Source organism: Leucoraja erinacea, chromosome 3 (assembly GCF_028641065.1).
Source record: "Leucoraja erinacea ecotype New England chromosome 3, Leri_hhj_1, whole genome shotgun sequence".
Taxonomy (NCBI): Eukaryota; Metazoa; Chordata; class Chondrichthyes; order Rajiformes; family Rajidae; genus Leucoraja; species Leucoraja erinaceus.
The window spans coordinates 83418806-83562984 of NC_073379.1; the positions used below are offsets into that span (position 1 = coordinate 83418806).

The window sequence follows — 144179 nt, forward strand, 5'->3', positions numbered from 1 at the left end:
ATAAACCTCTCCACACTGTCTAGTCTGCATGTGCAATTTAGAAATAAGCTGCAAAATTTGGGTGACCACTGACTCAGTGGTGGCTTTACAGCACCAGAGACTCGTGTTCGATCCTGACCACAGGTGCTGTCTGTACGGAGTTTGTAGGTTCTCCCTGTGACGGCATGGGTTTTCTCCGGGTGCACCGGTTTCCACCCACACTCCAAAGACATGCAGGTTTGTAGGTTAATTAGCTTTGGTAAACATTGTAAATTGTCCCTAGTGTGTAGGATAGTGCTAGTGTACAGGGCGGACTCTGTAGGCCGAAGGCCCTGTTTCCATGCTGTATCTCTAAAGTTGGTACCAGCATTCAATACATCCAAATTAACTTTGTATATCATTGTGAGCTTTAATTCAGATACTAAAATGTACAAAATGCAGAAGAATTCTGAGTGCAGCGGTAGCGTTTCTGCCCTACAACGCTAGGGACCTGAGTTCAATCCTGACTACGGGTGCTGTCTCTACGTTCTCCCTGTGAGCAGGTGGGTTTTCTCCGGGTGCTCCAGTTTCCTCCCACACTCCAAAGACGTACAGGTTTGTAGGTTAATTGGCTTTGGTAAAGATTGTAAATTGTGCCTAGCGTGTAGGATAGTGCTAGTGTACGGTAATAATAGTAGACCTATTATTTGACTGAAACTGATGTCGAATGTGGCACTGTGTTGCAGTAGCTTTTTTGCACAAAGGTGAAAATGTCAAGGTCTGTGCAGAGTGAAAGAGCAGCATTGAGGGAACAAACACTTTGACCTCCTTCATTGCTTTAACTTAGAATGTCCCGCTGTGCTGAATGGAATCAAGTTCTATTTTATTTTTCTTGTTGAATGACTCAGTTCCTGCTGGTTTATACCAGAAGAACAAGTGCTGTCTTTGGATGAGACAACCAGATGACCCTGTCTCAATGGACATAATAGAACCTATGGCAATATTTCAAAGGACAGAGTTCTCTCTAATGTTCTGGGGAATATTTATCTTTCAACTAATATAGTGATGAAATGAGAAAAAATCAGATTATTACTATAGGCCATCCCAGGTTACGAAAGCCCAACTTCTTGACACCTCTACATTGAACAAGCTCCCACATAATGTTAAATTCAATTGTCTGATGATGATCATTTATAGAAACAGCTGAACTAGTTTCTTCAGAAGGTACACAAAAATGCTGGAGAAACTCAGCGGATGCAGCAGCATCTATGGAGCGAAGGAAATACGCAACGTTTCGGGCCGAAACCTTTCTTCAGACTTCGCTCTTCGGTCCATAGACGCTGCTGCATCCGCTGAGTTTCTCCAGCATTTTTGTGTACGCTCGATTTTCCAGCATCTGCAGTTCCTTCTTAAACTCTTGAACTAGTCTCTTCTCTCTCTCCACTTCTAGTAACTACTCTTTCTTTTTAGTCTTATGTGCTTATTATTAGCACAGTGCTGGAGCTAATAGAGCTGCTGCCTCACAGCACCAGAGGCCCAGGTTCAATACTGACCTCAGATGCTTTATGTGTGGAGTTTGCTCGTTCTCCCTGTGACCAGGAAGGTTTTCTTCGAATGCCCCGGTTTAGCCCCACATCTCAGATGTGCGAGTTTGTGGGTTAATGAGCATCTGTAAATGGCCCCTGTTGTGTGGGGAGTGGATGCAAAAGCGGGATAACGTAGAACAAATATGAAACAGATCAAGGTTTGGGATAGACTCAGTGAGCTGAAGGGCCTGTTTCCATCAGTTATAATTATATTTCAATCAATTCAATTCCAATACTGCAGATGTATAAGTGATTTCTGTGTACTTTGCAACTTACAGACATCTGTATACTCTGACCATGTTCAATACCTTGGAATAGCCTCGTGCTTTCCTCTTTTGGAGACACAGAAGACTTCACATTTGCTGCTCTATTTCCCACACTTTGAGCCTATCGTTCAACTTGTTGTACCAGGATGTCCTGCTGTGGGAATGGCATTAAGTTCTGTTTCTCCTTTCTGAATGACGCAGATCTTGCCTTTAACCCAGAATAGTTTAGTTTAATTTAGAGATAGTGTGGAAACAAGCACTTCGGCCCACCAAGTCCGTGCAGGCCAACAATCACCCTAACACCTGTTCAATCGTACACACTGGTGGCAATTCACAAGGGCCACTTAACCTACAAACCTGCACGTCTTTGGAATGTGGGGAGGAAACCGGAGATAATGGACAATAGGTGCAGGAGTAGGCCATTCGGCCCTTTGAGCTAGCACCGCCAGTCACTTTGATCATGGTTGATCATCCACAATCAGTGTCCCGTTCCTGCCTTCTCCCCGTATCCTTTGACTTCGCTATCTTTAAGAGCTCTATCCAACTCTCTCTTGAAAGCATCCAGAGAATTGGCCTCCACTGCTTTCTGAGGCAGAGAATTCCACAGATTCATAACCCTCTGTGTGAAAAAGCGTTTCCCCATCTCCTTTCAAAATGGCTTACCCCTTATTCTTAAACCCATGCGATCACAGGGAGAACCATATAACCATATAACAATTACAGCACGGAAACTGGCCATCTCGGCCCTACAAGTCCATGCCGAACAAATTTTTTTTCCCCTTAGTCCCACCTGCCTGCACTCGTACCATAACCCTGCATTCCCTTCTCATCCATATGCCTATCCAATTTATTTTTAAATGATACCAATGAACCTGCCTCCACCACTTCCACTGGGAGCTCATTCCACACCGCTACCACTCTCTGCGTAAAGAAGTTCCCCCTCATATTACCCCTAAACTTCTGTCCCTTCTGTCCCCCTCATATTGCCCCTAAACTTCTGTCCCTTAATTCTGAAGTCATGTCCTCTTGTTTGAAAAGGACATGAAACGTACAAACTCTGCACAGACAGCACCCGTAGTCAGGATTGAACCCAGGTCTCAGGCGCTGTGCCAATGTGTTGCCCATAGATAGAATCAATGTGTCAATAATTGTTGATTAACATATACCAGTCCCTCACAAATTCCTGGGACTTGTAATACTAGGAAGATCAGAACAAAGCCTAACACTTACAACAAGCCAAATAAACTTTCTCGACTATAGTATAATAACTGGGAAAAAATTAATATTAAAATTTTGGAAAGGTCCTATAACCCCCACAATTAAAATGTGGATTATGGAAATGTCGGAGACCCTACACTTGGAAAGAATTAGACTTGTCTTAATGGACAAACAAGAACTTTTTGTCAGAATATGGTCTCCATTCATTGACTATTTGAAGGGGTAGATTGGTTCAGCATGGGAACCTAACTGAAGCTTGAACTCAGGATTAGATGAAAAGTTATACTTTATAATTTACGAACCTATCTCCAATGAAGTATTATTAGTAAATTATTCCATTCTTCTTTATCATGCCTTTTGTGTTTTTTTTCTTTCTCTCTTACTCTCTATTATTAAAAAAAACTAGAAGCAGAATCAATCCACAACTGATATTATTAATGTACGACTGATATACATGAAATGTTTTTATTATGATATGTGCTTGCTTCTAATAAAAATATATATTAAAAAAAAAAAAAAAAATTCCTGGGACTGGCAACTAGTCACTGGTGTAGGAAGGAACTGCAGATGCTGGTTTAAATCGACGATAGACACAAAATGCTGGAGTAACTCAGCGGGTCAGGCAGCATCTCTGGAGAGAAGGAATGGGTGACGTTTTGCGTCGAGACGCTTCCTCAGACTGAGAGTCAGAGTGCGTCAATAATTGTTAATATATCCAGTGAACATCGTACAGTATTCAGGTCTGGTGTAACCGTGAGCAATTGGCTGTTTTTTTAATATTCTGAAATACCAGACTATAAAAGAAAAGTTAATGGTTTTTATGGTACGTGGATATCAATGAGGCAGCACCCATTGTTCAGTTAATTTAACATGTCAGTACGCCTTACATGAAGAATTAGGTGTCGACTTGATGGAATGCTGAAAGCTTCACCAAAGTCTTAATTTAAAATGAACAGTACTGTTATTGTCAGCAGTTTCAGGCAAGGATAACTGATGATGTATTTAACTCTGGCTTCAATTCTGCATATATAAATAACACAGCAGCTCAAGGTTTAACCCAGCAAAGATAATTAACAAAAATCAATACTGAGAGCTCTTGTCACTGTTTCTTCCAATCAACCTGATACATCAGAGAAAATGGCACAGCACATTTGACCAAACACAAGCTTTAGAAAATAATATTGCATTGATTGCTGCAAATGCAATTAGTTTAAACATCTCTCAGCACATATTAAATCAAAGAGTACAACCTATTTTATGCTGAAGACAAAAAAAAAAACTATACGAGACTGGGCTTGTCCGTTTCCTTTTCCACAGTATTGATCTAACAAGCCTTTCCAGCTTCTGCAACGCCGGTACAGTTCTCATTGCCTTCACCCTTGGGTCTGACATTAACATTAATGCTGCTCAAACAAGGTTTAGAATGTCAAGAGGAGAAATGCACTGTTTATCTTGTGGTAACAAGGAGACACCATGCAACAGGGCAACATCAGGGTTGAGTCTGAAGAAGGGTCTCGACCGGAAAAACGCCACCTATTCCGTTTCTCCAGAGATGCTGCCTGGCCTGCTGAATAAATCCAGCATTTTGTGACTATCTTCAGTATAAACCAGCATCTGCAGTTCCTTCCTACACATCAGGGTTCTGCTGACCATTCTGGGCGACACATTAGCAGCAGTGGAAGTTATTGGACCATATTTGCAATATTCAGCTCTTCGAGTCTGATCCGCCATTTGATAATGGCTGATCTACTTTTCCCTCTCATCTCCCTTCTCCCCGTAGCCTTTGATTCCCTTACTAATCATGAACTCATCATTCATGAGTCATGACAATTAATTCCACGGATTCACCACCTTCTGGCTAAAGAAATTCCTTTTCATCGCCATTTTAAAGGTACTTCTTTATAATCTGAGGCCGTGCCCTCTGGTCCTAGACGTTCCCACTACTGGAAATATCCTCTTCACATTCACTTTATCTAGGCCTTTCATTATTTGTTATTCCCTGAGGAAGTCGGGTTATGGGCATTTTAAAGAAAGGCCACAAAGTGTGAACTTGAACTGAACGACTATTGATTTACTCCTGCTACAGATGCAGCCACATAACAAATTGCATGCTGCTGCTTTATACACACCCAAATCCAACGAGCTCATTCCCTATCAATGCCGAAAAAAGCAAGTGTTGTTGTTACGTTGAAATGTTCGTAAGAAAAGACTCAACCACACAAATACCAAAAACATTTTTTTTTATTCTGATTGCCGAATTATTTAAGGCAAGTATAAAAAATGAAAGCATTCAATATACACTTTACATAAAATAAACTAGATTACAGCATAAAATAAGTAACCAGGTAACTGCGCAAGTTCTTCCTAAATCTGGATAATTGTAAACATTTAAAACTGCCAAACTAGTTCAAGTAATAAACAATCACAGATGTCTTCTTGTATGGGTGGGTGGAAGGGGTTATGTAGGCTATGGGATAATCAGCCATTCAATATCATAAAGACATTTTATATTCACAGATGCTCATTATTTTCCATTTCAAACCTGTACATTATATACACAATCTAATGACCCTCAGAGCCCTCTGCTTGTATAATCTTCACAATAAACAACAATGCAGTGGACATGTGAATACAGTTAGCACACAGATGCATTTAAATAGTGTTTTCAAGGAGCCACCAAGTACACGTATACACTGTACCAAAGTGTCACTGTCACAGTTAGCTTCTCCGAGGGTCTACAGAATCTGTCAAAATGCCATACACGGTCAAGGAAACACCTACCCAGAACAGTATGCTCTATAAAATCAAGCAATTGTTGTCTTTCATTGATAACACTTTCAGGAAACAGAAACGTACTGTGACAATTGCCAACAATAACTGACCCTGCCGTTATGAGCCTGGTTACCAATACAAAAGAAAAACAAAAGGTAAAGAATATATTTAAACAAAAGTTTAATTACAGCAACATTTGTAACTCAGTTATAAAATTTGCAATTTACAAATATGAAATGACTGGTTTTGCCTGACATCAAGGCATTTGAATTCAACACCATGGAACTGATGTCTGTATAAACCTCTTCTTCATGTGATCCAGTCACATGAGTATAATTCAATGTACACTCACAATGCCATCACTCCCTGGAAAAGACCAAGACAAATGGTTAGAAGGCAATACAAACAGTGCAGTAGTCCCTTTAGGGAGCAGTGACTAACCAGCGGTAGAATTAGTTATGCACATTTTAGGTACTAAAGCCGGTGTCTGTTATCCTATCTGAATATGTAATAGCACAAAATTATTTTGAGAATATGTTATGGAAGCACAGATCCACCACCAGTTTTCGGCAACTGGTGGTCTGGCACCTCCTTTAATCGGAACAAAGGCTCAGTCTATGCCTCACCTTCTCTGTGCTGGGAAAATGGCAGATGCAGAAGCTTGCGCAGCCACCTGCTGACCAGCAACAATGGCAGCAGATGTCAGCCCTGCAAAACAATGAAAGAGATTTTAAAACTAGTGGAGTGTAGAGTCAAACACATGGAAATAGGCCCTTCAGCCCAATTCGTCCAAGCCACCAAAGTTAGTCCTCTATGCTTGATATCCTACGCCTATCCTATCCATCTACCTATCCAAGTACCTCCTCTGTCAGCTCGTTCCATTTACCCACCACCCACAAAGCGAAGAAGTTGCCCCTCAGGTTCCTATCCTTCCACTCTCTGTCCTCTGGTGTTTTGATCTCCCTACCCAGGGGTAAAATACTCTGTCCATTCACCCTATTTATTCCCCTCATGATCTTATACACCATTATACGATCACCTCCTGCGCTTCAAGGAATAATGTCCTAGCCTGCCCAGCCTCTGTCAAGGACATTAGGTCCTTGAATCCTGGCAATATCCTCGTAAATGTAGCCAACGTATCTCAGGAGTGATGACAATTGCGACTTAAAAAGCATGAAAAATGCAACCCGGCTGTGGATTTTCTCAATCAAGTATATTTAATTTCACCTTCTGAACAAAATGAATGGAGGTAGCATAATGATTGTATTATCGGGAATTCCAAAAGGTACTTTTTTCATGTATACATCCAGAACAGATCCACCCTGAATCTCCATGGACTGAAAGCCACTGACTCTGTCTGGATTTTTATGGTGTGTGCTCTTGCCAAACTTAGCTTCAAATGGAGGCTTTGAATCAAGCACATTCTACAAGATTTAAAATCACTTTTTTCTAAGTCAAATTAGTCCAAAGTTAAATGGTCACTTATGTTTTATATTGTACAAAATCATGAGAGGAATAGATCGGGTGAACACACAGTCTTTTGCCCAGAGTAGGGGAATCGAGAACCAGATGGCATAGGTTTAAGGTGAGGGGGGGGGGGGGGGGGGGTTAGATTAGATTTAATGGGAACCTGAGAATATTTTTATACAAAGGGTGGTTGGTGTATTGAACAAGCTGCTGGAGGAGGTAGTTTAGGCAGGTACGATCTCAATGTTTAAGAAATATTTAGACAGGTACATGGATAGAATAGGTTTAGAGGGACGTGGTCCAAAAGTAGGCAGGTGGAACTAGTGTAGATGGGGCATGGTGGTTGGTGTGAGCAATTTGGGCTGAAGGGCCTGTTTCCATGCTGTATGACTCCGTGACACATTATGACTCTATTATCTTGCCAATTTCTCCCCTCTCCCTTTTCCTTTGGCACTGGTTTCTTTCTGGAGCAGTTTACCATGTATACTCATCATTCTTAATAACTAGCTCAGATGCACACTATTAACACTTTTGACGCGCCAGCCAGCAGCCTATTTTACAATCCAGGGCTTAGCAGGGGACATTTTTCATTACATGGATATAGTTCCAGCTGAGATTGTTGGAGGGGGTTCAAGATTGGTTTCCCCATTCATAAACCAGGGGATTTGAGACAATTCTAGCATGCAAGTGGGACCATATCTAGATGGCTCAACCACACACTAAGGTAATGAACCAATCCATCAGGGTTATTTTAACCCACTAGTTTGGCTTACAATAATTTAAAAACAATCAAAAACCCAAAAGGTTATATACCATGAACAAAACTAACATCTGCCACAAGCCCCAAGTCAAAATCATACTTGCTGCACTAATAGATCATGTCATAGGAGCAGAATTAGGCCATTCGGTCCATCGAGTCTACTCTGCCATTCTATCATGGCTGATCTATTTTTCCCTCTCAATCCCATTCTCCTGCCTTCTCCCCGTAACCTCGTAATAAGGATGTACAGGTTACTAATCAAGAACCTATTAATCCCGCTTTAAAAATATCCAATGACTTGGCCTCCACTGCTGTTTGTGATATTGAATTCCACAGATTCACCACCGTCGAGCTGAAGAAATTCCTGCTCATCTCCATTCTCAAGGTACATCATTTTATTCTGATGCTGTGCCCTCTGGTTCTAGACTCTCTTACTCTGGCTCTGTGCCATACAAGAGGAGAACTGGGATTGAAAACCAAGTGCATTAAAGAGCTAAACCTCATACTGCAATAACTCATGCACGGACTCCCTTAGGTTGCACTAAGGACTTTGGGCTGTTGCAAGTAAGAATGTCATTGCTCCTTTGTGGTACATATGACAATTAAACACTCTAGGTTCATCTTATACAGAAGGTCTGAACAAACATCTTAAGAAACACATAGAAATAAGGTAAAATAATTCATAACTGGACACCAGAAGAAAGTGAAGAAAACAAACTGGAAATCGAAAATAAATACAGAAAGTGTTGGCAACAGCTTATGAAGAGTCATCAATGAAATGCTAATCCTGTTTCTCTCTCCATAGATGCTGCCTGACTTACTAAGTCTATTCAGTATTTTCTGCTTTTATTATAATAGAAAGCAAACATCACCCATTCCTTCTCTGCAGAGATGCTGAGTTACTCATTTGCAGCATTTGGTGTCTATTTTAGGTTACAAAAGCTGAGTTTGTATATCTATTGACAGCATAGGGTAGAAACAAGGAACTGCAGATGCTGGTTTACACAAAGGACAAAAAGCGCTGGAGTAACTCAGTGGGTCAGGCAGAATCTCGGGAGAACATGGATAGGTGACGTTTCGGGTTAGGACACATTTTCAGGCTGATAGTGGGGAGGGAAAGCAAGTTGGAGGCCCCTCTCTCCCAGCTTTCTTCCTCCCTGCACTACAATCATGTTCTCCAGAGATGCTACCTGAACCACTCAGTTACCCTAGCACGCTGTGTCCTTTTCTACCAATAGCATGTTCAACGTATAATAGTTTTTCTCCATCAAAGTTAAAAATTAGGGACTCATTCAGCTGAATACCTTGATATGGGTCATATTGGCCTGGTATTAGTGGGTAGCCCATTCCAACATGGGTGTGATGATGGGTGTGAACATGTCGTTGTGCAAAAGGTGAATGACGTTCCCTTTCCCGGTCTCGGTCAGCTTCCCGCTCACGTTCAGGTGGAGCCTTTTCAGCAGGCTGGAGATGGAAAACATTGCACCAATTACACTCGTCAGAATATCAATGACCATCTCCTAAATATTCAAGAGTGTTTTATTGTCATATGTCCCAGATAGAACAATGAAATTCTTACTTGCAGCGGCACAACAGAATATGTAAACATAGTACACTGTAAACATAATACTAAACGAGAGAGAAAATAAAGTTGTGCGTATATATATATATATACACTGAACTTTTTTTTCCTCTCTCGTTTAGTATATTGTTAACAGTTTACACACACACACACAAACAATAATAGTGCAGTAATAACACCTATAGCCTATGTAGTTCAGAGCTTTTTTGAGGTTGTAGTGTTTAATAGCGGAATGGCTGTTGCCATTGGAAGAAGCTGTTCCTGAACCTGGACGTTAGTTTTCAGGCTCCTGTACCTTCTTCCCGATGACAAGGGTGAAATGAGTGTGTGGCCAGGGTGCTGTGGGTTTCTGATTATGCTAGCTGATTATGCATATTCATGTCATATGCATTAATCAAGGTGCAGAATTTACCTAAACTCTAAACTCGTGCTGTTGCAATCAACTGAGCAAAAGAATCAGACACACTTTATTTTTGAACAGAGCCCACTGAACAAAATTCAAATTTATTTAAATGAAATGATAAAAGAAGGCATACATTTACGAAGCATTTGTTAGTGATTTACTACACATATCCTGGTGGCTCTGTACGCTGTGCTACTGATTCAGGTTTTCTCACTGCTAAAACCTCAAGCAGAAACAATACTTAAAAAACAGCATTTTATGATTCAATTATATGAAAATAAGGCTGGTAAAATCGGCTTTGGTAAAATTGTAAATTGTCCCTTGCTTGTAGTATAGTGCTAGTGTATGTGGTGATCCTGGTTGGCATGGACTCAGAGGGCCGAAGGGCCTGTTTCCGTGCTGTATCTCTAAAGTCACACAAGATGTGTGAACAATATTTGCAGGGTAAAGTACAAAAGCATCATGGTTCTTTGAAAGGGGAAATTATGTTCTTATTGCAGGAGGATTGCTGTGCCTTGATCAATTGGCACGGATTTAACACGTACCCCAATGTTAGGAGTAGGTAATCATGGCCAGACCAATGCCTGCAGTAAAGAGGTGAACCCATGGTTTCACTACTGAGCACCTGTGGAAGAAGTATTTCAGCAGCTCAATGCTAGAAGAACACTCACTGTTAATTGCAGCACACTCTGTAGACTTTGGAAGGTGTTTGAGCAACCAGTCGTCACTTCTGATGGTGCCCAGTCAGTTCTCCTCATGTCAGCAGAGTGTTCCTTGAATAGCAAAAACAAAAGCAACATGCTATTGCAGTGTATTCTGGCCAGGCCTTGCACCAACCCCACCTCTCTTTCCCAGCTTCCTCCCCTCTACTACAATCAGTCTGAAAAAGGGTCCTGACATGGTGTCACCTGTCTATTCCCTGAGCCACTAAGTTCCTCCAGCACTTTGTGTTTTGCTCAAGATTTCAGCACCTTGCGTCTGCAGTGTATTCCTTGTTCTACTGGCCTGCTCAGTGAGATTTTCTGCTCCAATTTACGTCAGCATGGCCCGAAGCATGAATAATACTGATATTTGGTGTGCGTATAATGACAGGGACACATCAGGACCACAAAAGTGAAAAGCACACCGTAGCATCCTCTCAAATTTTATGTCTGCTGTGATTTCACCAAAAAATTATGATGATTCATTCTGAATTCAGTCTGAAGATGGGTCTCGACACAAAACATCACCTGTTTCTTGTCTCCAGAGATGCTGCCTGAGCCGCTGAGTTACTCCAGCATTTTGTGTCTATCTTTGGTGTAAACCAGCACCTGCAGTTTCTTCCTACACAATTCATTCTTTTCTGGGTAAACTTCAAATTGGACCATGTAGCGTGCAAAACATGGGCACTGCTCAATCCGGTTTCTTAGCTTGCGTTCACTACTAATTAGCTTTGGAAAGTGTAGTTTTGGAAAGCACTACAAGACTGAATTAAGAACATGCAACAAAGCCATGTGTTAATAATTTATCATGGCCGGTCCGGATATTATTTAATGTGTTCGCTATGGACGCCCGTATCTGCAAGTTATACGAACGTAGTACAGCATACAAGGCGCATGAAAGTCAGTCGTAAATTACGAGATTTATATCCCATCTTGGTTTATTGCACGTCTGAATTTTTATGATGCAGCAAGCCTTTGGCCTGTGCTATTCCCCATGCTTGAACATTCTTGGCAGGCCTATAGTTATCCTACTCACCCCTGGAGACTTGCTGCGGTACTGATTGGCATGCTGCTGAAGTAAATCCAGTGCCTTGGATTCAGCCGCTGGTTTAGTGCTTACATTGGGACTTGTGCTTGATTTCTCTGTTTCCTCTCGGCTTGACATCTTTCCGTAGACGGGGTAGTGAAACCCTGGAGACAGGTAGGCCCCTGTGGATCGACAAGAGACATAGTTGAGTTTTCTCCAGCTTGGGGAAAATCTAGCTCTCTAACGAGAGCTCTTTTCTCTCCTTCCCAGTTCTGATGAAGGATCTTTGACCCAAAACATGAACTCCGTTGCTTTTCCTACAGATTATGGGCGGCGCAATTCGTACAGCTTCGCAGCACCAGAGGCCCAGGTTCTATCCTGACCTCGGGTGCTGTCTGTGTGGAATTTGCACATTTTTTCAGTAACTGTGTGGATTTTCTCTGGGTGCTGCGTGTTCCTCCCACGTCCCAAAGTCGTGCAAATTTGTAAGTTAATTGTTCTCCATAAATTGCCCCAAATATGCAGGGAGTGAATGGGAAATTGTGATAACGTAGAACTAATGTGAACGGGTGATTGATTGATGGGCCACGTGGACTCCCAAAGTGCGGGTTTGTCAGTTAATTAGCTGCTGTAAATTGCTCCTGGGGTGTAGGGAGAGCACGTGAAAGTGGGATAACATCATACTGGTGATAAATGGTTAGTGTGGGCTCAGTGGATGAAGGGCCTGGTTACATGCTGTACATTAAAAATTAAAAACATTGATATGGCTCGACCTGTCAGTTATTAGTAGCTTTTATTGTTTTTATTATTTTTTTATACTTTTAGAAGTTTTAAAACAAAACTTCTAGCAATGGATAGTCCTGTTTAAGAGTTTGGACTTTAATTAACGACACAGCTTCAACCAACAACCCCGGCAGCGCATTCCAAGCACTCAACACACTTTGTAAAAAAAAAACTTGCCCTGCACATCTCCTTTAAATTTTGTCCTTCTCACCTTAAAGCTATGCCCTGTAGCATTTGATTTTTCCATCCTGGGAAAAAAGATTCTGACTGTCTACCCCATTAATGCCTCTCATCATTTTATGTACTTCAATCAGGTCTCCCCATGTTCCAGATAAAACAATCCAAGTCTGTCCAACCTCTCCCTGTATCTAATATCTCCAGATCTAGCCATTGTTCTAGTAAACCGCCTCTGCACCTTTTACAAAGTCTCCACATCTTTCTTGTAATGGGAGACCACAATTGCATGCAATACTCCATATGTAGCCTAACAAAAGTCCTATAAAACTGCAAAGTGACTTGACCTACTCTATATTCTATCCATCTTATATTCTATACCCCACCAAAAATTGATGTGTATCCCATATGGTTTATTCAATATCTTACTGTGCTGCCACTTTCAGGAATAGTTCGACTGATGTCCCCCTGTTCCTCAATACACCTTTGGGCCTCACCAATCATCGTAAGAGATGATGAGTCTGTCCGACCATTCCCTATAGCTGATATCCCCTAATCCAGACAGCGTAAATGTGGTAAATTATCAATTTTGTCCTTCGTCGCCTGACTCTAGATGTTCAAAAAGCATGCGCTTTAATAACATCAACCAACAATCATCAGAACTTATTTCCTTTATTAAATTGTGATTCCACAAACAACATAATGACCTACCTGGGTAACTGTGCATTAGGACCGGGGACACTGCTCGATATGCTGGGTCATATATCTGTGAATATGGATTGTAAGCGTGCAGATACTGAATGTAAGACTGATGCTGATTCATTGGTGATGAGACAGCAACACGAGCTCCTCGAGAATCCTTTGCAATGACAGGAGTCTTGCGGTCATCACTTTTATTTTTATGTTCCTCCAGTGAAAGAGACTGAGATTCAGCCCTTTTAGCCTCTTTTGGTTCTTCTTTTATATTGGTTATTGTAACAGGAGCATTGATAATGTTTCCCCCTTTGCTGGAGGCCTTAATTGGACTGTCTTCTTTCTGTTTTTTCTCTCGTTCAAAGTCATCTGCTTTTTGTTGTTCCATATATTTAGGTTGGTAAACATAATGATGCCATGCCCTCGTGTCTGGCTCCTGTGTAGAAAGAACATGTCACTTAGATTTCACTTTCCACACCTGATGAAAGCTGTGCAGTCAATCTCTGTACTGCACATTGCACTTGCAAAGATCAGACAACCACGTTTGATGGAGCTGTGCAAAGAATAGATTGATATTTAATCAAAAAGCATTCATGGTTATCGACTATAGGAAAGGAACTTTACACCTCAAAGTGGGACAAATGATCAAGGGGTACTCCACAAATAAATTTGGCAACCTGCTCTGTGCAATCAATGCTCTAGATTGTGTGCTGATAACATTATAAACATTCTGCCGATGTTCTGGAATTGACATAGGGTCCAATTGAAAAAGTTGGGTAGTGGTCTTTTATGCTTAATCAGCTATCAAAACATTTCTGTGCTGCATTTGCTAGAAATTGTTACAGCGGAGTTACACATGGTTTAAAATGATAATTTCAATGATATTTTGATATACTGTCACTACCATATCATATCATCTATCTATATACTTTTAAAACACTGTGTGTGTGCGTGTGTGTGTGTGTGTGTGTGTGTGTGTGTGTGTGTGTGTATGCGCGTGTGTGTCATTTTGCCTGTGAAACGTATCTCCTTGAAAACCAGACGTCGTAACGGGGACATTTTTACATATTTCAGTAGAGATTTTCCTTGTGATTTTAGAAATCCACTCCTCTGTACATTTGGTACATTATTTTCCTGACTTTATTCATTAAAATTGTTGACAAATCTGACCAATTTTTAAAAATCTGACCACTGCCCAGCTGCTAACGTTACAATAATAGTGACATTTTTACATCTTCTGGTAGAAACTTTCCTTATGATTTCCAAAATCCACTCGATAAATTTGGTCAATTATTTCCTCAGATATTTACTAAAATTTATCACCAAACTGACATTTAAAAAAAAATATAACGGTTGCCCAGCTGCTGACCTCACAGTGTCTTTCTTCATGGCCCCGCACAACCCACCCCCCCCACCGCTGCTCCTTCTTCAAAACGCGCAGATTGGCGTTCTGCAGATCCGGAGGTCCAGGCCGCCTGCTCCCTCACGGACGCCCACTGCCTCACAGCCGCCCGCTCTCTCACAGCCGCTCGATCGAGGTGTCGTTCGCTCACAGCCGCTCGCTCGAGGCGTCGCTCACAGCCGCTCGCTCACAGCCGGAGGCCACGGGCTTGCTTCTGAATCCTCTCCATCTTCCCTGCCCGATCGTAGAACATGGCGGCGGCCGTTATCGTCGCGCGAGGCACGCGATGAGAAGGTCATTAAATGGCAGCCATTACTCCCTCAGGGAAACCTGCAATTCCTCCATTGATCGCGGGGACACGGGGAATCGTGACGCGAGAGCTGCTGAGGCTCTCAGTGGATAGGGCAGTTATGGGGTATAAGGATCAAATGAATAAAATTAATATAATATCAAGGGGGGTAGTTTGCGTGTGTGCGGGGGGTAGTTAGTGTGTGCGTGGGGGTGGTTAGGCGCTTCAGAGTTCAGAGTGCTTCCGAGGTCAAGGGTGCTCACGAGCACTCACGAGCTTCCCAAAGGACAAAGGACAGAGGATTTTTATTGTCACATGTACTTATTGGTGTAGTGAAATTTGAGTTGCCATTGCAGCACACCAATAAAATAAAATAAACACAACATTATAACATTTAACATTAAACATAAAAACATCCCCCCACAGCGGGATTAACGTTTCCCGCTGTGAAGGAAGGCAGCAAATTTCAATCCACGTCCTCTTAAGTTCACGCCTATTTGAGGCCTCCGCAGTCGCCGTTACGGCAGCCCGATGTTTCAGGCCCTCTCGTCGGGATGATGGAATTCCGGCGTCGGAAGAACGCTCTCAACAGCTTGGAGTTCAGAAACTTGCTACCGGAGACCGCGGCTCCCGAAGTTCACAGGCCGCGCTGGTCGGCGCTCCAACACTAGCGATCTTGGCGAAAGATCCCAGGCTCCGTGGTGTTTCAAGTTAGCTCCGTTGCGGCTGGAACCTTCGCAGACCACAGCTCCACGATGTAAAAGTCGGCAGTCCCAGCACTCCGGAGCTCCACACGGCAACCCGGGTGAGGCATCGCCCCGCTCTGCGATGGTACCTCATTGCTGCGCCGCTACTGAAGCTGCAGCTCGAAGCTCCGGCAGGTAATTCCGCGCCAATCCAGGTGGTTGGCCGCGAGGAGGGGGCGAAGATGCGGCTCGGAGGAAGGACGCATCCTCGCCCAGGTAGGGACTGGAAAAAAGTTCCCCCCTTCCCCCAACCCCCCACATAAAAAGACTAAAAGGCCTAGAACAAAATTTATAACACACTAAAAATAAAAAAGGGTGAAATATGAACAGCTGCAGGCGAGGCTGCCACGTTCTATGGCGCCACCACTTGAAAGCTTTTCCCGGCTTGCTTTTCAAGACCTTTCTCCTCGCGGCCTGCTGCGCGCTGTTCCACGTGCAGCGAGTGAAGTCACCCCCGTCCCCCATCCCCTCCCTCCCGCTGCTAACCGCTCTTATCCTGCTCCTCGCCCCCGCTCCTATCCTGCTCCTCGCCCCCGCTCCTATCCTGCTCCTCCTCCCCCGCTGCTATCCGCTTTGACTCTGTTTTCCAGAGAGATGCAGAGAATCGGACCCTGTACTAGAGCTCTCTCTCTCTCTCTCTCTCTCTCTCTCTCCAGGCTCTCTCCACTTTTTGCAGCCCTCTCACTCGCCCCGGCCCCCCCCTCCTCTCCCCCCCCCCCCCCCCCCCACCTCTCCACCCCTCCCTTCTCCTCCCCCCCTCTCTACCCTCTCCCCACCTCCCTCCCCCTGAACCCCCTCTTCTATCTCTCCCTCTGCCTCCTACCCCACTCCCCTCCACCCCCTCCCTTCCCCCCTCTCCACTCTCTGCCATCCCTCCATTTCCCCCTCCCTTTCTCCACTCCTCTCTCTCTCTCTCTCTCTCTCTGCCCTCTCCCACTCTCTCTCTCCCCCACTCTCTCCCCTCCCTCCCACCCCTCTCTCTCTCCCCTCCTCTCTCAGATCCTCTCATCTTAAACTTCTGCACTCCAGTTTGAGACTCCCCTGCCCTGGGAAAAACACTCTATATCTTATCTATGCTCCACATTATTTTATAAACCCCTCAACCTTCAGTTGGATGTGAATAAGCCCAGCCTCTCCAATCTCCAGTAATTGCAACCATCCATTCCAGCCAACATAATCGCCTCCAGATATTTATTTAGTTTAGACTTTGGCGATAGTGCGGGAACAGGCCCTTCGGCCCACTGATTCTGTGCCGACCAGTGATCACCCTGTACACTAGCACTACACACTTGGGACAATTTACAATTTTACCAAATCCTATTAACCTACAAACCTCTACATCTTTGGAGTGTGGGAGGAAAGCCCGAAAACCCATGCGGTCACAGGGAGAGTGTACAAACTCTGTACAGACAGCACCCGTAGTCAGACTCTACCACTGTGCTGCCCATTTTCATATGTTCCCTTATCCCACTGTATAGATTTGTTGGGCATATTCTATGATACCGGCTTTCACAAACACCAAGTTATCTCATGAAAATGTTGCTCAGTTTGTATATATTAGACCACAAGTTTCAGCTATGTATACACACTAAATGCTTGGGCAGTGATTAATTTTTTTGACATAAAGAATCAGAAATGATTGCGTTAGCACTTAGCATTGCTGACATTGTCAGCACCCACCTGTTTAAAGCGCAGGGTGGGATCAACTCCTGTCTGTTTCATGGAGTCCATGACAGACTTCATTTCCACTGCTTCTTTGATGAGCTGGTGATTCTCCATTTGTTTGGCTTTAAGCCCATCAGCTGCCAGTTGCTGCTGCATCTGTGATTTCACTGCCTCGTCTGGTTTGTTTGTGATCCCCAGCTTCGAGGAATCTGACAGCAAGAAGGAGTCCTTGCACTTGGTGTTGTTTTTGTTTGGCTCTGGGGTGGAAGGAGCTTTCGAGACCGTGGCGGTGGGGATGTTTTTCTGCTTCAACTCTTCTTTTCCCAGTTCCTTCTGCTGACCTTCCCCTTTTCTTTCATTGTCCCTCCCTATCTGCTGCAGTTTCTGCTCTGCGAACCGCTGCTCTTCGTAGAACTTCTCGTACTGCTGTCTGTAGGAAGGATTTGTCATTATTGACTTCTGGTCAACATAACACAGCCCATATGCATACTGTCCATAATAGAGTGACTGGGCAAGTGCTGGGTGTCTTTGTGTAATGACGGATTGGTGCTGAGCCGGAATATTTACCGCACTCGGCTCATTTTTCTTAACCTCCAAAACGTCCGCCTTATCCTTCTTCTCAGCCTCTTCCTCCGTCTCTTTTTTCACTTTGGTGCGCTGGGACGAAGGAGGGTTTCCTGTTGTCGTGCTACTGACCTGACTGGGGTGCATGTAATTGGGGGAATAGTAAGGCTCGTAACCATGATAAAAAGGTGAATGAGTCTCTTTGCTCTGTGCTGGCTGAGAGGAGGCTGAGGAGTGGGTTTTTACAACAGTCTCCTTGGCAGAAATCGTTTCTGTGGAAGAATTGACCTTTGACCTGACGCCCTCTGACCTGCTGTCAGAGCCCCCGTCGTCAGCAGCATCAGAAATGTCCGAGTAAGCGGGGCTGTTGGTTTTGGTAGCCGGTCCTTCGCCACCATTTTGCGTTAAAACATGCAGCGGCGTCATGGGAGATTGTCCATTCACCAGACCAGTGCATTCCAGCCTGCAGGCACTCCCGATCGAAGGGCTGGGAGCATTGTCGGTGAATGTGTAAACCTTGTCTGCCTCTGCCTTAATGCTGGCCATTCTGCTCTCCTGCGAGTCACACAGACCATTCACCATCACTTCATTCTTATTGAGATGTTCTTTTAAAAAATGTGCCGCCAGCTCTTTTGCGGAAGCCTTTAAATCCTCGGGCTTCCCGAGCTTTGAGTCCATTTTAGGACTTACTGTCTCTTTGCCCTCTTTGTCCTTCAGTTTTCGCTTCTCTTTCTTCTTTTTATCCTTGAGCGAGGACAGGGCTGGGTTTACCGTGCTGGGCTCTCCCATAATGGTAGGCTTTGGTTGAATAGGTTTCAGTGGTGGGCTCTTTGGTGTTGCCTGGACAACAGTTGTAGTGAGAGAGGGCAGCCCTGGTATTGTCCCTGCAGTGGTGGTGAACGTAGCAGTGGGAATAGCAATCAGCTGTGGCGGGGGAGGTGCAGGGGCAATAGGTCTCGTCGTCTTCAACTTCGACAGCGTTTTGTCCACTTTTCCACCGCTGTTCTTTTTGCCTTTCTCCTTCTCGACCACGTTTTTCTTGTCGATCACCCCCTCGACCTCAAGCTTTGGCATTTCCGAAGCTAAGCCGCCGCCGCCATCAGGGACTGAGCAACTTTCCAATGCAGCCGGCATGTTGGAGATCATGGGCAGGTTGCTCAGGTCACTGCTAAGCCCTTTCTTTTTGCTCGTGTTTTTCCCGGATTTAGAGTTCACGACTGGGCTATGTGTGTTGTTGGTGACATCCCGGCGCCCCTTCGGTGTGCCCGGGGTGCTGTTGGAAATGGGTGACGGTGTTGCCTTTACCTGCTCGTAGCCAAGCCCAACGCCGGGAAGCAAAGCGCCGCTTCCAGCTTCTAACGGCTCCACGCCAATCGCCACGCCGTTCAGAGCCTCGTCGCAATCCGACATCTTGTCTTCGATGTCCGGCTCAAATTCCAGTTTATTTTCCGGATCTAGGTGGGCGTGAGCCTGGTGATACCGTAAGCCGTTGATATGCTTGTACTTCTTGCTGCAGTTTGGGTGGGGGCAGTCAATGAGTACTGGGGAAGAGCAGCCCTGGTCCACAAACATAGGCTCGGGCTTCCCCTGCGGTGTGGTGGGAGTGCTCCTGGAGTTGGTGCGCACCCTCTTCCCACACTTGGTGTCCTCGGAACTCGAGTTGAGGTCCAGTTCCGTGGGGGGCTTGTTCTTCCTCTTATTGACGGGCGAGGGGCTGGTTTTCACATCCTCCACGGCGCAGTTCGGGGGAGTCCTGCGGCCGTTGGAGTTCAGGTTGCCGCGCCGGCCTTTCCCATTGGCACCGCCACGGTTCTTGCCTTGCACGCCCCTGAACTCTGCAAGGCCGGCGTCGATCATCGGAGCATTGGCAATGGAGCGCGCCCTCTTCCCCCGGCCCCGGCTAGCTCGCATTTCAAGGTCACTTGTGGGCGATTCACAAAATCTGTGGAATGTAAACATTTTCAAATCAGTATCAGCACGGACTGAGATATATACACACACACACACACACACACACACACGTTAGAATTCAGTCACAAGGAAAGGAAATGGGGAAAGCTGCTTTTGATTGAATTTTAAACAAAACTCAGGCATGCCTGAGGATCCCATAGGACACAAAGTGCTAGAGAAAGTCAGCGGGTCAGGCAGCATCTCTGGAGAACATGGATAAGTGATGTTTCTCCAGACTCTAGTTCCTGAAGATCCTATATCTTTATCATAAGATCATACGATGTAAGAGCAAAATTAGGCCATTCAGCCCATCAGGTCTGCTCCGCCATACGATCATGGCTGATATATTTTCCCGTCCCAAACCCATTCTCCTGCCTTCTCCCCATAATGTTTGACACCCTTACTAATCAAGAACGCATCAATCCCCGATTTAAAATTACCCAACATCTTGGCCTCCATGGCCATCTGTGGCAACACATACCAGATTCACCACCTCTGGCTTTAGGATCCACTTACACTATTTACTTAGTCACGGAAACAAGCCCTTCACTCATCAGGTAGCTGGTTACACTAATCTTACACTAATCTTAGTTTATTCCCCCTAAATTACCATCAGCACCCACTCACCTCACCTCAACCCTACCCTGAATTTTACTCATCATCATCACTCCAGGAGCAGTTTACAGCAGCCAATTAACCGTTGAAATGTGTGAGGAAACCCCTGTGATTACAGTTCGGTTCGGTTCAGTTTAGAAACATAGAAAATAGGTGCAGGAGGAGGCCATTTGGCCCTTCGAGCCAGCACCGCCATTCATTGTGATCATGGCTGATCGTCCCCAATCAATAACCCGTGCCTGCCTTCTCCCCATATCCCTTGACACCACTAGCCCCTTGAGCTCTATCTAACTCTCTCTTAAATTGACCCAGTGACTTGGCTTCCACTGCCCTCTGTGGCAGGGAATTCCATAAATTCACAACTATCAGAGTGAAAATGTTTTTTCTCACCTCAGTCTTAAATGACCTCCCCTTTATTCTAAGACTGTGGCCCCTGGTTCTGGACTCGCCCAACATTGGGAACATTTTTTCTGCATCTAGCTTGTCCAGTCCTTTTTTAGGCTAACTGAGCCTCAAGCTCATCTACTTTACTTCTTATACTTCGCGCATTAATATACAATACTTACGCATCTCACCTTTCACATCGATCCCTATTACACTTGGCCATACGCTCCTATCCCTTTGTGAGCTTTTTTTCCCGTTAATTCTGGGGTCATTAACCATCCCTTTACTCTCTTTCCCTTTAACTCCGTCCTCGACTATTCCATTTGACACCCCACCCCCCTTATTCAGTTTAAAACCACCCGTGTAGCAGTGGCAAACCTGCCTGCCAGAATGCTGGTCCCCCACCTGTTAAGATTCATTCCGTCCCTTTTGTACAGTTCCCCCTTACCCCAAAACAGATCCCAGTGATCTAAGAATCTAAATCCCTGCCCCGTGCACCAGTTCCTCAGCTACACATTCAGGTCCCGTATCTCCCCGTTCCTGCTCTCGCCAGCACTAGGAACTGGAAGCAAACCAGAGATAACAACCCTGGAGGTCTTGCTTTTCAGCATTTTTCCGAGCTCTCTAAAGTCATGCTGCAGAATATTCATCCCCTTCTTTCCCACATCGTTTGTGCCGTCACGTGTATTGAGGTACAGTGAAAATCTTTTGTTGCGTAATAACCAGTCAGCGGAAGGAAAATACATGATTACAATCGGGCAATTTACAGTGTATAGATACATAAGGGTGATGAATTTGTGGAATTCTGTGTCTCAGAAGGCAGTGGAGGCTGATTCACTGGATGCATTCAAAAGAGAGTTAGATAGAGCTCTTAGGGCTCACGGAATCAAGCGATATAGGGAGAAGGCAGGGACGGGGTACTGATTGTGGATGATCAGCCATGATCACATTGAATGGTGGTGCTGGCTCGAAGGGCCGATTGGCCAACTCCTGCACCAACTGTCTATGTATCTATGACAAGGAATGTGTGCAAACTCCACATGGACAGCAGCGGGGCTTAGAATTGAACCTGGGACCATCAGTGCGGTAAGGCAACAGGTCTACTAACTGGACCATCGCACCATCCACTCCTTCTCAGAGTCAGACTATACAAAAACAGGCCCTTCAGCCCAACTTGCCCATGCTGACCAAGATGCCCCATCTACGCTAGTCCCCCCCGCCTGCTTTTGACCCAGATCCCTCTATCTATGTGTCTTTCCAAATGTCTTTTTAATGTTGATATAGTACCTGCCTCGATTACCTCCTCTCGCAGCTCATTCCATACCCACCACCCTGTGTGTGAAAATTGTCTTACGGACAATAATTCCATAATCTTTAAAGATTTTGTCCCGCTGAGTTATTCCAGCATTTTGTGTCTATCTTCAGTTTAAACCAGCATCTGAGGCTGCTTGCTACACTTCTTTCAAGATCTGATGGACTAAAAGACTGGCTATTCCTGATAGCAAGGCCGGGAGATAATAGGTCAGCTCTGGCTCTGTATCTCTGAACTGAACCCAAAACCAGTCCAGATGGAACAGATGAATATCTCTCTGCTGGTGTTAAATTCCTGCATTAAATGAGTTTGGCTAATTTCAACTTTGGGATTGCCTTACAATGTAACAGCACTCTACACTTTGGCTGCTGCTGTTAAACTGGCAGCCATACAGCACTAGGAGAGATTGAGCACAGGCAATCAGTGCGATCCAATTGTCAAAATGACCAGCATAGCACCTGGGTGTAGTGCTATATTCTTCAAATGGGGGTGGTTGGAGAAAGCCTGCTCGATTTTCACTTACTGTAACTGCAGGAAAAATGTTCCCGATGTTGGGAGAGTCCAGAACCAGGGGTCACAGTTTAAGAATAAGGGGTAGGTCATTTAGGACTGAGATCAGGACAAACTTTCTTCACCCAGAGAGTAGTGAATCTGTGGAATTCTCTGCCACAGAAGGCAGTGGAGGCCAATTCACTGGATGTTTTCAAGAGAGAGTTACATTTAACTCTTGAGGCTAGTGAAATCAAGGGATACGGGGAAAAAACAGGAAAGGGGAACTGATTTTAGATGAACAGCCATACACCCTTCCCCCACTCGATCACTCCACTCCCTCGCCAGATACCCCCAAGGCCAGTGATCAGTGATTGCTCAGCCCCCCCCCCCCACTTTCAAAAATGCTCCGCGGCCCCCTGTAATCTTGTGTGTGGACTCGGTAAGAAGACTGAGAGATGAATGAAGTATCGAATGGAATAAAGAAGGCAAATCCTGTGCACAACCATCATTCAGAATAGGGAAACAAAAGTACAAACTGAGTAAAGAAACCTACAAGAAGGGGGGCCCGGTGGGGGTGCTGTCGAGAATGAAGGGGGGAACTCGTAGATGGGCCATCAAAGTGGGGTCTAGCGCGGGGGGGTGGGGGGTAAGGGTAGCCTCTACGTGGGACAGCAGGCAGTAGATTAGATGGGAAGAATAGGACTGGTGAACGTTCATATGTTTGTCAACGGCAGACACGTGGTGACACTTGTGTTCTGTCTAGGTGAAGTCTGCTGTGCGATTTAACCAGGTTATATGCAAAACAAAGCATTTCACTGACAATAACGTATCATTGAATTTAATCATTGCAAGGACACCTTTTATTATACAAAGATCTTCCAGGAGAGTGGAATTAAAGACAGTTAGATTATATGATAAGGTGATCAGAGATTCCAATGGAAAAGGAGCACAACGGATTGAATTGCCTCCCCGTCTTGCTTAGATGTGCCAAACGTCCTTACTTTACTTATTAGGGAGCAGAGCTATAAAGTGAAAATGACAACGTTTAAAGGACATGTGTGTGGCAGTTTTTTTTACAGAGAGGGTAGTTGGAGCCTGGAACGTGCTGCCAGGGGTGGTGGTGGGGGAAGATATGTCAGTGGTATTTAAGTATTTTAGATAGGCAAATGTATATGCAGGGAATGGAGGGATATGGATCACAGGCAGACAGGGGTGATTAGGTTACTTTAGCATCATGTTTGGCACAGACATTGTGGGCAGAAGGGCCTGTTCCTACTCTGTACTATTCAATATTCTATATTGTTGATTCTAGGAACATATGTATAGGTATGGTCAGCATCTCTGGCTGGAAGGAATGGGTGACGTTTCATAAGGTCATAAGGAATAGGAATAGAATTAGGCCATTTGGCCCATCAAGTCTACGCTATTCAATCATCTCCCTCCTAACCCCATTCTCCTGCCTTCTCCCCGTAACACCCGACACCTGTACTAATCAAGAAGTTTTGGGTCGAGACCCTTCTTCGGACTTCAGACGTCACCCATTCCTTCTCTCCAGAGGTGCTGCCTGCCTGAGTTACTCCAGCATTTTGGGTCTATCTTCGGTGTAAACCAGCATCTGCATTTTCTACGTACACACATGTTTGGTATCATGTGCTAATCAGAGAAACTAGACAAACCAGGTGAGACCACACCTGGAATATTGCGTACAGTTTTGGTCTCCTAATCTGAGGAAAGGCATTCTTGCCATAGAGGGAGTACAGAGAAGGTTCACCAGACTGATTCCTGGGATGGCAGGACTTTCATATGAAGAAAGACTGGATAGACTCGGCTTGTAGTCGCTAGAATTTAGAAGATTGAGGGGGGATCTTATAGAAACTTACAAAATTCTTAAGGGGTTGGACAGGGTAGATGCAGGAAGATTGTTCCCGATGTTGAGGAAGTCCAGAACAAGGGGTCACAGTTTAAGTATAGGAGGGAAGTCTTTTAGGACCGAGATGAGAAAATCATTTTTTACACAGAGAGTGGTGAATCTGTGGAATTCTCTGCCAGAGAAGGTAGTTGAGGCCAGTTCATTGGCTATATTTAAGAGGGAAGGCAGGTACAGGATACTGAGCCATGATCATATTGAATAGGCTCAAAGGGCCGAATGGCCTACTCCTGCACCTATTTTCCATGTTTCTAAACCAGAGAAACTGTTTTTAATGGCACAGAGCATATTTTCCCCCATTTGGTGTAAATCCGATTTAAGGTTCTTCTACACAAAAATCAATAGTCATACCGTGTGGAAACAGGCTCTTTGGCCCAACTTGCCCTATCGCATATTATCCTGGATTAAAGCCAGGCTTTAACCACATGCAGTGCGGGCTTACCTCGGGGGTGCCCAATCATGCTTTGTGCAGTCCAGCAGTGTGCCAACATAGGTTTTATTTCGCCAGGTCACATTAACCACCAAGACACCTGCAAGAAACGCAAGAAAAATAAATCGTTAAAAAAATGGAGATCCATTTTATCTCTTCTCTCAGAGCACACTTAACGCGCGTTTGTTTTCTAAGGCTGCGGCTTTGCATTCTTCCTGTTTCTGGCTTCACTGACCTCAAGTCAAGACCACAGGAAATTGCTTTTTTTTTAAAGTGTGTAATCGAGATACGGCTGACAGAAGGAAATGGTTCTGGCCACGTCCTGCTGTAAAACGGCAACACTCACCTCTTAATTTTTGCTATTATTACACGTAATTGCTTTTGCTTGGAAAGCTGCCAGCGCACACTGAACCCAGCCTACAGAACGAAGGGGCTGAGCTGGCCCTGGGTAATCTGTGAACTCTGTTCAGTTTTTGTTGAACCGGGTGGTGAGGTAGTGGGGGGGGGGGGGGGGGGGGGGAGAGGTAAGGGGAAATGTTAATAGCAACTGACGAGCTAAAGCCAACTACTTTATCCTTTTCGGAGATTCACATCAGTCAATTGAACTACTTCTCATACCTCTAATTCGCAGCTCCATGGCTGGGCCACTGATATCCTGCCAGACAAAGGTTTTTTTCCCCACAACCCAAATCAATGAAATCACCTCTGCCTTAAAAATGATTTGAAAGCATCTTATGCACAAATTGCTCGTAAACACGGGATGAAACAAAATTATACTCCTCAAACTAAGATTTTAAACTCGAATGTGGTGAGCACCATTATAAATAATTCAGGGAAAGTGATTAAATAGCACTCAACGTAACTAAAATCATTATTCAAACTATCCTCCAAAATCAGCTGTCTTCTGTTGGCTACGCTACATGTAATCATGGTGTAATGTTGAGTAATTTTTTATACCAACCCTTGTCCTCTCCTGCTGTTTTTACTGCGATGTGCAAAATATTCAATGGCCGTTCTGCAGTAAAACTGACTGCGAGCTTTTTTGTCTAATCATTTAGAATTACATATCATCGCTATTATTTCTCACATCTCCTTCACTACACAGTGATAATTTCTTCCCCTGGGAGTTACTGGAGCGAGATAATTCTTCATTCAAGGATCAATTCAATTCAGATGAGCATTGCGTACTTTCAGAAATAGGAGGGGAAATTTGTTTTTAAATATGAAGGCCCAAGAGGCTGCAGACGGTGGAATCTGGAACACAAAACAAATTGCCGGAGGAATTCAGCGGGTCAAGCAGCATCTGTGGGGGATATGAAATTTCACTGATGTAGGGTCAATTACCAATCCCTTCCCCATCACAGGCACTGCCTTTGTTTTTGTTTTGTTTTATTAAATGCTGACAATGCAATATATGGCTTGTCTTTACAGTGAGAAATGTGAACTAACTTGCCTGTTTCAGAACAGATATTTTGAACTTCCAGATATTTGCTGTGGGTATTATATCAGGACATACGTAAAAGCTCCACACTCTTCCATTATCAACAACTCCGTTCACGCTGAATAAGATCACAAAACGCATTGCCAGACTCATGGAAGGAAGAAACCTCCCCCCCCCCCCTCCCCCCCCTCCCGAACTCATGTCCCCGAGGACCTATAAACAGAACCTTGTGTAACTTAATTCCCTGAAGGTCTGACAAAATGCTACTGTGGGGAGGAATATGAACACACGAGTGTTTTATTCTTAAGTGACACTTGTGCATTTTACTGATGAGAAAGCGATGCCGACCTCCTACGAAACGAGACACTGATAATGTGTCGATAATCGGCATTTTCTGTAACTGCCCCTGCCCCGGTTAAATAATAAATACCCCGTTTGGAGGGGTCTATGAAATGCCAGCATTCTCATGCCCGTTGGTATCCCCCTCCTTCAACGCTGCAACCTATGGCAAAACAGAGCTTACAGCGTGTTAAATTCTTGAACACATCAAAAATATTTACATCGCTGATGCATTTGTATCACCAGAGGGTCTTTTCTTCTTCCCTCGACCCATCCCGAGAGTGGTCGCTAGATCCAGTCACCACTAGCTGCAGCAAGCAGAGTACAGCTGTGGCAAAAGAGACGGAAGCCAAACTAAATGCACAATCACATTTTCCTCATTGGAAAAAGACCTTTAGAATTCTTGTTTAAAAAGGAGAAAGGGGCAAGCAAGCCCATTCAAGAGCCAGGGCAATAAAATTGTGAAGACGAAAGACAAGTGAAGACACTTAACATTTGTCTGCAGTGAAAGCCTTTGTTTAAGCATCTCCCTTCAGGGTTACGCATTGCCAAACCAAAGATGCCACTTCATTGGCTTGCTCCTGCTGGGAGCACGGTAAGCCGATTGGTCCTTTCTCAGCTCTGCAGTGCTGAGCACAAAGAGAAGAGGCTGCTTGAAAGAGACGGGTTCATAAAGGAAAATACTGCAGCACCACAAGCAAAAGGAAAATGTTTCCAATGGCTTGAAATAATTCAAATGGGAGCTCAGCAAAGGAATCCTTGCCTTTCTTTTCAAGGAAAATGGCAGTCAGTGTTCACTCCCGACATAAAAGGCCAGCCTGTCCCTTCTGGAATCGCATCAAACACGAGTCTAATGGTTGATCGTTCAATCGACCAGGGAAGGAGAAAAAAAAAGGCTTGATCAATTGGAACGGCTGCCAAGAACTGTGAATCAAATTAACCTTTTCTCTCATAGTCGCAGCTAACGATAAATCAAGGGCCAGGTCGTAAGCCAAAACCTTATCCAAGTCGAAGATTTTCTATAGAAACCAGCAGAGCAGCAACTTATTGTTAGAGCAGCGTTGCTCGCTCAGGAATTCCAGGCATCCTCACGTAAACAGCCTCTGACCTTTTTCCTTAAACTGCGAGAGGTTTAGTGAAGCATGCTGCAAAGCGCCATGCCTTCTTAACCACAGGACTCGTAAAGAATTACACTGTTAAATTACACCCATGAACACGGCACACTGAGGCCCTGTCAAGGCTCGACTCAACACTTCCAATATGTTAGCTCTGACAAATTTAGCAGCCCAAGTGTGGTAAAGAATCCTTTAGCAGCCTGCAGACCAAACAGCCCTAAATGCTTCTCAGTATTTAGATAATGTCAAGACAAATAAAGCTTTATGGAAAAGTGCAGACTGCCAAGTCTGTCCGATTTTCTCGAAGGCAAACATGAACTGACCACAAAAACATGTTTTTCTCCAGTGGCGGACTGTACAAGGTAATATCTGAACAAGGTGAGAACTTGCAGTTCGACATTTGTGGAAAAGCCCCCAATAGGTTCACTTAGCGTGACGTACTGCAGGGGGAATGCAAGTCTATTTTTGGATTAAGGCTTTTTTGTCTGTCTGTGTGTGTGTGTGTCTATGTGTGTGTTTGAGTGTGTATGTCCGAGTGTGTATGTCCGAGTGTGTATGTCCGAGTGTGTATGTCCGAGTGTGTATGTCCGAATGTGTGTGTGTGTGTCTATGTGTGTGTCTGAATGTGTATGTCCGAGTGTGTTTATTCGAGTGTGTTTGTTCGAGTGTGTGTGTGTGTCTATGTGTGCGTCTGTGTGCGCTCATAAGTTTCTAAGTTATGGGAGCGGAATTAGGCCATTCGGCCCATCAAGTCTACCATTCAATCATGGCTGATCTATCTTTCGCCACTCAACCCTATTCTCCTGCCTTCTCCCCATAACCCCTGACATGCGTACTAATCAAGAACCTTAAAGATATCCATGGCCTCCACAGCCTTCTGTGGCAATGAATTCCACAATGACTAAAGAAATTCCTCCTCATCTCTTTTCTAAAGGGATATCCCTACTCTGAGGCTATGGCCTTTGGTCCTAGACTCTCCCACTCGTGGAAACATCCTCTCCACATCCACTCTATCCAAGCCATGCGCGTGCGTGCGTGCGTGCTGGATAAACCGTGAAGCTTCTGCTCAAATTTAACAGTCCAGAATTCCTACATTAACTGGCAGTGGGTGAATTTGTTCAACACTCCCAGTTAAAAGTTTTTATAAGGTTACAGAATTAAGAGCATGCACAGTGCAACATGTTTTCCTTTATATTTTCCCCTTTAATCATCATACCGTTGAAGTGTACACTGTTACAGCAGCTCCCTAATGTAGCTGGTGAAAGAAGGAATGTGACCCTCTGAAACCACACAACAGGAATGGAAGCAAATCATCCTCAACCCCCAAGTACTGCTGTCTAGGAAGGAGTACAGCCAGAGGCAACCTCAAGGAGCCACCTCTCACAGATTTGACCTGGTCGCTGTTGGGATGCTGGAAAGGTTTAAAAACATTGTTCGGCAGTACAAAAGACCAACATATTTCCTGCTGCTTAATGCAGCCTACATTTGCGGCAGTGACTACACTTCAAAAGCACTTTCATTGGCTGTAAAGCACAAAGTCACTTTATAATTGCAAGTCTTTCTTTCCTTTATTAAAGCAAAGATGCTTCAAAAGGGCAACGAGGCATTTAGTTTTGGAGGATATTCCAAGCCCCAGGGAACTGCACAACCTCGAAGAGGTGGGTGTGGAAGTTTTCACAAGTAATAACATGAGTGGATTTGGGGATAGCTGCACAATGGTGAGAAGCAGCTGAAGCAACTACAGCTCACAGGGCAATAAAGTGGTTGTTTTGCTCCAATCTAGGGCTGGATGGAGGGCCAAGAAATTACTCCTTGGAGCTGTCATACAGTTATACAGCAATATAAACAGCCGAAAAAGGACACAGAGTGCTGGAGTAACACAGCAGGTCAGGCAGCATCTCTGGAGAGCATGGGTAGGTGACATCTTAGGTCGATATTTTGGGTCGAGACCCTTCTTCAGACTGATTGTGAGGGGGAAAGGGGTGAGGCAGGGCAAAGCGTGGCAATAAAGTCAAGGGTTTTTTTTTGACAAGCAAATGGTTGGAACAAAGGCCAGAGATAAGAACAGTCGGTGTGTGACAGATTTTTTTTGAAGTTACGTAAATTATGAAGCCAGGGGTTGAGGGGAGAAATACGTGGGAATCCAGGTCAGGCAGATGGGAGGAAAGGGTAGGGTTGGTTAATTAGAATTCACCTAAAATTGGAGAATTCAATGTTCGTACCCGTGTTGTAAGCTACCCAAGAAATGTGAGGAAACAGGCACCCAGGGGTTGAGGGGAGAAATACGTGGGAATCCAGGTCAGGCAGATGGGAGGAAAGGGTAGGGTTGGTTAATTAGAATTCACCTAAAATTGGAGAATTCAATGTTCGTACCATTGGGTTGTAAGCTACCCAAGCAGAATGTGAGGAAACAGGCACATCGGTATACTTGGCCTTGCCGAACATCATGCCTTATCTATGCTATTCCTAATTTCCTGCATGAATTCCATGATATGCTAATTCAAGTAGGTCAAGGCACCTCTTCAGTGTTGTTACCATACCTGCCTCCAACACCTCCTCTGGCAACTCACTCCAAACACCAACTTTTCATTGTACAAATAAGTTTAACTCTTACATCCCTTTGAAACCTCCTCCTCTCACTTATGCGAAGATCAAGAAATAAGATGTAGCTCCATTCTTGATCAGTCTAAAGGAAGGTCTCGACCAGAAACGTCACCCAATCCTTCTCTCCAGAGATGCCACCTGTCCCGCTGAGTTACTCCAGCATTTTGTGTCTATCTTCCATTCCGGATCACCTCTCCTGTCCAGCACCTTTAGTGCAAATAGGAAACCCCACACTTTATCCTTTCTTCCACAATCTAGCCAAACATATCCCTGTCCACCAAGCATCAGATCACTGGCCGGGAAACGTTTGATTTGGCAACCACCCTATTCTGGGTCATTTGTCCGCAACAAGGCGTTAAGGAAACTTTGTTGCAAGGCTAGAACCCTTCGTATCCAGGTCCAGCACATTTTGTAGCTATTTGGTTGCAGCAATTCTGAAATAATGGGTGTGGATTTTTGGAGGTAGCATTTTGCGCTCTACAATACCTAAAAGCAACCGCACTGTAACATTCAATCCTCAGTGATCGTTGGAAAAGCAGCCACATTAAAGATATCATACACAAAGCGCATTTATGTGAAATTAAGAGACGCTGCATTATGTAATTTCGTACCATTCTGCAATACTATTATGTACCAACAGTGCTAACTGACAATCATTTATGCATTGCTACAAACAGAAAGAAATGCAGATGTTGGTTTACGAAAAAAAAAGACACAAAGTGCTGGTGTAATTCAGTGGGTCAGGCAGCATCGCTGCAGAACATTTATAGGTGACGTTTGGGTCGGAATCTTTCATCAGTCTGGAGCAGTCTGAAGAAGGGTCCCGACCTGAAACATCACCTATACTTGTTCTCCAGAGATGCTGCCTGACCCGCTAAGTTACTTCAACACGTTTATGTATTGCACTGCTCTTTTGCACAAGGGTGTTAAGTAACAGCCTGGGATTAATGTATCACGGAAAATTGATCAGGGAAATGACACATCTGGAATCAAGCACAAACAAGTCTGTGATCCTCTCCGTCTGATCTTCTTTATAGTTACTACAATTACTTATAAACAATGCACAAGCGGGAAGTCTGCATCCTGTAACTCTGGTTAAAGATGGTGAAAGCTTAACTGCGGTACAGATGGCTGCCTTATGTCTCGTATGATTGGAGTTTCTCCGAGTACTGCAGGAGCTCCCTGTAAAAGCACAACATTACGATAAGTAAATGTGCCAAATCGTTTGGTCAGAGAAACGGCAGTTATTACTCAACGACAAACTACCTTGAGTACAAATGGTGATTAGTAAGCCCTTGTAATGCGAAGGACAAAGCTGTACACATAGCAGTACAGTGGAGGGCAACCACACAAGGAGAAAGAGGATAAAACACTTTATGCTTTGGAGCACGTTGTGCCATTAATTTTGGGGCTGTCTCTACCATTCGTCATTTGTGAAGGGGTAGATAAATGCTGCTGGGTTATTACTGACAGTCTCATGACTGCGTTTGTTGGTGCAGCTACATGAAACAGGAAGATTTAAGAATAATCTAACACCCTAAACATATAGTTGCGATGGAAGTGGATTGCTTGGTTTCTGCGAATGGGGAAAAAAAAAAATCAGCAATTTGCCACAAGCTTTCTTCATATGCAATAAAAAGCGTTGAAAAATGGCACTGTGTGATCCAAATGGAATTTCGCAACGGTCAAACGTTTAAAAAAAATGTTTAACTTCAGACTTGTGCAGCAGCATTTTGACATTCAGGCAATTTGTGCATTCTTCCACAACAACAAAGGGGTTCCCACTCCATTTCTCTGGAGGCTGCTATGCAACCACCAACAAGACACCTGACATGTCCACATGTACAAGACCAAGGGAAGGTCTGCACCGTGATAACTAGACAACATCCTTGAGAGCCCACACAATGTGTCAGCTGTGGCGTGGCTGGTTGCACTCCTGCTGTGTAGGAGGGAATTGCAGATGCAGAAGCTAGAAACAAAATGCCAGAGTAACTCAGCGGGACAGGCAGCATCCCCCATCCCTTCTATCCAAAGATGCTGCCTATCCCACCGAGTTACTCCAGCATTTTCAGTCTAGCACTCCTGCTGTGTCAGAAGGTTCGGAGTTTAACTCCTACGCTTGTAAACTAAACGCAGAAATGCAGGCTACTCATGGAGTACTGGACTGTAATGGGGACTATCTTTGGGATGAGATGATAAATGAAGATATTTTCTGTTCTCTCTGATGGACTTTCAAAAATATAAATGTAAAAAATGCTCTAAACGTCAGGCAGCATCTGTGAATGTTTCCGAAGTTTATAAGTTATAGGAGCAGAATTAGGCCATTCTGTCCATCTCATGTCGTCATTCTCTGTCGTCATTCTGATAAGTGGGGGGGGGGGGGGGGGGGGGGGGGGGGGGGGGGGGGGGGGGGGGGGGGGGGGGTTGGGGTGGGTACGGGGGGGGGGGGGGGGGGGGGGTTGGGGGGGGGGGGTGGGGGGGGGGGGGGGGGGGGGGGGGGGGGGGGGGGGGGGTGGGGGTGGGGGGGGGGGGGGGGGGGGGGGGCGGGGGGACAGAAGGTTGTTTGGGAAAGACCCCCATTTGTGACCCATTCCTCACTCAAATGTTTCTAAAACAGGTCCTTTGCTGGAATCGCAAGACAATGCATCAGGTCTCGACCCGAAATAGCAATAATTCCTCTCCACCCCTCCCCCGCCAATGCTGCTTAACCCACTGTTCCTCCAGGAATTATATCCCTGCTTGTTGATTGTGGGAGCTGGTGGAGTGCAAACTAACTGCTGCTCTTCTTCTAACAGTGATTAAAAAATGTTTAATTATTTGTAAAGTGCTTTGGGACATACTAAAAGAGTTGTAGGGGACAAGTTATGGTTCATATAGGAAAGGACTGCAGATGCTGATTTACACCGAAGATAGACACAAAATGGTGAACTCAGCGCTGTCAGGCAGCATCCCTGGAGAAACGGAATAGGTGACATTTCCAGTCTGAAGAAGGGTCTCGACCCGAAACACCACCCATTCCTTCTCTCCAGAGATGCTGCCTGGCCCTCTTACTCCAGCATTTTGTGTCTATCTTCAGTTAATCTTTGTATTTTGTTTACAACCAGAACAAATGTCTCACAATATTAACTCGACAGCTTCAGTCCACAAGTCCCAGAGCTCAATGTTTTGTTTGGTGCATCAGGCAAAATATTAACTGGAGAGTCTCCTGATCCCGTTTGACATTCAATGCTTTCTTCTAAAAGTGTTTACGTGGAGTGTTATCAAATAGTCTGTCAGTATGTTTGAATACTATTTATTTGAGCTGAGCAACAAAGGGAGATAATATCGGAGCAAAGTCAATACCTACATCAGAAAAGCACCGAGGAAAAGCAAGCTCAAATCTCAACAATTGGCAAAACCCCCAATCAGTGACCTCTCATTTCTGGTCAAAACACAGAGTGCTGGAGGGGCTCAGCGGGTTAAGCAACATCTGTGGAGGGAATGGACAGTTTTGGGTTGAAATCCTTCTTCAGACCTCTCAGTTGCGGTCACCAGCTACCTATTTCACCGAACCTTCCTACTATCCATAGTTTCTACAGATTTGCATTGTTTACTCCCATCCAGGACAATCACCAAATCTATCAACGGCCTCATTCAGCAGTCTACACCCCTCCCTCACACACTTACATGGTGTTCACCAACTCAAACTAACCACCAAAGCTACACTTGTTAACTGTCAAACCTCCCCATTTTTTTTTTATCAGTTACTATCAAATGATACTTGTTCTCGGCTACAAAGAACACTATCCACTGAAACAAACACCAGCTCAAAAAGGGAAAATGTATGCCACCGGGGACTGTGTGTTCCAATACACTAGGATTTCCATCACTGTCATATCTCTGCAGCCTTTGTTCTGCTACATGATGTGTAGTATTGATCCAAAAAAAAAAATCATTGCTGTCCTAAAAAAAAGTACATTCAAGCATATTTGGCGCTTAAAGCAAAATGGCAAGATAGCCAACACAATTCAGAAGGCTTCGGAAACCCCTTCTGCACTCCAATTGCAATATAGAACTTGCAGCCAATTATTTTGTGGGGTTGGGCCAAAGCCTGGAAAACAATGTGCAGAAATTTACTGCATGCTCAGATAAGATCCAAGCTAAATCATTCATTTCAGCTAGAGATCTGCAATTCCCTAATCACTCAGTCTCCTTATCTAGGCAAACCAACAGCCAAGGCTCCAGTTTACCCACAGCTTTTAAAATACAGTGTGCGTGCATGTCAGCACTAGAAATTAACTTTGGGTCCATGATAAGGACCATGCAAACACTAATATTAGTAATATTTAATTACTAGGTAACAATTGCACCAGATCACACAATTATGTTTTCTTTAATAAATATCCAAGCGTCAATTTACATAGCTCTTTTAATTTATTTAATGTCCTTGTGTTTCTCAGCTTTGGACTCAGTTCTTTTCCGAGTGCTTTCAGCTATTTTGTTGGCTAACATGGTTTGCCATTGCAAGGTTTCACTGACACAAAATGAGTCAAGTGAACAGGTAACCTGGATGTCTTGGGCAGTCATGTAAAGCTTCAGATACATGCCTGTTTTAGTCAGGCAGGCCAACCTCAAAATTATTGAGCTGGCAAAAATTAAAAAAACGATACAATGGCCTGGATTTCAGTTCCTAATGACCTCTCACTGCAGATACTTGCACACAAATGCCAGCCAGTGATGGAGTCGGATTTGGCTGTGAAATCCTCCCAGCTGGATTGCACACCAGATCTGAAACAAGTTCCTGCACAAGTGAGTTGGCAGTGTTGAGCCTATATATTAAGGTAAATAAGGGGAGAGAAGTGAAGAGGGAGGGAAGGGTGGGAGAGGTCTAAGGATAGATGGTAAAATTCACGTGAAATTCACGTATCTTTAGGAGTCCAACCTACAGCCTGCAGTCATACATGATCCCTGAACTGTGCTAGTCCTGCATTCAATAGTTCAAGCAATCCGGTTATACTTGCTGTTTTTGAATGTTTCTGGTCAGGAAGTTCGGCAAGAGCTGTTGCGTCATTCAGACCTTGTAAATAATGCATAAATAAAAATTCTTTTGTATCAGCAATGTGACATATGTGCAAGTTAATGAAAACATGGACTTGAGTTTCGAAAATGGAATTGGCTTGTTATGGCATGCATTTTCTCCATGGATTACCAATTCTTAGCTGGCAAAAGTGGTCACTCAAATGCAAAAATAAATTGTTCATTCTTTCTCTTGCTCTCGAGTGACAGCCATTGAGGGTTCTTTACATATTGACTACCCCTTTTAAACACGTCAATCCCTAAAAATGTAGTTCAAATCACACCGCCTTCTCCAGGTATGTTCAGGGGAAGGACTAACACTTCAGCCATGCTAGCGCATGATAAAGCATGTGGGGGAAAGGCAGGTGGATGGGGTTAGGAGGGAGCAATAGATCAGCCATGATTCCTTCTCTCGATAAATCACACACAATTTAATATCAATATCCTATCCATAAGTCTCATTGTGTTCCTTGGAGGTGGAAACTGATAGCATGGCAAAAACATCCCCTACCTCCACTCTGTAGCTGTGGAAATTATGACCGCCCTTTCCCCCAGCCATTCCTTATTGCTACCCTTCTATGGTGTTGCACATCAATTACCATAAACGTTCAGATATTGGGTTTACGTCTCTTCCATCATGGTTATTTCATGCCGTGTCATTAATGACAAGATCATCAAAATGGTATGCAAAAGATGCTGTTATCCACCAAAGCAAGACTTCCACGAGTTGAATCATTTATCCCTCAGACACTCACCCAACACACAGAAATAAGCTGGTACCTACCTCAGTGGCTTCCAAGTACATTCAAACACCATTCTGCAAATATACACAAACACACCTACATATTTACAACATTGGGGAAGAGGGATAGTAAGTTCATTTGAATCATATTTGTTCCTTTTTCATTCAATCCATGGTTGAAGTTTTAATCGTTCTAAATAATGATCCAAAAAACATATTTTTCTGTTTAGAATTTCTCCTAAATATTTCCCAACATGTCAATCCAACCTTAATATTTGTACTTGGAGAATATGTTTTTCGAGACATTAACAGTCAATTCAAGTGGATTAGCTCTCCAACCACACGCAAAGCTGTCGTCCCATATGCAACTTCACAAAAACCTCTCATAACCAACAAGTCAAACAAGTTGCTTCAGCAAGTTTAATATTATAACATTTTGTTACATTTTTTTTTAATGAAAATTCTTTTGCAAGCCTTATTTAACAAAAATAAATTCTGGAACACTAAACTGTTTATAGTTCCAATGCCACAAGGGTTCATAGCTTTCAACATGCCTGAAAGCCCATTAATATCTTTTTTTTTTTTTTTTTTAAAAGCCTGTACAATTTGTGCCAGCCCCAAGCTCTTTTTCAATCAGTTCCAATTAAAACAAAAAGCATTCATTACCCTTCTTGGCACCCAGCTGCTGTCTTCCTAAATCAGCACTCTCTTAACCAGCTCTTTATTAGCATGGCCAAAGAAATAACTTGTTTTTAAAATGCAACGCCTTGCTAACCATAGGCTTGAAATCATATTTAAGTCTAACACTCCAACAAATTAGAAAAAACGATTGGCATGCCAGGAATACGAAAACATCCTGTGTTTTAGGTATAGGAAAAGAGTTCACTGGATAGGGATGTTTCAACTAAGGCTCTACCTGCTTGATCAGGTGCATGTCGAAGACCCCAATACCAACAGGGGAATTTTGCAGGTGTCTTGGCCAACAGTTGTTCCCGACCAAGCAACCACAGGTTAAAAAAAGCAAATTAACTCGTCATTTATCACACTGCCAATTGTGAGACATTTGTGTATACATTGGTTGCCATGTTTACCTATGTACCAACGATGACGGGCACTTCAAAAGTGATTAATTGGTAGTGAAATGCTTTGGGACAACCTGAAAATATGAAAGGCAGGACACAAATGTATCCCTTTTCTTAACATTCCCATCGTGGTTTAGCTTTTGGTAGGGAGCGCAACCCACAGTTACAGCTTTGCTCAGGTATCAAAACGGCTGGCAAAGCAACAGAGATTTTGCTGGGCTAATTCTGATATGCAGCATTGCAACTTTTTTGTGTGTTTTTTTCACCTCCCCCATTAAAGGACTGTTTAAAATTAACTGTACGATTAGATGAAACCCTCTGACAGCCATGACTTGTGATTTCAAATAAAGGCTGAAAGGTAAATCAGTTGTCGTACATTATTTTCTTTGATTTTCACCAAAGCTCAGATTTGCAAATATACTTTGTGCAGAGTTTACTTCAAACACTACACAATGCCTTTTCCTGTATGTTTTTTTCTTTGAACAAGGTGATTATATATGTATGCTTTGTACTGGCTCCTCCCCCCCCTCACTCTTTCTGTGCCCGTCTTACATTCCAATGTTCTTTATCCTCAGCATATAATTCAAACACAAATACTTCAATCATGTGCTTAGAGACCAGTGCTTTTCTGTAAACAAGACTAATGGAGTGCAACTAATAGACTTCTCCAGGAGTATGGTTAGTTAACAGGGTCTTTGTCAGCAGTCACTGAAGCAAAGTCGCCTTTTGCATGGATAGCAGAAAAATCACCATGCCCAGAAAAGCCTTCAATTTGCTGGTTACAGATTGACTTGCTTGAATATGTGTCAGCATTATACAATCAACACCTTTATCTTTCTTAAAGAGCACTTATTCCATTCGAAAGCTCATTTCAATTTACCACTGGCCCCTTCCAGTTCACAAGCAGTACCGTATAATTCTTTGGTGTTAGTTGAACCTCCATACTTTTACAATGCAATTAGATAAGATTGTTTTTTCAAAATAACAGTCAGTCATTTAACCCTCTTTTAGCAATAAGAGATCATACAGAACTTGGAAGATAGATACAAAAAGCTGGAGTAACTCAGTGGGTCAGGCAACATCTCTGGAGAAAAGGAATAGGCGACGTTTCGGGTCGAGACACTTCTTCAGACTGAGGGTCAAGGGAGGGGGAATGAAAAAGTACAAAGAGCAAATGAATGAAAGGTATGAAAAGAACAAATTAAAGCCAGCACCACCGATGAGCAAGGAAAGGTGAAGTCCACAATCGTCCATTGTTGGCTGAGGAAAAGGTGATAACAAGGGGATACGAACATGTAGATACATGTAGAATACAAAACAAAGAGAACTTGAACCAAGTATGATTGATCAGTACCACACTTATCAATGGATTAGGATGCTACTTTCCCATTTCGTCCTGTGTGCCAACTAGATATATAATGTCTTGATCAGGGAGGTCTATCCATTATAAAGCCACCCTCGGGTTTCTGCATTGACTGCAGATTTCTGCACTGCAACAATTTCTTAGAGATTTTTCTCATCTGTCCACTGTGCACATCCAACCCACCTTAGTCTAATCTTCTAGATAATGCTGAATTCTGGCTGACCAATGTACACCAGTCATTGAAAGTGGGCATGCAGGTGCAGCAGGCGGTGAAGAAAGTGAATGGTATGTTGGCTTTCATAGCAAAGGGATTTGAGTATAGGAGCAGGGAGGTTCTGCTGCAGTTGTACAGTTGTACATGGTCTTGGTGAGACCACACCTGGAGTATTGCGTACAGTTTTGGTCTCCAAATCTGAGGAAGGACATTATTGCCATAGAGGGAGTGCAGAGAAGGTTCACCACACTGATTCCTGGGATGTCAGGACTGTCTTATGAAGAAAGACTGGATAGACTTGGTTTATACTCTCTAGAATTCAGGAGATTGAGAGGGGATCTTATAGAAACTTACAAAATTCTTAAGGGGTTGGACAGGCTAGATGCAGGAAGATTGTTCCCGATGTTGGGGAAGTCCAGGACAAGGGGTCACAGCTTAAGGATAAGGGGGAAATCCTTTAAAACCGAGATGAGAAAAACTTTTTCTGGTGAATCTCTGGAACTCTCTGCCACAGAGGGTAGTTGAGGCCAGTTCATTGGCTATATTTAAGAAGGAGTTAGATGTGGCCCTTGTGGCTAATGGGATCAGAGGGTATGGAGAGAAGGCAGGTACGGGATACTGAGTTGGATGATCAGCCATGATCATATTGAATGGCGGTGCAGGCTCGAAGGGCCGAATGGCCTACTCCTGCACCTAGTTTCTATGTTTCTATTCCTCCAGAGGCAGTATATTTCTCGGTTTGAGATCTGAATTTACCAACACACCCCTGAAACAACAGACAGACAATGTGGTTGAAATTAGTCTGCCCTTGTTTTTACAGACCAAAGAATCTCAACCATATTCTCAGCCTTGGTGAAACAACTTGGATTTCTGTGAGATGTATGGTTAAAGCAATTATCCAGGTTGCAATGAAAGTCTGAGAAACTTTGCAGTTACTGGGGAGCTACATTTACTCCTGTCGCTTGCTCACTCCAGGTCCATCAATATAATTAAAAGTCTCATCTTGACCACTTTCTGTCTGCACTGTATATTGATTTTAGAAAAAACACTACCATATATCGCTATGAATTTTGGGCATCTTACTTACAGTCCTCCTCAGCTGAGCAGGCCCCGAGGATTTTTCCCATCGATTAAAAATAAAAAAGTTATGAGTCCTTAAAAAACCTTGAGATCCTCTCGCCTCTCAATTAGCGCAATGAAGGTAACGCCCCTTCCGGGGCTGGGAGGGGGGGGGCAGGACTATAAAACCCCGGATGCCTGGACGTGACTCAGTCACTTTGCAAGATCGCGAGGGAGAGGCCACGACTCTCATTCTAAGCTGCGAATCAACTGAACTGTGAGTCTGTAATGTACTTGCAATAAATGATTTGTTAGCCCTTAATGACAATGCCATGAGTTGTTTGGCCTGCTGCACTGCGTGTGCTTGAAACTGCAATGCTTTATTAGGTCCGACTGTGTTTGGTTGAAAAGTCCCGCTCATTTCGTCACTTCCGCTTAGTGGACAGGTCGCGCTGATTGCCTAGTTTCCGGTGCGTGCAGAGGTCACGCTGAGTGCGTAATTTCCTGTAAGTGCAGAGGTCACGCTGATTGCGGAAGTGCCGCTGACTGCGGAAGCCCCAAAGTGGAGAGGCCGCGCTCAGCCGTGTGACTATTCAAAAACGTTTACTGCCATATATATGGTGTGTGTCAGTGTGTGTGTGTATGTGTTTGTGAATGTGTGTGTGTGTGTGTGTGTGTGTGTGTGTGTGTGTGTGTGTGTGTGTGTGTGTGTGTGTGTGTGTATGTGTTTGTGTGTGTGTGTGTGTGTGTGTGTGTGTGTGTGTGTGTGTGTGTGTGTGTGTGTGTGTGTGTGTGTGTGTGTGTGGATGTGTGTGTGTGTGTGTGTGTGTGTGTTTGTGTGTGTGTTTGTGTGTGTGTGTGTGTGTGTGTGTGTGTGTGTGTGTGTGTGTGTGTGTGTGTGTGTGTGTGTGTGTGTGTGTGTGTGTGTGTGTGTGTGTGTGTGTGTGTGTATGTGTTTGTGTGTGTGTGTGTGTGTGTGTGTTTATGTGTGTGTGTGTGTGTGTGTGTATGTGTTTGTGTGTGTGTGTGTGTGTGTGTGTGTGTGTGTGTGTGTGTGTGTGTGTGTGTGTGTGTGTGTGTGTGTGTGTGAATATTGGAATTGGTGGAGGGGTGAAATATTGCGTTGGGGGACTAACCCTCCCGTGTGAACCTGGGACCCAACGGTAGTTAACATCCAAAGCAAATGGGATTTTCTACCTCTTTCTGAGTAACGCCACCAAACATCCATACATTGGACCTTGTGATTCCAGAACCAGCATATCCGTCCTCAGATACTGGGCCCCACTTATTGCCCTCTGATCGACATTGGGATTATCAATTCATGTTACAAATTTAGGATTAAAAAAATCCAAATTATGTAGATCTGATTTATTGTTATAGATTAAATAATATATAGATAAATATTTAAAATTTAAAAAAAATGAGGCAGTCAATTAAAATCGTAAAAGAGATGTGCCTCACTAGAATGGTAGGTCATTCAGTACTTAATGCAAATTAGCCAAACGTTTCCACACTATTCAGAATCAGTAATCTGGAGAGTGAGCAAATTTCTAAATATTATTTTTTTATATAATCTAATACCGACAGTGAACCGGGTAGAAATGATTTAAAACATAGTATTTTAATCACTTTCCATCCTAATGCCCATTTTAAATAATTAAATTGAGTGAACTATGGATTTCAATATATTGAAAGCCCAGACGTCCAGATTTGTAGATTAGCTTATTTCCCGCTGCTAACAGACCCCTGAACGATCCATCTCTTGAATTGAATTGAATTGAATACTTTTATTGTCACATGTGACAAGTCAGTGAAATTCTTTGCTTGCAAATAATCGCCGATAAAGGGCACTAACAAAGTACCCCCTTCATGGAGGTGCTGCCCCATAGTCTTAACTCTACCTCATTTGGTTATTCTGTTATTGCACCTTTTTTTTGCGCTATTTCAGATTGCATTACAAACTGTGCACCATTCTGCTATATTTCAGTCGTCGTTTTTCTTCTTGTATCTATCATTACCATTTTTGCTGTATACGAGCTTCATGCGGACATGGAATTTCTTTGCATCTTATAACTAATCTGAACCTGAATCCTATTTAGTATTTTCACTGGTCTATAATTTTGTAGGTACCAATGAAAACACCAGATTTAATAGATAACTATTTAACGGCCTTTCACCTACAAAAAAAAATCAAGAGTCGTTGATGGCCTGTGTATTTTCACAGTTGGGGAATCATGCCACGGTGAGTCTGACATTTTTTACCCCAGTGATCACAGCAACTTAACTTGCATGGATATGGTCCTCACCTGAAATTTTTCTTCACTTTGTGCTCATTTTCACTGATTTTGGACAAATTAGCCTTAAGATATCAGTGCAAACCAGCAGAAGCACTTTGCTATCAACCAATATTTTGGATGTAAACACCATTAAGAAATAAACGTATAAAAAATGGATGAGTTTGGATACCATCCAATTTCCAAAGTTAATATTTTCTGGACTTGATTGTGTAATATGTTCAATGTGTAATCATGTTTTGCAACTATTATTAATCCAGTTTTCTATTCCCCTTGTGTGTGGGGGTGAAGCAGAATTTCTCTGTTACTGGATTCCTCCAGTGGCCATTCGTCAGCTGAGTCGAGACAATATATAGACAAAAATGCTGGAGTAACACAGCGGGTCAGGCAGCATGGAGAAAAAGGGTGGGTGACGTTTCAGATTGGGTCCATTCTTCACATCTTCAGTCTGAAGAAGGGTCCCTACCCGAAACGTCACCCATCCTTTTTCTCCAGAGATGCTGCCTAACTCGCTGTGTTACTCCAGCACTTTGTGTCTATCTTTGATATAAACCCACATCTGCAGCTCTTTGTTTCAATACTTTACCAAAGCACTCTGTAACAGCGAACATTACACTTGATTTAACTCTAATGTACATTAATTACCAAGGCCAAGTTAAGTTTAATCTTCTAGGTAACGTTAAAAGATTAGCATCTACATTTTAAAGAACTTTGAAACATGAAGGAAGAAAGATGGTGCTGGAAACGTGGTGATTCTTGTGACTGGCTCCATTATACTTATGTATAGAAAGATTTTTAAAATAAACTGTATGCCAAAAAGGAATTTCACTGTACCTATGTACATGTGACAATAAAGTACCATTGAAGCATTGTACCAAAGGTCACAATACATCAAAATGATTTATTCTCTATTCAGTTGTTTCACAACAGAAGCTACTTCTGTTCTCCCAAAGCATCATCCATTCCTTTTCTCCAGAGATGATACCTGACCAGCTGAGTTACCCCAACATTTTGTGTCTATCGTCTGTTCTCCTGATGTTGATGGTTGAATAGGTGGCATAAACATGCTGATATCGTCTCTGTTCATGCTTTTCCCAATGCATTTAGCATAAGGTCATAAGGAATAGGATTAGAATTAGGCCATTCGGCCCATCAAGGCTACTCTGCCATCCAATCATGGCTGATCTAACTCTCCCTCCTAACCCCATTCTCCTGCCTTCTCCACATAACCTCTGACACCTGTACTGATCAGGAATCTATCTCTGCTTTAAAAATATCCACGAACTTGGTCTCCACAGCCTTCTATGGCAAAGAATTCCATAGATTCACCACCCTCTGACTAAAGAAATTTCTCCTCATCTCCTTCCTAAAAGAACATCCTTTAATTCTGAGGCTATGACCTCTAGTCCTAGACTCTCCCACTCGTGGAAACATCCTCTCCACATCCACTCTATCCAAGCCTTTCACTATTCTGTATGTTTCAATGAGGTCCCCCCTCATTCTTCTAAAACTGAGTGCTTGGACGTTGCTCTGGGGTTTCACAAAATTGATGGTGCTGTTTAAGATCTAGCGACCATTACAAATCTAATAAATGCTCTTCTGAGCTAGATCTGCATAATCACATTTAACTGCCAGGCAGATTGCATTCCTTCTGACAACAGTCATTTGTCGATAAAAAGCAACCATGTGAACGTCGTCCAAGAGCAGAGCAAGTCTCTGTGTAAATTATTGATCACACTTAGCCTTTATCTCAAACATTGGGCCCTGCTGCTGATATGCTCGGCCCTGATGGCACATCAAGCCTTTACAGAAGAGGCAAGAACATTATTGCCTTGGACGAGAGACTGCAGCACGAGAGCCTATCAATCAGCCTTGTGACAGCTTTTACAACCTCTTTACACAGCCCAATTTGGCCTGCAGGCTTCTTTGTTCATTTTTCTCCTTTCACTCTGCTAAGGTCAATCAGTGTGGTGATTTGCAGACACACAGCACCATTGTACTCAGCAGAAATCTTTTAAAGTCTTTTTTTTATGAAATCCGACTGGGTTAAAAAATAACGCAACAGTATTCGACAAGCTGTAATATTATTTCATCGTCCGAAACATTAACAATCACAGACATGTTTTAATTACGAATCTCTCTCTCTACTTTTGGAAACATTAGCAATTCAAAAAACAAACACTTGTTTTGTGACATGTTAAACAAGCCTGTTTGGGAACGTGAAGATTTAGAAACATAGAAAACTAGGTGCAGGAGTAGGCCATTCGGCCCTTCGAGCCAGCACCGCCATTCAATATGATCATGGCTGATCATCTAAAATCAGTACCCCGCTCCTGCTTTTCCCCCCATATCCCTTGGGACCAAAGCTGGAAGAGAGGTGGGGGGAGGGGATCTTGGTGGTTTGAGGTGGCACAACAGGTTGCAGCACCTCTGGATTCCGGGGGAAAATTGCTCCTGATAGGAATACAGTCTGGTGACTGACTAAAAATAGGATCATGGTTGGTCGGTGTTCACCCGTAATGTTTCTTAATAAATAACGGTGGCTTGGCCAGAGGGTAATGGCCACCTGCAGAAACCAGTGATGGGCGAATGACTTTGGGAAGAGGAAGAGCTGGGAGAAATCTGAGGGAGAAATAAAGTACTTTACTGAACATTTCTCAAACCCTTCCAAATGCAAAACCCTGCTGAAATGCAAAAAAAAAAAATTTAAATCGTTAACCGTCCAGTCCTAAGCCGACGATCAGAAGTATTTGAAAAGGCCGCAGATGCTGTACGCAATAAAAGCTGAAGGCAGCTGACGGCTCTCATCCAGCCGATTCAATGCTTGTCACACCTGCTCCATTTGTTGTGACCGAGTCGTCCAATAAGACATGACAGCTCATTTCAGCAAACCTGTCAAGCCACTGAATCCCTGCAATCACTGGCAGCAAAATAAAAAGTGGGAATCTGTGTGCCAATTCCATCCTGGCTTTCAGACTGCCTGTTCAACATTAGCCGACTGCAATGCAGCCGTTTGTAGGCGACGGCTCACCACCAGTGCCTGCTCAACTGAAGCAAACGTTTGTTTATCTTGGCGTGCGAGAGAGGAAAGCAGAGTCCTGTGGTGAATGCTGAAGTGTGTGTACAACGTCTGGCGTTACAGGGCAAAAAAAAAAATAATTAAACCGCCAATGATTTCTGTCCAGCCCGATTGCTGGTGTCATTTACAACATCATTTCTGAGGCTTCGCTGACACCTGAGTGGACATAATTTACAAGATGACATCTCGTACTTAAGCTGAAATTAATCCAAATCCTTTCCGCTTCAGTTAAACAGTAAGATTTCTCCATTCCTGTTTGCCATCAGAAAGGCCGAGAGGTTTCAGCAACTCACCATTTTTCCCCCACCAGTTAATTTTCATGCACTTTCTGCTAAGTGAGGTTTGGTATTTAAATGCAATTTGATTTGTGGTTTTTGCGTGTCCTCTGTGTTATCTATCCTCCTTGAAGAGCGGACAGGGCTGATGATTTAAATAGATTAGTGGAATTCAGCTGGCCTGCCGAACAAGAGCCTCCCATCTGTTAAATTCTCAGATAGAAAGGCCTGTCTATGTAACCGTCACTCACACTCAAGCCACAGCTTACAAAGGGAGAGTAGAAATGGGGGTTGTGTGATGGAGGGAAAGCTACCTCTGAGCGGGCTCCGCCGAGACCAAGCTCCACTGAGAACGCGGGGAATGATGAGGCACTGTGCTGCAATCAGTAGTCACAAAAAACAAAATCGATCCACATGGAGTGAAGCTTATGATTTAATGTCACATCAGCAAGTTTCAAGCACTTGATCTTGCCTGTGGATACCTTGGAAATAATGAACAGCTAGATTCAATGTTGTTCATAAGAGCTGGCTGACATCGACAGTGCATGAGTTCCACTCTGATGCTGAGCTTTGGTAGAGGAATTATCTTTTTTTTTCTTAAATACATTTGCAGATGTTCTACAGGAATAGCTATAAAAAGGATCTTCTTAAAACAAAACCAACAGAGCAAAAAGCTATTACACCATAATGGAAATAAAACTGTAGTAGCCCTCAGGCAATTGCACAAGAGAATGATTGCAAATTTTCATACTGTGTCTTCAATGCTAACATTATAGAATCGAATACATTTTATTTCAATACCGCACAAGGTGATTCCAATTATGAAAAATAATGAACTCTGTTAACCCTTTCAATCCCAGGCTCCATCATCGAGTATGGACTAATCTCCTTTGAAATCACTGAACCCTATGCTACATAGCATGTGTCTGGTAACACATATAACAGATACTACCGGAAAGAACCTCCTTTTTGAAAGCATCTCATAAGCTGAAAGGGTGTACACTAGTTTGCTGTAGGGAATAATGTTTTCTAAACCAAGCACATCACAGTTCAAATTTCTGCGTTTACCAAAACAAGTGAGGAGAAATAAAGACATACAAAAGAGCTGAGTCGACAGAGGGGTCCCGACCTGAAATGTCACCTCTTCATGTGCTTCAGAGACGCTGCCTGACCCGCTGAGTCACTCCAGCACTTTGTCTTTTTTTGTAAACCGGCATCTGCAGTTCCTTGTGTCCACATAAAAGATATGTCCAACTCTTGATCTGAATTTAACATCAATGTCAGACAGATGGACTGAAGATCTAGTCCTCTCTGTAGTACACTGGGTAAATAGCCATAGGTATCCTGCACTCAGTCCAATTATGACATTTTCCTGGACACCACAGACATTTTAAAATGATTAAGATGTCCCCGGCTTTTTCACTAATTCGGGACTTCAGGGGAGTTTTATGGTTGAAGCCTTTGCACTCCTCAATCCATAGCCCAGTCACTGTCTGGACCTGATTCCATTGGACTTTTGGGTATGTGTGCATGTGTGTGTACATGTGTGTGTGTGTACACAGGTGTGGATGTGTATTTGGGGTATAGAAGTGTGTGTGGTGTGTCTATGTGTGTGCGTGCAGGTGTGTGTGAGGGGTGTGAGTGAGGGGGTGTGGGTGTGTATATGGAGTGTATGTTTATGTGCATGTATATGTGTGCATAAAGCTGCATGTGTACGCGGGTGTGTGTTTGTGTGTGTCCCTCTGTGTGTGTGTGTGTGTGTGTGTGTGTGTGTGGTGCTGTGTGTGTGTGTGTGTGTGTGTCTGCGGGTGGTGCTGTGTGTGTGTGTCTGCGGGTGGTGCTCTGTGTGTCTGTTGGGGGGGAGGGGTGGGTGGTCAGAATTGGTTTGCAAGAGTTCAAACTCAAGGGACTGATAATGATGATTCAAGGAAACAGACAGCATGATCTGGTTCTCTGCTGTCTAAATTGTCAGTCCCTTCTGGACTTGAAGTGTGACTGAATTTCAAATTTGCTTAGAGATTGGAAGTGTCAATGGAAAGAAGGCACAAATAAAAAAAAGTTAGAAAAAAAACCCAGGAATGTTGCAAGGTTTCAATATGGACACTAATATGTAAACAATAATGTCATCAGTCATCAATGGGAGTTGCAACAAGATTGCGACCCAGCATTGGTGTATTTTAATATAAATTCTATCTTGTCATTGCCACCGTAGTACCCAATCTACATTTTGTACAGTTCCATAAATAATACTGGGAACGGGCGGCATGGCAGTAGAGTTGCTGCTTTACAGCACTTGCAGTGCGGAGACCCGGGTTCGATCCCGAATATGGGTGTTGTCTGTACGTTCTCCCCTTTTCTCCGAGATTTTCGGTTTCCTCCAACACTCCAAAGACTTACAGGTTTGTAGGTTAATTGGCTTGGTGCGTGTGTAAATTGTCCCTAGTGTGTGTAAGATAGTGTTAAAGTGTGGGAATTGCTGGCCAGCGCAGACTCGATGGGCTGTATCTCTAAAACGAAAAATAATTCAGGGCCCAGGTAATCACAAGATCAATTATTCCCAAGATAGACACAAATAGCTGGAGTAACTCAGTGGGTCAGGCATCCTCCATGGAGTGAATAGAAAGATGACCCTCCAGTAATCTGTGTTTTGCTCAAGATTCCAGCATCTGTAGTTCCTTGTGTCTCCATACAAACATGCACATACATTATTGTGAAAACAAGATGAGGCAACATCATTTGTTACAACGAAAGATCACAAATAACAGTACGTACTGAACAATACGAACTGTTCTCGAGTACCTAAAATTAACAGATACAAACTTGCTTTGCCATCTGCAACGCACTGTGAGGTTTCACCAAAGGTCTCCAGCACAAACTTTAGTGATAAAAACACTACATTGGGAAATATAAGGATTGTCTTTTCACAAGTACTTGAGAGGCAATTGTACATATACTCCTTATTATATAAATGTATGATATAGTGAGTGTCTTTGTCCGCATGTTCTGGTCCCTGCAGATTAATGAAGTGCTAAGTGTTTACTTGACACCATCAGCAAGTGTAGTGTCAGTGCACGAGCAGATCGCGCAGACTTTATACTGTACTAATTAAAATCACTTCAGCTGAACCTGAAAAGTTAATTTGCATTTTTCTATTTATTAGTGAGCAATTCAGGCTGCAGGATGCTGTAAAAAAACAATTAGTTACTAACCTGATTAGTTGCCAGGCTGCCTACATCTAATGAGGAAAGGAAGGGGGGGGGGGGGGGGGAATGCAGCACACTGACTGACTGACGCAGGGCACCCGTCTGAAGAAGGGTCTCGACCTGAAACATCACCCATTCCTTCTTTCCAGAGATTCTACCTGTCCCGTGAAGTTACTCCTGCTTTTTGTGTCTATCTTTGGTTTAATCCCGAATCTGCAGTTCCTTCTTACCATAGCAGCCTGTCTTGATGTCCCCCCTGAAAATGGCACCCTGCCAGTAACCTTGTTCAAGCACAGAACAAACTAAAACTGTGGAAGATCAGGTTTACAGGAAGCAACATACACCCTGTCCCTGTAGGTAATTTTGTTGTCAATGCATTTTGTTGTCTCTGTACTGTACACTGACAATGACAATTAAAATTGAATCTGAATCTGAATCTAATGGGGTGGTTTTCTGCTGGCCTTTGTATTAGGTTTGTGCAGTGCGAATTGCAGCTTTAGTGCTACAACTGTTCACCAGCATTGCCCCACTGTTGGTACATCGGACGTGGCCAATTACTGCCACTTCTGTAAAGTCCGCAAAAAAATTACTTCAGGATATTTACACGATGTAAGCCTATCGCCGCTTTTATGTGGCGGAGCAGCTTTGAATGCTGTCCCATGAAAGAGAAAAATGTACTTTCCTGTTATTGAACGCAAGATTTACAGTGTGCTGAACAGGCTGCATTAATCACCCTGTCCGCTCCAACATTCCAGTCACGATTCTCCCGAGTTTCCTCCCCTTTTTCTCCTAATGTGCCAGTCCACCTCTCACTTTTCAGCTCCACAGCCTGCCTGTTCTCCCTCAGCTGCCGACTGACACATGCGGTATGTTTCCAAGATTTTCCATTCATGTCACAATTCCTAGCATCGGCGGTACTTCTTTCCCCCCCGCACTATATCCATCTCTCTCCTTTTTTTTTAACGTTTATTATAGGATGGTCCCAAGGGCGCAATACTCAACACTCTACATGCGCACTCCTTTTACTTCTCTTCCTGTGTTGTTCTTAATGATGCCCAGCGGGCCGAGATTCACAGAGTGAAAAGGGAGCCAATTTCATCCCCTGCATTAACTGGTGATCTGACAGCACCTCCAGTCAGCGAGCTTTCCCACCAATCTAACAGGAAAGCAATGATTATGATGTTGCACAGTTTTTTTTCAGAGTAAGAACAGCAAATGTAAAGGCAAGTATAATGTTTTGATGTCCCCAGCTGCATGCTCAGTTAGCCAACGTTACTGAGCTCTGTCAATCGACAAGCTGTTTTTGAATATGCAAGTAAATACTGTACCACAATTTGACAAATGATTGATCATGATGTTGCTATGGCAACACTCTGAAATAGCAACACTGGAACCAGCAACTAAAATGGTCCCATAGATCTTCAATGGAACAAAACATTATTGTTGCACAAGGTGCAAGGAGCTGCCACTTTATTTTTCAATTTGTACTGTACTGTGCAGCCTTGTATTTGGCCGCATATTATTGCAGTTGATCTCTGTGCCAAAGCATAAATGTACATTTGCATCTAATCTTTCCCGTACCATGTTAACACTAGAATAAAAGCACTGATAGATAATTCGACCGACCACCCCGATCTCCTTGCCTGCTCCGCCATTCAGTAAGCTCATGGCTGATCTTTAACCTTGGTGCCACTCTCCTACACTGACCCTTAACCCTTGGTTCCCCATGTATCCACCACCCTATCAATCTCTGTCCTGAACATACTACATGGCTGAACCTCCCCATAACCTTCGTAGGGAAGAGAATGCCAAAGATTCACTGTCCTCTTCTCATCTCACTGCTGAATGCTTCATCCCTTAATTTGAGGCTGCAACCCCTGATTCCAGACTTCCCGATTCACCTGCTGAGTTTCACTGTTTGTATCACTTGTTATCATCTTCTCCACAGCCAACAATGGACCATTGTGGGCTCCGCCTTTCCTTGATCATCGTTGCTGGCTTTGATTTGTCCTTTGCATACCTTTCATGCATTTATGATCAGCCATGATCATATTGAATGGCGGTGCAGGCTCGAAGGGCCGAATGGCCTACTCCTGCACCTATTTTCTATGTTTCTATGTTATTTTTTGTATCTCTCGTTTCCCTCTCCCCTAGTCTCAGTCTGAGGAAGGGCCTCAATCTGAAACGTCACCTATACTTTTTCTCCAGAGATGCTGCCTGAGCCACTGAGGTACTCCAGCTTTTTGTGTGTCTTCTGGATGTATTATACTTGATCACCTCTTCCAAGCTGTTGAATAAACAGCATACAGCGGTTGCCCCTCCACTGACCTCTGTGACACTCGGCCTGAAAACAACCCATTTTTCTGCTGCTCACAAGTTCACAAGTTATAGGAGTAGAATTAGGTCATTCAGCCCATCGAGTCCACTCTGCCATTCAATCGGCTGATCTCTGCCTCCTAACCCCATTTTCGTGCCTTCTCCCCATAACTTTGACACCTGTTCTAATCAAGAATGTGTCTATTTCTACCTTCAAAATATCCATTGCTTTGGCGTCCACAGCTCTCTGTGGCAATGTTCCACATATTAAATACCCTCTGACTAAAGAGGTTCCTCCTCACCTCCTTTCTAAAACAGCACCCCTTAATTTGCTTAGAATCTCAAAAACGAGTGCATTTCTCAAACATCATTTCCCTTTAATAAACCCTTGCCAACTCTGCGCACTCATCATTATTTGACAAATGCCCTGTTACTAATACGAAAAGCTTAATGAGAAAACCTGCCATTTCCCTTATTACTGATGTCGGGCCAACTGGGCTGCCGTGCCCCGTTTTCGCTGTCCTCTCTTTGATAGTGCAAGAGATAAGATCAAGAAACAGGAAAGAGGTGTCAGAAATGGTCCAAGTTAATTTGAATGCAGGCTGGAAGGTAGTGGGTGAGGTTGATGAAAGTGACGAGTTCCACATGGGAGGTAGACAAAAAGCTGGAGAAATTCAGCGGGTGAGGCAGCATCTAAGGAGCGAAGGAATGGGAGACGTATCGGTTTGAGACCCTACTTCAATCAGTCTGAAGAAGGGTCTCGACCTGAAACGTCACCCATTCCTTCGTTCCATAGATGCTGCCTCACCCGCTGAGTTTCTCCAGCTTTTTGTCTTGCAGACTTCTGTTGGTTATGAATTGTAAATACTAAAAAGCATCACAAACTGCAAAGATGGGCTATGCCTTTCTCCACCCTAACCTTTCTTCCTTTTGAAAACATTATCACCCTACTGAGAGCCTATAATTAGCACTTGATAATTACATGTTTAGTTTTTTTGTCAACACATGTAAACATCCTAATCACTACTATGATAGAGAACCAACAGAAATAAGTGACACTGAGAAGTGGAAAAGAAAAATAGGACAAAAAGTTATTTGGGCAACTTCAAAACAAGTGTCGTACTGCTGGACATTATTTGGGGACTCAACTTGCGTCTGTATAGAGATCTCCCCGTTCGCTGACTTCCTGCAGGGAGTACCTGACCACAGCTTCTGCATCTTCCTCATGGACACCTGCCTCTCCACGTCCCGCTGACTTCCTCCCATCATTGCAGCATTCATCTACTAATCGGTAACAACTATCCCCTGCAGCTGGAAGAAGGGTCTTCAATATTCCTTCAAGCAATCCCTGCAAAGGTTGTATCTGCCCTGTAACATTGAGACAACCACAAGAACTTGCCACACGACGTTGGGAAAACTTGGCCCTGCTGTAGGCTTATCTTTCCTCATATTTCTTTGATTTTTTTTGTAAATGCCACAGAGGTATTGAAGAACATAAAGAAATCCATATATCACAAAGTGCTAGAGTAACTCAGTGAATCAGTCAGCATCTACAGTGTGAATGGATCCATCTCTTCCAGAGATGTTGGCTGACCAACCGAGTTACTCCAGCACTTTGTGTTTTACATAAGATTCCAGCATCTGCAGTTCCTTGGATATTAATCCATATCATGGGTCAAAGTCCTGGCACTTTTTACTAGCACCGTGTGAACATTTCATTTTCCAGTTTGCAACAGTTCAAGAAGAACCGATTTCTCAAGGAGAACAGTTGGCAATAAATGCCAGCCTTACTTGTGACACCATGGGACCAAACATAAATATTAGTATTGGTTTATTATTGTCAAGTGTACTGAGATACAGTGAAAAACGTTGTTCTGCATAATTTTCAGGCAAATCATAGCACACATGAGCGAACAATGTAGTGCAAAAATAAAAATAAAAGCAGAATATAAAGTACTCAAAGTAAAATGCTGGGGGCAAAAGAGCAAAGGCTGGAATGAGGAAGAATGGGAGATCAGGACTAGTCCATTCAAATACTCTGATAAACGCAGGCAAGAAGCAGCTCTTGAATCGGATGGTATGTGCTTCCAAACGTCTGATGGGAGAAGGGTGAAGTGAAAATAACAGAGTTTGGGTGGTCCTTGATTATGTTGGCTGCTTTCCAGGGGCAGGGTGTAGTGTAGATAGCCAATGGAGGGGAGGCTGGCTTGCGTGATGAACTGGGCTGAGTTCACAACTCTCTGTAATGTTTTATGGTCTTGGGCAGACCAATTGCCAAACCAAGCTGTGATGCATCCAAATAGGATGTTTTATATGGTACTTCTATAGAAATTGGTAAGCCTCATTGGAGACATGCCAAATGTCCTTAGTTTTCTGAGGAAGTGGATACATTGCTGTGCTTTCCTGGCCATAGTATCAATGTGGTTAGACCAGGAGAAATCGTTTACACCCACGAACTTCAAACTCTCAACCATCTCCACTTCAGTCCCATTGATAGAGACTGGGGCCTGTACTCCACCCTGCTTCCTGAACTCGATGACCAACTCGTTCATTTTGCTGACATTGAGGGTGAGGCATTGGTTTGACACCATGAATAATAAATAAAACCTTGAATTGTAACCACATTCATTTGCTTTTTACTGGTGTTCAGAAGATTTTAGATATGTGAAAATGAAAATAGACTTTAAAAGTGGCGGCACGGACGACCAGCAGTAGAGTTGCTGCCTTACAGCGCCATGACCCGGGTTCGATTCTGACTACGGGTGCTGTCTGTACGGAGTTTGTACCTTCTCCCCGTAACCTGCATGGGTTTTCTCCGGGAGCTCCTCTGTTTCCTCCCACACCCCAAGAAATTGTTCCCAGTGTGTGTAGGACAGTGTTAGTGTGCGGGGATCGCTGGTCAGCCTGGAGTCGGTGGGCAGAAGGGCCTGTTTCCACGCTGTATCTCTAAAGTAAGAGATAAACTCCAAGAATTGCCAAATGTCAAATCTGCTGTTTGCAGAATCCTTAGACATTTATAGAGCTTGCAACATTCTCAGCTCCTCGCAGTGCACTAACCTCATACTCTATTTCTCTTCCCACAGCTACCACTCTCCTGTAGGTAGAACCATTGAGATCCTGCCACACTGGGAAAATCTCTGGATCTTCTAGAATATTACATCTCAGTTTACAAGTCAGCCCACCATTGGCATCCACTATTGCCTAACCAGGTTCTTCCAGCACTGAATTCTCTCCACCCCTTCCTCATAGTTCCATCCTCACTCCAGTAAACCAAACTGGAGTTAGTCCAGCATATCAAGTCCCAGCATCAGGCCCAATGTTACCCAATCCCACTCCTGCTACTCGGTTTAGTGATTACCCTCGACCTGAAACATCGCCCATCCTTCTCTCCAGAGATGCTGCCTGTCCCACTGAGTTACTCCAGCTTTTTGTGCCTATCTTCGTGAATACCGCCTTCTTAACTTTACCTGGATCATTTACTGTTAAATCGTAATTTGAAAACGAGAAATAAATTTGTTTGATTGAAAGATACAGCATGCAAACAGGCCTTTAACACATCGAGCCCACACCGACCATCGATCACCCATTCACACTAAGGTAAACAAAAATGCTGGAGAAACTCAGCAGGTGAGGCAGCATCTATGGAGCGAAGGAAATAGGCAACGTTTCGGGCCGAGACCCTTTTTCAGACTGATGTGGGGGTGGGGGGGGGGGGGGGGAGGGAAGAAGAAAGGAAAAGGCGGAGACAGTTGGCTGTGGGAGAGCTGGGAAGGGGAGGGGAAAGGAGAAAGCAGGGACTACCTGAAATTGGAAAGTCAATGTTCATACCGCTGGGGTGTAAACTACCCAAGCGAAATATGAAGTGCTGCTCCATCAATTTATGGTGGGCCTCACTCTGGCAAGGGAGGAGGCCCAGGACAGAAAGGTCGGATTCGGAATGGGAGGGGGAGTTGAAGTGCTGAGCCACCGGGAGATCAGGTTGGTTATTGCGAATCGAGCAGAGGTGTTGTGCGAAGCGATCGCCAAGCCCACGCTTGGTCTCACCGATGTAGAGCAGCTGACACCTAGAGCAGCGGATGCAATAGATGAGGTTGGAGGAGGTGCAGGTGAACTTCTGCCGTACCTGGAAACATTGCTTGGGTCCATGGATGGAGTCAAGGGGGGAGGTAAAGCGACAAGTATAACATTTCCTGTGGTTGCAAGGGAAAGCTGCGATGGAGACAGTGAGGTTTAGAAACGGTAGGGAGGTGTCGGAAATGGTCCAGACCCGTTCATACTAGTTCTGTGTTATTCCACTTTGCATCCTCTCTCTACACACTAGAGGCAACTTACAGTCCAATTAACCGTCAAACTTGTACGTCTTTTGGATGTGTGAAGAAACCGGTGCACCTGGAGGTGACAAGTAGAATGTGCAAACTCCACACAGACAGCGCCCGAGGTCAGGATCGAACCAGGCTCTGTAGCGCTGTGAGGCAAGAGCTCGACCTGCTGCACTGCTGTGCTGCCCCTAAATGGCAATGAAGATACATGGGAAATAGAGGTCATTTGCAGACTTGATCCACAATGCACCAACAAAGGAGAATTGGCTGTATTTGGTTACCATATAACGATAATGTTATCCCACTGGTGTAAAACAGAGAGTCCTCTGGCACACATGTGCAACACAGAGGTAAATCTGCAAGCAGTCAATAAAAACTCGGACACATTCTTATCTTATTATCAATGCAACGGCGGAAGTTACTGAATGTCCAAAACATTGTTTTGTTCAGAATAATTTTTTTTATGACCAAGTTAATGAACGTTTACTTTATCCGTGTTGAAACAGGACGTTGGACATAAAACCATTTAAAGTAGTCGTGCTACAGTAAATTTCTTTTTAATGACATTTGTGCCAATCGCAGATGCCTCTTTGAAAGTTGGCAGTAACTGTCATTTACAAAAAGAGTTTAACTAACAATTTAATTGGCAAGTGAGGTGATGCATTCCTTTTCATAGCTGTTAAAAGTTATAGCGTAAACTGATCCCAGGAGTAATGTTGCAGCCCGGCACTCCGAGGGGGATTTCTCTCCGCCTGTCACCTTGTTCACATGAGAAGATGCCTTGACTTACTGACCAGTCAGACCCTCTCCATCTGGGCTGATTGCAAGCAGGCCCACACAGTAGTTTAAAGTAAGTGGCAGGATTACAAAAACATTTACATCAGGGCTCCTGTGCCAGCGTGTTAAGTCTCAGTGCAACGTTGAGTTTTCTGCTTGGGGAAGCTGAGAATCGTAAAGAACCACTGTGGACGGCACTAGAAATGCTGAGTAAGGAATTCTCCCAACTCCACGGAACTCCCCCCGACAAATGTCTGCCACAGGACCCTTGCTCCTCTTCATAAGATCACTAGACATAGGAGCAGAATTAGGCCATTCGGCCCACTGAGAATGCTCCACTACTCGATCATAGCTAATCTATTTTTCCCTCTTAACCGCATTCTCCTGCCTTCTCCCCACAACCTTTGACACCCTGACTAATTAAGAAACTTTCAATCTCTGTTTTAAAAATACCCAAATGACATGGCCTCCACCGATGAATTCCACAGGTTCAGCCGCCCTCTGGCTAAAGAAATTCCTCCTCATCTCAATTCTAAAGGCACATCCTTTTATTCTGAGGCTGGATATTTCAAGCTTGTCATTGAGTGGAGCTTCTTGATCTGCCAGCACTCCCTTCATTCCAACTCTCGCCAGCAAGCTGTTGCTTGGCACCATTCAATAAGCAACAGAAGTTTTGCATTTAACGGTGAGTCTGCGTGTAGGAGGGGATTGAAAATCTGGCCAAATGGTGTCAGAACGACAATTTTGCTCTCAAAGATAGACACAAAAAGCTGGAGTAACTCAATGGGACAGGCAGCATCACTGGAGAGAAGAAATGGGTGACGTTTCGGATCGGGGACCTTCTTCAGATGGTTTAAGCTAATATCTGCAATTACTTCATACACAATCTTGCTCTCAAAGTTAGCAAGACCAAGGAGCTAGTTGTTGACTAGGTCATCATAGGTCATAAGGGCATACATGGTAGGAGTAGAATTAGGCCATTCCGCCCATCAAGTCTACTCCGCCACTCAATCGTGGCTAATCTATCCCTCCCTCCTAACCCCATTCTCCTGGCGCCCCCCATAACCTCTGCCACCCGTACTAATCAAATCAAGAATCTATCTATCTCTGCCTTAAAAATATCCACTGACTTGGCCTCCACAGCCTTCGGCAAAGAATTCCACAGATTCAGGTATTGCCCTGCACACCATCAATGGAACTACAGGAAGCACTGGCAATAAGGCAAGAGGCAGGCAATATTATCAAAGACCCACGTCATCATGGCTATTTTACAACTATCATCAAAGAGAAGGTACAGAAGCCTAAAAACCCATGACCACCAGATTAAAGAACAGTTTCTTCCCAGTAATCATCAGGCTCTTAAACACTAAACAACATTAATCTCAGCAACTATGATCTTCTATAGACTTCTATTTTACACTACAAACATTGATCGTGCACTATTATGGTTACCTAGCAATACATTTATTAATTTGTTGTACTATTGACTATTAAACATAGAAACATAGAAAATAGATGCAGGAGTAAGTCATTCCACTCTTCGAGACAGCACCGCCATTCAATATGATCATGGCTGATCATTCAAAACCAGTACCCCGTTCCTGCTTTTTCCCCATGTCCCTTGATTCCGTTAGCCCTAAGAGCTATATCTAACTCTCTCTTGAATACATCTATTATATATTTGTCTGTCTGAAATTGTGTTTACGAGCCTGTTAAGCTGCAGCAAGTAATAATTTCATTGTTCTATTGTCAGTACATATGACAATTAAACACTCTTGACCTTTGACTCTCAAGCTTCACATGAGGAATGAAATAATAACAAACAGGAAACTAATCTTCAGAGTCTTCATCAAGAGGGTGGAATATATATATATATGTATGTATGCAAGCTGCTGTCATTTAATTTGTCCCTGAACTTCTTTGTGGCACCGTATGAGTTATGATGCTCCTCAAAGGCATGGTTTAAAAATGTGTTACTAGTTAACTTGCAATAAATTCACCACCCATCTTATAATCTGCCACGTGAGCTAACGCACTCAAGTGATTTGCCTGTTTCTGTGAACAAAACTCAACCAACATAACAGCTGCTAAAAGCAAACCAGGAGCAGAGCACCCCCGAATACTAAAAACCAGGATGATTATCAAGAGCTTGGGCATATCCACACTGGAGCAGATCGTTCACACACGTCTGTAGGTCCAGGAAGCAGTAAAACCAACAAAACACAGCAGGAAGGCACAATCCAGCAAAGGGGCCAGCGTCACTCAGGGAAACCAGCCACAACAGCAGGCACTCACGTTGTTCAACAGCGCTGCCCTTCCTTGTACGAGCTCATTTTATTAATAGTGAAATAATTGCCTATTTTATCCATGATGGAAGAAACCCATCCCAGTCTTCACGTTCACAATGCCCCTGCTGTGAACAGCTTTTTGGTTTTTGTATGAAGTGATTCTTCTCACTTTTCATCATATTTATCCATCAGCCCCTCATCTTCGCATGTCCGCTTTGGCACCGGCACAAATTCAAAGGGTGCGCAAACTTCAAAGATCGCAGTGAACGGGAGGCACGCCCTGACTATCAGGTGTCCCTCTTCCCGACCAAACCGTAATCCCCAGAAAAGGAGTCCTGTTAACACTCCTGTCAGATGACAATGAACTTGACTAAAAGGGGCACAGACACTTCCACGGCACAGCTTTTACAGGCAGCTGGATGTATTCTGCTTATGATTCAAGATCAAGGGGTTCCAAAGTGGTCACTGCAAGAACCAAGATCAATCATGCGAGGCCTTTTAAAGCCCTCTGTAAAACTGAAAACAAATTATCAGCTTTGCTGGATTCAAGCTGTCCGTGCAGATGGAGCTTGCTTTCACAAAAGACTTCACTCGAACTGCAAGAAGACAGCAGTTCTCAAAGAATCTGCCTCAGGGATACCAAAACATTTTCTGTAGCTCATTTCCTGTCACTTTCTTGTCTAGACTAGTGCAGCAGCCCCGAAACCTTACTGTTATTCTCCCTCACAGCAACAATGCATTCATGAGATCTCCTACTCCACGCCACCATTTAATACAGGATAGGGCCCACCAAATTCAGCCATGCATGCCACATTCTCCTTTAATGACACACATTCAAACCTGAGATGACCCAAACGGAAAAGGATCACACACTATCTCTTATCTCCCTGGATACATCCACTCGTGTGCATTTGCAAGCCTGTTGAGTCCTCATCACCTAGCAAGCTGCTCCTGGCTATCAGAATGTTTACTGACTATAACATCATGTGCAAATGTTCCACATATTTATTAACAGCTGTTTACAGTCTACACTTTTTCCTTTGTCCAGAAACATGGCCATTGGGAGGGAAAATACACCAGTTAAAAATGCACCTCTTAGGTCCTGCAAACGTTTCAATTGACAGTGTAGTAGACAGTGTGAAATTTAATCAAACAAATTAGGAATATTCCAGTCTGAAAAAGGGTCTCGACCCAAAACGTCACCTACTCCTTCGCTCCATAGATGCTGCCTCAACCGCTCCTCAACCGCTGAGTTTCTCCAGCATTTTTATCTACCTTAGGAATATTCCAGGTTCAGTTTCCCGTTTAATCTGGACTTGCCGATTTTAGCTGGCTTTGGTTACTGCCGGGTTGAGGGGTAAGGGAAAACAATGAGCCTACAGTCCATTTCCTCACTTAGTGTTTACCGCTAGGGTCTAATACAGATCAGGTCTAGTTATGTTAGCTCCACTGAAGAGTGGTCTGATGTCATTCAGGTTCCAGTTCAAATGATGCACTTTGTGTACATGTACATTTGTCTTTGTGTGTGTGTATACCCACATATGTGTGCCTCAGAGAATATGTATGTGTGCATGCATATTTGTATGTCTATGTATCTGTAGACAGATAATGTACCTCACCAGTTGAATGAGCAATGACAAGCAATTTCCAGGACAGTGAAAACAGTCATTCACAGGGTCTCCTTGACAAAATCTTACATCCTCACGGCTTCATGGTACCACTTAAAATAGAGAAGGATCATATGGGAAGGCACTGTGTGTCAGGAATCTACATCAGGAACATGTAGAGATCATTTGCAAACTGCAGAAGGAACCCATAACATCCTGACTATGGGCGCTGTCAGTACGGAGTATGTACGTTCTACCCGTGACCGTGTGGGTTTTCTCCGAGATCTTCGGTTTCCTCCCACACTCCAAACACGTACAGGTATGAAGGTTAATTGGCTTGTTGTACATGTAAATTGTCCCCTTGTGTGTGTGTGTGGGATAGCGTTAACGTGCAGGGATCGCTGGTCTTTTCAGGCTCGGTGAGCCGAAGAGCCTGTATATCTAAACTAAACTAAAACTAAAAATCTCAAACAACTCACTACCTGCCTTAACTGTGCTAAGGTGCATTGATCCCTGATGGGACTTTTCAGCTAATTAAGAAATCCAACCCCAAAGGACTGTGTGTGTGTCTGGGTATGTGTGCATATGCATGTGTGCCTATTTAACTACCATGTCAGTTATCACACTGTTAGCTTTTGGGAATAAGAAAAGTTATTTTCCAGATTGTGAACCTTACACAATTAAAACAAATAATTATTACAAAGGTTGGCAAGGACAATGTGGAAAACGTATTTAACTCGGCAAAGTCCATCTGTACGGGACTTAGGCAAACGCAACTGAAATGGTGGAAATCCCACAGGAAGGCAGGAACAGCATAACGTTAAGTAATGACTTAAATTTAAAATTCAGTTGTTCAAAATAAATATTTTAATTGCATTTTGGAAAACTACAGGCTGCATTTGAAAACTAACTTTTAAGTGATTTGAGAAGTGAAAGTTCATGGTGTACAAAGCAAAGCCATAGACAAATTGTTCTGCATCTCTCAAGCCTTAGTGCACTATATGTCAAAGTAATGTGGGAGTTGGCAGGAAATGAAGCCTTAAAATAAGACAGACAATAACAAAGCATTTTGGAAAAAAAGACAATACCATCCTCTGCCTTCTAAGAACTCCACCTGCAGATTCCCAAATCAATGAATAAAAGACATTAGCTTGATAATAAGTGCCAGCACGAAGGAAAGGGGGCCATCGGCAACATTAAACAAATGCCTTGCTTCAAGACTTGTTCAATGAAATGCAATTCAATAGATTACATCAAAATATCCTGGTAAATTCAACAGCCTGAATGTCAACTTTAAATCAATTACCAGTTCAATGCTACGAAAGATGCATCTCCTAATTTACTTATATTTTGTAGAATTGTGTTTCACTATATCAGAATGAATAAGTTACTAAATCTTATTTTTTTTTCAATCTGCATACCTATGTGGAAATTATCTTTCAGTGTGTTTATAGACGTTGCAGTTATGCCATGGCCTTCTTTGCAGCTAAACTGGCTTGTGAAATGCTAGACCTGAACTAATGGGTCCCCAAGATTTTAAGAATCATTTTTGCTTCCACATTTGACATCACCTTCAGCTCAGGCAGTCCCTTGGGATCGGGGTGGGACACACACACACACACACACACTTGGTTCCGCTCCTGTTCCGTGTGTTCTGTCGTGGCTAATGAGGCCAATGTGGGATCCAGACTTCCACCTCTGGGGTGGGTGGGCTGGCTTTTTACGAGGCAGGATTCTGCATTCTCCTAATGCGTTGTTTTGCAGTCCTCGGTGCCTTCCCTAAAGCTTTACACATAAGCCCTTCAAATGCAGAGCTGCAATCTATAATGGGCAAAGTCTAGCTGCAACATTTTCAGGAGAGCAACTTTTGGGTATATATGTTTCCAAACTTCAATTGTTTTTATAGCAAAATTAAACCCAGCATTTAACATTTATGTACCATGGACAACTGGAAGACAGGCTTCTTTTTTCAAACCTTTCCGACTGGTTGTTACATATTCAGCATACTTACAGCTGCTCCATCATCCACATGCTGAGAGCCAAAGACCAAATGTCCCACTAAACCTCACATAAATGTAAAGATATTTAAACCCAAGATTGCAAGCATTTATTGTTAGGCATTCGCTTCGATTGAGAATCACTTGTTTCTTCTGCACCACTTCTGTGGTGACTAATTAACGATAATGTGAACCTTACAGATTCTGCCACTGGCCAGGCAGAAGGGTCTTGGTGAAAGGGGTGGGAGAATATTTGATTAGGTTCTTGCACGTTCCTTCCACTATATGTCCTTGGCCTCTATCTCAAGGTCCACCATCTCCTCAAGGTACCTTTCTGGATGCTCCTTGGCCAATTGCAATGGACATGAAGGATTATCATGGGACGGTGCGTCTGATTTTAAGCTCATGACATAGAAGACCATTCAGCCCATCAAGTCCATGCTGGTTCTCCACAATTCCATCAGTCAAGTGCCTCCATTTATATCCCTGTAACTTATTCTCCCTTATATACCCACTGTGATCAAAAGGGTTGTATTTTATTTTACGAGGGTGGTTTTGAGGAATTTCTTGAAGAGTTTTCGGAGTTGAGTACTGTAGCAACAGCGATTGAGATGAGGACAAGTACAATGATCCCTGATTTGCCCCAGTCTGCGTTGGTAAAATGTTTGGGTTTGTGATGGGGCAATTGAGGAGGATCATTGAAGATAGACACAAAATGCTGAAGTAACTCAGCAGGTCAGGCAGCATCTCTGGAGAGAAGGAATAGTTAACGTTTTGGATCAAGACCCTTCACCAGACATTGCTTACTTGTCAACCCTGAACAGGAGGATGGTGACAACATTTTTGGGGACAGGCTAATCTGAGAAGGGCCGACCAAAATCCCTCGATTTGATGGAGTCAAAGGTTTCTGAGAGGTTGAAGAAGACCATATGTATTCAGCATGATGTTCAACAGACACTGTGGGCCAAATGGCCTGTTTTTATTCTGTACTGTTCTATATTCAATGTATAGTGGTTGACGTTACTTCCTGCTTTATCTTGGACTTACGGTGCGGTGAGGATCATGTCCGTGTGTTTTTTAATGGATATATCCACATTATGGTTCTGGGAGGAACTCCAAGGTAGAAGTTTGTTGAGGACGATCCTCATGAAGACTTTTCCCGCGACACTCATAACCCTTTTGTACTTCCTGCAAACCAACAACGCTTCCTTTCTTGAAGAAGGACACGATTATGGCGTCTCCAAGGTCCCCCGGCACGCTCCAGTCTTTCCTGATGAGGGGGATGAGGTCTTGAATTCAAATCAGGTGGCCGGTTTAGTTACTGTTTAAGTACTATGTGTAAGTAGTTCAGCAGGGATTTCATCTGCTCCAGGGACTGTGCTGTTTCTCAACTGACAGACGGCCGACTCAACCTCTTGTGGAGCTGAATATACTGTATCAATGATGTTGAGGTGTGCTGTAGACAGGATAAAATGGTACTTCTACACAATACCAGGGCATGGTTTTGGCGCTACTCAAAAGTTAATTTAAACCAACAAGCCCACTCATGGTCTCATTTTGCTGATATTAATACCTAAAAGTTGTTCTGCTCAGAATAGAGGTAGGAGGGAAACATGGACGAGGGAGGGAAGTGTTTTGTAGGGTGGGGGATCGGAATCAAAAGATTTAAAATAACGTTATTATTTAAGTACAGCAAAGAAAAAAGCTGCATGCGACTTAGATATCAGACTGCCGTTCACTTCACAACCAATTATATGGCCATTTAGCAAAAGTATTGAACCAAGGATATAGACACATACATTGTCCCTGAATCCTCAACAATCAGCCACTGGCTGTGACTGTGCTACAATTTAGTAAAGTAGGCCGGCCAATAATCAATAGCACAAAATGGCATCCTTCACACTTACGTTCGAACACCACATCTCAAATTCTTACATTCAAACAAAAAGTCAAGAATGAATAAGAGAAATTGAAGAGTTTTGTACTTGTTAAATGAATACCTACCTGCCTTGCAACTAATCACCCAATCAACACTTTCCTTCAGAAAGCAAGCTGGCAAATGGCACTGGAGTTTTTCAATGACCTTGTGTTACCGTTTTCTAACTGGCCTTCCCCGGGCAGATTCCATTAACTGCCTGTTATTTTATCTACATTTCAAAGCAAATTTGGCTGGGGTACCCAGGAGGGTTTCTTGAGTCTGTAAAGGAGCAGACTGCAGAGTGATCTTTTTTTCCCCTCTCTGTTGTTGTCATAAAGTTGCCAGGTTTTCTGTTTTTGACCTCTGCCTTTTGACATCTTGGCTTCCTGTGGCATCAGCATAACCAGATACGTTCCACAGTGTGAAGCTATAATAATATCACAGCATTTGTAAACCAATTCAGACATCAGCCATAAATTATTCAAGGCAGGGCTCTGTTAGTTCAACGACCAGTGAGAAACTCCGAGCTATAATTTCAATAGCAAATTCCCCCTCCATCTTTCCGTGGCCATTTACTATTCTTCACAACAGGCCTGCAGTTTCATCTTTCACCACCAATCTGCCTATTTAATTTTCAGCTTTTGCGATTCTGAATCAATTTTCAGACGAACCTTCGAGAGCCTCCACCAATTTCCCTCTTCCTCCCCCTTCATCCCCTCCTGCCAACTGAGCTTAATTATTCTATTCAAGCCACAGAAAACCCACGGATTTGCAACAAGGGACAGTCACATTATCTCTATTTCTGCTTTTGCCTTCCCTTCAATCAATTAAATGTTTTATTTTAATGCAACTATTATGTTCTGTTTTTAACAAGAGATAGGGTATTCCTTGCTGTGCCATTTAATTTCAAGTAAGAGGCTGCGGAGGTGGAGGTACTTGCGTGCTTCACACAGAATTCACGGAGCAACTGTTTGCAATCCATCTAAATGGCTGTGTGTGTGTACGCTGCCAGCACTGAGCTGCTGGGACTCCTTGTTTGCCCGTTACAATTACACTTTGTAGATTATTCCAAGCACTTGATGAGCACAAACACATTGTTGGTCAGCTGGCTCGGGCAAGAAACATGAGATTGTTTATTGAATCTAGATTCAAGAAAACCGAATACATTAACTCAATGTGTGAAATACAATGACACCATCAACACCTCAAAGGAAAGAAAATTCAACCGTCCTCCACTTCCCCTAACCGCACCAGACTGCTCCCGCTGACCCCTGTATTAACCATTTACATCTCTTTCTTATGTTTTAGACTTGGCTCTGGCAAGCAGCGCAAATGTTAGAAGCAAAAGGGTACGACAAACGCAATTATTTTATCACAGTTTAAAGCTGTTCTATAAATGGTGTAGCATACATTAAGTTCCAGTTCTGTGAACATGTTGAGACTTCTTGCGTCAACCCAATTAAATCCATTAATGTGGATTTTAAACCTCAGAACGGAATAAAAGATCCTTTGCTGTAGTCAGCCTATGCTGCAAGTAAATTCGCATTCACATTGACCCTACAGTAAGCCCCTGATCTTTCTTCCTTTATATTTTTTGTTAAATGCCTTTGAAAATCCAGTCTTTCCTTTCTATTCATACTAGATAATCACAGCCAAAAAAGCTCTGACAGCTTACGTAATGGTCTCCTGAGGCAATTTGTCACGCCAGATATTAGCCATCTTCTGGAGCTTAGTAGCCCATTTGTTTCCTTTCTGCTGGGTGCAAATAGTTTACCAGGCTGTGCTGGGGAAAGAATTGCCTTTCATTCAGCTGCTTCTGCATGTCCATTGTTCCGGCTCCCTCAGCAATTCAACTCGTGGCAATAGTTCCAACCAACCTTCAAATTATCACTGCTGGTGATTGGAACTCTCACATAATAACAAGCTCTGCATTGCTGGCCTTAGGAAAGAAGTGGTCATCTTTTTGTTTCGAATGCAGGACTCCATTCTTTCCCACTGTTAACAGGATAAAACTTGGCACCTTTTACTTCTGCCTTTTTTTTAACGAGCAAATATTCAAGACCCATTAGCTCTTGCACTTGCAATTTTTAATTAGCCCACTCTGTGATTGAATCATTTGATAAAAACAGGGAACGTTGTTCTTGATTATTGCTGCTTGTCCGCTATGCTGTTAACTTAAATGATTGAATTGAATCTTGTGGATAGACACAAAAAGACTGAAGAAGGGTCTCGACCCGAAACGTCACCCATTCCTTCTCTCCAGAGGTGCTGCCTGTCCCGCTGAGTTACTCCAGCTTTTTGTGTCTATCTTCGGTTTAAACCAGCATCTGCAGTTCCTTCTTACACAATTGAATCTTGTGTTTGTTACCATGTATGAAGGGAACTCAACCTCTATTTTATGAGAAAATATTCTCGAATGCTGCCTACCGGGAGAAAAATCTGACAAAATTAGATCGAAATGCAACAATAAACAAGAATTATTTTTTCCTGGAACTATTTGTTCCGTTCAGGCATAAAATATTCATTGGGTCAGAAGGGTATTTGATTCACCATGAATAACTCTATTAAGGTCACCACAGGCTCCCTTACCGCATCACAAACAGCCACACATTCTGGATCTGGAAGGCAGTCATTTCCAGGAGCCGACTTATTCCAAACACACTTCACCACATTTTGTATTGAATTTGTAAAAGCCCCCAGCTATTTTTAGCATTAGTCATTGCCTATTTAAAAGGAGAAGTTCTCTTCTATTAGTTAACATGAAGAATAAACGTTGAAAACAAAATGAGCGTTAAACCAGAGAGAATGACCAGGAGCATGTCCTGACTATTCTTATTAACTTTTCAGACTCTGAATTCCTTCATTATGAAAATAGGAGAGATATGTAATTAGAAACCTTATAATACTGATAGCAATCTCTTTCCCCAGGCATCGTGTTGCCATTACAATCTACTGGAGAGAACTGGCCCATTCATTTCCCAATCAAGCATATAATATAAAAAAACAAAGGGGAACCTCAACGGCTAACAGTGACTTTCATCACAAATGACAGTACAATGTAAACACATAAAACTGCTCCATCACAACTTGAAACCGTAACTGCAGATGGGAGGAACAATATTCTTTAGACAAACTGAATTTTTACCTTGTAGACACAAGGAACTGCAGATGCTTGTTTACAACAAAAAAGCATCAAAGTGCTGGAGTAACTCAATGAGTCAGGCAGCATCTCTGGAGAGCATGGAGGGGCTTAGTTTAGTTTGATTTGTTCTTGTCATGTGTACCGAGATACAATAAAATGTGTTTGTTTGTGTGCTCTTAAAAAAAAGCACACGTTAAAAAAAAGACTGAAGAGGTGTCCCGACCCAAAACGTCACTCTTATTAGAAGGTTCTGGGAACGTCAACTCTAACTATGCCCCCATACATCTATCAGGTCTCCCCTCAACCTTGGGTGTTCGAGTGAAAATAATCCAAATTTGCCCAACCTCTCCTTGTTGCTAGTACCCTCTAATCCAGGTGGCCACGAAAATGAACTTGTCGGCGTTACCTAAGGTGACCCTGTCAGGAATACACTGATGGATCGGCTGATTTTCCTCACACAACATAAATACAGCTGGAGAAATGCACAGAAACCGGTTTGGGACTGTAAGTGTGGATGTGGGTTTCAGCTGCAGTCAAGTTGAGAGGGAGAGAAGTCTGGCAGGCATGGTAGTGGAAAGACGTCTGTCGTTCAACTTGGTTTCAGATGTGACATCAAATCCACAAAGAAAGGTCCAAACAAGTAGAAGCAAGAAACTGCAGATGCTGGTTAATACACATAAGGTCACAAAGTAGAGTAATGCCCCTGTCCCACTTAGGAAATCTGAACGGAAACCTTTGGAGACTTTGCGCCCCACCCAAGGTTTCCGTGCGGTTCCCGGAGGTTGCAGGTAATTGCCGGAGGTTGCAGGTAGTGGAAGCAGGTAGGAAGACTGACAAAAACCTCCGGGAACCGCACAGAAACCTTGGGTGGGGCGCAAAGTCTCCAGAGGTTTCCGTTCAGGTTTCCTAAGTGGGACAGGGGCATAACTCAGCAGGTCTGGCAGCATCTCTGGAGAACATGGATAGGTGACATTTTTGGATGAGATGGTTGAGAAGGGTCTTGACTCAAAATGTCACTAATCCATGTTTGCTGGAGATGCTGCCTGACCTGCTGAGTTACTCCAGCACTTTGTGTCCTTTTCATCCAAGCAAGGGCAGTTGCTGGGAAAGCAGAAAGCAGCCAAGGAACAGTTTCCTAATCTGAGTGGGCAAGTTGCAGACTGGTCTTCAGACTGGTTAGGGATAAGGGAAACGAGAAATATAGATGGAGATGTGGCGAGATAAAGAACAATGAATGAAAGATATGCAAAAAAGTAATGATGATAAAGGAAACAGGCCAATGTATGCTGTTTGTAGGGTGAAAATGAGAAGCTATATGAGATTCATATGTGAATGTGTATGTACACAGGAAGGAACTGCAGAACTATAAAAGCTAAATTAAACCGAAGATAGACAGAAAAAGCTGGAGTAACTCAGCGGGCCAGACTGCATCTCTGGAGAGAAAGAATGGATGACGTTTGGGGTCGAGACGGACTTTCAGTCTGAAGAAGGGTCTCAACCCGAAACTTCACCCATTCCTTCTCTCCAGAGATGCTGCCTGCACTGCTGTGTTACTCCAGCTTGTGTCTATCTTCTTTATACATCCTATGTATATGTGTGCGCGTGTGAGTGCGTGTGTGCGTATACATACACACATATAATAAATATAATACATATTTAAATGCCTTACCTTCCTCCGTTTCATGCCACACAATCCCTTCCAGGTTTACGCTAGTCCCAGGTTCACATGGTCCAAGGCATTCTGGCTCAGTCACTACTCCAACCTCACAAGTATTTATTCCCATTGAACGAGTTCTTACTAACAGTTGCTCAACTGGTGCAGTGATGCTGGAGGAAGGAGGAAAGTAGGAAGGCAGAATCTGAGGTGGCACACTCACCGAGATCGGTGGCGGAGGTGCAGGCACAGTGAACAAAGGATCAACCTGCAAAGCAAAAAATTCAACATTACAACCTATACTCATAAAATAAGTCAACACTGCTACATCATTTTATTGTTCCTGGAACTAAACTAAATCCCAAGATCTGTCCCCCAATCAAATCATTTTTGATGTTCAAACAAAAATCTTAAATCTCATTCAACCTTCAGTTCCATTTCATTATCAGTGAGTACCAGTGTGTTGTTTAAACCCTTAATAATAGACAGCACAAACTAATACAACAAATGCCATTTGAGAATGCCTTTGGGAAGCATGTAGAATTGTGCAGTATTGATGGAAGCTATCAGAAATAATCAATCTTACTCCATTATCCTTCAACAAAGAAAAGGGTATTGTACAAAATGTCACACATTAATGAGCACGTGCACAGCATTAATCACTCCAGAGAAAGTTAGAACGGTTGAAAATTAATATTGCTGGAGATGGACTCCCATGTGGTTTCTGCATGTGGGCAGTGGAAGTTACAAAGACATCCTGTAATCTGGTGAGGATAATCATCATAAACTAGTGCTTTTAACAAATATGCTGTAGTATTCTCCCTTTTGTGTTTTTTTGTTAGCCCATCTTGAATCCTGTGATAGTGAGCCATGTAGATAATAGACTATCATTTTGTACTCATCTTGTACATTTTAACAAGCCTCGGGAAATATACACAGACAAGACCAATTTACTTGTTACGCGTTTGAATCAGTTGCCACAAATACGCCAAATTGTGGAGAGTGCAAAAAATACTCTGCACAGCTTAATAATTTCAACGCTTGAGAATGATTTACAATAATCGTCTGAAAGGACAGGCACACAATGCATCTACAATCATAATGCAAGATGGCTTTAACCCCTGCCGTTAACTGTATGGCAAAATCTGCACCTGGTTGAAGAAAAAAATCACAGCGCGTACCTCTCTATTCCCGATTCCACTACTCTATCACATTCGTCATTTTTTGCATGAGAGAAGTCAAACCAGTACATTATCATGGTTTTTGACACCTCGTGAAATACGATGTAATGAAGAGCATTGTGACATCCTATTTAATGAATCAGCTAGTGTCTGCAACATGCCCACTAAGATTAGGAATCTTTTCACAGGCTGGACTGCAGTGGGGTAACAGCTCGGTAGAAGTGTGGGCACATCATTGAATTCCAATTAAAGTGGCTCACAGTAATAAAACTGCTGATAGGCAAAGGTATTACATTCTCACTATACCAATCCTGCACTTTGTAATGTAATACCTTTAAAAAGCTCTGATAACGGGATAGCATCTCTCATGTCCCCAGCAAAGCAAGATCTGCTGAAACATAAAGCTCCAGGGAAAGACAGTGACTGCTTTAAAACTGAAAGACACATTCTTTGATGAAACCTTCCTTTGTTGTTTATTGAAAACCCATTTCAAATCTTACCACAAGCAAAAGACTGTAATCAAATGTAGCCCTGCGGAGCACATTACAGGATATGTTTTTCCGCTGCACATAGCAAAAATTCGAACTGAATGAGAATGAAAAGAAGAGACACAAAATCTTATTCAGTGTTAAAAGACTAACAATGTGACGGCCAATGAGCCATTTTCCATTAGGCGACACTCTGACACCATCTGTTTCCCTATGCGACCAGCCCTCAGTAAATCTCAAACAGAATCACATATCACACTAAAAGCAAGAAGATACTGATTTTATTTTAGAAAGGATTTACTTTGGTGAGGATCAAATAACTGTTTTCCCCCCCCCCTGAATGAGAATGAAAAGAAGAGACCCTCCCCCCCCATCCCCCCCCAAAAATAACTGTTTCCCCTTCCTCCCACCCCCCACACACACACACACACACACACACACGTCCCCATAACCTGCTCTCATGCCTATCCTATTGTGATGGGAATTAAAGGCACTCAGTCTTTTCAGGCAGAGGAGGAGCACACATTGTGAAAGGGATATCAGCCATATCGAAAGCACTGGGTGAACAAGACTGAACAGCCGGACGTGGCAGTCTGTCATAGTGGGGAAAATATATGTCAGAAACAGACGTTCTGCTTTCTTCAGTGTTACTCTAGCGTGATTATTCCCAGGTGTCTGTGTGTACTGATCAGAATCCTGGCAATTCATCACAGAAACCAGAGCGAAAGGAGAAAGAGTGTATTATCCACTCTGCAGAAGACATTTACACACATAACTAACACTATGCCCAACTGTTACAGGGAAGCCAGATCATTTCAAAGGCAGTTGGCCATCATTTATTAATGTTCACAATGTAAATATAACGTGTTTGGTTCTATTGCAATACATAATAGCTGCTGATCTGTGTTCACAATGATCAAGTGCAAAACGACTTAGACGATGCACGATTTTTGAAACTAATTGCCAGAAACATAACCAAAGTAATGATTTATAAAAAGATCCTTCTCTATTGATCTCCAAGCTAGAATCGGTCATGATCCTCCAGTAACTTGCTCGATTTGAGGGTCTGAGAGAAAGTCACATTCGTTCTTTTGTTCCGAGCATTTGGGCATTTTGCAATTATCCCACTGTACCAGGAAACCTTCTGCAGAACGATTGCTTAAAAAATTGACACTGATTTACTGAAAGATATTACAGTGCCGCCACCAACCCGATCATTAGTACTCCAGCAGCAGTCATGTGAACACATCAATTATGGGCAAGTGCCAAAAGCTCCAGAGATCCAGCAGATTAACAGGCAATCCTCTGTTTTACAAGTATACGTCAAAAAGAATATTAATAAGAGGAGGGGGCGGAGTGAGAGCTTGTCAGGCTGATTCAGCCATGGATGTAAGCATTTCTTCCAGTCTTTCTAATGAAACTATTCCATGAAAGAAACTGGCAACAACTACAAAGTCTCCGGCCTCCACCTATTCAAAAGCACTCTTGTGGATCACTGTAACATTTAGGAAAGTAAGAAATCTGGAGTTAATTTCACGCTGCTGTTCTGACAAGTATTTAGGCCCCTGCTACTTTTAAAAGCATCACTTCGATATCTTCCCATTTCCATTCCTCTGTTACCAAAGCACCCACATTTATCAAAATTAGCCTTAACTATTGCAGGACAACTGGAATTACATCAAAGTAAAATTCCTCAATGCACAAATATAGCAGAGTCTGCACAGGGTGTTCTGAGATCCAGATGCATTATAGTGCTGAAGTTTTATTATTTAATACACAAGCAATAGACACATTTATCACAAATATTAGTCCATTAAACATGAGACTAAATCATACAAACATAATTACTTGTCTCAAGCACACAATAGGGTACGTTAAAGATGGGGGCCCTTATTTTAGTTTAGTTTAGTTTAGAGAGATACAACGTGGAAACAGTCTCTTCAGTCTTCGCTGTACACTAGCACTATCCTACACAGCTGGGATAATGAAAACGGTTTATCGAAGCCAATTAATCTACAAACCTGTATGTCTTTAGAGTGTGGGAGCAAAATGGAGTATCCGGAGAAAACCCATGTGGTCACATGGAGTAAGCACAAACTCCGTACAGACAGCACCGCAGTCACGATCTAACCCGGGTATCTGGCGCTGTAAGGCGGCAACTCGAGAGTCAAGTCAAGTCAAAAGTGTTTTATTGTCATATGTCCCGGACGGGACAATGAGATTCTTACTTGCTGCTGCACAACAGAATATGTGAATATATAAACATTGTATATAACGGGGGAAAAAAGAAAAAACGGGGAAGCAGCTGTTCCTGAACCTGGACGTTACAATCTTCAGGCTCCTGTACCTTTTTCTTGATGGCGGTGGTGAGATAAGTGTGTGGCCAGGATGGCGTGGGTCCTTGATGATTTTGACTGCCTTTTTGAGGCAGCGACTACGATAGATCCCTTCGACGGTGGGGAGGTCACAGCCGGTGATGGGCTGGGCAGTGGTCACAACTTTTTGTATTCTTTTTCACTCCTGGACGTTCAAGTTGCTGAACCAGGCCACGATGCAACCAGTCAGAATGCTCTCTACCGTGCGCCTGTAGAAGTTTAGGAAAATCCTCTTCGACATGCCGAATCTCCGTAATCTTCTCAGGAAGTAGTCACTGATGTGCCTTCTTTACAATTGCATCGGTGTGCTGGGTCCAGGAGAGATCTTCTGATATATGCACGACCAGGAATTTGACGTTTTTGACCCTCTCCACCATCGTCTCGTTGATATAACGAGAGGAAAGCGCTCCAGAGGGCCATTGACAACGCCCAGAGGATTGTCGGCTGCCCTCTCCTTACCTTGGAGGACTTACACAGTTCCTGCTGCACCAAAAAATCCCAGAATATCATAAAGGACATTTCCCACCCCGGACACTCCCTGTTTGAACTGTTGCCGTCAGGCAGACGGTACAAATCTACAAGGACAAGGACAAATAGACTAAAAAACAGTTTTTACCCCACTGCTATAAAAGCACTAAATGTAGCCGCCAAGGAACGCAGGGGCGATACAGACTAAGGGACTGTGGTAACTGTGGAATCGACAGAAGGATGGAGGGTTGGGTGTGTATGCGTGCTTTGTCCGTGATATTTATTTAGTTGTTTATCTTTAATATTTTACCTTGTATGTATCATTAGCTTTTAGAAATGTTTGAATGCTGCACTGACTGGCTGACATTTTAAATTTCGTTGTACATGGTTCATGTTACAATGACAATAAAAAAACTATTCTATTCTATTCTAAACAGGATTGTGGGTCCTCATCCTTCCCCTACTAAAGTCCACAATCAGTTCCTTGGTCTTACTGATGTTGAGAGCCAGGTTGTTGTGGTGGCACCATTTGGTCAGTCGGACGATCTCACTTCTATACTCTGACTCGTCCCCACCTGTGATTCGTCGAACAGTGGTGTCATTGGCGAACTTTATAAGTGAGTAAAGCAGGAGACTGAGCACACAGCCTTGAAGTGCTCTGGTACTAATTGTTACTGAGGATTAAGTGGTTCCTCCAATTGTGGTCTGTGGATGAGGAAGTCGAGGATCCAATAAGAGCAGAGGGATGTGCAGAGGCCCAGTTCCGTGAGCATGGTAACCAGCTTTTTTTTTTAATCAAAAAATGTATTTAATTATTAAAAAATAATATTTACACTACAATAAAACAAACCAGAACCCACCACCATAATACAATACAAACATATATCCTAAATAAACTACTATACAACTATGATACAATCCACATTGAGGATACATTCAACCCCCTGCAGTGCCCAGCGGTCCCGTAAATCCCCCATTGCGCCCGTGGGCAGGGCATAGTCCCTTTTCTAACCCCACACGGGCACGGACGTACCCCGGAAAAGGGGCAGGCAGCTGGCTCGGGCAGAGCCCTCTTCCGCCTGGCACCATGACTCGCGGATGGCCAGCTTGGCCAGGCCCAGGAGCAACCCAACCAGGACATCTTCAGCCCTACCCTCTCCCCTACACACAGGGTGTCCAAAGATGAGGATGGTGGGTGAAAAATGCAGCCAGAAGGCAAGGAGCAGCCCCTTTAGATATTCAAACAGTGGCTGCAGCCTCACACACTCCATGTACACGTGGTACACAGACTCTTCCAGCCCGCAAAAGTGGCAGGCGGCTGGCGAGTCTGTGAACCGCGAGAGAAACAGGTTGCAGGGAACTCCTCAGTGCAATGCCCTCCAGCCCAGGTCCCCAATGTAGAGAGGGAGAATCCCTGCATAAAGGGACCTTAGTAAACGGCTTGGAAGGGATGATGGTATCAAAGGCCGAGCTGTAGTCTATAAACAACAGCCTGACGTCGGTGCTTCTATTGTCCAAGTGGTCCAGTGCAGAGTGGAGAGCCAGTGAAATTGCCTCTACCATTGACCTGTGGTGGCGGTATGCGAACTGTAGTTGGTCAAGGTTCTTGTCGAGGTAGGAGTTGATGTGCACCATAACCAACCTCTCAAAGCACTTCATCACCACAGACATTAGTGCCACTAGTCGATAGTCATTGAGGCACGACACCTTACTCTTCTTGGGCACTGGTATTATTGATGCCCTTTTAAAGCAGGTGAGAACCTCAGACCTCAAAAGTGAGGTTGAAAATGTCTGTAAAAACTGCCGCCAGTTGGTCTGCACAGGTTTTTAAGAACTCGACAGGGTATGCCTTCAGGTCCAGGCGCTTTCCGAGGGCTCACCCCCCTGAAGGATCTTCTGACTGTAACACCGTCAGGGCGAATAGGGGCTCGGGAAGGCACATCAATGTTCTCCCTATCGAACCGTGTGTAGAACACATCGAGCTTGTCAGGGAGTGATGCTTCGCTGTCGTTTGAGCCGTCTCCTGATTTCGCCTTGTAGGAGGTGATGGCATTCAAGCCCTGCCACAGTTGCCGAACATCCGTCTCATCCTCCAGCTTAGAGCAGAAGTCCCTTTTGGCATTTTTGATGGCCTTACCAACTGTAGAGGTAGGTCACCGTGCAACCATTTTTTGTTTTGCTGTGAACAATCATTTCAAATGCAGGTAATTTCTTTACTCATCACATATATGTATATATATGTATATATATATATATGTATATACATATATGTATATATATATATATATATATATATATATATATACACACATATATATACACATATATATATCCATTAATACTCTTCCAGGCCACTCCAAGCAACTAAATACAGTATTACTAAAAATCTGTGCAAATATACTGCTGTCAACTAGTATACCAGCAGTAATTCCCAGCAGGACACATACTACTGTGTGGGTTTTTTTTTTTACGCTCCCTGCCCCAAATCCAAGTGCTAATACAGCTCTAAGGGCCTGGACTGAAAAATCTGCTCTGCACAGTTGCCTCCTGTTTTGAATTCATTGCAGCAGATTTACAAGGTCAATGTAAGTAGTCAGCGTTAAATATGCAGAGATTTTAATAGGCCTGGAATGCTGCAGATAGAAAAGCATACAGTAAACTTGAACCCAAGTGGGAGGATTAAAGGAAAGAACAATATAAAATGGAGTGCATTATTTCCCATGGCATGTAGTTACAGAATCATTTCACAAACAAATCCTCATGTTTTATGTATAAGGGAGTGATTCCTTTCCTTTTAACAGAGAACAGAACCATGTCATTTTTTTTCTCAGCAATTAACAACGCGCAAAGAAAAACTACATTCTCAAACATGACGTGTTTCAATAGGGCTGTGCCAGAGTTCATTAGCAAACCATCAATTTGCGGGAAAAGGTAGGCAATTTCCCATTTTTTAATTTAAAAAATAGGAATTTTACCTCTCCCAACTCCATCCATAAGTCACAGGCAAATGATGATCTATGGGTCGAGTCTGCTCAATATGAACTAGCTTTAATTAGGTTATACCAGCAGACAGGGCCGGCCTTAGGCCGATTGGACCGATTTTTCCAAATTGGGACCTGCGCTAATTTTCCGTATTTCATATGGAAAAACAAATTTGCTTTGTTAAATAAAGATTTAAAAAAAAACATTCGCCATACGGATTTTTTTACAAAACGAACATGGATAACAATCGCTGTGGATAACAATCGCTGTGGATAACAAACGATTAAGTACTACTGTAGCAGTTGTTAACAGCCTGTAGTTAACAAGTGTACAATGGGTCATCAATGCATTGATCCACATTCCTCAGTAAATATGTTAAATTGTGTTTTGACTCGCTGCCGCCGGAGCGGCCGAGACTCTGGTCTGGACCTGGGTGGGGTAGGGGGTAGTACCGGGCTCTGGGGGAAGGGGGGGGGGTGGGGAGAGTCTGGCCAGGCACAAACAGGGCAGCAAGCCCCAGCACCACAGCGAACTCAGCCGTGAGCATTCAACGCTAAACGCCGGGCGGTGTGAGGGGGCGGGGGGGGGGGGGGGGGGGGGGTGGCGAGAAAAGGGTCAGATTTTTATGATATCGGTGGCGTACCGGCCCACTCTTGGTCGGGGGGGGATAGAGTTAAAAGACCTGAAGCAGAAACGAAAGACAACAGGCCGGATAAGAGCGGGAGGGAGACAATCTGTGAATAAACAGATCTGGGGGTTGTGTTAACTCGTTCGGTGCCGGTACAACAGCAGACCAGGTTGGAGATTTGAGTCTGTGTTAACATTGGTGACGGGGTTAATGTCCGGGCCGGGGTACGGGTGGGATTTAACCGTGTGTGTGTGTGTGTGTGTGTGTGTGTGTGTGTGTGTGTGTGTGTGTGTGTGTGTGTGTGTGTGTGTGTGTGTGTGTGTGTGTGTGTGTGTGTGTGTCTGTCTGTGTATGTGTGCGTGTGCGTGTGTGTGTGTGTGTATGTGTGTGTGTGTGTGTGTGTGTGTGTCTGTGTCTGTGTATGTGTGCGTGTGCGTGTGCGTGTGTCTGTGTGTGACTGTGTATGTCTCTGTGTTTCTGTGTGTGTCTGTGGCTGTGTGGTGCCGCAATTAGTCGATTCCCATGCATTTTCAATTATCGTTCGATTCAGTGTAATTTTCACACCTGGTTGATATAGTTTTTTTTTAAAGATACAGTACATTACAATAAATAGTTTCAAGCATACCCGGTACTAAACGCACGGACATTAGGGTGGTTACTGATGTTACAAACGGTTATAAATGAATATAATTTCAAAGTGAAATAGGAGATTTCCGTGGAAAGAATATTTAACCAGAATATGGTGAGGTCGCTGCAAAATGCTCACTTAAAACAATACGCTGTCAACTCAGGATTGTTTCTTAGCCCTCTTGACAGGTGTTTCAATCTCACCTCGTAACTCGCTGTTAATCGATTCATAGCAATTAATTTTCATTCCTGGTCCGTATCGAACTTCTCCAAATGCAAACACTTCAAGTTACGCTTCTTGTGTGGTGGTAAGGGAAGGGGGAGGGGGAATGCTAGGATAAATACCATATATTTACATTTATTTCCTGCTGCGAAATGTTTAAGTCGAACGTTGTATTTTATTTCAAAGTGGGAATTAGAAGATAGGGGCAGAGATGCTACACAGAGATTTTGATAGGAAAGAAACTTTACAGCAGCTGAGTAAAAGATTGGTCAAATGGTAGGTTCAATGAAGATCGGGCGAGGGGGATTGGGGGGTGGGAGAAAAGTATCTATAGCTTGAGACTTGCCTAAATGGGTACTGAGATGGATTATCATTCCACACCAAATTTCTTAGACAATAATACCTTTTATGCAATTATCACAACAGTTTGTTGGATATGGATCAACGGACTATATATGGTACATGCTTGTAAATTAGTAAAACAAATGTTCTTCTTTAAGTACTGTTGTTTCTGGGATGGAGTGACTGATAATAAATACATTCTATATTTTCTCATAGTGGCTGAAACAATGGCATATTTACAACTGAGTTTGGGCAAGATATCACCTTGCAACATTCTGTATGTCTGATAGATATTGTGAAATGGAACTCAGAAATCATGGGAGGATTACATAAAACTACAATTCAAAGATAATGAATATACAGAGTATTCTTATATCCATCATGAACATACAATAATGATAGAGGACACCAGGTCCTACTACGGTAAACTCACGAGCTACTAAGGTATGACTACGTGTTAAAAAGTATCAAATTTTTACATCCTGAGTATATTTTACTCGTGAAGATTTTTCAACATGTTGAAAAATCTTCACGAGTTACCACGTTTCCCGAGTACCTGCCGTTAGCGCTAAGAAATGGCATGTTGGCCTTTATAACAAGAGGAATCGAATATAGGAGCAAAGAGGTCCTTCTGCAGTTGTACAGAGTTCCAGTGAGACCGCCACCTGGAATATTGTGTGCAGTTTTGGTCCCCTAATTTGAGGAAGGACTATCGAGGGAGTGCAGCGTAGGTTAATTCCCGGGATGGCGGGAATGTCATATGCTGAGAGAATGGAGCAGCTGGGCTTGTACACTCTGGAGCTTAGAAAGATGAGACGGAATCTCATTGAAACATATAAGATTGTTAGGGGCTTGGACACGCTAGAGGCAGGAAACATGTTCCCGATGTTAGGGGAGTCCAGAACCAGGGGCCACAGTTTAAGAATAAGGAGTAAGCCATTTGGAACGGAGACGAGGAAACACTTTTTCTCACAGAGAGTGGAGAGTCTGTGGAATTCTCTGCCTCAGTGGTGGAGGCAGGTTCTCTGGATACTTTCAAGAGAGAGCTAGATAGGGCTCTTAAAAATAACAGAGTCAGGGGATATGGGGGGGGGGGGGGGGGGGAAGGCAGGAACGGGGTACTGATTGTGGATGATCAGCCATGATATGAAAGTGAATTAGGTGTCAAATTAAACTTATTTTTATGCTTTATCTGATGGGATAAATTGCAGACTTTATTTTTTAAATCTCAAAATTTTGTAACATTAGCTAGAAAATGTACCTGCATCTTGGAGGCCGAAGATTAGATTCAGATTCAATTTTAATTGTCATTGTCAGTGTACAGTACAGAGACAACGAAATGCATTAGGTTGTTTGCCAAGAAAGATAAACCCCATTATTCCTCAGTACAACAACATCAAGAACGATGTTGCTATACTGAGGAATAGCCAAGTCTATCCCTCATTGCTAGCAGCTGATGGGAAGCGGCTGTAAAGTGGGAAGCGGCTGTTAAAGGGCAGCGCTGCTGGGGGGGGGGGTGAGGTGTTCCTTTTACAGCGTGTGTGTAGTCTGCCCAGGGGTAAAGTTGCGGGGAGGGCAGGAGCGTTGAGAAGGAGTGGGTCGGCCGGGGATCATCCAGCTCAAGAGCGGGTCAGCGGGCGATGGACAACAGGGCAGAACAAGAGATCAATTGATGTTACTCGCACTGACACGTGGAGTAAGCTCCACCCGCCCGCTGTGATATTATCCATCACCCACTGACCCGCTCCGCTCTATGATCTTTGCTCTTTGCTCCCCTCACCGTTCAGACAGAGAGCACTGCCAGAGGTGAGCGGGCCGGCAGAAGGCGCTGAGATAGCAGTCGGTTCCGCTGTCCGGTGATGGAGGCCGCTCGTAGGCGAGCTGCTTCCCTCCCTGGCCACAATGTGGTGGCGCCCGGAGCGCCACGGCAGCGGTGGGTGAGCGAGTTACTGGCATGAACCCGACCCTCTCCTTCTCAACGCTCCGCAACTTTACTCCTGGCTAGACTCCCCACACGCTGTGAAAGGAACTCTCCCCCGAATTGTCATATTACTCACGACACGGGACTCATTTATAATTATTTATTTATATTTCTATGAGCATTTTTCCCAATTGGGCCCCGCACCTCCTAAGGCCAACCCTGCCAGCAGATATTCAAAGCAGGTAAAAACGTGAGCGGCAGTGTTGTTCAGTCAGTGCCTAGTAGATGGCTCCTGTATCTGTAATTAACATATGGATGCAATCTTCACATTCACTCAATTAGTCAGATACGTTGTGGGTAAGCTGAGAAAGCAAATGCTGCTCATCCAAAGGATTTACAGCCACAAGCACCACATCATAAGCGCAATTCCCCCCATTATGCTTGCACAGCCAGTCAGCGCAAACCCTTTTTCTTCTTCTCCCTCTTCTAAATGTGAATGGGTTCAGCGCAAAACCTTCAAGTAATCCCACTGTCAGGGAGCGGAATGAATCAAGAACAATAATGCCTTTCACTGCACCTGTACTTGGCATAATTAGCCCAACCAGTCTCAAGTTTCCTGTAAACTGTGGAGATGCAGCTTCAAAGCAAATGATTCACTCATGCCTCAAAAGAAATTGATATGAATGTCACCCAAGTAAAGTAGTGGATGAAAGTACATGTTTAAATACATCACCTGAAAAATGTAGATCGACACAAAAAGCTGGAGTAACTCAGCGGGACAGGCAGCATCTCTGAACAGAAGGAATGGATGAAGTTTCGGGTCGAGACCCTTCTTCAGATTCCCTGAAAAGTGTAGCATATGAAAACAAAGTCTTGTTCTCAGCTAGCTCACAGAAATAAAAAAGCTATGAACACTCCTCACTAATTCCCCCACCTCTGTAAAGCCCACAGAATCGTACAGCATTATAGACCATACTCTTCAAATGCTCACTCATTATTTGCGACTGCAGAGCAGCTATTGGAACAGGCAGGCATTACAACTTAACCTAATCTTTAAGTCGTCTGATCTGGGGGGTAAGGTAATGTGAACGAGTTGTGTCATTTATCACAGACGCCTCAAATGAATTTGCCCTCTCTTTAGCTCAGAAACTGTGGTAATACCAGTCCACATTGAACAAGGTTAGTTCATCAGCGTTGGCCTGGAACGGAAAGTGTAACTTTCCTGATCTTATCTGGATGGCTCTGTAGAAGTGCAGCGCGGTGGCGCAGCGGTAGAGTTGCTGCCTTACAGCGCCAGATCCTGACTATGGGTGCTGTCTGTACGGAATTTGTATGTTCTCCCTGCGACCACATGAGTTTTTTTCCAGGCACACCGATTTTCTCCCAGACTCCAAAGGCGTACAGGTTTGTAGGTTAATTGGCTTCTGTAAATTGTAAATTGTCCCTGGTGTGTAGGATGGTGCTAACTGCACGGCGTGATCGCAGGGCAGCTGGGCCAAAGGGGCCGTTTCCATACCGTGTGTCTAACGTCTAATGTGTCCCACTGTGCACTTTATGAGCATGAAGGGTTTCTTTCATTCATATCTGCAATTTCCCTGAGCTTCTCGTGTGCTGGAAGCTAACTCTCTTTACTGTCCTTGTTTCAGCCTAGCTCAGGGCCCAATCCCACTTCTTGTCCCGTCATTCTTTGATCTCCCCTCCCCTCCCCTTTCTCTCCGCAACATGTTTGATTTCTAACCTTTCCCAGTCCTGAGGACTGGTCATTAACTTTAGATGTCAATTCTGTTTCTCTCTCACGTGTGCTGTCTAACTCACTGACCGTTTCCACTGTTTTCCTTTAAAAAAAAAATGTGTTCTAAAAGATAACACGTCTTGAAAACACTCCCAACATCGTTCGGAGAAAGTGCACCATGAGGTCCAGAGTTCATGAATGTAAAATAAAACCTAAGCTCTTGTCCTTGGTAATACCTTCTAATCACTGATTACCAGACCTCTGATGAGACTGCTGTCTTTTGAATCGATGAATATTTATAGATTTGTGATAGCACAGCAGTTTATTTTTGCCAATTTTTTTAGTATATTCCAAAAGACCAATTACGTGCGTTATTGGGGGTAATCTTAAATGCAGTGTAATGTCTAATTATTTTATTTGTTTTGGCAATCAGCCAGATAAAGTCTTCCAACAAACCATACAGTGTTGAATCAATACAGTTTCCTGGAAGATTGTTTTGAACCGAGTCATACTTCTTCAATGGAATTTTATTAACGCAAACTCTACCACCTTGTATCAGCTTCAAAGGTCAACAAATCCACCAAACCTTCTCTTCCTGATTATTTTATGGTCTTTTAGTTCCTTCGGGGCAGGCAGCAGTGGAGATCTGCTTGCACTAAAACAGCGGCACATCAAGTGACTTGGCCTCTATTCTGCATTATTCCACTAACTAGGGTTTAGGGTGGGGTGGGGGGGGGAGGGTGGATAGACTGGATAAATGTTAATGAGAAGAAACTGGAGTCGTTTACAATTGATTTGATGTGCAGCCATTTCATTGGATGCAATTTATTCAACAGATCTATGGCATTCAATGCATGTTAGCATTGCACTTGTTTCACTGCCTCTGCTGCATGTAACTGTTCAATTACAGATGCTGGATATCAAGGCTTGCAGTTACAATTGGCAGCCTTTGTCAACAACAGATCTTTTTTATTCCAGAAATCCAGTCTGGGCATTTCTGGCTTTGTGCAGACGCAACTAACAAAACTGAAAATGGTGATGATACTGGAGAATGACAAATATGTTTGCATCTTAATAGCACTGTTAAGAGTGGTTTTCGGTATCAGTTGAGGGTGGGCACGTTTGATTCAGGGGGGTGGAGAACCACACGGACAGACCTCACTCTCGCAGACCATCTCCGGTGGAAGTAGAAGCCCACTTCCCCAAGAACCCAGACGACAGGCTCCACTTCCCAAACTGGTGCATGCATAGAACGTAACCTAATGGCACCATGTCCTGTTAATCCTGTCAACCTCAGCCATGACCAGCCTGCACTGAGCATTGCCTGGCACCCATCCAAGCGAGAACATCTCTTTGGCCTCAGGAATCACTGGACACAAATGTTTAGTTTGCAAAGATTAAGCTTTGGTCTCAAAAGGCGCAGCTGGTGGAGCTGTTGCCTCACAGGGTACGAGTTTGATACTGACCTCGAATGCTGTCTGTGTGGAGTTTGCACGTTCTCCATGTGACCGCATGGGTTTCGTTTCAAAGTAGTGCTGGTTTCTGTTAAGTTGTCTCTGTAAAATGCCCCTAATGTATAGGGATTGGATGAGAAAGTGGGACAACACGGGCTAGTGTAAATGGGTGAACGATGGTCGGTGTGGACTCTATGGGTGGAAGGGCTTATTTCCACACTATATCTATAAAACAAAAAAACTGTATAAAGTCTGAAGTGCATTGTCCATCTACTCCCTCCTTCCTCTCCTGGGTAGAAACTGGTTTCACAGCTGTGTCAGTAGCACAGTTTAATTTGTTGTCACTTCTCTTGAACTCGCAACAATCTTGTTCAAAATGTACAACAGCACCTGGAAAACCCCACACACAAAGTAAAACATTCTGCGCAACGTTGAAGGGCGTGTTGAAAGAAGTATTGTTTACAGACACAGCATTCAAATTGTCCAGAACAGCTAAGGTTAAAATATCAGTCATTCGAGCGTCAACAATGGTGGACTGTAACAATGAAACTTCGCCTTTGGGATTTTTCTTTTAGTTCAATTGAGTAAAAATACATTAAAGTGAGAGCATTGTAGCAGTAGTGTCACAATTGCAAACTGCTCAGCAGTAATTCAGAATACAAATTAATATTTACATAGTAAGTAAGCCACTGATTTATGGCAGTGTAAGCTAAGTGCAACCAATTAGAAAAAGCAAAATTGCACAGGTGACACAATGCATAAGAAAATTTACAGCATGAAATTGTGTATGCAACGTCTAGAGGGAAAGATATCACTGCGGTTCAGCTTCTACAATACCACTGAAATCCCACTCCACCTCAATCAGTAAATAAAAGGGGCGATAAAAAGCAAGTGATATAATATCAAAGCGTTAACATGTCCGTAAAGTCTGGCTTTTAATGCACATCCTTTCAGAATTTACATTTACATTTCAAGGGCTCTTGCATATCATTTGCAATCTTAGTAACTATCCACCTGGCAAAGCAAAATGATCCTTCAGAACCCAAACCCAAGAGCAATTCACAAAATGCCAAGCAACGGCAAATTAATCGCTTCAGCTTCGAGCTACCCATTAACACGGGTCACTAATTAATTAGGATGCAGAAACAATGGCAGACTTACAGCATACTGCATGATTTTTTTCCCCCACTCACACAAAGTTCAAATCACAACTCTGAAGGATTTAGCTTTGATTTACTGAATTGCCTTTCACTCTCACCCCTCTCCCCCCCCCCCCCCCCCCCCCCCCCATTCTGCCCACAGTGGTTGTAAACCTCCGCTACCAACAACTGGTGCCCAATAGCTGGAAGCAGTTTGCCTTGTCAAATTTCTGACAGTCTGCCACGGCCCCATCCCCCATCCTTTGTCTGCTTAAGGCATTTATTGCGCTCAGCAGTGAGTTGCCTTTCCCCCATTAAGAATGTATTTTACCTCCTATTTTGACGGAGAGGGTGGGGAATGAGGCAGTTTAACAGAAATAAGAAACTGCTACTTCACTTCCGGCCTAAAGCTTCTAATTATTTTTACACTGATACACAGACAACATTTGGCTAACAAATTGTCCCTTCTCTCTCCAAACAAATGATTTGTTCTACATTTCAACCATTCATTCATTCTTCTCTTGGCTGCAAGCCAACAGCAGCGCACTGCCTCTATCAATATTAAGTGTGGTTAAAAATGTAATAACTGGATTTCTGCTACGTACGATAACAAGCGATAAGAACAGCATCAACAGACTAAGGCCGCCAAGCTAATGACCATAATTGCATTGATTATTTAATGCTTCATCCTCCAAACATTTTTTTGACCAAGACTTTCAATCCCTAGAGATCATCTCAAGCGAGATATGGTAAACGTACAGACATATGAGGCTCCCACTATTCTAAATACATGTACATGGTTATCAGCAAAAATGCTCAACATTCTCAGGTAACTAATATTGTATCAAATCAAGTCAAGGTATTTATTTGTCATATGTACTGGCAAAGGAACAATGAAAAGCTGACTTACCAGCTCTTTAAACAGGCCCATTGATGCAATGACACACAAAGTAAATACCCAATAATTAACAGTGCATCATTTACTAATCAGTAATATTAGGTAACCAGACCATAATAGTGCAAAACCAATGTCCAGCCCAAACAAAGTCCACTTAAAATCCTCAGAAGATCATATTTGTTGAGGGAATGGTTAGTGTTGTACACTGTTCATGACCCTGACGATTGCTGGGAATATGCTGTTCTTAAGCCTGGAGGTCACCGTCTTTAGTCTCCTGTACCTCCTTCCCAATGGTAGCAATAAGGTGAAGCAGGGTGGTGTGGGTCTCTGACTATACTAGCTGTAATTTTGAGGCGGCAGCACTTGTAGGTCCCTTAAATGGCAGGGAGGTCAGTACCTGTGATGGAGCAGACAAAGTCTACTACTCACTGCAGCCTCCATCGATTCTCGGCATTCGAGTTACTGTGCCAGGCCGTATGGCAACTAGTCAGTTTGCAGGAGCAGGAACACATTTTCATTTCGAGGCACACTGGACACAATCTTCACCACATGTCAACTTCAAGGGAATAGCAAGGAGCAACATCAACCACAATATAGACTCCCTAGGTTGAGAAAGACTGTGAGCATCGTTATTATATTTAGCTTCCCAGAGAAATATGTCTCTATCTTATGATCATCGGGTACATGAATAACTCAAACTCAGTAAAGATTGGTGTTAAGTGAGTTTGCGATATCATCCCAATATTATTTTCGAACATTCTCACTCAATGCTGCACCTGGGCTTAATAGGAAAAAATGAGCGACCTGGGAGAAACCAATGTCAGTCGTCCTATTACAAAATACAGACAACAGCTACATTTGGAGTCCCAGCTCCTAACTTTCATCATCGCATTCCCTGAAGCAGGCGACAGAATGGGCTTTATAGGGCTTAGGTGAGGGAGTATTGTGAGCAGTTCTGGCTGCCGTATTACAAGAATGTTATGTAGGCTTTGGGAAGAATGCAGATGAGGTTTACCAGAATGCTGCCTGAATTAAAGGGTATTAGAGAGGTTGGACAAGTTTAGATTGTGTTCTCTGACGCGTCGGAGGTTGAGGGGAGACATAACAGAAATATATACAATTATGTGAAGCATATATAGGGAGAGTCAGAACCTTTTTTCCCCAGGGTAGAAATATCAAAGACTAGAGGTCAAAGCATTGTGGTGAGAGGGGCAAAGTTTAAATGAGATGTGTGGAGCAGGTTTTTCACACCGAGTACGGTGGTTACCAGCGACACGCTGCCAGGTTTAATGATAGAGGCCGATATGATTGTGGCATTTGGGAGGCTTTTAAACAGCCACATAGATATGCAGGGAATGGAGGGATGGGGATCATGCGCAGAGTTATTAATGGGTGTTCTCAAAACTTCCCTGAAAGATTGAACCAATTTGATCCGCTGATTGATGCAAAATTACAGTGCCTTTGGAAACCTCAAAACCATTGGTTGGAAACTCTGTGCAATGGCAGAAAGAGCGCACCACCATCTGATCTACCCACACTACTGCTACATAATGCATCTCTCTCAATTACATCTGAAGTCTGCTCAGTGCCCGTGGAACAGGCATGGCAACATCCTCACCCTCATGGGATTGTCACAGAAGATTTGTGCTTGCTTCTCTAATCCATGGGGCACTCACCATGTTACCTGTTGCTGTCCTGTAGTGCATCTCCCTTTAAAGCCCGAATCCTAAGCAGTTTAAACCCTTTCGGACAACACCAAATCAGACGTCCAACCTCTGACCACAGAACAATGAAGAAGCAAGGAACTGCAACAAAAGACACAAAATGCTGGAGTAACTCAGCGGGCAGGCAACATCTCTGGAGGACATGGGGCTGAAGGTTCCAAACCCGAAATGCCACCTATCCACGTTCTCCATGGATACTGCCTGCCCCACTGAGTTACTCCTGCAATTTTTGTCCACAGAACAATGTTGTGCGAGTGACACTATGTTCCCTATGATGCCACCATGCATTCCTAATGGCTAGTAAAACACAAGGTGCAGCAGTAACTCAGCAAGTCAAGCAACATCTTTGTAGAGCACGGATAGGCAACGTTTCAGGTCGGGATCCTTCTTCAGAAGCTGAAGAAGGGTCCTGACCCAAAATGTAGCCTATCAGTGTCCTCCAGAGATACTGCCGGACCAGATACTTAAGCACTTTCTGATTTACTCAAGCTCCCAGCATCTACAGTTCCTTGTGTCCCTATTCCTAGTGGCTGCCATGCCTCCAGGCTTACACATCTCATTTGGACTGGATCAACAATCAGGTATGAATGCTACATACTGCTGGAGCACAAAAAACTTAACTTGACAGCAGATACAAGACAACACTCAGCTGTCTTTAATTGGACTTTGTGTGCAGGAAAGAACTGCTGATGCTGGTTTAAACCGAAGATCGACACAAAAAGCTGGAGTAACTCAGCGGGACCGGCAGCATCTCTGGGGAGAAGGAATGGGTGACGTTTCAGGTCGAGACCCTTCTTCAGACTTAGTCATAGAATCATACAGTGTGGAAACATGCCCTTTGATCCAGCTTGCCCACATCGACCAACATGGGCCATCTACACTAGCCCCACTTGCCTGCATTTGCACATATCCCTCTAAACATGGCCTATCCATGTACCTTCTAATTGTTTCTTATACGTTGCAAAAGTCCCTGCATCTTCTGACAGCTCATTCTATACACCCACCACCCTTTGTGTGAAAATGTTATTATTTCTCAGATTCCTACTGAATCTTTCCCCTTCACCTTAAACCTATACCCTCTGGTTCTCTAATCCCTTACTCTGAGCAAGAGAACCTGTGCTTCTACCCGATCTATTTCTCTCATGAATTTATACACAAGACTTTATCTTGCACTCAACGTTATTCCCTTTATCCTATATCTGTGGACGGCTCAATTGTAATTATATATAGTCTTTCCGCTGACGGGATAGCTTGCGTTTTTCACTGTACCTCGGTACACATGACAATAAACTAAACTAAACTAAACCTCCTACCATCCTGTGGCGCAGTGTGGTGTACGATGCCCTCGACCTTTGGACATTTGTACAATTGCAGGAGTAGAAAGCAGAAAAAGCCAATTATAGTAAAGGAGGTGGCTTAGGGAAGCAAAACACTGGCAGCTCCAAAGGGCCAGAGGCAATTTGGGATTGGAATTAAAAATGCTACACTAATCACACATGACTTCTCTCATTACAGTCCAATAATAACTATGTTTGGTTTGGATATTTTTATCATAAAGGAGTATGTCAGTCATTTACCTCCTGATGATCACTCACTGTCCAGCTTCCAATTTTCAAAGTGCAACCTCAACCTTGAAACAGTACTTGCATAACAAACTCTTTCATTTTTATCAAAACTGCCGCCCTTGGCTTTTAGAAGCAAATAGTATTTTATCTCTGAAGTCGCGTTAGTACAGGAACTACCAGGGTCAATATTTTGCATTACGCACCAACTGCGCTTTCAGCGTTTCATTGGGAGTGATGCAATATTTTGCATGCTCCCCTTTGATGTTTTAGTTCTTTAAAATTAGGAATGGAATTCAAATGTACAGGGAAAAGGTGGAGAATATTTCAGCCAAGGACGAATCAGGACTTTATTCAGTTCAAACAGGAAAGACCACCTTTAACATCACATAAAAATCTAAATAAAAACTGCTAGAAATTTAAGACCAAAAAATATATATAAATACTTGAAATACTTAACAGGTCGGGCTGCATGAAGAGAAAGGTCAACATCTCAAATCAGTGATCCTTCTCTGTGACGTTGCACGACCCGCTGAGCTATTCCGGCATTTTCATGTTTTAGTTTTAATGCCACATTTTCATGTTTTAGTTTTAATGATTGACCAACTAGCTTTCCCGGTTTCCCAGTAAATACATCATTGTATAATAAGATCATAAGACATTGGAGTAGAATAAGGCCATTCGGCCCATCGAGTATGCTTTGCCATTCAATCATGGCTGATCTGAAGAATGGTCCTGACCCTAAACGTCACCCATCCTTTTTCTCCAGAGATGCTGCCTGACCTGGTGAGTTACTCCAGCACTTTGTGAATAGCTTCAGTATAAACCAGCACCTGCAACTCCCTTTTACACATGCCTGATCTCTTTCCCTCCTCGACCCGATTATCCTGCTTTCTGTCTGTAACCTTTGACACCCTCATTATTTCATAAAAGGCTGCAACAGAGAAGAGAGGTTATTTCTGTTGCTACATGCGCTCTCTTTTTACAAGATGTTTCTTAAAAAAAATTAAACAGGTCTTTGGAATATTATCTTAAAACAATTGTGTCGAAACCATTAGAATTTTCTACAGGATTTTGCTATCTACGCAACTGTTCCAATGAAATAATAGAATGCAGTTGCTTTATTCACTGCTAAGTGGAACAGTTTCCTTTGTCCATTAGTAATGTATGACTTTAAAACAGGAGGCCGGTTAGCAAAAGATCAAGGGTGCAAAGATAAAAAAAACGAATAGGCCTTTCATTACACTTCTGACATTGCTCTACAAAGGCAAGATAATCCAAAGGCTACCAGTGCAGGACAAAGAAGGAATTTACATTCGAAGTCAAGATGGGAGGCCGGAGTTGTTTATTTAAAATGAAGTACGAAGAGTATTAATCTAAGAAGGGTGGCCATCGGGATTTAAAATACACAGACATTCCCCAAGTTCCACGAAGACAGAAAAGCCAGGAAAGAATGCTAATGTCAGCAAGGAAGGCCCTAACAGAGGAAACAGATTGTGCAGGATAATACAGCATTGGTGTAATGGAAACAGCTGCTTGTTTTATACTCCCGTGTCTGGCATCTGCTGCAGCATCATGGGAAAGGTTGATTTAGGATTTCGACAACAAATATAAATTCAGACAACTCGCCAAACAGCAGGATGCAGAATGTGCACAAAGAGGAGGAAGATCCCTTTAGAAATACAATGAAAGAAAAAGAAAACAAATTCCAGCAGGACTGAGTTCAGATTCAGTGACTGAGAAATGGCACTGGAAGGCTGTGGATTGAAATAATGTCCTGTTGGGTTTGGGCATTGCCAAAGAGCAGTTAACGAGCAACAATAACGGCAAAATTAAAAAAAAATATATATATATGCAGTGTACGGGCTAAAGTATTATTACATTGGCGGTATATCACTTTGCCCACTTCTGCCTTTGCCCTGAAAGCAGTGGCCCACGTAAGAATTTGATGAAATGCTTCACCTGTCAATGCAAATCCCACTTAGTCAATATTCAGTGCTAAGTGTGCCATATGTGAAAGCTTCAGGAGAGGGCTGAAAAAAAAAATGAAATACACCCCTTAATAAAGCTAAACCAGTGCAAGCCCATCTGCTTCAATTAGAGGAGTCAAATTAGAAAAATTACAGCTATCAAGATGTTTACAAGGCAAACCTGTTATCTTTGAAGAAACACCTCCCTTTATACCACAATGCAGACAAGATAAGTCACTATCCAGCATCTTGCTCACAGACAGTATTTTATTCCAAATTAGCTTATCCTTATGTTGTTTCATTTAAAAGGGATTAATTGCTTGAAAAAGGTTATTTTACAAAGAATAAATCTTCGGGGAAATGAAGAAATACAATGGAAGAAGAGAATTTATTTTAAATTTACATGCAATACTTTTAGGAAGTTAAGCTGAGTTCTTGACTATACCTCATGTAATAAGGTTTACCACACTCCAAAGATGTACGGGTTTGTAGGTTAATTGGCTTGGTAAATGTAAAAATTGTCCCTAGTGTGCTGTGTGTGTAGGATAGTGTTAGTGTGCGGGGATCGTTGGTCGGTACAGACCCGGTGGGCCGAAGGGCCTGTTTCCGCGCTGTATCTCTAAACTAAAGACACTCATAAAATGATTAAACAAATGCAGAAATGGTAGGAAGAAGAGAAAGAGTAATAAAGATTCAAATTTCTGGTTACTAAGGGACATGAAGTACCTGCAATCCTTTTTCAAGTAGCCAAAAAGGTATTATTTTTATCTGCACATTACCAATTTGGTGTGGTTAAATGAATACCTACCTGAAGCATATTCTAAGCCTTCTGTTTCTCCTCACCAACGTAGCTTCTTTAATTTAATTACTGGATTTTTGGCAGAGGACAAATATTCTATTTCTAAATCAACATTTAAAAAGTATCCAGTGCCAAAACAAAGTGCACACAATTTAGTCAAAACAAATAGTTACAATTTGGTTAAAAAAAAAGATATAATTCACATCTCCCTCTCAACACACAAATGAAACAGCAATCCTGACATGTGACCCTGGAGAAATGCATCACCCCTCCCCTCACGAATTTGCTTTCAGCTCTCAAAAATGATACAAACAGCCCTATTGTCAGCCAATCCACGTTTAATCCATGCATTAATGTCTGAATAGTTTTACAACCCTTCATTCAAATGCAAAGGCTTTGTTCAACTTGCCAAGACCATTTAGTTTGGATTAAAGGAAAAAAAGCAACAGACACACTGTACTAAAAACCATCACAGGCACAAAGCAGCCTTTGGTATTACTGCTGTCCTTCTCCTTTAATACCCTTTAGTGGCAAATTATCGCTTGGCCTGGTCTTCTGTTCTTCACTAACAAAGGTTATCCAATTTGAAGATCTCGTCCCAGTTAATGTTCCAAGCTGCTGAATTAAAATGCTGATTCAAGCATCTATTTAACCTAATGAATATGCTTTTTGGGCACATTTTTCACAAAGCTTAATTTGAGGTTTCTTTAAAAATAGAATTTGTGCATTTCAGCTGGTCAAAAGCACAAACGCACAGTGCTTTTTTGTGGCGTTTCCTTCCCTACACAAAGTCTCACTGTGGAAGAAAGGCTGTTTTAAAAAGAAAAAAAGCCTACCACAGTATTAAATTTGAAAGACCTCTAGCAATTCTGTCATGTTTTTTTTGGAAACATAGAACTTGACCATTGACAAACTGAAACACCATAAATCATGTATTATGTTAACTTAATACAGTTAAATGATAGTGAACAGTTAGCTTTGACATTTTAATAGATCACTATCCCTGTACTTGAGAACTGGACAGCTTTTATTTTACTTACGGACTCAAGCTCTATACTGACAGATACTCTCAGCCTTTGGTTTTCTATAAGCATTGGAAAATGTGTGTTTGACAGGGTTTATCTAAGCTCAAGGGCGAGCTTTATGCTTAGCTGGCTACAAGGTTTGATTACACAGATGGATTTCCTATCTCACTTCATTTCAGATCCTGTGTTCAACTAAAACTGCAATTTCTTTCCATCAGGGTCATCTCCTGCTACATATAAGTGACAGATTCCACCAATAGTTTAAAAGAAACTCCCACAGCATGGAAATGGACACGTTAGTCAGTAAATCACATAAAAATCATTAAAAAAAGGCTTCATAAAAATGCACAGGATAATTCAAATCTCCCCAGACCAAATATTTCCAATGGGTTGTTGTACTGAGAGTGGGTGTCAACCGAAGTTCTTCCGTGGATTTATTTTTACGATTTGGTGTAAACGGGAGTGTGAGGATGAGGAACTGACCTGCAATCTCCTTTTCAAAGTGGTCCAGCCTACCGACAGGAAAATGTGGCTTACTAATCTTTCCGAAAATGAACTACAATAAATTGGAATTAAGAATGTCATTGCTATGGTTTGACATCCATACGAAAACACACCATTATGCTTCTAATTATCTTGACCCACATGGGAAAAGCAGGAATGCATTATGTCTTAATGATCACAACTAGAGGTCCTGGCTTTTCTTTTGCAAGGAGCAGGGAAGATCCTCCCTGCAGCTTCACTATTAACATGTCTGTTTCCTGTCAGCCCACTCAGAGATAATGTCATTTATCTCCAAGCGGCACAAGACCAGTCATTAGCCTCAATAAAAAGACCTCGAACAAAGAACAGTGATTGCTATCCGTTGCTCAGTCTGCAGCCAAAAAAACTAATTTCATTGAGGGAAGGGGGTGTGGAGATACTGAAGTGCTATTTATACACACACCAAGCAGAGGCAAGGCTGGCCTAACATATGATTACTGTCGAAGATTTAAGTAACCACATAAAGCAGCAGCCTAAACGATTTGCTAGTCAAGAGAATTTAACTCTAAACAGCAAGAGATAATGGGGGAGATGCTCAGCGGGTCAGTCAGCACTGCTGGATAAAACAAACCAGTCAGCATTCTGATGAAGCGTGCAAACACAAAACATTCATCTGTCACTCCTGCAAAACATGTCCAGTCGTGCTGCTTTTCACTTTAATTTTTTGTATTATTTTTGGGTGAAACAACATCCTTTGAAAACATGAATCGAATTTTTTTGTTGTTGATTGTCCGAATGAAGGTGCATAAATGTAAATGGAGTTAAGGTTGCTGTAATACACCTGAGATGGGAACATACTATTGAAGAACCAAATGGCTTTCTCAGGGGGGGAGGGGGAGAAAGATGTGATGGTTGGATGTTTTAACAAATCTGAGAACAGAATAACTGAAGTGTCCTTGAGATTTTGCCTACGTAAATGATGGTTTATCACTGTGTGAAAAAATGCTTTGTGCAGCTCAATATTCTCATCATAAAACCTCCGCAAGAACCCTAACTGCATCCACATCTCCTAATTATGGTTCTGAACTTTGTTATTAAAACACACATGCACGCACTCTCTCTCTCACTCAAACACGCACACACCCACAAAGCTGCTAAATACTGAGAAGCGTTCAGATTAATCCTCCCTTTTCCATTTTAATTTCATGCAAGGAATTCCTTTTTAAAAGGCCAACGGCATATCTCAGTTCTATACGCACGGTATTTGCGTTCCAATAGTTCAGTAAGTCTATTGTGTTTAAAGAACACACATTCATCTTGCCTCCCAGGTGACCCATATGATTCACTCTCTCTTACCTTTGGTGCAAAAATCTGCGGCCACAATTTTGATTAATGAAAAATAACTTGCATTTATGTATTCTTTTAACCAATTAGGACATACATCCATAAGGGTGTTTGAGCTAAGCAAAATGGTAAATGAAGGCATTCCCGTGGGTTAATGTTGATCACATATTCAAATGGACATGCCACATATATACTATGATCACTGGACCACGACAGGGAGGCTGGATATTCTGCAAGAGGGCTCCCCTCTCAACACTCCAGGCTCTTTCCACTGTCTACACGGCACAAGTCAGGAGCGCAGGAACACAATGAAATCTCTCCCCATTACCTGGATGTGTGCCATATCAACCACCATTGAGAATCTCAACACACATCAGATAAAAGCTGCCCGCTTAACTGAAGCACGATCCATCATTCCGAATGTTCATTCCTCCACCTCAATGCACAGTGGCTGCAGTGCGAACCATCTGTAAAAACATTGCTGTCACACAGCAAGCTACCTGACAGCACCTCCCTCACCTGTGAACTCTATCACCCAGAAGGACAAAAGCAGTAAGGAACAGCACCGGCAGGTTCCCTCCAAATTGCACACCATCCTAACTCAGACGTATATCACCAGTCCTTCAACTCCCTTCCTCACAAGGCTGTGGACTACCCCCACTAAAAGGAATTCAATAATTCCAGAAAACAACTCAGTACAACATCTGAGCAAGGGAGACACGAGACAAGTCAAGAGTGTTTAATTGTCAAGTATGCCACCACGGAACTATTGTTGCAGCTTAACGAGCCCGTTAATGCAATAACACAGAAATAAATATACAATAATCAATAACAATAAATTAATAATCAGAAACACCAGGTAACCAGACCATAACAGTGCAAACACTAAAGTCTGTAGAGCAACCAAAAAATCTAATTCCATAGAAGATCATACTTCCTGAGGCAGTGGTTAGTGTTGTGCAGACCTCAAAAACCTGATAGACACAAAATGCTGGAGTAACTCAGCAGGACAGGCAGCATCTCTGGAGAGAAGGAATGCGTGACGTTTCAGGTCGAGATCCTTCATCAAGATCGTGATGATCGCTGGGAAGAAGCTGATGGTCCTGGTTTTCAGGCTCTTGTACTTTCTTTCGGAGGGAAGGAAATTAAAGATTGGCCAGCATGGTGTTGGATCTTTGTAGATATTGGCGTTTTTTTGGGGGGCAATGCCTCCTGTTGATTGTTTCAATGGTGAGGAGACCAATACCCGAGATTGATCGGGCAGTGTCTATCCTCCCTACAACCTGTGGTCCTCATAATTGGAGTTACCGAATCAGGCCACGATGCTACCAATGACTATGCTCTCTACTGTACATCCCGAGAGGTTTGATAAAGTATTTGGCGACAGACCGAATGATGATGGTGTTGAATGCCGAGCGGTAGTTGATGTTACACGTTCTTATTGTCTAAGTCGTTCAGTGCAGAGTGGCGAGCCAGCGAGATCGCATCCCCTTTCGCTATGTTGTAGTAATAGGCAAATTATGGTGGGTCCAGGTCGCCTTAGAAAGCATTTTCATCGGGATACATGACAGCATAATTTGGGAACAGCTCCATCCAAAACCGCAGGAAATTCCACAGAATTTTGTATGTAGACAGACCATCACACAAACCAACCTCCCTCCCATTGATTCCAACTACACTTCACGCTGCCTCGGCAAGGCCACCAGTATAACCAAGGCAAGTCTCGCCCTGGACTCGCCCTCTTCTCTCTTCCATCAGATATGAGGTACAGAAGTGTGAAAATGAATACTTCCAGAATCAGGGACAGTTTCAGGGACAGAATCAGCTGTTATCAAGCAACTGAACAATCATATCAACAACTAGAGAGCAGTCCTGAGCTATCATCTACCTTGTTGGAGGCCTTCAGACTATATTAGTGTTTATTAGACATTATCTTGCACTATACATTATTACCTTTTACCCTGCATCTGTCCACCAAGGATGGCTTGATTGTAATCATGAATAGTTTTTCCGCTGACTGGATAGTATGCAATAAAAAAGCTTTTCACTGTACCTCGGTACACGTGACAATAAACTAAAATAAAATAAACTACTAAGGCAGGAGTTAATTTGCATCATGCAACTACACTTCAAAGCACTTCATTATCACAACGTTAGTCACTGATCATCAGTAGTCATTGAGGTCACTTTACTCTTCTTGGGCATTGGTACAATGGATGTCCTTTTAAACCAGGTGGAGACCTTGGGCATAGTAAGAAGAGGTTGAAGATGTCCACAAAAACTCCAGCCAGTTGGACCGCGCAAGTTTAAAGAACACAACCAGGTACATCATCGAGACCGGTCGCTTTCCAAGGGTGCACCCTCGTGAATCTTCTGACGTCAGCTTCAGTGACTGATTACTGTGCCATGGGAGGTGGGGGGAGTGAGGGGGCCAGAGTAGGTACATCAAAGTACATAGAGAGCATTACGGAACAGCAATAAATGCTGAAACAAGGTACTCCACATGTTGATTTACAAAGGAAGGCACAAAGTGCAGGACTACCACAGAGGCTCAGGCAGTATCTCTCGAGAACATGGATCGGCTTAGAGTCTTAAGAAGGGTTCCGACCCGAAACGACACCTACCCATGTTCTCCAGAGATCCCACCTGACCCGTTGGGTTACTCCAGTACTTTGTGTTCTCTTCAGCAATAAATACTAACCTTGCTAGTAATAATAATAATAATAATAATAATAATAATATCTTTTATTGTCATTGCACACATGTGCAACGAGATTTGGTATGCAGCTTCCATCCGATGTCATAACTTAAACAACTAATAAAATTTAGATTTAGATACCCCGAGAAACATGATTTATAAAAAGAACAGTAAAACAGTCTAAAGTGCAAATGTGTCTGTGCCGGGTCGATGTGCGATGTGACCATCCGAGGGAGACAGTTCATGGGGGGGGGGGGCACTCAGCAGGGCCGGTTCAGAGCAGCTATAGCTCTGGGGATGAAGCTGTTCCTGAGTCTGGAGGTGCAGGCGTAGAAGGCCTTGTAACGTCTGCTGGAAGGTAGGAGTTTGAACAGTCCATTAAAAGGGCGTGACGAGTCTTTGTGGATGCTGACAGCCTTCCTGTAATGTCCAGATCCCAAAAATGAATGTAAAAAATGATTGTATTGTAGAAAAAGTTAATATTAAAGCACAAATATTAAACAGCTTTTGGAAAGTGCTGGTAATAATTTTTGGCTGAGGTCCATTTGAAAGAATGCCTATTAATATAATTCAAAAAATAATTTTAGTGGGCTTTAGAATCATGCAGCCGTACAAATGAGATTAGGAATTCAGCTCATTAGTGGCAAAAATTCAATAGGAATTCTGGTCTCACAGATCTTGGGAGGTCACTACAAGTTCGTCCAGAAAGTTCTCAGCAGTCAAAGGGCACCAGCTCATTCGCTGACTTTGAAAGGGTTCTGGTCACACTATTCAAAGTTACAAAGCATTAAGTAGACTGGAGAGTTTTTTGTTCTGCAGGGACTCGTGCTAGTTTGTGGTACCATTCACCAGCCAAAACTCATCTTGAGAGTTTTGAGTCAGCTTTTTAAACTGTTCACACTCATACAAATCTGCCCTTTGTTTACCTCTTTAATGACTGCTTACCACTTACAGTCTTTTGCCACAGACAGTAACGGACAAGAGCAACATACAAAGAACAGGAAGGTATATGGATGTCCCCATTCAATTCGTCAGCAGGACCAACAACAAGTACAATAGAACTCAGCACAAAACGTGTTTCTCCCTGCAACTCATTGTTAGTACAATCCCTTTCTATTTATTGCTCTGCTACCACTGAAAATAGTTGCTAGCATTAATGATCCATCAAACGCAATTCTCAGCTGCGAAATTTCTCACTGCATCACTTTCAAAAGGTGACAAATTCTTCACTAGGATATTAACAGGCCTTATGAGGGCTCTCAGTCATACGTCATGTTTTCTGTGGTCTCCCAGTAAGAAAACCCTAAAGCCAGTTGTTCTCTGCATTCTAGTGCTGTAATGTATCAGTTAAATCAATTAATTGAGATATATCAGATACATCATTTAATCCAGTTAGCATGTTATATCCTTAATATCTCACCAATCCTAAATTAATACCCAATTTTGTTTCATTTACCAAACAAACAAAATCATAAAATCTTATAAAGAAAGCAGCGAACGACTGGGTACTAACAAGCCTTTATTAGGTAATCCTATATTGGGAGGGTTTTGCAAACTACTAGTGGTAGTTAATTGTCTTGCCAAGTCTACATAAGTCAGACATGTTAGTAACAGCTAAACCACAAACATGAACAACATAGAAATAGCTTAAACAACTCAAATTATATACTACATTTTACCCGAGCCCTTCATGCAGGGAGTGGCAACTTCTACAACATATTTGTAGTTCTCTGTGTAAAAAAAACCTAGGAAAACAGTATCAAAAATAATTAGTTTTAATCGGATCTAGTTGATCAAGTTTTATATGACAACTGCAGCCATCAAATAGAATACTCAGGCCAGGGGTAAATCTGCAAACATATTGCAGAAATTAAGCAATGACTACAAATCTTGAGGATTTACTTTACACCTTGAGCATCTTGCTACTCAAACAAGTACAGCTGGACACATTTGTCTTCAACCTAATTTAAACCGGACAACTATATAAATATTTCACAGCCTGTTTAACAGAAAGTGCCTTCACTATTCAAATAAATAACACGTACAAGACACTAGTGCATACATTAATACCATGGGTCCGTATCAGGTACCATTTCATTTTCTTTCAAGCCATGTACTGTGTATGGTGAAGGTTTAAATCTCGATGATCTCTGGAGCAGTCAACAGGAAAGCAGGCTGTGCTAGAATGAATAGTCTGCTTGTCAATTATATCTGGGAAGAATCAAGACAAGCGAGCAGCAACACCATACTGGACATTTTTCTGTTTGACTTACTGATTGTCAGCAGGCACAGCTTTTGTAGACAACACACACACACATTCTCGATTGTCTTGAGAAACAGACACATTGAAATAGTTTCTCCAGGAGACTATTTGAGGTATAAATAAGGAAGAAATAAAGAGTAGTGAAACCACACCAGTCTCGTCTCTGTTGCCATGACACCTGCCTCCAAGATTTGAAAGTGAACAGACTGCCTGCTAAACAAAACTGTTGCATCAGAACATTTAGCTGAACGATTAAAATAAGGTTAGGCATGCAGCAAGCAATGTTTTTCTTCATTCAGTCAATCCAATCAAATGGAACTGTATCCACAGCCATTGTGGCAAACAGATTAGAGCACGTTATCTTGATGTTTAAAGGAGATTAAAACTGTTTCCAATTTGCTTGCTGTTGGAAACAAGAGCAAAACCAATTTGATTGGAGAATTGTCAAGCATGTCAGTTTGCCAATCTTCATTCCAAAACTCTTTAGATGCTCTTCTCATGACTAATAGACTATGAACATTAGCCTCTGCACCTTGCTGTTTAAATCTTTATTAACATCTCAATGTCTCCTTGAAACGTTTCCCTGGCAATAAAATTAATCAAATAAAATAGTCTTCCACGCCAACCAATCTTGCTGCTGTCTGAAGTTTCCAACAATAGCATCAGCAGAAATGCAAAGGTCACCACCTCAACAAGCTGGGAATTCACTTTCCCCCCATTATGCACCGAGACAAAATCCTCTCCAACTCGACTGACCACTTCCATCACAGGGAATCTATTTATTGAGTTGAATGGGAAGGGAAAGGTTGAAAAGTAGATCACAAGGTGCTCCGCAAACTATATTAAAAGGAAGTAATTACTCTGAAAGGACTAAATTATTCAACTTTTCCCGAACAAACTTGAAGTAGATCACAAGAGCCTCACTATGCAAGATAACACAAAGCAGTTGTGAACTTTGAACAGTGACTTAAAACATTTTGTATAGAAATAGAACAGTTAGGATTTTGTTTTAGGAATGGTGCGGACATTGGCTCATAAACCTGCATCAACAATAATCAGTCAGCTTCTTAAAATGGCACAATTCCTCTGACCTCATAATTATCCAACAAACAATAGATCCGAGCCTCCTGAGAAACTCCACAGTCTTTGGATAATTATCAACATACCAGAAGCCTGGTTACACGGAAACAATGGAAGGCAAGGCCAAACTTCCCTTTCACACTGAAGCTACAAAACAGAGATCATCGTGCCCGCACTGATGTTAATAAAATACCAGGCACCATTCGACCAACCCTGCATTCATAAAAGGCAAGACTGGTGCAGCCTTTATGAAGGCGTTTAGTGTGCTATTTGATTACAAAGCACCTCCCCCACCCTTTAGGCAAACAGCAGTGATCACAATAACCTCATTTCTCTCCAGCTGCGGGTCTTACTCCATTGTTTACGTGCATGATCATAGCACCAGCCTGTTATTTCACAGAAACAAGCGAAAATGTGGAGTTTTCCCCCTCGTTCCTGAGCTCCAAAGACCACCGATGCACAAAGTAGCGGTTGCAATCGGTGCTGTTAGGACAGTTAAAGACATACAACCACCAACCCTTTCCATACCGTTCTCGTCCGCAGGTTATTGCCGAGGTGCGTTCAAATTGTAGCAGAGATGCAAAAGACAAGCATTATCACTCCTCTTGCATTATTCATCCATATGCACCATTCACATCCACACAAGTAGGCGCGATGTTGTGTTTTTTTTTTATTTGCAAAAGAATCCGACAACAAACACGACACAGCGGAAAAGTAAATAACGGGTTACCTTTTCGGTTTTCAGTTTCTTGGCGGGTCGGGCAGTGTCTCCGTCATTCTCTGCATCCTCTTTCTTGGCCGCGACAGGGCAGCCGAGGATTCCCGGCTCCAGAGTAGTTTTGATGTCCTGCACTCGGAGCGAGGTCTCCCCCGCGCCTCCGCCGCACTGCAGGGAGCCGCTGCCGCCCTTGGAGCCGAAATTGAAGAGGTGCGCTGCGGCTGAGCCCGCTACCGACATGGGGGGCTGTCCCGGGACCGGGTGCACCCCCACATCGTGTTTAGTGCTATCCTTGCGAGACCTGCCACCCTCTTTATCCCGCTTAGAGCCTCCCCTGCCCGAGCCCTTGCCCGGTTTCTCTTCTTTGCTCTTAATGCAATTGCCAATCGTGTTGTTGCAGTTATTGTTATTATTAATATTATTGCAGCCACTGTTGTTGTTGTTGCTGCCGCCGCTGCTGCTAACTGTTTGTCCCAGGGCTGAATTCATGCCAGAAACCTCTCCAGAGCGCCCTTGAACTTCCTGCCTCTTGCCAGTACTGCTAATTTCAGGAATCCCATACAGTGAGGCAGAGGAGAGAGATTTATTAGCATCCTTGGAAGTTTTGCTTCTTTTCACTTTGGATTTGCCAGTCTCCTTGTGGGAATTTCCTTGGGGAGGCTGGACGGAAGAGGATGTGAATTTGAGGCTATCCGAAAGGGCTGCTGCTGCTGCTGCTGCTGCTGCTGCTGCACTAGCACCACTTGGAGCCAAACCTCCGCAGTCCTTGGTGGAGTTGGTTGCAATGGTGTTATTGCTGCTCGAATTATTCATTTCCAATTTCTGCCTGTCTTTCTCCAAATCGGCCTCCAAATCGATGATCAGATTTCCCACTCCAATTTCCCAGTCATCGCCACTGTCGTAAGTATCAACCGCGCTCGCATCAACACATTTACCAGTAGCAATGGAACTGTTCATTGACATCCTGAAGATGAGATCTCTTGGATAAAAATTGGATGAACTTCACTGCTTTGGTGCTGGGATGACATTCGCTTCTCCGCCACGTGTTTCACCCTTTCCAAATGTTTATTTTATATATTTATATCTATATTCCCCTTATTTCCGAGTCACACGATCCACACACACGAATAAATTACTTCCTGTAAAAAGACAAGACTAATAAATCGGTTGTTGGGTAAGACCAACATTTTTTCTTCTATTTAAATAAATCCTTTTGCATGTAGCTCTGGTTTGAACTTTCCAATATTTTAATTAAAGCATCCAATTACATTTTTTTTAAAGACAAAAAAAAAATGTAGATCTTTAGAGTCGCATTTTCCCTGTTGACATTTGTAATTTCACACCGACCCAAATGGTAGTCGATAGCAACAGCAAAACTCGGAGCTGAAATCTTCTTTGCGAAAAACTAACACACGAGGAAGTTATCATAGTGCAAAAGAGACGCGTTTAAAAATTACTGAAATGAATCACCACTCGTTCGCGCTCCATCAGCTCTGCACCAAGGTGGCCCCAGTGACCGCAAATGAGGTTATTTGACAAAGATCAGTGTAGCCATTCAAAGTCTGAAGAGCATGCATCATGGGTAGTTGCAACTCTTACCTTTAAATCATTCATTTAAACATCTCTTCCCCGTATTAGCAGCCCCCACCCCTCCACTCGCGAATCTGCAACATTTCGCCAGACACCATACACCCTGCACAACTTATGTTCATATATGTGCAACACGAAATGGAAGGAACGTTTTAAAAGCTCGCCAAATAAATGTTTCACTTCTTTCCCCTCCTCCTCTCTCCTGGCACACAGAACAGATTATTTCCCTTTTTCCCAGCAAACGAAAAATGTATTAAAAGTCCACACACGCGTCGCGACCAGCAGCAAAAGAAACTGCATGGGAATATAAATTTAATTGTAAGAACTGTGCACGGGTCCAAAAATCATTTTAAAAAAAAGTTTTCAAACTTCAAATTCCACCCTAACCGCATACTTTTCGTAATCAGTAAATAATTATGCCATCAAGAGAGAGAGAGGGAGAGAGGGGAGAGAAAAAAAGAGGAAAAATCTACAGGCGTCCGGTTGAAACAAGACAGAATATGCTAACCCTGGGAGAAATTAGTGAAGGGAAAAAAATAGCAGAAACCTGGACTGGATTACACATTCTGTCCGGACGTGGCACCATCGTCTCTCAAAACAGTGTCAAACACACAAATTAAGCGAGGGAAACAACGCCAGTCAATCATGTGGTAATTTCATAATCGAGTTTCAAATACAACAAAGCAAGGACCTGAGGGTGGGGGAAGGGAGGGGGTTGGTGGAGGAGGAAGGGGATAGCGAAAAAATATATATCGTATACATCTAGGACCGGTTTGTAGCAAACGTTGACGATTGTCTGCTTACCATTTTCTGTCATCTTGTACTCGGATTAGGAGCTACACAGTTTAATTAGCTGGCGTTTAGAGCTAAAAGCTGTAATGAATTGTTGATGGATTTGAAGGGGGAGGTTGCAACAACCAACCATCTAAAAGCAGCTATTTTGTTACAGTGCGGGCTTCAATCACGTGAATCCAAGATTCCCTGTAGCTTGACGTGAGAACAAAAATCGGTGACAAGCGTATCAGAAAACTGATCTTGCCTTAGAGGGTGAAAAAAAGTGAAAAAACTTGGTCTGCAGTTTTGAATAGGGGCGAAAATCATTTAGGGGGTTGTTATGGATTTGATCAGAATAAGTACAGCCCTTTAAAGATCGCTGCTGTTGCCCCTTTCAGATCAGCAACAAAACGGAGGGGGGGGGGGGGGGGGGAGCGTTCGTGATCGACAGTCGTAACTGCTTATTAAAGTCAATTTCAGCAAAACTTGTCGCTATTTACAAGCTCAAGTTAGCACGGTTAATGTTACGGGGGACCAAAAGTCAATAGAGAAGCATTTTGTTTTTATTTCTGTTTTTACCTAAAAAATATCGTGAACGTAAAATAAATAGGGAACCAGCACCGGATATAATTTTTAAATCAACAAAATGAATCCAAACTATTTCTATTCAATTATAGTTCATCCACACACAAAAAAAACCTCAGGAGGGCGAGTAAAATGAAAAGAGAATTCTCTTGCCAAATGCGATCTCTGGTGTGATTGATAAAACTTTACTTAAGATCATTGTATAATATACTCACGATCAATACTGGTTCGGTTTTGCCCTGGTCTTCGTGTGAAATGAAATGCATTTTTGTTTTGTTTTAAATCAGATCCTGCACTGGTGTGACAGTCTGTGTGTCCTTGTGTGGCGGTGTGTTTTGCTTGGCTTGTTCACACTCGTGCCCGTGTGACTATCGGTGTGTTTTGTTGGGTGCATTGAGCTTGTCCTCACTATGTGTTTTTCGCAGGGTGCATTGGCTTGTGCTCACTGTTTGGTTGGTTGTACTGACTTGTCCTCACGGTGTATGTGTATGTGTATTTTGCTGGGTTGCAGATTTCTCTCTCTCTCTCTCTCTCTCTCTCTCACACTCTATTTTTCTCTCTCTGCTCCAGACCCGGCTCCGCTCCTTTGTTTCACAGCCATTCGCCCTGCAGCCACTCAGAGTGCAGCTTTAATGGAACTCAGCCCAGCCATTGGCTGTGCATTTTCGCATCTGTGTGTGTGAGAGAGGGAGAGAGCTGAGCTTGCAGCACAAGAGTCAACTTAGTCTGTGTGTGTGAAAGGAGCTTCCAGCAGAGCCAGCACTGGAGCGTTCAACTCCCAGCAGTAGAGCGTTTAGCCAACACTGCCAGAAAAAACAGCTACTTTCACCCTTTCTCGTCACAGCCTGCGGCAGCCAACAAAGCTTGAACCAAACACCCAGCTGAACCAGTTCCAAGTACTTAGTCCGCCAACCACTGCATAAAACAAAGGGTTACAACGACTTACACCTAAAGCACTCTAGTATAACCAGGACACATTTTAGTTTACACATTCTTTATCCAGGAGTTTTAGGTCATGACACTTAAATTCATAATAAGACGCATCCTCTACCCGGATCATAAACATCACACTGATTTAAAATAACAGCGACCTGACTTTGCCCAGATCATTTTCAATTACTTTCCTATTCAAGCAGAACATTCAGATTACTCATAATGTTTGGTTTAACTGTCCTTTGTTTCCATATCGTAACAAAAACTACACCTCACCCATTTTTCCGATTATTATTTTAGTTTAAAAATGCTGAACATTGCAGCCAGAAATAACTATTCCTTATGCAGCCGGAAACATATTTTGAAGTGATTACTTCTACGGGAAACATTTTGAACGCACAACAGCTGGAGATATTCGCTTTACAATGCCGTGGAATTATTTCCCTCTGTGGTATTACTCGTTGTCCCCAAATTACAAATGTTAACACTTTAGTGTTGCTAATTTAATTGTGCAGTGGTTGGAAAGAGAACGCATTTTGTGTATCCAAACACAAAAGTCTCCTTAAATTCTCTCGTAGGTGTTCTTGTTTGGTGAGGAGACTGATTTTTATGTTTAATTAAGAAAAGGGGTTAAATCATATTTTTTAGGCCAGCTGTGTGAGATATTTAGCAGTGCTTAAAAATGTTAGAGATAATCTCTAGGATCCCTTAAAGTAAAATTGCCTTGCCACTTTGTGATCATTCATTTTAATCAACACTTCTTTCTGTGGATCAAAGTTTATTAAGTGTGTCCATGTACGGCTGGTGAATATGTCTGCTTGCATTTGTGGAAGCTACTCTTCCCTTGTGTATATGTATAGAAAATGTGTGCCTGTTATGTCCCTGAATGATATATGAGCTGTGGTGTTTATTTTGTGCATGCATCATTTATCATATTTGTGCCTGATATGTATGGGTTTTTTTGCATATGACTCCGCGCTGTATCGTTTTAGTGGTCTACGCTGTCTGGTAGTCCTCTTTCTGGTGGATGACTTTGTCACGTAACAATGTGACTTAGAAGTATTTGCATTAATATTGGTGCATGTCTTTGTAACTGTCTATGTCTTTATTGATATATGCAAATCTATTGCTGGTATTTTTGTATGCGTCCCTCTTTCCCTTTTACTGCCATTGGAAGCAATCTCATTGTGGCTGCACCTTCTGATACTTGGCATGGGTGCCTTATTCTACCAGAACGCAAAGGCTTAAATATATCAATTAAGTGCGTCGAGAATCAGTTATGAAATTATATGGTTTTCTTTTGAACACGCCACAGCTACTTTCAGGTTCAATCACCTGAGTCATGAGTTAAATGTGTGTCTGGTGGATGCATGTGTTGTCTCTGTCTGCAAACTACCAACTGCCTGCGGGGTGATATGTGCGTGCATTTGTGGCAAGTGAACCGAATATCATATGGCGTTTGCCTGACCACTCTTGTGTGTGCGTGTTTCCCTCGTCGCAATTTGCCCTTGCCCTTCGTGCCTTCCCTACCCGATTTGCTAGATAACACATCAGCGACAATATTTGCAGAGCAAACGTTTGCTCGAGTGCAGATCATCTAAGAAGGCCGCTTAATGCGGGTGCGCAACAATCAATCTTTCCATGTATGAAATAATTGGTGGCCAGAGTCCGGCCAGGGTGAACTTGCACAAACACACGATTGCCCTCAGTGTCGGCAACCAAACAGCAGCTCGCGATTAGCTGCACTGTGCAAACTTCATGCCTCACTCACCTGCTGCTATGAACACATTCTGCAGAGGTGGGACTGACTGTTTCATAATGGCTTTACTACCCCCCTCCCCCTCCCCCTCCCTTCTATGTGTGTGGCTGATAACAATGTTTCTGTTTGGACGTGTTGATCGTGTTTTATTTTGAGCTCACGGCAGTGCAGTAAACAGCGATCATTTCCTTCTTCCACTGAGCTTTTACTACAAAGGAGAGCGGAGTGGGGGAAGGGAGCAACAAAGCTCTCACAATTACCTTACTGATGTCCGGAGAAACCACATCCCAAATACTTTTAACCCGAGTCCAGTCCTGGTTCTCATTAATGAATCACTCCCAACTATGTATCGTCTTTGCTAAATCAAAACCTCTCGCAAAAGGGAACGTCTGAAGGTTTAGTTTTAATATGAAAACGTGATATCTACCTCGCCAATGAAATGCAATCAGTGTGGTAAAACATAATTGCTTTATTTAAAAAAACGTTATCTTAGGCTTTCCAAAGTCATAAATCTTTTTTCCTATCAGATTATGAACAGAGACAATAACAATTTGAGGTTACAGAACTCCCTTTTAATTGATCTGCTAGTAATGAAACAAACCATAATTTGTGAAATACAATTAACAGCAATTTTTAGGTTCCTTCCCACAGATATATAAAAATAGATGCCATTTGCCTAGACTCCGATTGCTGTATTTGGTCATTTCAAATATTGTATTTGAGGCATGGCACAGTGGTAGAGTTGTTGCCATACAGCGCCAGGGACCCGGGTTCGATCCTGACAATGGGTAATTTCTTGTGGAGTTTATACGTCCTCCCTGTGACCGCGTGGGTTTTCTCCAGTGCTCTGGTTTCCTCCCACACTCCAAAGACGTACAGGTTTGTAGGTTAATAGGCCCCAGTGTGTAAATTGTCCCTAGTGTGTAGGATAGTGCTAGTGTATGGGGTAATCGCTGGTCGACGCAGGCTCGAAGGGCCAAAGGGCCTGTTTCCACGCTGTATCTCAAAACTCTACAGTCTAAAAGGCTAAATGACAAATCTTAAATGGTACTCTACAATGTACCAGAATGAGATACATTCCACAATTTTACTATGTTTTCACGCTTCACATAGATGAAGATAAATCATGCTTAACGGTATTCATTCTTGAAACAGTTGATTCCCATTTGTCCTTTTAGATCATCAGAATAATTTACCTGCCACAATGTAATGTGGAAGTTCATGACAATAATACAGAAGAAAATGAATTGAAGTTCCATTCAGCAATGGATGTCAGTTCTTTCCTCCATATAAGTCTCATATTCTATATCCATTAATATTACTATATTTCGCAAGCAGTCATTTTCTTTAATTCATAATTAATTTCAACAAAGGTTTGTGCCAGACAGATGCAGATTCTCTCTGCGGAGAATTTGGTTCATAAACTCGCCTGTAACACATCATATTATCTGATACCATGTGTCTGTCTTCTTGGTTTGAGTGAGCTCTACAGCACCTGCCAGAAAAAAGAGCTGAAATCCTGGCTCCCTGCCCCTCCTTTGAGGTTGAAGTAATTGCACCAGCATTTGCACTGGAGCTGCAGTCTTTGAACTGATGTATATATCAGTTTCAGACCCAAATATCATTCTCCCCTGATTCATAGTCAAAAGGCGATGTTTGCATCTCTCTTTTTCTTCTAACAGTGGATGAAATTCCTCGTAAAATGCACTGGACTGAGTTCAACAACCAGATTTCTGCACCAGCAGGGTGATTCAGTAATCTGGCATCCCCAGTGACACTTACATTGAGCACATCTTGCTGGCTTTGTCAATTGGTTCCAATGTAATTGAAACACAAAAAATCCCTTCCATTCTCATAAACTGTCATTGACTGGTCGGACCGGAAATGTTTTTATTACACGTATTGTCTTCCAAACATATAAATAAAAATATAAAAACATGTTTAATTTCATGCATCACTGCTTTTAAATATGTAATTCTGGAATAGTGTAAACATTTCAAAAATAGAATAGAACTGATATTTTCTTTGGTAATTTTTTTTGTTTCTTTCCTGTTGTATTTTTTAAAATTCAATTCAAAATTAAAATGTTTTGTTTTTTGTTACTGGAAGTAGTGGCAATGGGCTTACTCAAATTGCAGGTTTGTGGAAGATCAATCAGATTGCCAAGCTACTTTAACAGGGTCTGAAGTATGTTGATTTGAAACAAACCAGAGTAAATGGTATTTGAACCCCATGTTTCTTCCTGCCAGTCCAGCTCCAACTACACTTTAAATTGTTAACGCATGTTGCCTTGCAAATGCTGTATGAACTCACTGACACACGACATGGTGCATAACACCCAATATTTTTCTTACCTATCCTTTTCCCAATATCACAATTTGGCTTGTCCATGAACACTCTAATGTAACCAAATACAGAACCAAATTGACGTTACTCTACCTCAATGATGCTTTGACATAATGGTAGAAAATATATTGTCAATATTATGCTTCCAAATTACTTGATTTCCCAAATCAATAACTTTTCTTTAATGATTTGCACTGAATTGTACTCAGCTTGTACTGAACTATTGTACCCACTAGAAATCAGAGTGTGATTTCTATTTTTTTTAAATAGAATTCTCACTGCTGTTTGAGTGTTTTTTTCTCAGCAAGCCCTGATAATCATGGGTGGTAGAGATGGAAAGATATCATATTAACTTGCGAAAACATTTTTTCTCTACACACGTACGGCAAAAGAAGAACAACTTTCATTGATATGGTATCTTTCAAGCAACAAGCGTTCCTAAGCATTTTACAAGAGATATGGTGGGGGGAAAAAACAAAACAGGTATAGTAGGGTAAAGTTACAGCAGTTCAGAGATCTGACCATTGGTTCAGGGACGGATTGAATCCCATGACAAGAGCAACTTTTAAATTGAAAGGATTAAGTAAAACTTTAAAATTACTAATCTCAGTAATGTAACCGTGAAATTGCCAGAACCAATCACCTCTTTCACACCGCACTCCCGGAGGTGCTGCCACATACTCTTACTCCTAACTCAAAATCTTTACGGGTGGCACGGTGGCACAGCGGTAAAGTTGATGCCTTACAGCGCCAGAGGCCCGGCTTGGATCCTGACTACGGGTGCTTGTACAGAGTTTGTACATTCTCCCCGTCACCTGCTTGGATCTTCTCCTGTATCCCTCTTTCATCCCATACTCTAAAGGCGTACAGGTTTGTAGGCTAATTGACGATACAATTATAAAAAATAAATTGCCCCAAGTGTGTGTAGGATAGTGTTAATGTGCAGGGCAGGGATTGCTGGTTGGCACAGACTTGGTGGGCCAGTAGGCCTGTTTCTGTGCTATATCTGTAAACTAAACTAAACGAAAGTAAACTCCATCTCTTTGCTTATTTCATTATTATACTTTAATATTTCTGCTACTACCATCGGGAAGAAGATACAAGAGCCTGAGACCATCACCGCCAGGTTCAGGAACAACTTCTCTCCATCAACCATCAGGCTGTACAACCCTAATCCTAACCTAATCTGTATCAGTAAACACTTGAGGATTAGTCCTGTCCTTTAGGAAAGGCAATTCGCCATCTTTACCAGTCTGGACTACATGTGAATCCAGTCACTTGATACATTGTTTGTTGTGGAACAGATAAAGGTGAAAAATCAATACCAGAAATGCCGGTGATATCATAGACCAAAACAATTCATCTTTGAAAAGCCACAGCGAGATAGTGTGAAACAGTCTCAGGGACCCACTAACTTGCATTGACCAACAGCCGGCCATTTCCACTAATCCTACCTTATTCCCATTTTTTATTCTCCCCACTTTCACATCAATTTCCCCCAAATTCCACCAACCCTACACAGTAGGAACATTTTACGGTGGCCAACATCTTTGAAGTGGGGGTGGAAACCAGAGCACCAAGAGGAACACTTGCAGACACAGGGGTAACCTCCGTACCAAGAGTAGCAAGAGTCCTGACCTGAGGTCAAGATTGAAGCTAGGTCTGTGGCACAGTGAGACGGTGTCTCTATTAGCTGTGCCATAATGCTGCCTTAGAGTCAGAACATCCCCACTTCTACTTTTACAATGAAAGGAACGTCTGAGATGAAACAGCTGAAAATGGTTGTATTTAGGAAGTTGCCTTGAAGAACCCCTTTAGTGATGTCTTTGTGAGCTGGGATAATTGATCTCCAAAAACCATAACAATCTTCCTGTGTGCAAGGTAAGGCTACAACCGAGGTAAAAATGTTTTCTCTGCAATGCCCATCAACTTTTGTTATAATAGGGCTCTTTTATGGCACAGTCAGACGCGTGCTACCATGAAATCAAAATAAGACACTCTCCCCTGACCTGTGCTAATTAATCTTTTTGTGCATGTTAGGACCAGGCTGTTGCAGTACCTCCAGGTTCAAGAGCAGCTTCTTCCCATCAACCATCAGGCTCTAGAACCACACTGCACCAACTCGCTTGGAACTATTATGAACTTCCACAGCCTAGGGGCTGCAACCGCAAAGGCGTGGTCGCTCCTGAGCTTATGCCTAGACCGTGGGATATTCAGCAACCCCAAGTTGGCCGATCTGAGGGGCCTGTATGTGGAGTGGTGGGGGCAAGCCCATTGAGGGCTTTGTAGACATGGAGGAGGATCTTGAAGTTTATACGGAACCGCACAGGGAGCCAGTGGAGAGAGGCCAGGATCGAGGTGATGTGGTCATTTTTCATAACATATAAAATTATAAAAGGACTGGACAAGCTAGATGCAGGAAAAATGTTCCCAATGTTGGGTGAGTCCAGAACCAGTGGCCACAGTCTTAGAATAAAGGGGAGGTCATTTAAGACTGAGTTGAGAAGAAACGTTTTCACCCAGAGAGTTGTGAATTTGTGGTATTCCCTGCCACAGAGGGCAGTGGAGGCCAAATCGCTGGATGGATTTAAGAGAGATTAGATAGAGCTCTAGGGACTAGTGGAATCAAGGCATATGGGAAGAAGGCAGGCACGGGTTATTGATTGGGGCCAATCAGCCATGATCGCAAAGAATGGCAGTGCTGGCTCAAAGGGCCAAATGGCCTCCTCCTGCACCTATTTTCTATGTTTCTATGACCTACAACTATGTCTACGACCCGCTACGACTATGTCTACGACCTTATACAACCCCCCTCGACCTCAGTCTTCCACACCTAAGACCAACTACGACTAGCTACGAGTGGAAAATGATTACATGATAAAATTATGTCATGTTTGCATTTTTTTCCTCGGGCCAGTTACCAACCTACGACTACCTACGACTCTCTACAACTACCTACGACTACCATCACGACCTACTACGACCTACCTATGACCTACCTACGAGTAAAAAGTATCAATTTTTTCCATGCCAACCTTTTTTTTACTCGTGTACATTTTTTATCAGGCTGGAAAAAACTCTGCAACCTTCTTGAGGCCACGAGAACGCGGAGACCACTCACGAGCATGAGGAAGAGTTATGAAGACCTCCTACGACCTTGTGGTGACCATGCGGCAAGTATGAGTCAAGGGCAAACTCGGCAGAGGTCGCCAATTAAGTCGTGAGTGGGACAGAGGCTTAAAGCAGCATTATTGCCGCCCCATTTCAAATTACATTTAACCACTCTTGAATCTTGTAGTTCCAAACTGGGCAGCCCAGTGGTATGAATATTGATTCACTTCAGGTAGCCCCAGCATTCCCTCTCTCTCTACCCCCCCTCCCCCACCCAAGTCGCACTAGCTTCTCATTTTCACCTCACAAACAGCTTACAATGGCCTGTTTCCTTTATCATCGTTTTTTGCATGTCTTTCATTCGTTGTTCTTCTTCTCTCCATATCACCGTATATATCTCTCGCTTCCCTTATCCCTAACCAGTCTGAAGAAGGGTCTCGAACCAAAATGTCGCCCATTCCTTCTCTCCAGAGATGCTGCCTGTCCCGCTGAGTTACTCAAGCTTTTTTTGTCTATCTTGGGCAGAGAAGAACTTCTGTTACAAATTCACAGCCACCGTCTCTCAGCTACCTCATTCCCAGTATCAATGTAAACAGTGAATAGGACTATATCGATCCATTTATACTGATCAATTGCAAAGAAATAGTAGTTTGATGCAGACTGGCGTGAACAATAGTTGAAGATCACTTCCCTTTCATAAAAGCATTCCTAATCTGCTAAGTGTTAAAGTAAATGATAGTTGCATTCTTAATGAAATTAATTATTCAATAGCTTTTCTCAGCCAGCACAATGCTTTGATTAAACTGTTTCTTGAATTTATTGTAATGCGATTGACAATGAGTTGGGCTTTGAATTAGTTTATGTACATCAGCCCTAATTTGAAGAAAGGTGAGGAAAGGCTGCATTAGTTCTGGAAGCAATAAAGAACCAAGGTCTATTTAAGACTCACAGGTTAGCCATCAATTATTTGCACTTACATTTTATTTCACGCTATCAGAGGTGTCTTGAAGTGTGTTGAACCAAACAGAGTGGAATGCATGCACTGAGTAGGAGAGAGGAAGTGAAGGGCAATTAGTGACTAGGTGGATGAAGTATTTTTAGAATATTTTTTTGAAAGTAGGGAAGGAAAAGATCTGATGGAAGAATTTTGGAAGAGTTCTAAAGAGAAGCTGAAGCAAAACAGATGGCAATCTAGTAATGGTCCAGCAAAAGGGGGTAGGACCCCTCTGGGACTGATTAGATGAAGCAGTCAATAACAACATCTTACATCAATATTACACCTTAATCGTAGCAACACCTTGCATTTATATGTCATCTTTAGCCCTGTAAGTATTCCCAAAGCTCTTAAATATACATTAAATTGGACAAAGCCATAGAGGTCAATTATTGTTCAAGGGATTCAGTGGTTCATGGAGTTAATGAGGTCTAGCAAGATTCTGATGAATGAATTTAGACATTTGAGTGAAAGTGCAAAGGCCAGATACAAGAACACAGAAAAAGTCAAGACTCAGAGTGATAAAGGCATGAATTACAGCCTCGACTGAAGTGAGGAGGAGATACAAATGGTATAGAGTATGTTTGTCGGAGGAAAAGGGCAGTTTTTGTTGATTGAACAGATGTGGGGAGTCAGCTCAGCTACGACTAAATAAAGCCTGCGTGCTTCTTTATTTAGTAAGGAACTTAGGTAAGGCATGTTGGAGCAGATGGAAACCAAATTTTCCCCTCCTTCTTAGAAGATATTTTGATTTATTTAAGATAATATTGGATGAGTATTTGGAGAATTAAATCCTGAGATTTGGAACCCATTAAACTGTAACTGTTATTAAGCTGCAATTCACTGGATGCATGGATGTTGTTAGTGTCCTCCTCAAGCCACTTCCAAAACTAGGAGAGTACTTCAAATTATTTCAAATGATTGTATAAAATGATGCTATTTAGACAGTAACAACATAGAACCTCAGAGGAACAAATATTTGGCTCTGCAATTGAAGGACATAAACCTCTGCAGCAAAATTCCTGCACCATTCTCCTACCTGCATCTGCTCCTGCTTATATATGCTGTGCGTCATCATGTACTCCACTGTCAACCTCACTAATGAAACCCATGCTAGGACTTGAAACTGATGGAGCCGGAAATGTAGGAAGCCACTAGGATCTGGCTTCTTGGGAGGCACTTGACTCTATAGTTCCGCTATTTGTGGGATCCACTTTGGGACTGGAAATTTGCTGCCTTTAACAATTGGTTGTGTGACATACACATGAACATACCTTTAGAGTTTAGATATTATAGACATGGCAACAACATTGGCCACTTTCATTTATATAGTAGAAACATAGAAAATAGGTGCAGGAGTAGGCCATTCGGCCCTTCGAGCCTGCACCGCCATTCAATATGAACATGGCTGATCATCCAACTCAGTATCCCATCCCTGCCTTCTCTCCATACCCCCTGATCCCTTTAGCCACAAGGGCCACATCTAGCTCACTCTTAAATATAGCCAATGAACTGGCCTCAACTACCTTCTGTGGCAGAGAATTCCACAAATTCACCACTCTCTGTGTAAAAAATGATTTTCTCATCTCAGCCCTAAAAGACTTCCCTCTTATCCTTAAGCTGTGACCCCTAGTTCTGGACTTCTCCAACATCGGGAATAATCTTACTGCATCTAGCCTGACCAACCCCTTAAGAATTTTGTAAGTTTCTATAAGATCCCCCCTCAATCTTCTAAATTCTAGTGTGTATAGAGAGGCAGAGAGCGTTTGGGATGGAATTACACAGCTGCAATGATGGAAAGATTATGTTAGAACCTTCAAGAAGTCAGAATTGGAAAATTGGAGAAGAGTAGGTCTCTGGGAGTGCAGGGGACTGAAGGAGATTATATAGACAGAAGTGAACAAGAAAATGGGGCAAGAATGAGAATGTTTTAATTGTGCTTTGGTTCAATTGGAATGATGGGTGACAAGGATTTAACATAAATTAGAACAGAAACAAGAGAATTTAAGATAACATTTGATTTTCAGAACATATGAAAACGGAAATGAGCCAGAAATGTATTGGGATAATCAAGACTAGTGGATGAGCAACAGATGAGCTAAAACAGGGACTAGGGTTAAGCAATGTTGCATAGGTGGGAATAGTATAGATATGAGAACACAAGGAACTGCAGATGTTAGTTTACAAAAGGAAAGTGCTGGAGCAACTCAGTGGGTCAGGCAGCATCTCTTGAGGACTTGGATAGGTGGCGTTTCAAGTCAGGACCTTTCTGACTAATTGTAGTGGGAGGAGAAAGCAGGGAAAAAGGGGGAAGGGGGGAGACAAAGCTTGGCAAGTTACAAGTGGATACAGGTTCGGGGGGAGGGGGCTGATTGGCAAATGGATGGACAAAGGTCAGAAATGAAAAGAATACAGAAGGGCTGTCAGGTAAGGAGAAGCTAATCATTCCAAGATAGCGGCCAAGCCAGACGTCTCTCTGCCTGTTGATCCCAGAAATTGATCTGCAACCACACATTACAATCGTTCCACTCTTTGAAACCTCTTCTCCAGCAGCAGATCTGTACACTGTAGCTTCCTCGGTTATAATCATGTGTAGTCTTTCCGCTCTCTGGTTAGCATGCAACAAAAGCCTTTCCGGTACATGTGACAATGAACTAAATTAACCTAAACTAAGCTGAGCTAAACTAAACTCATCTAATGAGGAGTAGTGAAATATGAAGCCAGAGGAAATAATACAATTGGAAGGAGATGGGAGGAGAGAGGAAAGGGGGGGGGGGGGGGGGGGGGGGGGGAGGGGGGGGGGGGGGGGGGGGGGGGAGGGACAGATGATGGGAGAAATGGATGTGCATCAGAGTAGGGCATAGCGAATAAAAGGGGGGAAAAGGGCAGGTGGGTTGGGGATTTTGTGTATTACCTAAAATTGAAGAATGCAATGTTCATATCTTTAGCTTGTAAGCTGCCCAATGGATACCAGGTCATGGCACAAAGTTCATGAACAGTCTGCATCAATTTCCAGGAAGAAGGATGGGAATGGGACAAATCATTGCAATCCGCCAGCTGAACCAGCAGCATATTCTGGACATAAATAATTCACAAATGTGCATTATCTTGCCAGGTTTGTCTTAAATTCCTGGGCAAACTTATTCCAAGAACTTCACCTGAAGCTGCAGCTTACCATTATGAAGAATGGGAATGGTTGGCAAGCACCTACAAGTGGTCTGAGTGGGACAAAGCACTTTGTAGCATGTTTATTTTGACCACCCACACACTCTAGGCGGTACCATATCTGTCCTTGTCAAGTCTGCAAACCTTTTTTTGCCTTATGGAGCCAAGTCCACTTAATACTGGCACAGCTCTGACAACTAAGTACACCTACTCATTGCAGACCTCTCTTGTGGGACAGGTTTCTCGAGGATTAAGTAATGTAACTCTCCAGAGCTTCACTTCTTTTGATAGCACCTCTTCTGATGCTTTGGAAAAAAAGGATGTGCTAACATGGCCCTGTGTTGCAAGTGTGGCGCATAAACACATTTTTCTCTTTTCACAACTACATGTTGCACCTTTTTAACTCCATTTCTTGGCACAGGTCTGGACTAATTGGAATGACTCTCGGAAAACTGCACCACAGCAGTGAGCAGCAATGATTTTTAGGAACGTTCAGCTGCATGAAGGCCAACTCTGAATCTTTGCACAGAGCTCCTGCAAGGCAAACATCACCTCTGGCAGTGTACGAGCCGTTAAAAAATAATGAACAGAAAATCACAGGATGCTGGACTTTTACCCCCTGAAAATGTACTCACATTCATTATCCCATGTCAGGAACTCCTAAAGAGAAAGTTCATCTATCCATGTGTGTAGGGTCCTGCGTGAGGTAACCACTGATGAGGTGTTTGTGCAACCAAAACCAGAGTCTTCCAACCTCTGAAAACGTTGTGCTGCAGAATAAATTTAGGGTGTTCATTGCTCGTTAGCTCTTCAATTGTGGTGATTCGTGAATGAGGAGTGTTGTTGGTTGATTGCGATGGAAGCCTTACTCGTAAGGGCAGATTTCCAACATCTACATATGTAGTTCAGGATCAAGGTTCTCATATTGTCATTCTGATTGGTTTATATTCCCGTCGTGTAAGCACACAGTGTAAATATCCATATTCGTACTGCAGTGCACTGCTGAGGAAATAATGCATTGGCCAATGTGATATCTCTCGGTGAAACATTACACCAAGCTCCTCTCTGCTCCCTCAGATGTGTGTAAAACAGTCACAGAGCACTCGTCTGAGGAAGACCGAAGGTTTTTATCCTGGCCAATATTTATCATTCAGACTCATTATATGAAGCAACGGATTATCTGCCAATTATTTATTGCTGATTATGGGAGCTCATAGTGAAGAATATCAGCTGCTATGTTTCTTATATTACAGCACTAATTAAGCATCAGTGGGACTTAATTTGCTCAAAATTGTTTTATGATTTCCTGAGATTTTGATAGGTGCTCTATGAATTCCATCCATTTAAATTTGTAGAAATCGATTTGCTTTGACAAGGTTTTCAGGGGAAGGTTACCTGTTTATTTAATTGTATAGACGTTAGTGGGGGCTGTGCAGAGATTTATTCTGGGGACTCTGCAGCAGCCTGAGGCTCGCCTGGATTGGGCGCTGCTCCAGGAGACCGAGTACGTGGCCTGGAACTTTGAAAAATGGCAAAAATCTGGTGACTCTTGTTTGTGGTCTCAGTAGACTATTTGCACTTTGTACTGGTTGGGGATTGTGCTTAGGTACAGTAATAACTTACTGAACTGTATGCAATAAAATAATTTCACTGTATGTTTCTATGTGTAATGATTAAAGAAATATTGAGCATTTCTTGCCAAGTCTGGTTGACATATTTTAAGACAAAATGAGTAGGAAGGAACTGCAGATGGTGATTTACACCAAAGATAGACACAAAATGCTGGAGTAACTCAGTAGGACAGGCAGCATCTTTGGGGAGAAGGAATGGTTGATGTTTTGGGTTGATACCCTTCTTCAGTCTAAGAGAACTGTTTTCACCATGTCATTCAATCAACTAGCCCCCAACCCATATCTCTTATTTTTATGATGATTTAAACGTGTTAATGGAAAGGAGAAAACAATTTTAATAGTGGCTCCTTGGTTTTCCCATCCATTTGATTATACTAGTGTTAGTATTGGCTAAATTAAAGACACCATAAAATGGAGGATCCCAGAATTCCTTAACCCTTATCAGCTGAGCTTTACAGGCTTTGATTGGCGCCAGTCAGATTAGGCTCAGACTGGTATGCAAAAGCATTGTAAATAGTATAAATAATGTTACAAGGTGGTCATCCTGTTAATTGATGATTGGTTGAACTGTTGAGCCTTGGAGAAACTGTTTGAATCTCAGGGCACATGTTTCAATGTTTGTTCTTGTTTGCTTCCTTCTAGAGGTTTCTTTCTTATACAATGTATTAGCCACTGTATTATTGGGTTAGGGAAATGTCTGTCATGTATGGGGTTAATCGATGTTTGTAATTGGATTGTAAAGAGACCACCCCCATGTGGTTCAGCCCCTCGGGGTCCGGGGACCTATAAATGTCCGCTGCCACGAGGTCCTGCGTCGATCGTCTGGGAGAGCTCTTAGGACTGCGTGACCTTCTGTTTGAGCGAGGCCTAGAGGGCTTGGTCAGGCAGATATGAGGATCAAACCCACGGTGGTTAGGTACAGTAGTGGGAACTGTAATTGTGTTTTGTCAAAATAAAGTTTAGATGCTCAAATGCTTGACTCAGTGATTTTTGACTGAAACTAGACTGGGGGGAAGCTTAGAACGATCAATTTACATTGGGGGCTCATCCGGGATCTCAACAGACCCCCAAATACAAGTTTATGATCAAGGGTGTTGAGCTGTTTCGATCGCGAGTGCAGAAATCTGGCCCACTGTGTGGTTTTCGCATTGGTTTTCGGCACTTCGTTAGTCGGAGCGGATCGATCATTGAGAAAGGGTCCAATCGAGAAACATTCTAGCAAGCACGGGGGGGTTAGCACTCCTTTGGGTTAGGGGCCCGTAAAACAGGGCGAGGAGTAGCCCAAAACGTGGTTGTAGTTGGCAGACTGCAGCTGCTTTAACGAGAGCCTGACTCATATCATTGGGCGAGGGGTGGCCCAAGATTCAGATTTGGTATCCAATTGGTGGGGTATTGAAACATAGGTCTGACCTATGTATTGACCTATATTTGCCGGTAGCGCTGATTGGAAAAGCGCATTCTGAAAATCGGCATCGACGACTGCCAGCACGAAGAGGCTAGGCACTGAACCCTCAGTGCCCAGCAGAGAGGGTTATCTGCGTGAAGGAGTCTGAATCCCTCCCTGAAGTGACAGACGAGGAACCTCGTAAAAGGTACTGGTGGATGGAGTATAATTTGGCTGAGGATGCTCTGGTCCATTTGAAACTTTTTCATTGGGCAATTCAGTTTAATCAGCGAGCCCGCATATGTGGAGAGATACGCACCAAAACTAGGAGTTCGAGAACGAGTCTAAATTTGCAGAATCAAATTTCCAAATACAGAATTTCACATTGAAGTTCTGCCTGAAAGGTAGAATTCGAATTCTTGTGGATAAAACATTCGGAGTTTGTGCATGTCCATGATCGATTCCAAATAGCGGTTGATCAAAAGTGAATAGTAATCCTCTGGTCACTTGTTGATTAGCGCCTGATAGCGAAGAATACCTGAGAGACGGGAACCTGGTTTACTTGGTGAAAAGTAATCCGAATGTGAAGGGTACCCCTAATTCTGTAGAACTTAAAGAGGAGGGATAGCGGTCCCCCTTAGTGTGAGGATACTTAGCATGAGGATAGTAACATTCGGGAGTCATTTAGGAGTAGTATCCCTCAGCAAAGAGTAAGCTAGGAAGGGGCAAATCTTCGGTATCAAAGGGAGAGGTTCACTGAGTGATAACGCGGCATTGAGTGTTTGTAAACTGTTCGTAAACGAGTGTTTGTAAACTGTGCGCTAGCACTTTAAATCATTTTTGTAAATTGTAAAATTCTAGCTTTTTGTGTTGTTATCGGATCCGAATAGTGTAAATATTCCGTGTATGTAAATAAATTTAGAGTGTATTAAGATTTAGAAGTTAAGATTTAGAGTGTGTTAGCGGACCGCTATTTGTATTGCTGCTTGTGTGAGTGTTTAAGGATTTAGATAATTGAAGTAAAAGGGTGTTTGAATTAGAATGTTTGAATGTTTAGATTGTAGTATTATGAGGATCTGAGTCGTGGTGGTTCGATCAGGTGTTGTACTCTTTCGATCGCTGTGTCGGGGGAGGAGTGGTTCCGCTGACCGATTGCGACTCATCAGATAAAAGTCATGGAGCTACGCCAATGAAAACTCGGGAAGCTCGATGAAATTCTGAGAAGCTACATCAACATCTTGTTAGAACCTTTGTTAAAGTATAGCGGTCATCATTGTATACTGGAGTTATCATTTATGATGAGGGTTATCATGAATGATAAAACGGGGGAATGTTAATATTGGTTAAATTAAAAACACCATAAAATGGAGGATCCCTGCACTTGTCAGAATTGCTTAACCCTTATCAGCTGAACTTTACAGGCTTTGATTGGCAGTTTAGGCTCAGACTGGTATGCAGGATGGTGAAGGGTCCAGGTGTTCTCCCTGTTTCTCTTAAATTGGTAAAATGTATAGCAGTTTTTCAAATGAACCTAAATGCATCATTTCGATTGCAAAAGCATTGTAAATAGTATAAATAAATTTGCAAGATGGTCATCCAGTTAATCGATGATTGGTCAAACTGTTGTGGCTTGGAGAAACTGTTTGAATCTCAGGGCACATGTTTTAGGTATGTTACAAAACCTACCTGAATCGTGGCTGAGCATCTGCCCTACCCCGTGTGCGCGATTATGGCGCTGTTTAGAGGGGGCGGGTTTAAAACGCGATTTTTACTAGGCTGTTCCAATCGAAAATGTTCAGCCTAGTAAATCATTAACGGAAAATCGCTGAAAGACCCCGTCGCAAAAGGTATTATTAGTTTTTATGGCCTTGTATAATATTTATAGTAGTTTAAAAATCACTCTCTAAACTCGCAACCTCTCGCAGCCCCAGGGTTTTATAAAGCAAACAATTAAAGGTATGTACCTTATTTTTACATTAAATGGGGCCTGTATATAACCCTGTATATAAAGTTTTCTATAGCGAGTAGTTCATTTTGGGCTCTTTATATCCCGCAGTATTTTTCTGGGCACTTGAGGGCACAAATCCAGCGCAATGTGAACGTTCTAAACCAGCACGTTCACAGGAACCCACTAGAAAGCCGATTTAAATTGACTAATTTACAGCAATTGAACACTAAATTCCTTCCATTTGGCCTATAAATTAATGTAAATGAGATTTTAAAATCATGTTTTATTGTGAATTATTTGTGAATATTATTTGGACACTTGGGCTATTTAAAAATGTTAATCATTTATTAAGAAATGGATAGATGTTTAGATCTAGTAATTGAAGTTTGAAATTAGCTACAATTGGGTAACTAACTCATTATATGCTTTAATTTCAGGTCATCCAAGTAAGATTATTTTATATTTGTTTCAGAATGCTTCAATCTATGATAACTAAAAATTTCATTCAGTTCTCTTAATTTTTAAGAAGGTTATGGGTTTTTGACTGTCCACGATCACAGCTTTTTTTGTTATGTCCATAGAAAATCAATAGGGAACAAAATGCTAATTTCCGAGTATGAAAATGGCCATAACTTTTTTATTACTTGAGATATGAAAGTGAATTAGGTGTCAAATTAAACTTATTGTTATGCTTTATCTGATGGGATAAATTGCAGACTTGATTTTTTTTTAAATCTCAAAATTTTGTAACATTGCTACATGTTTCGATGTTTGTTCTTGCTTGCATCCTTGTAGAGCTTTCTTTCTTATACAATGTATTAGCCACTGTATTATTGGGTTAGGGAAATGTCTGTCATGTATGGGGTTAATCAATATCTGTAATTGGATTGTAAAGAGACCACCCCCATGTGGTTCGGCCCCTCGGGGTCCGGGGACCTATAAAAGTCCGCTGCCACGAGGCCCTGCGTCAATCTTCTGGATGAACGCTTAGGACTGTGTGACCTTCTGGAGTGTCCTGTAATTGTGTTTTGTGAAAATAAAGTTTAGATGCACAAGTGCTGGACTCAGTGATTTTTGACTGAAACTAGACTGGGGGAAGCTTAGAACGAGCAATTTGCACGTGTTCAGAAACCTAGCTTCAATTCCCAGAGAGTCTTTAGAGAGTGAGAAACCCACTCTAACTCTTTGGTAGTTGACTCGCTTGCTTTTAAAATAATCACAAGACTTTCCAGAGAGCTACTCGCCGAAAGAGGCACTTATGAAACGTTGTCAGAATGATAAAATTCAAAGTGCAACAGCAAGCTCCCATAAACTTTGATTCCATTATGTTTTTGTAAACTTCAAGAAAATATCAAAATCAATTTTTATTGCATATTGGTCTGTATAAGTATAATTAAAAAAATTATTCACACTTCATTATAATAATGACACAACATTGGGAGAAATATTTTGGGTATAAGCTTGTTCAAAAGTACTTGTCCAAAAACAATTGTAAATTGACAGGAAGAGTCGTTGCTAAGGAAAAATTGCCCTAAAGCAGTCTGTTTTTACTCAGCACACTATGATTAATACTTGTTTTGGCTTGACCGTATTATTAATCTCTTTTTACTGAGATAAATGGCATTTTACATCCAATATTAACAAATCGTCATAGGTCAGTAATTTTTCAACAAATTTCCTGAATTTCTGTTTATTTTTCCAGCCAAAAAAAAACATGCTGGTGTTTGTATTCACTAAATCTTTTTTTGATAAATTAGAAAGGACAATATCTAAATTTTTATGGGGTAGCAAACCGGCTAGAATCCGAAAGGCGATACTGCAGTCTCCTAAGAGTGACGGCAGTTTGGCACTTCCTGACTTTAGGTGATACTACTGGGCTGCTAACTTGCAAAAACTCCTGTATTGGATGAATGGTGATTGCGACCACCTACCGACCTGGGTACACATGGAAAAGGCGAGTTCACATCTCCCGTTGCGATTTGTCCTATGCTCCCAACTCCCCCTTCCTATAACATCTGTGGGTGCAGGCCCAATTGCGTCCCTCTCGCTCAAGATATGGAGTCAACTCAGGAAAATCTTCGGTTTACAAGGCCCTTCCATCTTGACCCCACTGCTTAAAAACCACATCTTTAAACCTTCAAGTACAGACCACGCATTCAATACCTGGCATAGCAACGGTATCAGTAGTATCAAAAACCTATACAAGGATGGCATCTTTTCGTCTTTTGCGGAGTTCTTGTCCAACTATAGCCTCCCAAACTCCCACCTTTTTCGTTTTTTCCAGATTAGGGATTTTGTGAAGAAGTCATTCCCCCATTTCCCAAATCGCCCCCCTGAAACCCTGACCGATACCATCTTAGCTCTAGATCCCAACCGGAAGAAATGCATCTCTGTTTTGTATAACATGTTAGGGTCGGTTATATTGAAACCTCATACCTCATTAAAAGCTGCGTGGGAGGGTGAGCTGAATACGAAACTAACAGACCAGCATTGGGACTCTTCCTTGGATTTGACCCATTCTTCCTCCATATGTGCCCGTCATGGCCTAATCCAATGCAAAGTCCTTCACAAAGTCCACTACACAAATGCAAGATTATCTAGAATTTACCCCGCTGTTAGGGACACCTGCAACAGATGTAATCAATCTCCTGCCAACCATAGCCATATGTTTTGGTCTTGCCCTAAGCTAGCAGCCTTTTGGAGGAGTGCTTTAGACTTGGTAAGCAGAGCCTATGGCCAGACTATTCCTCCAAACCATTCAGCCATTTTTGGTAACCCTCCCAACACCAACCTCTCTGTTGCGGTGAAACGGGTTCTAGCTTTTACAACCTTGTTAGCCCGGAGACTGATCTTGCTTAACTGGAGGCTCACCTGTCCCCCGACACACACACACTGGATTAAGGAGGTGCTTTACAATTTAAAGCTTGAAAAACTTAGGTTCTCTCTCAAAGGCTCTACCAAGACATTCCTAGATACATGGAACCCTTTCTTGGAACTTGTTAACTCTCTCAACTTGTCCCCAGACTCAGAAGAGGACTGAGTGCTCTCCACCATTGTTCTGCTCTACTGCAGCTGCTCTCCCCTTAACCCCCCCCCCCTCCCCACACGTATTTATTTAATTACTTACTTATTTACTGTTATTAATGACCCCCTTTTTTTTCTTTTTTTTTTTCTTTTTTTTTTTAGTACTTTTTGTTTTGTTTATCTTACCATATTTGTGTGGATGTGTTTGTATGTAAGTGTTGTTTGTCCCCGTTTGGTTCCGACCTGATTCCGGTGGGTTGAAGGTGGGTAAGGGTAAGGGCTTTGAGGGTCGCTTACATACTGTTGCACAATTATGTTATCATTGTATGTATGCAAATTGCTGTGAAATTCAAATAAAAATATTTAAATCAATAACACCCTTGTAGCGTTGTACTCAGCAGCACCTAGTTCGTGGTTGGAAGAAATTGATATAATAAAATTATCATAATTGTGAATGATGATAAGGAATAAGCAACGTTGGTTAAAATTAGAACTCCATCTCCGCTTTGACATTTCAAGCTTCACTGAGGTGTGACTTTATCCCACTCCACTGTTCTTATTATATTACTGTGTCAATAACTTTGTTTTATATCCTCTTAATAAATCAGCAAAACTGATTTATTTCTGGTACAAAAGGCGAGAAATGTTCTGAGCTTAAAGAACATCAAAAGACCATCGGATTCGGGAAAAAATAACTTCCCATATGTTGCTTAACAGTGTAATTATGTAAATCATATTGAAATAATTAATTGGATCTTCCATATAAAGCAAAACAAATTGTTGGAGGAACCTAGTGGGTTGAACCACTGACATTTTGGATCCAAACCCCACAACAGAATTAAGAGTGGAGAGATCAGATAGTATAAAGAGGAGAGAGAGGGGGGGGGGGGGGGGTGAGGTGGGGCTGCTATGTGATAGGGGGACTGCGAAGGAGTGTAGGAAGTTGGCAGATGGAGCCAGGTAGGGTGGACAGAGGGGTATACAAAATGTGTTGGAAGGAACTGCAGATGCTGGTTTACACTGAAGAAGAGTTTCGGCCCAAAACATCACCTATTGCTTTTCTCCAGAGATACTACCTCTCCTACTGAATTATTCCAGCATTTTGTGTCTATCTTTGGAGGGGTAGGTTGGGAAACAGAGTTCAGTGAGTTACAAGGAAAAGAAAAGACAGAGGAAGAGTGAAGGCAGAGGCAGGTGCTAGAGAGTGATAAGCAGGGACACAGAGACTGCAAGTGCTGGAATCTGATAGGTAAAAAAAGGTGGTTATGGGAACCATTAAAGGAAGATGAAAAGTGGATGGAACTGACTTGTATTTAGTGCTCCCAATGTGGCCTCCTCTACATGCACAGACTTGGCGACCGGTTTCCAGACACTAAAGTAGGTGGTACCGCAGACAGTGAAAATTGCGATAAAAAAATTACAGCATGCTCTTGATCTGCTGGGCAAGGTAGATAGAGGAATGGCTATTGGAGTTTAATGCAGATAAGTGTGAGGTGTTGCATTTTGTAAAATTAAACCAGTTCCCGGAGTGTGGCAGTGCAAGTAGTTAGGGTTGTAAAGAAGGCTTTTGGTATATTGGCCTACAACAGTCTGGGTATTTTGTATAAAAGTTGGGATGTTATGTTAAAATTGTACAATACATTGGTGAATAAATTTGGAGTGTTAGTGATCAACCTTCTACAGGCAGGACACCATTAAGCTGTAAATGGGTCAGGCAGCATCTGTGAAGGGAAATCAACCAACAATATTTCTTCAGACCCTTCTTCAGAATGATGGAATAGAGAAGAGATATCTGGCTGAAAGAGGAGAGACGAAGGGGTGGGGCAAGGGCTGGCAAATGTTAGATGGATCCAGGTGAAGGAGTTGTTTGGTGGATGAGTCATATGGGGGGAGGGGAGTTGTGAGAAGGATGGAGATAGACACCAAAGTTGGAAGTGTAAAGTGGAGGAGACAAACAAGTGCAAATCTTTCATGAAAGGAAGGTTGTGCTGAAATGTAAAAACATAGAGAGGGATGGTGAATAGAAGGGAATGGGAGGAAGAAAAATGGGGTTGTACATTAGGAAAATGTGGGGTGATGAGCAGATGGACGAGGTGATGGAAGGAAAGAACTGATAGGTGATGGCAAGAGGAATGGAAAGAAAGTTGTGCGCAGGGTTGAATTAGGTGGGTAAGGAAAATTAGGTGGGTAAGGAAAATATGCGGGGTTTTACCTGAATTTGGAGGATTCATGCCATTAGGTCATAAGATACCCAAATGGAACATAAGGTGGCTGTCTTCCAGTTTGTATATGACCTCACTCTAGCAATAGACAGCCTAGGACTGACATGTTGGTGAGCACTCAGTAGGTCGGGCAGCATCTGTGTGAACAAAAAGAATTAAACATTCCACGGATGCTGCTTGACCTGCTGAGTATTTCAGACTTCCAACATATGTAGTTCTGCTGAATATTATTTACTGCCTCAAGTGAATGTCAGGTTCTTTACCACAGAGAGGAGATCACAAATGCATTTAAAATATTTTGTTAACTAATATTGATTTAGCTGACAAAATGTGTAAGAAGGAACTGCAGATGCTGGATAAAACCAAAGATGGACACAAAAAGATGTAGTGACTCAGGGAGTCTGAGGAAGGGTTTCGACCTGAAACTTCACCCATTCCTTTTCTCCAGAGATGCTGCCTGTCCTGCTGAGTTACTCCAGCTTTTTGTGTCTATCATTGATTTAGCTGAGGTGGCTGGGCAGATAAGAGATAAATTCATGAAGAAATAGATACTAAAATAATGTGTTTATATGATAGTTGCTCTCTAAGCTCAAGTCAAGAGAGTTTACTGTCATGTGTCCCAGATAGGACAATGAAATTCTTGCTTGCTGCAGCACAACAGAATATTGTAGGCATAAATACAGATCAGATCAGTGTGTTCATGTACCATAGAATATATATGTACACACATAAATAAACAGATAAAGTGCAACAGGCTGTTATAGTTCAAAGTTTGTTTGAAGTTGTGTTTAATAGTCTGATGGCTGTGGGGAAGAAGCTGGTCCTGAACCTGGATGTTGCAAATTTCAGGCTTCTACCTTCTACCAGATGGCAGCGGAGAGATGAGTGTATGGCCAGGATGGTGTGGGTCCGTGATGATGCTGGCAGCCTTTCTGAGGTAGCTGAGATCCCCTCGATGGCAGGGAGGTCAGAGCCGATTACTGGGCAGTGTTTACAACTTTTTGCACCCTTTTCTGCTCCTGGATGGTCAGGCTGCCGTACAAAGCCACGCCACAACCGGTCAGCATGCTCTCTACTGTGCACCTGTAGAATTCGAGAGAGTCCTCCTTGAAATACCAACCCTCCGTAAACTTCTCAGGAAGTAGAGGCGCTGATCTGCTTTCCTTATAGAAACATAGAAACATAGAAATTAGGTGCAGGAGTTGGCCATTCGGCCCTTCGAGCCTGCACCGCCATTCAATATGATCATGGCTGATCATCCAACTCAGTATCCCGTACTGAGTTGGACGATCATCCAACCCATTCCTCGTTATGATTGCATCATGGTTCTGGGACCAGGAGAGATCTTCGGGAAATATTCACGCCAAGGAATTTAAAGTTTTTGACCCTTTCCACCATTGACCCGTTGATATAAACGGGATTGTGGGTCCCCATCCTACCCCTTCTGAAGTCCACAATCAGTTCCTTGGTTTTGCTGGTGTTGGGAGCCAGGTTATTGTGCTGGCACCATTTCGTCAATAGGTTGATCTCATTTCTATACTCTGACTCGTCCCGTTCAGTGATACGTCCCACAACAATGGTGTCATCGGTGAACTTGATGATGGAGTTTGCACTATGTCTGGCTACGCAGTCATGAGTATAGAATGAGTACAGCAGGTGGCTGAGCACGCAGCCTCGAGGTGCCCCTGTGCTGATTGTTATCGGGGATGACACATTTCCGCCAATACGGACAGACTGTGATCTGTGGATGAGGATGATGGTGTTAAATGCCGAGCTGCAGTCAATGAATAATGGCCTGACATATGAGTTTTTGTTGTCCAAGTGGTCCAGAGCGGAGTGGAGAGCCAGTGAGATCGCATCCACCATTGATCTATTGTGGCGATAAGCGAACTGCAGTGGGTCCAGGTTTTTGTCAAGGTATGAGTTGATTTGCGCCATGATCAGCCTCTCAAAGCACTTCATCACCACAGACGTTAGTGCCACTGGTCGATAGTCATTGAGGCACGTCACCTTGTTCTTCTTGAGCACCAGTATTATTCATGCCCTTTTATAGCAGGTGGGGACCTCAGACCTCAGAAGTGAGAGGTTGAAAATGCCGTAAAAACTCCAGCCAGTTGGTCTGCACAAGTTTTTAAAACACGCCAGGGTATACCATCAGGTCCAGACGCTTTCCGAGGGTTTACCCCACTGAAGGATCTTCCAACGTCGGCCTCTGTGACTGTGACTGAAATACCATCACGGTGAATGGGGGATCGGGAAGGCACATCAGTGTTCTCCCTATCAAAGCGTGCGTAAAACACAGTGAGCTCGTCAGGGAGTGATGCTTCGCTAACAGTGTTTGTGCTGATTTTGGGGGCTTGTCTCGTCTCACTGCTTTGATCTTTGCACGTGCCATTTTGAATAAAGTTTGTGACAAAGAATTTCATTGTCCCGTCCAGGACATATGACAATAAAACACTCTTGACTTGACTCTTGACTCTTGATGGCTGCACTGCTTGGAGTAAAAAAACTCCCCGAAGAAGAAGCTGAGCAACCGCCTCTTTTGTATTTTAAGACACAACACAAAACAAGTCCTCCTTGATCCCGAGGGACTCCTTAAGAGGAACTGCAGACTTTTAAGATTATCTCAGTAGATCACAGTACAGACTTCATTTTTTTCCACTGCTTTCTCAAGGTGGTTCTTCTTGTTGGAATATTATTCCATGAATGCGAGGCAACAACGTCTTTTATTGAAGTGAAGAAATACTTGTGCATGCAATGTCGGTTCAACGGGATGTGTGTGAAGGTGAAAACCAGTGGGTCATGCGGCCTGTCCTGCTGAGTTCCTCCAGCACTTTGTTTTATACTCAGGATTCCAGCATCTGCAGTCTCTTGTCTCTCCTTGTGAAGGTGGGCGGGATCTGCAGGGAAAGGATTGTTAAAACCACAATCAAGCAGACTTGCAATAAGAAAACCTTTAGAAGTGTTCGAAACAGAGACGTGGCTGAAGAGTTTGCCTGTTGAAGAATTAGAATGAGTAAAGCAATAATCAGGCCCCAGATGATTAAAGAATACTAATTAGAACATATATAAAAAGTTCTTTCAAAATATATTAGAGTGAAACTAAGTAGTAATTTGGGAATGAGGGCATGGAGCTTAAAAGTTGATTAACAAGATGATACATTACCTGTGAGCGTGATGGATATAAAGGATTTTTATATGTAAGAAACATTGGGCCATGGAGTTGTGCATTAAACCTGAATTAAAAGTAAGTTGGAGGGTAGTAGGATGGGGTGTGACAAAGCATGGCTCAATAGTACTTTATTGTCACGTGTACCAAGGCACAGTGAAATTATTTTTCGCAGCAGAAGGTTCGACCAGCCCCGACGCAAGGTTTGATCGCCCGGCGCGAGGGAGCTGATAACCCCCCGATGTGGGAGCTGAACGCATCGACGCGGAGGGCCCGAACGCCGCCGGCTACGGGAGTCAAGACCATCCCGTCAACGGAGGGCTCGAGGCCTCCGACCAAGGAAGAACAACAAGGGAAGGACTTGGAACTTTATTTTCACCTTCCATCACATTGAGGAATGTGTAGGAGTCACTGTGATGGATGTTTATGTTAAAATGTATTTTTGTGTGTTGATTTTTAAACTGTATGACTGACTTGGCCAGTGAATTTCACTACACCAATTGGTGTATGTGACAATAAATGAACTTATGAACATGAACTTAAGTATTACCCCTCAGAAAGCAGTGGAGGCCAATTCTCAGGATGGTTTCAAGAGAGAGTTAGATAGAGCTCTTAAAGAGAGTGGTCAGGGGATATGGGGAGAAGGCAGGAACAGGGTTCTGAATGTGGATGATCAGCTATATAGTGAATGGCGTGCTGGCTCGAAGGGTTGAATGGCCTACTCCTGTACCTATTAGAAACATAGAAACATAGAGAACAGGTGCAGGAGTAGGCCATTCGGCCCTTCGAGCCTGCACCGCCATTCACTGTGATCATGGCTGATCATCCAACTCAGTATCCTGTACCTGCCTTCTCTCCATACCCCCTGATCCCTTTAGCCACAAGGGCCACATCTAACTCCCTCTTAAATATAGCAAATGAACTGGCCTCAACTACCTTCTGTGGCCTATAGTCTATTGTCTATTGTCTATAAGCTCATCTTAGATTCAGTGTAAGTGCATAGGGAATAGTACACCCAGACTTTATACAAGAGTCACCAGGTTTGGCACCATTTTCAAGTCCAAGTTGTTATAAGTGCCGAGATCTTAACTTGGCCATGAAGGCTCATTGTCTTAGCGGCGTGGCAGGGTTGGTCTGACCAGGTGTAGCCTTTGGCGTTATCCACCATTGCTTCAACGCTCCGCACCGCTGCAGGTCGTGTCTGTTCCGCTTGCTCGACCTCTTGGAGCGGCGGCGCTTGGTCCAGCCGAGTCTCAGGCTGCTGCAGTGCCTCCAGTGGCCCACTCCACTCTCGAGGTGCTCTGCAGCTGGTCCACTTACCGGCCCTAAGTTCCTTGTGCCTGCCACCGCCATCTTGAATCTCTTCACCCTCCTCTCCGGCCCCCGGGATTGAGCAGGGCGAGGCCAGTGTGAGCATATTGGGCCGTAGGGCCTGTTTCACTCTACGGCTCGCCGGCTTGCCTCTTTGGGACCGGTTTCCCGGCTCCGCGTTGGGCGATCCAGGGCTGCTGTCGGGGGGATAAGCAAAAAAGGGACACACAACCCGTTACTCTACCCTCCCTTGTAAAGCTGTATCACCACCATGAAACCTACTACCTGCCCCCTCGACGTTGTCCCCTTTTCCCTTCTGAAGGATGTCATTACAATAGCTGGTCCCAGCATCCTCGCCATCTTCAACAGTTCGCTGGCCACTGGCTCTGTTCCTACCTGCTTCAAGCATGCGGTGGTCTAGCCTCTCCTAGACCCCATCTTGCCTAGCAACTACAGACTATTTCCAAACTGCCATTCCTTTCAAAAGTCCTTGAAAAGGTAATTTTAAGTCAACCTTACCTTGCCTTACCTTCACCAAAATACTATCCTGGAAAATTTCCAATCAGGTTTCAGGGCCCACCACTGCACAGAGTCTGCCTTGTTGAAGGTACACAACGACCTACTTCTCACCATTGACTCCGGCGACAGTGCAATCCTGCTCCTTCTGGACCTCAGCGCAGCATTTGATACTGTCGACCACACCATCCTAATTGACCGTCTCCGGTACGGGGTTGGTAGTGATGGCACTGCCCTGAGCTGGTTCATCTCCTACCTCAAAGGTAGGAGTTTCTCTAAAAACATAGGCAACTCTTTCTCCTCCCCAGTTAGCCTCTGCTACGGGGTTCCACAAGGTTCCGCAATGCGCCGCATTGACGGCAGCCTCTGCCTACAGCCTGTTTGGCTTTTCAATCTTTTTTCTTAATTTTTAGTTAGTTTAAAGTCTGTTTGTGGGGGAAACTTTAACTTTTCTATGTGGGGGAGGCAGGGTAAGGGGGAAACTGTTTCCCAGTCGCTTCCTGGTGGGGACGCAACTATTTCTCCGAGTCGCGTCCTCACCCCCCTCCTCGCGGCCTACCAGCTGGATCAGAGCGGCCTATTCTGCCGGGGACCGGGAACCGGACCAGAGCTGCAACAGCGGTGGCGCAGCGCTAAATTCATCGCGGAGCAGGCGATGCCTACCTGGGCCGCCGTTTGGAGCTCCGGAGCGTTGGGCCGCTGCTCCAACATCGCGCAGCTGCGGTTTGGGAGAGCTTCCAGCGCGGCCGGCGCTGGCCAACATCGCGGAGTCCTGGGGCCCTTTGCAGAGGGCCGCCAGTGTTGCATCTCTGCCCAGCGCGGCCTGTGGACTTTGGGAGCCGCGGACTCCGGTAAGAGGTGGCCGACTCTGATGTCTAGGTCGCTGAGGATGTCCCCCAGCCCCAACTTCGGACTTACTTCACCCCGGCAAGCGGGCCTGAACATCGGGCCGCCCGTAGCGGCGACTGCGGAGGGCTCGGGGAGGCCCCGACCACGGGTGAACATTGGGGAACATTAGAGGAAGATGACTGCGTATGTTTTTATGTTCAGATTCAGATTCAATTTTAATTGTCATTGTCAGTGTACAGTACAGAGATAACGAAATGCATGTTGAACTCTATCCTGTGTTGTGTTCTTTATTTTTATTGTATGGCTGTATGGTAATCACATTTCACTGTGCCATCCGGCACATGTGACAAATAAATGTATCTTGTATCTTGTATCTTGGCCCCATTCTCTTCCCCCTGTACATGCCCCCCTTAGGCCAAGTCATTCAAAGGCACGACATTTCCTTCCACTGCTATGCAGATGATACACAACTCTATCTCCCCCTGAAGCCCAACAACTGATCAAATCTACTCAGCCTTATCCACTGCCTCGAGGATATAAAGTGTTGGATGTCCCAGAACTTCTTCCAACTAAACGAGAATAAGTCTGAGGTCATTCTACTCGGCCCCTCGGACTCAATCAAAATGAAACCAGGCAGCCTTGGAAACCTAATCCCATTATTCAAACCTCACGTCAAAAACCTTGGCGTGATATTTGACTCAGCATTGAAATTTGACAAACAAGTCAATGCCGTGGTAAAAGCTAGCTTCTTCCAGCTTCGGACGATAGCTAAAATAAAACATTTCCTCCAATTTGACGACCTCGAAAAGATCATCCACTCATTTATTTCCTTCCGCCTTGATTACTGCAACTCCCTTTACACTGGCATTAGCCAACCTTCCCTGTCCCACCTGCAACTGGTCCAAAACACTGCAGTGAGACTCCTGCCGGGCACCCGATAAAGGGACCACATCGCCCTGATTCTGGCCTCTCTCCACTGGCTCCCTGGGCGGTTCTGAATACATTTCAAGTCCTTCTTTATGTTTACAAAGCTCTTAACGGGCTTGCCCCCACCTACATAAAAAATCTGCTTACCCACCACATCACCTCCAGGTCCCTTAGATTGGCCGACTTGGGGCTACTGAACATCCCACGGTCTAGGCATGAGCTCAGGGGTGACCGCGCTTTTGCGGTTGCAGCTCCTAGACTATGGAACCGCATCCCTCTTCTCTTCAGAACTGTTCCCTCCATCGACTCTTTTAAGTCTAGACTTAAAACTTATTCTTACGCTCAAGCCTTTCTTGAGGTCCTCTGTGGGAGGGCTGTATGTATGTATTTATGAATGTATTGTTGATCTATGTACCACTGTTTGTAGAACGTTAGTACTTGCACCAATGTAAAGCACTCTGGTCAACGAGAGTTGTTTTTTAAATGTGCTCTAGAAATAAAATTGACTTGACTTGACTTGACACATCTTTTAGTTCATGAAGGTTTTCGGCCTTTGGCAATAGATGTAGAAAGCCAGTGTGCAAGTTGGCAATGTTGAATGCCGGACTAGACTTGATGGGCCTAAAGGCCAAAGTCTTCTCCTATAACTTATGACATCAATATTGCAGCAGATGAAAAAATATTGAACCAGCTGCAGAGCAGAGAAGGAGCAGAATGCAGTGGTTGTACAGTGTGTAGTTTGAGTCAATGGAAAGCAGGTAAAGTTAATAATACTGAGCTAAATGTGGCCAGCTGGTGGAATGAAGCAAAGCATATATAAAACATAACAGAATCTTCCAAAGTTATTTTTATTCAGATACTCATAAATAATCTAAACCGCAGAACAGGAAGTCTGCGGTTGGATCTCTGATCTGTGTTGAATTAGCTGCTATCAAGTGAATGGTGATGTAAACTCTAAGCTTGGTTTTAGCAGCCCTGGAATAGATACTGGAAAAGTTAGTCAGGATTCCAACTTTTGATCAAGATCCAAAACCCAACAGTAGAGTTGCTGCCTTACAGCGCCAGAGACCCTGGTTCAATCCTGATTGTACAGAGTTTGTATGATCTCCCTGTGAGTTTTCTCTGGGTGATCCGGTTTCCTCCCACACTCCATATGGGTGTATAGACTTGATTTGGCTTATATTCACTGGAATTTCGAAGGATGAGGGGAAATCTTGTAGAAACATATAAAATTCTTAAGGGATTGGACAGGCAAGATGCAGGAAAAATGTTCCCCGTGTTGGGGGAGTCCAGAACCAGGGGTCACAGTTTAAGAATAAGGGGTAGGCCATTTAGTATTGAGATGAGGAAAAACTTTTGCCAATTCACTGGATGTTTTCAAGAGAGTTAGATAGAGCTCTTGGGGTTAAAGAATCAAGTGATATGGGGAGAAAGCAGGAACGGGGTAATTTTGGATGGTCAGCCGTGATCATATTGAATGGCGGTGCTGGCTCGAAGGGCCGAATGGCCTACACCTGTACCTATTTTCTATGTTTCTATGTTTAGGTAAAATTAGGCCGGTTTCCGCGCTGTATCTCTAAAGTCTAAAATCTAAGGTCCAAAGTTTCTTTCATAAAAGTGTGTTTGTATAGACAATGAGTTTAGCTGTAACCTTGTCAAGGGTCAACCATTGATGCTTGCTGCCCAGACACATGACAAAGGCCATGAAAGAGATTAGGAGAAATGGAGGGCCATTAATGAGGTGGGAATGACAGAGGACAACCAGGAAGATATTACAATAATCAAGCCGAGAGAATGCAGGGACACAGATGAGGATTTCAGTGACATTCGTGCAGAGTCAGGGCTATTGTCAGGTGATTTTGCAGTAGTCTCATTGATAGTCCAGATATGAACCTTGTCTGAGGTCAAATATAATCACGGATTGTAATCACAAGGTTGGTTTCAAACAATTGTAAAGGAAAGGATTAGTAGGCAGGGTATGGGACGTGAATTTTAGCGCCAGAGTCGCAGGTTTGATCTTAACTACGGGTTAGTCTGTACGGAGTTTGTACATTCTCCCTGTGACCACGTGGCTTTTTTTCTCCCACACTCCAAAGACATACAGGTTTGTAGGTTAATTGGCTTTGGTAAAACATATTGTAAGTTGTCTCGAGTGTGTAGGATACACCATCCTACACCCTCGGTGTACACCCTGTACACTGTACACCCAGTGTACAGGGTGAGCTGAAGGGCCTGTTTCCATGCTGTATCTCTAACCTAAACTAGACAGCATTTGGAGGCAAAAGCTTCAATTTTTCCAGGATTCACAATTCATGATTATGCAGTAATCTCGCGGCTGATTCACCTCCTCCATTCTTGGTAAACATCCGCTCCTCTGAGATGCAGATATCTGCATCTCCTTCCATGACAAGTCCTATACAATCATAATGTTAGTTTAGTTTAAGCTTAGATATGGAGCATGGAAACAGGCCCTTTGCCCCACTGAGTCTGCGCTGACCCTGATCACCCATACCCTATCCTACCCACTATGGACAATTTGCAGAAGCTAGTGGTGCAGCGCTAGAGTTGCTGCCTTACAGCGCCAGAGACTAGGATTCAATCTGGACTATGGATGCTGTCTGTATGGAGTTTGTACGTTCTCCCTGTGACTGTGTGGGTTTTCTCTGGGTGCTCTAGTTTCATCCCACAGTCCAAAGACGCACGGGTTTGTGGGTTAATTGGTAAAATTGTAAATTGTCCCTCGTGTGTAGGGTAGTGCTGGTGTGCGGGGTGACCACTGGTCAGCGCGGAGGTGCCAGTCTCCACGCTGTATCACAAAAGTCTAAAGAAGGATTAAACAACACACTCTATATCTTTCATTTCTCTCCTAAAGAACAATCAGGCGTCAAAGTATTCTCGTGCATGTGACACATCATAAAACAAAGTTGCATCAAAACTCAAGATAACTCGGGGACGTGTCTTCAAATTCTCCACTGTGTAATAAAGTGATACTTACTGCTCTTCAAAATGAAGGCGCTGGTTGTACTTACACATTGTCAGCCAGCTGCATATGAAATGGATCAGTCTATATGTTTTTATGGATTATGCTTTTAACTTCCAAGCAGTTTATTTCCAGGTAATAGCAAATATTTTTAATATTTGGGGTGTATGCTTGGGGTTGATAGATTGACTGCAGTTCAACATGTGCAAACAGGTATGCAGTTTAGTCTGGTAACTGCTTTTCAGTTTATTTCATTGAAGTTTTTTTTTGTGACAGGACAGCGATGCTTGTTTGGAGTGGGCAGTTCCCGAGGAAGCTTTAATTGAGTGCTTTTCTATTGAGCTGTAGAACAGAAATCCACAGCATGACCCATCCCCCCACTGCAATTCCATTCCACTCCTCACTGATTATGCAGCGACAAATTAACTTGCTTGCAAATGAATAAAAGGTCGCAGGAAGGGGAAAGAAAATCTAATGACAAATGGCCCGCAGCTAATGTCGCTGAAACCTATAAAAGCAAATAATATTGAACAAATTGTCTTTTTTTCTCACTGGGAGATTGTATTCAGGTCAGGAAATGTTTTACACAGTTCAGACAAGGGTCTACACCCGAACAGTTAACCTTCATTCTCCCTTTTCAGATGCTAAAGCATATACAGAGGCAACATCCATTGTTTTCGCTGTTTGTGATTTCTTATTTCTTTGAAAGGTAATTTTTTTTAAACACTCTTTCTTGAGGAAATAAAACGACAATTCAAGCTAAAAAATGTCTCGTAGAATCATTAATTTGAATACCTATTTACAAAACAAAAATTACAGCATTAAATGTCCTGCATTGGCTGGGTACAAAATGAGCAATAGAAGGGTTCTGACCCGTAACATCACCTATTCCTTTTATCCAGAAGCAGGTAAGTCTGGGTAAAGAAGAAATAAGTCTTTCTTCTTTCAGAAGATCCGAATCGATCCGAAACATCACCCATCCTTCTTATCCAGAGGTGCTGCCCGGCCCGCTGAGTTACTCCAGCATTTTATGTCTATCTTCGGTATAAACCAGCACCTGCACTTCCTTCCTACACATGAGCAGCAGTTATTTGTTCAACCAGTAAACGGCCTCGTTCTTTCCTCCATCTGTCATCTCCCCCAGTGCAAGAAACAGCACTCCTCCAGTTTTGTTCCCTTGAGCATCTCCTATTGTAACTGCATCTACATTGGTGCCAGATCCCAGCTGCAGAGGCCGTAGACTCTAGAATTCCCTCCCTAAGTGTCCTCCTTTTACATATTGCATAAACTTTGCCTCCTTGACCATGTTATGGTAATCTAAAGTGGCTCAATGCAAAGATTTTTATGAGATTTTGCCTGGTTTATTTTGCTATGTTAAAGTTGCAACTTGTTATTATTATTGTAAGACACCACCATAACAAAATATATCAAAGGGCATATGATTAATTCATTTTATAACCAGGAAGGTCTTGCTCAAAACTTTTTTAATATTGTGAGCAGTTTTGGGCCCCGTATCTGAGGAAGGATGTGTAGGGCGGAAGTGCAGATGCTGGTTTATACCGAAGATAGATTCAAAATGCTGGAATAACTCAGCGGGTCAGGCAGAATATCTGGAGAAAAGGAATAGATGACCTTTCGGGCCGGGATCTAGGGAAAGAAAATCTGAGGATGGATGCGCTGGCTTTGGAGAGGGTCCAGAGGTGATATATGAGAATGATACCTGGGATGGGTGTTTAGAAGGATGGAGGAGCATCTCATTGAAACCTGCTGGATAATGAAAGGCCTAAATAGAATGAACATGGAGAGGATGCTTCCAGTAATGAGAGAGTCTAGAACCATAGGGCACAGCTTAAGAATAAAAGGATGCACCTTCAAAATGGGGATCAGGAGGAATTTCTTTAGGCAGAGGGCGGTGAATCTGTGGAATTCATTGTCGCAGATGGATATGGAGGTCAAGTCATTGGGTATTTTTCAAGCAGAGATTGATGCATTTTTGTTTAGAAAGGGTGTCAAAGGATGCAGAGAGAAGGCAGGAGAAGAGGGTTGAGAATGAAAAAATAGATCTGCCATGTTTAAACTAAGCTGGAGCTATTAGACCATCAATACCTTGAGGCATTGGAGGGTTGTGCATAGGAACATTAAATGATCTTGGCCAGTAGGGGATTGGCATTTGGGAGTCAGGGCCTTGGACTCTGGAGAGTCTTCTCACGATTATCAGGGTTTCAAGGTTTTCGGCGATTGAACGTCAAGGTGCTGAATGATTGAATAGCAACGAATCTGGGTGTCAAATGATGGCTGATGTGCTGAGGTGTAGGCATGGTGATTAATACTGTGGTATTAGTGTGCTGGCGAAGGGGCGGGATGCTCTAAGGAAAGAAGATACATTTGGGATCCGAAACGTCGAGTTCTCGACCCAAAACGTCATCTATTCCTTATCTCCAGAGATGCTGCCTGTCCCGCTGAGTTACTCCAGCTTATTGTGTCTATCTTAAGTTTGGTAGAGCACCTTCCCATTCTGTCACTGGGATGACGTGAACCAGAATCACCCTGCAAAGTTCTAAAAAAAGAATTACTTTGATTTGAACCTGAATGTGAAATAATTTTGAACACACAAACAAGCTATTAAGTTGCGAATTGCATTTCTACAGCGAGGCAAAGTAATCTAAAAATGGTTCATATCAATTTCCATTTTACCCAAGTGTATTTTCAATCATCTTGCACTGAAGTGAATTGATATGTGATCACATTTCTAGTCCATTATTTGTTTATTTACCTCATTGCATCTGTTTATGGGAGCTTGCTACCCAGAAACAGAATGTCACATTTCCAACATTTTATAAATGACGATATTAAATGAATGTACTTGACCAACAGAAATGTGCTTTGGGACATTCTGAAGGGAAAGATGTTATATAAATTTAAAAACCTTAATGTTGGATTGAATGACCAACATTGTCTAGGCACTTGCTATTTTCCATTGTACTGGAACCACGTATAAAATCAGAACAGTCGAATGAAGACACAAGGAAAGATGCTGGTCTCCAAAAAAAAACACAATGTGCTGGAGTAACTCAGCAGATCAGGCAACATTTCTGGAGAACATGATGGTTTTTTGGAATCGGGAACCTTCTTCAGGCTGATTGTGATGGTGGTGGTGGGGGGGAGAAGGTGGAAGAAATGAGCAGCAGGACAAAGTCTGGTGAGCGATAGGTGGATACAGATGAAGGGGGAGTTAATAGGCTGATTGTTGGATGGAATGTGTGAATTATGAAGCTGGTGGAAGGAATATAGGTGGAAGAGGAGAAATAGAAGGGTGGAGTGGAAAGAAAAATGGAAAAAGGTTATTTGTTGGTTAGTTACCTAAAATTGGAGAATTTAATGTTAATGGGTTCTAAGCCACACAAGTGGAATATGAGATGGTATTCCACCAGTTTGCATGTGGCTTCGTTCTGACAATGGAGGAAGCCCAGGATAGATTAGTCAATTTGGGTAGAAACAAGGAACTGCAGATGCTGGTTTACAAAAAAGGACACAAAGTGTTGGAGTGACTCCATGTCCCTTCCCAAGAAGAAGGGACCCAACCCAAAATGTCACCTATCCATGTTGTCTTGAGATGCTGCCGGCCCTGCTGAGTTCCTCCAGCATTTAAGGTCAGTTTGGAAATGGGAAGGGAGGTTAAAATGGTTAACAACTGGGGATTCCAGCGGATTGCACACAAGTGTTCGGTGAAACAGTTGTTGAGTCGACACTTGGTCTTGCCAATGTATAGGAGGTCACGTTGGGAATACCATATGCAGTGAATGAAGTTACAGTAGGTACATGTGAACCTCTGTCTCATCAGGAAGGGCTGCTGGAATCCCTGGATGGATGTGAAGGAGGAGGTATAGGGACAGAAGTGTTAGTTGTATAAAGTGTCAGACTATTGTTCTATCTGAAGGCCAATATTCCAATAGCATTTAGTGAATTTTGGAATATTGTCCATTTATCTACAACAATAAACTGACACCTCATTAAATTATGTGTTCAAATTCTGATTTAGGTTCACAACCTGACCCAAATGTGCAAGAGTTGAGCAATGCTAGGGATATTTATCCAACAAGAGTGGTTGACGTCCTGGCTGCTCGTTATTTGAAGAATGTGTGAGAAGCCTGCAACTGTAAGTCAGGTTGTGTTTTGTAGCATAAGTCACGGATCAACGTTACTGGAGGGAGACAGGTTGTTTACTGCTAGTCGGGTCAGATAAAGGACTAGCAAGGGAAATCAGATTGAGTCAAAGCAGCTTGTTGAACTCAGGTTGGGTCAAAGCTATAAGTATGTGTTGGTTTGGGTCAGGGCAAGATGGAATTGTGTCAGGTGACAGTGTGGCTGGGAAGCAGACTGGCCTTGGGCTAGAGTCAAGAGTCAGGAGTCAAGACTCTTTAATTGTCATAGGCTCCAGCAATGGAACAACAACTTTTGTACTTGCTATAGCTTTACTGGCTCATTAACAAGTAAATATCCAATAATCAAGATTGGAATAAAATTATAATCAGTACTAGTAGGTAACTCGACCAGAATAGTGCAAAACAAAGTCTGTAGCACAACCAAAATAAAGTCTACCGTAAATAATAGTTGCTGAGGTAGTTATTAGTGTTGTGCAGTGTTCAAGTGCCTGAAGATAGCCGGAGAAAAGCTGTTCTTGAACTTGATGGTGGCATATTTCAGGCTCCTGTACTTTACTGATGGTAATAGCAAGATGAGAGAATGGCCAGGGTAGTGTTCTTTCGTGATATTGGTTGTCTTTTTGAGATAGCACTCCCTATAGATTTCTTGGGGAGGTCAGTACCTAAGATAGACCGGGCAGCATCTCTCACTTTCTGCAGCTCCCTTCATTCCTGGGCATTCAAGTTATCAAACCAGGCCATGGTGCAACAGTCAGGATGCTCTTTCCCATACATCTGTAGAAGGTTCAAGAGAATATTTGGTGACATACCAAATCTTCTCAATCTTCTGACGAAGTAGAGATAATGAGGAACTTTGTGAGTGCATTATTGTGCTGGGCCCAGGACATATCTTTAGGTATATACACATCCAAGAACGTGAAGCTATCCATTGCTGTCCCACTGATGAAGAAGGTTCTCCTTCAATGCCAATAATCAGCTCATGAGGTCATAAGTGATAGGAGTAGAATTAAGCCATTCGGCCCATCAAGTCTACTCCGCTATTCAATCATAGCTGATTCATCTCTCCCTCCTAACCCCATTCTCCTGCCTTCTCCCATAACCTCTGACACCTGTACCAATCAATAATCTTTGCCTTAAATATATCTATTGACTTGGCCTCCACAGCCCTCTGTGGCAAAGAATTCCACAGATTCACCACTCTCTGACTAAAATAAATTATCCTCATTTCCTCCCTAAAAGAACGTCCTTCAATTCTGAGGCTATGACCTCTAGTCCCTAGGCTCTCCCACTAATGGAAACATCCTCTCCACATCCATTCTATCCAAGCCTTTCACTATTCTGCATGTTTCAATGAGGTTCCCCCTCATTCTTCTAAACGCCAGTGAGTACAGGCCCAGTGCTGACAAACGCTCATTATAGGTTAACCTATGCATTCATGGGATCATTCTTGTAAAGGAAGGAACTGCAGATGCTGATCTTCACCGAAGATAAAAACAAAATGCTGGAGTAACTCAAGGGGTCAGGTAGCATCTCTGGAGAAAAAGAATAGGTGACGTTTCGGGTTGAGGCCCTTTTTCAGAGTGACGGTTAGGAAGGAGGGAAACTAGTGGTACGAAAAGGTACAGAACAAACCAGAGTTGGCACCGATGACCAAGCAGCCCACCGTGGTCCAATGTTGACTGTGGGGGAGATGATAACGAAGGGAGCCAAGGTGCCCCACAAGCTCCTTGCTCTTTCTAATGTTAAGAGCAAGATTGTGGTTCTAATACCATTCAATTAGATTATCAATCTTTCTCCTGTACTCTGACTCACGGTCACCCGTTATACTCCAGCATGGTCTGGTTTGGCTCAGCCGCCAAGCACGACATCCGGAGGCTGCAGCAAATTGTCTGATCAGCTGAGACGGTTATGGGAGAAATCAGCTGAGATGGTTATTGGTTGAAAATGGAGAGGGAGCAGAGGAATGGCATTGAGAAGCTTGGTTGTTTTTGTAAGGAGCATGGAGTCTTGGTAAAAATACAGACAGGAGCACTTTTCATGTTGTAGATATATGGAACTGCAAAGGTTTATACAAAAGTGGTGAATTAACTCAATGGGTTAGGCATGCTGTAGAATTTTAGTTTTTTCCTTCTTTCATGTTGTTTGCTGGTCTTAAAAAACAACGAAAATTTTGATTCATCAATTAAATATTTGCATCTCATTCATATTGAGGCAGGGTCCTTGTTTAAAAAGACTATATCTGGACGTGGTATGCTTTAGTCACATAAGGAGAAATTTATTTTAAATCATGTTGGTAATCCATGATTTTTACAGCTGGCACAGTGCCAATTGTGGTATATGGTGCAGCGCTGGAGTTCCTGCCTTACAAAGCCAGAGACCTGGGTTCGATCTTGACGACTGGTGCTGTCTGTACGGAGTTTTCTCTGTGACTGCGTGGGTTTTCACCGGGTGCTCTGATTTACTCCAACGATGTACAGATTTGTAAATTTATGGGCTTTGGTAAAATTGTAAATTGTCCCTAGTGTGTAGGATAGTGCTTGTGTATGGGGCGATTGCTGGCCGGCGTGGACTCTGTGGGCCAAAGTGACTGTTTTAAACAGGGCCGAGACGTGAACGCTCTTTCCTTTGCTATCTCTAAAATCTAAAAGTAAAGTCTAAAGTAAAACTGGAGTTGAAGAAACAATTTGTTTCTTCAACTCAAGGTGTAATAGCTAAATTATACATACATTAATAATTATCGGTTAAAAAAAAGGTGTTATATTTGGCAAAGTTTCCACAAAGTAGTGGGGTTCCAAGTGTGTTCAGTACGTAACTGCAGTGGATACATTTTAATTCCATGAGGGTTTTGATACACTTTAATGTATCCACATAATTCCCCATCCCCCTCTTGGAGCTGACTAAGCTGTTTAGGACATGACTAGATTGATATGCGCAATGATAACGTTTTAGCATGCTTTGGCCTGAGCTGGCAGATTGCCTAGAGAGCAGATCATGTCGATTCTGGTCCCCGTGAGCAGCCTGGCTTCAGTATAATGGGCATCATTGAAATCACCAACACGTACGGTAGGCAAGGTCAAAGTGCCTTTCAGTGCTGCAATAATAAACCAGTGCAGCTCTTTCCACCCTGTCTGTGATCAAGAAGATGAGGGAGGGGGTTGCACAAAAGAGCAATTAGATATTCATCCTATTTTTTTTCTCAAAACAATTAGGAAAGAAAATAGATTGCAAAACCTGCCTGGAATAAAACGCACTGGTGCAGATTCTACATACTGTACTGCATATCAAACAGTTTGCCTTTGTATATATTTTCTGGACATAATTTAGGATTGTATCATTATATTTCATGGCCCAGTGTACCTAGAAAATCAGAAGTTACAATGTCTTCAATTACTTGCGGTATATTTTTATTTCTGGAGAAAACAACCTATTGAACATGTTAAAAGTTTGTATATAATAAAATATGGTTGCTGCAGTTAACTTGATGGCTCCTGGCAATTGGTAATGATAATGGTTTATTATTATCACATGTACTGAGACGCAGTGGAAAGCTTTGTTTGTGTGTTATCCAGTCAAATCATACTATAGATGAGTACAATCAGGCCATAACACATAGTGCAAAGAGGGG

The 144179-nt window shown here is 43.0% G+C and overlaps 1 protein-coding gene and 1 long non-coding RNA gene across 9 annotated transcripts; one reads left to right on the forward strand and one right to left on the reverse strand.

Annotated features, from left to right (window-relative positions):
* Positions 1-5251: 5251 nt before the first annotated feature.
* znf608 (zinc finger protein 608) lies at positions 5252-104630 on the reverse strand. Of its 8 annotated transcripts, none has more exons than XM_055633105.1 (11): positions 104338-104630; positions 101186-102312; positions 69065-69317; positions 25179-25266; positions 17508-19998; positions 13409-13826; positions 11834-11922; positions 10684-10785; positions 9332-9491; positions 6427-6508; positions 5252-6166 (listed from the first exon to the last, which is right to left on the reverse strand). In XM_055633105.1, exons 2-11 carry the CDS (start codon positions 102134-102136, stop codon positions 6160-6162), a joined length of 4641 nt encoding a protein of 1546 aa, XP_055489080.1. In that variant the 5' UTR covers positions 102137-102312; positions 104338-104630; the 3' UTR covers positions 5252-6159. The 8 variants fall into 8 exon arrangements, 7 of the variants coding, with proteins under 7 accessions (XP_055489080.1, XP_055489078.1, XP_055489079.1 ...); XM_055633103.1 differs by having other exon boundaries at positions 11750-11922; positions 104338-104626; XM_055633104.1 differs by lacking the exon at positions 104338-104630 and adding an exon at positions 103568-103732 and having other exon boundaries at positions 11750-11922.
* On the forward strand, positions 101936-120077 carry LOC129695796 (uncharacterized). Its single transcript, XR_008723229.1, has 3 exons — positions 101936-102073; positions 112227-112380; positions 116852-120077. It is a non-coding gene; the product is annotated as an uncharacterized LOC129695796 (long non-coding RNA).
* The last annotated feature ends 24102 nt before the right edge of the window (positions 120078-144179 follow it).

Coding starts and splice junctions, on each gene's coding strand:
- znf608 (XM_055633103.1), bottom strand. CDS start 102,136: ATGTCAATGAACAGTTCCATTGCTACTGGTAAATGTGTTGATGCGAGC. Junction 19,999..25,178: donor CATGATTGGGCACCCCCGAG/GTAAGCCCGCAC, acceptor TACATTCCACAG/ATTTTGTGAATCGCCCACAA. Junction 6,509..9,331: donor CCAATATGACCCATATCAAG/GTATTCAGCTGA, acceptor ATTGTTTTGCAG/GGCTGACATCTGCTGCCATT.